General features: G+C 38.9%; 2 protein-coding genes, 1 non-coding gene and 1 pseudogene across 4 annotated transcripts in view; 1 reads left to right on the plus strand and 3 right to left on the minus strand.

The window, feature by feature from the left end:
* Positions 1–2,057, minus strand: part of RAD54B (RAD54 homolog B) — a 97,102-nt gene extending 95,045 nt beyond the window's left edge. The window contains exon 1 of the mRNA XM_024765416.1: positions 1,942–2,057. The gene's annotated coding sequence lies outside the window, so the exon portion shown is untranslated. The remainder of the gene's footprint in view (positions 1–1,941) is intronic.
* Positions 2,058–12,723: 10,666 nt separating this feature from the next.
* VIRMA (vir like m6A methyltransferase associated) lies at positions 12,724–73,565 on the minus strand. 2 transcript variants are annotated; one of them, XM_024765425.1, is made up of 24 exons: positions 73,484–73,565; positions 65,546–65,661; positions 61,753–61,839; positions 60,617–60,665; positions 58,922–59,090; positions 52,912–53,034; positions 52,058–52,330; positions 48,823–49,963; positions 44,987–45,478; positions 43,785–43,939; positions 41,612–41,694; positions 39,411–39,504; positions 38,723–39,267; positions 37,962–38,197; positions 37,241–37,493; positions 35,120–35,337; positions 29,458–29,590; positions 19,735–19,887; positions 18,798–18,958; positions 18,045–18,141; positions 16,218–16,384; positions 15,097–15,428; positions 14,062–14,205; positions 12,724–13,067 (listed from the first exon to the last, which is right to left on the minus strand). In XM_024765425.1, the coding sequence occupies exons 1-24, from the start codon at positions 73,544–73,546 to the stop codon at positions 12,913–12,915; spliced, it is 5,439 nt and encodes a 1,812-aa protein (XP_024621193.1). In that variant the 5' UTR covers positions 73,547–73,565; the 3' UTR covers positions 12,724–12,912. The 2 variants fall into 2 exon arrangements, with proteins under 2 accessions (XP_024621193.1, XP_024621194.1); XM_024765426.1 differs by lacking the exon at positions 19,735–19,887.
* Positions 27,325–28,092, plus strand: LOC112413469 (nascent polypeptide-associated complex subunit alpha pseudogene; annotated as a pseudogene).
* Positions 73,566–98,459: 24,894 nt separating the features above from the next.
* LOC112413487 (U6 spliceosomal RNA) lies at positions 98,460–98,566 on the minus strand. The gene has a single exon (XR_003005982.1). It is a non-coding gene; the product is annotated as a U6 spliceosomal RNA (small nuclear RNA).
* Between the last annotated feature and the right edge of the window lie 45,613 nt (positions 98,567–144,179).

The following is a 144,179-nucleotide window of genomic DNA, read 5'->3' on the forward strand; positions in this document are numbered from 1 at the left end:
TTAAGAATCTGCCTGCCAATGCAGGGTACACAGGTTCAAGTCCTGGTCCGGGAAGATCCCACATGCTGCAGAGCAACTAAGCCCGTGCACCACAACTACTAAGCCTGTTCTCTAGAGTCCACGAGCCACAACTACTGAGTCTGCGTGCCACAACTACTGAAGCCCGCGTGCCTAGCAACACGCGCAGCAACAAAGACCCAACACAGCCAAAAATAAAAATATATTAATTACTTAAAATTAAAAAAAAACATGATGTCCACATCATGAAATTTAATAGGTTCCATTCTCTACATTTAGTCAGACCCGCCTGCAGACTGACACCTTTTTAAGAGGAACACTAGAAAAATACAGTAACTAGAAACTTTGGGCAAGCTATTTAAATGCTCTGTATATCAACTTCCTCATTTATAAAATAAAGAGAACAGACTAGCTGCTAAAACTTCTTTCAACACTAAATCCTAAGAATCACTACCTTAAACCCTTAAACTTTTCTACACCTAATACACAATGTCTAATTTTTCAACCCTTCTATTTAACCTGTAAACTAAAGAAAATAATAATGAATTTGAGTATGCAGGCATGTGAGAAGCAGCACAGGGCAGTGGTTAAGAAAACACTCTGGAGCCAGCCTGCCTTGGCTTGATTTCTAGCTCTGCCATTTATATATGACCGTAGGCATCCATCAAGCCATTTAACTTGTTGATGCATTTCAAAGTAAACTGCAGACATCAGTATATTTCCCCCTAAATGCTTCTGGATCATTATTACTTCTTAAATTAGTGCTATTTGAGCCCTCTTCCCAGGCCCTAAAAATAACACCCATTTGGCAGCCCTACTGTGATGTTCCAACATCTCTTACACCCTTAACACCTACTGCTTCTGTTCTCCCAAGTAAAATGGCAAATCCAGGCTGATGATACATCACAAGGCCTACAGTACTTGGCAATTTAATACACTGCACTGTGTAATAATTAAGAATACAGTTTCGGAGGCAAATGCCTGAATATAAATCTGGACTGACACTTCCAAGCATGTGATCTTGCACAGTTTACATAACCTCTTTGTGTCTCCCTTTCCTCATCTATGACAGGCGGTACAACAATAATTACTCATAAGATTGTTGGGAGGATTAAATGAAATACTTAAAAGTACAAAGTCTGACACACAGTAAGCACTCAATGTTACCTGTAATATTACTATCTATGATAATCATTATTAGATGTTTCATACATAAGGTCCTATAAGAGCAGAGATAACAAAGTTTCCGCGAGGGGGGATAACAAAGGATGAAGTTCGACAAAGGGGATTATGACCAGAATCTGTGGATTCGGTTTGGCTTTGAAGGGGGGATGGGGTGCAACCATCAAACCTCTAGTATGAAAAAAAAACCTCTAGGACGCAAGAATGCAAATAAAACAGTCAAGAACCAGCAACGCACCTCCCCTGCTGTTTCTGCTTTTCGCCTTCTAACTACATTAGGTAGCAGTTATTTCACTTCGTGGCTTAAATCGCTCCTTTGATTTTGTGGCCTCGCTAAACCGGCCTACAAAAATCTTCCGTTACTATTAATTAATACAGTGCAGGAGAGTGGAGATTAGTCCTGGGGAAAGAAACCCAAGCGCCACAGAAGCCGAGCGGGCTGACAGCAGTGCGGGCGCGGAAGCACCACCGTCCGGAGTCGCCTCTCGCGTCGGCCTCCCCACCACAAACACACCCCCAGGGCGCGCCCTCCGCCACCAGCCACCCCACGGCCAGCAGCGAAGGCGCCCCTCACACTTGAGACCCCTCCGCGCTCCCAGACCCGCAGGAGGCGGCCGCAGGCGCTCCGCCGCCTTTCTTCCCTCCTCCGTCGGAGGCCTACTCCGGCGCCTCTCCCCTCTTTGTCCCACACAAGCCTACAGGCTGTCGCAGCCTCACAAGCCTCCCCCTCCAGGGACGCACCAGAGAGGATCCGAAGGAAGCTGCGCCACCAGCCAGGAGGAACCGGAGGAGACAGCGCTCCCTCAACGACAGAGCAGCTCAAGGTTCCCGCCTCGGCGCTGCCAATTGTGGACGAGCCCATCGCGCGTGCGCACTACCTTCCTTCCGCAGAACCCAGTCCAGCTCGACTCTGATTGGACGACCTTATCGCGTCACTGCGCAAGTGTTTTTGCGTTTCTCCTTGACCTCTGCCAAGTTTGATTCGGGATTATGGTTCAATTCAAAAAGTATTTATTTGCTGCCTACGGTCAGGCATGATGTTCATGCTGAGGCTACAGACCACATCCTAAGACAGATGAGGCATATTTCTTAAATCTGAGAACATCTACATGGATATGTTCGTGCAGTTTGATGGTCTGTCTGCATTGTAAAAATATACAAATATAATGGATTTTTACCATATAGCTCCTAAATTATGCCGCATTTTAGGAATGAGGGAATTTCAACGACTTTGTTAATATGTTCCTTTTAGGTACCCAGCTGAAATAAGTGAACTGACGTTTTAAAGTTGGTCCAACACCTTTTAATATGGTGACTAGTTAGAAATACATAGGTCGTGGGCCCTTTAATGTAAAAGTATCCCCAAACCAGGTCACCGTCTGTTAATATGTAGAAAAATATTCCGGTTTGAACAAAACACTTTAAAACGTGTGAATACAATAATTTTCATTATTTAGCATGATTTTCAAAAGACATTAACTCTAAAATACGTGAAGAATTACAGTATTAAATCTTACCAAATTGTAGTAGAGTAGCTATCTTTTTTATATAATAAATTGTTGCAATTTTTTGGACTTTATTTTGGTAAAATCAGGAAGTGGTAGCTGAAGCAGAGTGAGTTCAGGGAGTAGTAGATGAGGTCAAAGAGATAACGAGGGGGAAAATCATGTAGAAACGTGTGGACCATTATAAGAACTCTGGCTTTTATTCTGAAATGGGAGGGTTTTGAGCTGAGTTAGAAGACTATTTACATAATTGAGACAAGAAACAATGGTGGCTTAGCCCGGGTGGCTGCAGCAGAGACGGTAACATTTGGAGTCAAGATATGTTTTGAAGGTAGAAGCCAGATCGGAGGTAGAGTGTGAGAGAAAAAGAGTAGATAAGAATGACTAAGGTTTTTGGCCTGAGAAACTAGAAACATGAAGTTGCCATTTATTGAGAAAAAGAAAATATCAGAGGAGTAGTTACCATGGAGGGAATGGGTTCCTCATCCCCTTTGTGATGTGGGCCCTTTGGTGTGAGGTGGTTCCTGCTTGGTTCCTCATCCCCTTTGTGTTGTGGGCCCTTTTGTGTGAGGTGGTTCCTGCTGGGTGCTTACTAGGCAATGGTGGAGATGTCAAGATGCAAATCTGGGGCATCACAGGAGAAGTCTAGGTTGGAAATTTAGAGGAATCAGCATGCATAGGTGCTATTTAAAGCTGTGACCCCAAGAACAAAAAATTTAAAAAACAGACAAATAAAATAAAGCCATGACTCTGAATAAGGACAAGATAGCGAATATAGTTTAAAAAAAAAAAAAATCTTCATCCGGGGGAATTCCCTAGCAGTCCAGTGGTTGGGACTCAGCGCGTTCACTGCCGTGTCCTGGGTTCAAACCCTGTTCGGGGAACTAAGATACCTCAAGCCGTGAGGCGCAGCCAAAAATAAATAAAAATAAATAAAAAATCTTCATCCAGGCAATTCTACGGATACAGATATCTTTGGAAAAAAAACATTTTGGTAAACTTTAGTTCCTTTCCTTCTTTAATCATTAATTAAATACTAAAGTGTTATCACAATTAAATACTTTTTATAAAGACATTATACTGTGTCCTCAGGTTCAGTTAACTTTAGAACTACTGAAAGTAAAAGTTTCTGTAACTTTAAATTTTGAATTAACATTTGTTAATTGGGTTTTGATAATGTTGGCTAATTGATTAACCAACACCAACATCAGAGCTGAATGTTTCTCCCAGGGGGAATGGAGAGGAGAAAAAGAATTTGAATGTCTCCTTTTCGTGAGATTACCCTTCTTTTTTCAGTTGTGTTTATTCCACTTATTTCTTAGCCACTACATTTCATCAATTTTGGACTGCTACTTTTTACTTCAACTGTTCAATAAATATCTGTAATAACATCTCTTGTGATTCATACTCTACAGTACATACATTCTGAATCCTATTTTTTAATTTATTTTTTACTGAAGTATAGTTGAATTACAACTATGTGTTAGTTACTGCTGTACAGCAAACTGACACAGTTATATTTTTTAAAATAATTTTTCATATTATTTTCCATTATGGTTTATCACCTGAATCCTATTTTATACTTAAGAATATATGAGAAAACAGAGGTCCACTGATCGTTTAATTTGTTCATATCACACAGCAAGTTAATGAATAAGAAAGTCAGGACTAGTGCCTAGCCTTTTTCATTCCTAATTTTTATGCTTTTTCATCAAAATGAGTTTTGGAGATACAGTTATTGAACAGCTTTTTAAAATTTCACATGTTTATGGAGCAGCTTTGGATATTTGTTTTACATGACTTTGGCTTACAAGTGAATTCTTTTTGATTCCTTATTTAACTTAAAGGAAACAATGACTCCAGAGGACCCTAAATTGTTCTAGCAGAGCCAGGTGAAATGTTTAGTCAGAGTAAGTAGCAATTGTACTGTTCCAGGTTTACCAGAACATTGAAAAGCTTCATCCCTAAACAACTTAAAGCAGCTGCAGACTTAAGGGGGACCATTAGGCCTGCTTTAGTTCAAACCTTTACCAAAATACTCCCAAAGCCTCTCTTTAGCAAACAAAGAGAACTTCACTGAGGAATAATATACAGTTTGTCAACACAAATCATTTTTTAAGATTTATTAACTTGAAGGACTTCCCTGGTGGTCCAGTGCCTAAAGACTCCATGCTCCCAATGCAGATGGCCCAGGTTCAATCCCTGGTCAGGGAACTAGATCCCACATGCTGCAACTAAAAGTTCACATGCCACAACAAAGAATTCGCATTGCCACAACTGAAGATCCTGTGTGCCACAACTAAGACCCAGCACAGCCAAAAAACTAACTAAATAAATAAATATTAAAAAAAAGAAAAGATTTACTAACTTTAAAAATTTTTGAGAATTTTCTTTGGCTATTTTGGTCTTCTCCTTTGCTTTAAAATGAAAACCTTGCAATTCAGCATTATATTTTTCCAAATTAATACCTCAAAACATTATTCCATTTAAAACCCTTAGGGAGGGCTTCCCTGGTGGCGCAGTGGTTGAGAGTCTGCCTGCCGATGCAGGGGACACGGGTTCGTGCCCCGGTTCAGGAAGATCCAACATACCGCGGAGCGACTGGCCCCATGAGCCATGGCTGCTGAGCCTGCGCGTCCGGAGCCTGTGCCCCGCAACGGGAGAGGCCCCAACAGTGAGAGGCCCGCGTATCGCAAAAAAAAAAAAAAAAAAAAAAAAAAACCCTTAGGGAATTCCCTGGTGGTCCAGTGTTTAGGACTTGCCACTTTCACTGCCGTGGCATGGGGTTCAATCTCTCTGGTCAGGGAACTAAGATTCCACGTGTGGCTTGGCCAAAAACAAAACAAAAACCCAAGAATACATAATATGATAAACATACTAACCAGAATAGGGTCATTAAAAAACTACACTTTGGGGCTTCCCTGGTGGTGCAGTGGTTGAGAATCTGCCTGCCAATGCAGGGGACACGGGTTCGAGCCCTGGTCTGGGAAGATCCCACATGCCTAGGAGCAACTAGGCCCGTGAGCCACAACTACTGAGCCTGCGCGTCTGGAGCCTGTGCTCCCCAACAAGAGAGGCCGCGACAGTGAGAGGCCTGTGCACTGCGATGAAGAGTGGCCCCCACTCGTCGCGACTAGAGAAAGCCCTCGCACAGAAACGAAGACCCAACACAGCCAAAAATTAATTAATTAATTAAGAAAACAAAAAACAAACCAAAAAACTACACTTCGAGGATACTTAGGCAGCATGAAACAATGCAGCATACTTAAGAACATCTTAGATATGAAAGAAGCAGATATAAGAACCTAGAACACAACAATCAGAAATGGAATTTCCAAAGCAGTTGGTAACCACAAAAAGTACAACTAGATTCTGCAGTTACAATCTAGGACAATAAACCCAAAGGCAATCTTTATATGTAAACTATTGGAAAGAGGAGGGCTTTGGCACACATAGCTTTTAGCAATCTCTTCTTTGTTCCCCACAAATTGAACATATACTTTCTTACTTCTCAATCATGCTACAAATAGCATTATGAATTCTGCGTACCTTCCCACAAATTCACACTCCAATGTAATTGCCATGACAAGTTATAAAATCTTTCAAATTGCCAAATCTAGGCCATCTTTTCATCTTCACCTTTTGTGATCATTTGGAGCATGTGGCACATACTTACCACCCCTAAACCTCAGGTCTCTTCAGCTGTTTCAGTTCTGCTTTACTAACATGCTAACTTATTCCTCAACCTGTTCAAGCACCTGCCCGTCTCTTTTCCCACTAGAAAGTACTTTCAAACCAGTAACTGCTTCATATAATTTTATGCTATCATGGCCTAACATAATTCTAGAGGTATTAGAGTGTCTTAGAAATATCTTTTCTATTTGATCCTTCCATTTCCATTACCACTATCTTAGCTGAAGACATTACTTTTCATCTAGGTCACTGGATCCAAACCTGGCTGATGAATCTCCTGAGAAGTTTTTAAAAATAGATTTGTAGCCCCTGGAACTTGGATTTTTTTAAACTTTTTATTCTATATTGGAGTATAGCTGATTAACAATATTGTGTTAGTTTCAGGTGTACAGCAAAGTGATTCAGTTATACATATACATGTATCTATTCTTTTTCAAAATCTTTTCCCATTTAGGTTGTTATGTAATATTGAGCAGAGTTCCCTGTGTTATACAGTAAGCCTTGTTGGTTATCCATTTTAAATATAGCAGTGTGTACATATCAATCCCAAACTCCCTAACTATTCCTCCCACCCCCACCTCCATAAGCATAAGTTCATTCTCTAAGTCTCTTTCTGTTTTGTAAGTAAGTTCATTTGTATCATTTCTTTTTTGCATATAAGCAATATCATATGATACTGCTCTTTCTCTGACTTACTTCACTCAGTATCACAATCTCTAGGGTCCATCCATGTTGCTGAAAATGGTGTTATTTCATTCTTTTTAATGGCTGAGTAATATTCCACTGTATATATGTACCACATCTTCTATATCCATTCCTCTGTCTGGAACCTGAATTTTTAATGACCTCCCCAGATGATTCCTAAATTTGAAATCCATTGATATACAAACTTTGGGGGGCATCAGACTTTAGCACAATAACTTGCAGGACTTGTCAAAGCACACATTGCTAGGCCCCATCTCCAGTTTCTTACGTCTGGGGTGGTGCTTAAGAATATGAACATCTAATAGATTTCCAGCTGATGCTGGGCTACTGGGCTGAGAACAATTCTTTGAGGATCACTGATTTATCAACAGATCTTTGCTGTAATTGCTTAACTGCTCTTCCTGACTCAGACTCTTCCCTCTCTAATCCGTCCTCCCTGCTGCACCAGAGGAAGAGTCTTTCTAACGCAGATGATTACGAATTAATTTATGGAAAACGCCTTTTATAGCGACTGGCTAATAGTAGATCCTCATAAAAATGTACCAAATTTACAAATGTCAGGATTCCCTGGTGGCGCAGTGGTTGAGAGTCCGCCTGCCAATGCAGCGGACACGGGTTCATGCCCCGGTCCGGGAAGATCCCACATGCCGCGGAGCGGCTGGGCCCGTGAGCCATGGCCACTGAGTCTGCGTGTCTGGAGCCTGTGCTCCGAAACGGGAGAGCCCACAGCATTGAGATGCCCGCGTACTTCAAAAAAAAAAAAAAAAAAAAAAAAAAAGTCATTCAAATTAACGACAACCAAACTTTAGTTACTCCCTATGGCTTATATAGCAAATAAGATGACCTTTAATAATTTTCATAATTTAGGCCTAATCTCCAAGTACACCTTTCCTCCATTTCCTCTACTCCCACCCCTGCATTCTACACTGGCCAAAGTAGACTACTCACTGTTCTCTGCATTTTCATACCATCTACAACCTTTTATAAAGTATAAATACTATATTTTAAAAATACTACCACATGCCCCAAAGTATCCTGGAAATTCTTAGAAAGTAGACTATTTTCACTTACAATCTATAAGACCATTATAAAATAGTGCCCCCAAACTAAAACTCTCCCCCAAACTAAAAATCTAACTTGTCTGGTAGAGCTATAAATTAGTATAATTCTACTAACTTACATGTTATTTCTCAAGCAGGCATTAATTCCAATGACTTCATAAATAATTTATCAAGAACGTCATATATGGTATACTTTTTTCCAGGAAAACACTTGAACCAATATTGCTCTACATATTTTTTAAAAAATCAAATAAATATGGACTTTAATCTCCAAAATTCAGTGAGGTAGGCATAGCAGAGATTTGGCTCCAAAGTACTTCTCTACAGTATCATGTCCTATCACAAACTTACTCGGTAAATTTTACCATCTCAAATGAAAATAAGTTTTTATAGTAATCAAGTTCCAGTTTCTAAAACTGATCTTATCTTCGGGCTGGAACCCTCTGGCCACATTTTGCCCTGCACATTTGCTTGGCTCATGTAATTTTTTAAATTATTTAATTTCAATTGCCATACTTGAAAACTGATTACACATCAACAATCCAGATTTTTGGCTTCTTTTTAAGAGTCGAAAGCACATCCATTAGGATGGATATTATTAAAATAAACAAAAAGAAAATAAGTGTTGGTGAGGATGCGGAGAAATTAGAATTCTTACTGGTAGAAATGCAAAATGGTGCAGGCACTATGGAAAACAGTATGGCGATTCCTAAAAAACTTATATAAAAGGAACTACCATATGATCCAGCATTCCTGTTTCTGTGTATGTTCCCAAAAGAATTCAAAGTAGGGTCTTGAGCAGATATTTGTATATCCATGCTCATAACAGCACTATTCATAATAGCCAAAAAGTAGAAGCAACTCAAATGTCTATTGACAGATGAATGAACAAAATGTGGTATATACATACAATGGAATACTATTCAGCCTTATAAGGAAGGAAATTTTGACATATGTTACAGAATAGATGAATCTTGAGGACATCATGCTAAATGAAATAAGCCAGTGACAAAAAGGCAAATGCCACTTAAATAAGTTATGTAGTCAAATTCAGAGACAGAAAGTAGAATGGTGGGTGCCAGTGACTGGAGGAGGAGGGGATGGGGAAGTTGTTGCTTAATGGGTATAGTTTCAGATGTGCAAGATGAAAAAGTTCTGGAGGTTGGTTGCACAACAATGTAAATATACTTAACACTACTGAACTGTAGACTAAAAAATGGTTAAGATGGTAAATTTTGTTTTTTTAACCACAAATTATTTTTTAATTTTAAAACTTAAAACATTAAAAACAAATTTTTTTAGAAGATGCATCAGCATTGTATCTCTCAGTTTTCCAACGTATCAATCAGCTGAAGCAGAGTAGTTTAACACTGTAAGCCCTCTCCAGGACCACCAGCTCCAACTCTCCAAGTTTTCTCCCTCATACCAAGGCCAAAGTGTCAACGGCCAACTCTTCCGCAGTTTTCACTGCCTATTCTTCACCTGGTTCTCTTCTCTCATTTGTTACTTTCAAGGCCATTGCTAGTACTTGAGTTTGCATCCTTTTCTCTGGCTCATGAATTTACAGAATGTTTATAAGATCTTGCTCATTACTTACCAACCTGTCCTTTGAATTTAAAAATACAAATCACATGCATATTTTTTTCCATCCTAACTAGGCTTTATACAAAAACCATTTCAAAGATGTTATTTATGGTCTAACAATATAATTGTAATGTCAAGTCTTTTCTTTTTTTCCTTTGGTTATTTTAAATATACACTTACTTTAAAAACTCCACAATAAAATCAGTTTGAAATGTACTAGTTGGATTAGTCAAGAACTCCAAGTTGTTCCGTATTCATACACTCACCTACTTTAAAAAAAAACTTGTTTACATGATTGTTTTCTCTATTAGATATGAGTTTCTTGAGGGCAGAAATTGCATCTTCTTCATCCTTATATTCCCAAGGCTGTACTACAGTATATGGAACACGATACTTAGAAGACTTACTCTCGTTCCTACATTCTGTCTCTGTTTTTGCAATTTCTTTGCACTAAGCAATAAAACTAAACTGGAACTGGTACTGCTTCACACACCCTGATTACTACCATTGCTCTTAAATGAAGCATAGCAATATTTCAGGGTATTTTTTTCTTTGGGACTTCCCTGGTGGCGCAGGGGTTAAGAGTCCATCTGCCAATGCAGGGGACACGGGTTCAATCCCTGGTCCGGGAAGATCCCACATGCCGCGGAGCAGGTAAGCCCGTGCGCCACAGCTACTGAGCCTGTGCTCTAGAGCCCGCGTGCCGCAACTACTGTAGCCCGTGTGCCTAGAGCCCATACTCCGCAACGAGAAGCCACCGCAATGAGAAGCCCATGCACCGCAACGAAGACTAGCCCCCACTCAATGCAACTAGAGAAAGCCCGTGCACAGCAAGGAAGACCCAACACAGCCAAAAATTAAATAAATAAATAAATAAATAAAAGCAATCATTTAAAAGAAAACAAATACAGATCATTCTATCAACTCCTTGTGTTATAGATTAAATGTTTTATTTGCAAAGGTATTCTGAGTTTTACATTAATTTCTAAACACCACTTGAAACTTTTCCTGAAATCTCTTAACGTAAAAAAATTTTGCAAATAATACATATACCTATTCTACCAAAGTACTCATAAAACTGATGTTTATTTTTGAAGGTATGTGGTCTTACATACACATCTAAATGTATATGACAGCAACTATCCCCCAGTACCTACCTGGCGCACTTCTGAAATGGCTAAAACAGACTGGTAGGTCTTTGGAACTCCACTTCCATGGAATAAATTAATAGGCTCTCTAATACCATTCAACCTAAAAAGTAGCTTCTTAGCTCTCCATGACGCAAAGGAGAAGTAAAGAATTAGGAGCCAGCCAACCTGGTTTTAAATCCTGTTTCTATCGCTTTCGAGTAAAGTTCCTCAACTTTCTTCATCTGTGAAGTTAGGATAATACCTCCTTCGCTGGACTGAGTGATATATGCCTGGTATTAATTTGCTTCTACATTAATAATTTATTACTTTGGCTGGCCTGAATTACTGGGTACTAACCTAACAAACAAGCAGCAACGGCTCTCTGATATTTCTGAGTTTATATTCAACCTAAAGCTTAAAAAAGAAAATCAAGAAACATATCTATATATGGCCATATATTCTTATTAAGAAACATAATTATTTAAACAATTATTTTTACATATATTGTGTCAGACATTAAGGACAAACTTCAAATTCTATCTAGTGGGAAAATGCGTATTTAGAGAAAATGAGCTTATTAGTTTCAGGATTAAAAGGGGTTTAGGTTACCTTGGGTTTTTGAGGCCATTAGTTATGAAAAAATTTCCCTTACCTTTCACTTAAATAACAGAATCTTTAGAGCTGAGCTTTTCTTCAAGGTTTTCCTAGCAAACAAACTTTCTATTCACTCACAAATAGCTCAACAAAACAGCATTATAAAGGGATGGAATGAGACTCATATACTCCTTTGTTGTTTAAGAGAAGTCTGTATTTTCTTTGTTTGTTTGTTTGTTTTTTGCAGTACGCGGGTCTCTCACTGTTGTGGCCTCTCCCACTGCGGAGCACAGGCTCCGGATGCGCAGGCTCAGCGGCCATGGCTCACGGGCCCAGCCGCTCTGCGGCATGTGTGATCTTCCCGGACCGGGGCACGAACCCGTGTCCCCTGCATTGGCAGGCGGACTCTCAAGCACTGCGCCACCAGGGAAGCCCAGAGAACTCTATATTTTATGCCAGATTATATAGGCTCAGTGTGATATCTCTTGAGGAAACTATGACTATTTTCTCAAAGTATAAACTTCATTTCTGTATATAAAGTACAGATTTTATTAGATGTTTCTGATTTCCAAAATAACAGTATTAGGATATGCCTCATTTTAGGCTTTAAAAAACTGCATAATAAAATAGTGTAAGTAGGTATAAAGCTAAAACACAAAGCACATATGTATTTCTTTCTAGCGTAAAGGAGAAGAGTGTCATGTTTCTTTCTGAACAGCTAAAAGTTTCCCAAAATTGCACTAGTAAATTAACACGAGTACCACATGACATTTTAAATTTTTGAGAACACATCTGTTGGACACAACACAAAACGCTAGCTCGAGGTAGTTTACATTTTCCGTGTTAGATAACATTATATTCCTTCCCATGGCAGTGCATCTTTGCAAAACTGGATTTTCAGCAGTTGAAGTACTACGCAAAAAGCACAGTGGAACAGGAATACTGGCAGTGTTCAAGCTGATTCCAAGGTTTGAGAAGTTGTGCAGCAACCACCATTACTTGTTAAATTCTTATTAAGTTGTTTGCACCTAACTGCTTAATAAATGGAATCATTAGGCATTTCTTTTGGCCTGGTGTATTGTGAAAAAACTATAGAAACAGTAAAGGGCAACATGAGCTGAGAAAGTATTGGGGACGTCTGTGGTATATGCAAGAAATACACTAAAACAAAAACGTTATTTCACTGTTCATTTTCTACCTAAGAGATTTTTTAAATAGTCATATAAGAAGGGGAAAAAATATATACAAACATACAAAGTTTTGATTTTTATTGAAATCTTGTGTTAGGTATCAAACAAAATTTGCTTTCTTCCGATAAAAATATTCTCTCAGATGTATCCAGATAACTGCTAAGTCTAAATTGGTCCTCCAATGTCTTGTTTTATTTTTACTGTCCTCATGAAATGTTCATATACACTTAGGATGTTCCAAAAAAAATTTTTATCGCGTAAAGGACCGTACGTGACGACCTCTACCACTGCCTCCACTAACAAACTTTCCTCTTGAGCCTCCACTGCCGCTATTTGCACTTGCCCAGGAAGGCCCTAGTCCCCCACGACCTCTGGAAGCACGGTCACGAGGACTTGGGCGATAGCCTATAAAAGAAAAGAATATAATTTTTAGTTGCAACATCCTTTCCTTTCCCATGACATAAATACTAATCTATACCACCGAGCTCAAACCAAGACAGGGATTACTGTTTGCTCCTTTAAAACCCAAGTGTAAGTTCTGTGAATGTGTTGAAGACCACTGAGTTGTCCACTTTAAATAGGTAAATTGTCTAAACATAAGAATTACATCTCAAATAAAGCTGTTATTTAAAAAATGTCCATTTGGGACTTCCCTGGTAGTCCAATGGTTAAGAATCCGCACTTTCACTGCAGGGGCACAGGTGTGATCCCTGGTAGGGGAACTAAGATCCCGCATGGTGTGTGGTGCAGCCAAAAAAACAAAAAATGTGCATTTGAAACCAAAAGCTACATCTGACCAGAATTTTGGACTTGACATAGGAATGTTTTAGGGGGGGAAAAGAGGTTATATGCTTACATACACAAGACAATACTGTAAACAGAAACAGGATACAGTTGACCCTTGAACAACTCAAGGGTTAATCCAAGTATAATTTATAGTTGGCCCTCATATCCAGAGCCTCCTCTGCAACCTCGATTTCAACCAACCGTGGATCCTATTTATTGTTAAAAATATCCACATATAAGTGGACAACCCTTGCAGTTCATACCTTCATTGTTCAAGAGTCAACTTATATACTCTACGAAGACATCTCGGTTTACTTTGGTCAAAAAGGTATCTTAAGGATTGATTTTCCTTCTTTATTGAACTATTAAAAAACAGCACACCAACATGGAACTACTCATTATACACACATAGTTCAGAATCTAAAATTCTGAGTATTTATACAGAAGATGTACACTGGGCACTCACTCACAGAAATAAAATTAAATTGACTTTAAAATTATATGTCTACATTCTAAAATATTCTCTCCCAGAATGAGAATATATGACATTCAACAATCTGAAAAGGATTCACCTCCCTCTCTCTCAGAAGTATCAAGTAAGAAGAAAGTGTACCTGTAGAACTAAGTGGTCGTAATGGTGGGAGAGGGCCCCTGTTAAAATTGCTCTGGCCTCCACGACTTTCATTGTAAGTTCCTCGAGGAGTATTCTGAGCACTCCAACTGGAACCTCTTGTTCCCTCCCGACGACTGTAGTTTCCTAAACATAGGCAACATGATCAAAATCTACTTTTTCCACAACTTCAACTGGATTAAGGAAGATATGACATGTTTTTCTTAATTTTCAAAAGCAATGGAAGAGAAACTATGAAATTTTGTACACGGAATAAAGGTAGAGTGGCAGCATCATATGTAGTCAGAAGCAGAGGCTCTGGAGCCAGACTGCCGGGGTTCAAATACTGGTTCTGCCACTTATATTTTATGTGTCCTGGTCAGCTAACTGACAAGTTTTCTCTTCTATTAAGTGGGGCTACTAAAAGAACCTATCTCATCAGGTTGATAAGAGTATTACATGCAAAGTGTTTAAAACAGTTCCTAACAAAGTTATGGGTTTATTATTAATGTAAACACCTATGCTCTTTTGCTCCCACCCTCTTAACTCAGAAGCATGAAAATATGTCATCAATCCACTAGTAAAATATAATGTCTATACGTTTATATTTTAGAACTCAGATTCTAAAATCTTGAAAAATTTTAAACAGATTAAATATAACATTAGGAAGCAAGTAGATAAGAGAATCAATGGTGAACTACACAGAACAATCCTAAGGGAACTGTTGATAAATACAACTGTGAAAATTATGTATGGATATTATTCAGAAAGGATAAACACAATTCTCAACGTAGAAAGGAAAATAATTAGCCAATACTTCTTTTAAAATCATCACTAAATATGCAATTAATCAAAAATTAAATTAAAAAATGATTTTTCCTATACAATAAAGGACTTTTCAAATAGTACCGTTGGCCTAGAGCCAGATTAACACTAGTAACAGGAAAATACTTTATCTGAATTGCTTCTATTCAAATCACTTCTATTCAATATTCTAATATTAGAATAACTCATTAGAAAACATACATAATTCATTACCTTTTGAAGCAGGTGGTGTAAAAAACCTATTCTGACTGTGAAAAGCACCCCGTCCTCCCCGATTGCCTGAAAATCCACCACGAGAAGAAATCTTCTGAGATACTTTGAGTGGCCGTTTTGGTGGGGGTATTCCATCTTGAGGGACCACTTCTTTACTTTCGGCTGCAACAAAGTCATCCACGTGCATAGACGGTGGTCTGCTTGTGTTCTGTTTTCTCTGACGAAAAATATCATGGGGTCGTATACCCTGTCCAAATCCTCCCCTGCCCCTTCCTCTTGGTGGTGGCACAACATGAGCTCGTTTGGCAGGTTCAATGTATTCAGATTTTCCACTATGAAAACAAAAATACTCCATGAAAACTTTCTCCTTTACACATTTCCAGTGAAAATATAAGTCAATCTTTGCAATACTGAAAACTATATATCAATTATTTCTTATCCCAATTTTTTTACTGCAAATATCTCTATGACTTGCCAGGGAAATACAACAAAACTAGCTAAGAATGGTACTCACATTTTATTGATATGACTAACAATTTTTTAAAATAATCCAGTTTGCTCTTTTTCAAACCTTCTGAACTCTCATTAAGTAAAACAATATAATAAGTGTACCAGGTATGTCCTGGTCAAATTACTATCTTTTAAAAAATTCAAGGGCTTCCCTGGTGGCACAGTGGTTAAGAGTCTGCCTGCCAATGCAGGGGACATGGGTTCGTGCCCCGGTCTGGGAGGATCCCACATGCCGCGGAGCGGCTGGGCCCGTGAGCCATGGCCGCTGAGCCTGCGCGTCCGGAGCCAGTGCTCCGCAACGGGAGAGGCCACAACAGTGAGAGGCCCGCGTACCGAAAAAAAAAAAAAAAAAAATTCAAAACAATATTCATGACTGAAGTATTATGCCAACTTCCTTTCTCCTTTAATAGTCATGTGTCTATCAAAACATATTTAAATAAATAAGCTTACTTGACCCCAACCAAGATCTTTATTAAAAGAAATTTTAGGGCTTCCCTGGTGGCGCAGTGGTTGAGAGTCCACTCCTTTAATAGTCATGTGTCTATCAAAACATATTTAAATAAATAAGCTTACTTGACCCCAACCAAGATCTTTATTAAAAGAAATTTTACCTTGAAGTTATAAAGGTCTCATGCTTGTGCTTCCCAAGTTTGAACCCTTTAGTAGTCTTGGTTCTTCCTGGAGATGATGGTTCCGACAAAAACGAGCGCTCTAATTCCGAGTGCAAGTCAAAGTCACTACAACATTTTTCAGAGAGTTCAATCAAGTCAACCTTTACCTGCAGTCACAAAAATGAAATAAAACCAAAGATATATCTTAAATGTAACTATTAATGTGACATTACATTTTAAATGTACTATTAACATAACATTTGATTACAGGAATTCTTATCTCCTATAAACTATATTTGAGTCTCATAATAAATCAATGATAGGTCCTTCATCGTTTCAAAACCCAACACCATTGGTAGTTGTAAAAAAAAATACCTTAGGAATTCAGCTGCTTTCATTTGGGGGTGGGGTGGGTGGCACTCCTACTCACAGAAGGGCTATTAGTCTGGGAAACCTCTGCTGCCTGACAAGGATCTCAGTATTTCTCTATATAAAGTAACAATGGAGTATCTCCAGAACTTTTCCAAAATAATCTGAAAATAAAATACTCCACAAGCCTTGTATAGTCACTACATATTATAAAAGGACTCTGTGCCACAGATCTCCTAGTTCTATGAGTTTAATGAGGTTGCAACCTAAGTCAACTTTCAGAAGAATGAAAATTATGTTTAAGTTTTATTCAAATTAATCAAACCTAAAAGACCAAAAATTTCCCTAAACCCCATAAGGTCATAACCATCATCTCAAGACAGCTGTGATTCAACATAGTTAGAACAAATATTTTCAACCTGTGATGCCAAATATGGTAGCCACTAATTACGAGTGCCTACTTAAATTTAAATTAATTAAATCAAAATAAAATTCAATTCCTTAGTCATACTAGCAACATTTCATTGCTCAAAAGTCACATGGGGCTAGTGGCTAACTGGACAGGGCAGATTATAGAACATTTCTGTCACTACAGTTCTAAAGAATCACTAAACAACTTACACTAAAGAAAAAAAATTGTTTAATGCAATCTTAATTCAATTGCATGTGATATTTTAAAGAAGGAAAAGGAGTTCTCAATACACCAAATACACCTTAAATGTGAAGCAAATCATTCTTTTAGTTTTATTGTCCATAATGAATACTAGCATTTTTTGGACCAGGGAATATCCAAATATATTTCTTTCTTTGAGTATCCACTCTTCTTCTGGAGTACCCTTCCTCTTGATTTACAAATAAATCTGATGTTATCGAAAAAAAATATATTTTTTTTAAATCAAGAAAAAACAATATATGGTACAATAAGATGTGACTGAAATCATCCTCCCTATGAGAATCATTAAACAGACTGCATTAAAATCTTTAACTATACTTTTACCTATTCAGTATTACGTTAAAGAATGTCAATTTGGATTCATACTATATTATTTTAACAAATATATTTTTTACATTTCCCCAAATTAAGAGCAGATACCACAACAGAGCAGATTCCTCCATTTAAACCCAAATATAGGAATTAATTATAATTTTGTGGGATACTATTCTATACCCTACAAATATGAGAAACCAAAGTGCTTCAGAGTACATACGCAAAAATGTGATTTTCCACTCATTCTCAAATGTACAGATCACTAACTAGAAAGAGGCAAAACAGGTAGCATAAAAAAACGAAGAGTCCTGGACACCATTAAGTGGGCAACTGACATAAAAATGATGCAGTACTAGTCCCAAGACAGACTTTTAACAGCCATATAATATGTAATCTATTTTAGTTCTAACAATATGCAAAAAAACAAACAGAATTTTTTTCTAAATATTTAGTAATAAAATTACTTATACCAAATCCAGATCTGTATCAATCTCTTCAGCCTGAAATGGAGTGAACCACATAGATTTCAACTGATCATCCATGACATCAGCTAGCACATATGCAGTTCTAGAATACAGAAAGTATTTGTTAAAAAGCAGAATTCCAAAATTAAATATTTTAGCTTAACTCCTAAGTAAAACATGTGAACAGCACAATTAAAAATATTACCCTCTAAAAGTATTAGCACTTAAAAAGACTCCTTCAAGAAGCTATTTAAGAATTAAGTATCCTTAAAAACCAGTAACTTGGAAATTAATCCTGTTATGACAAATTTTGATCTTTCAATAAAATAAAACAGAACCCTGGCTTTATTCCCAAAAAGCCAAGTTTATAACACTGTACCAATGTGTAATTTTTCTAAATTTAGAGAATAATTTCATCATATTAAATATTCATTATGCTCTAAAAGGACAGTGCTCCAAAGATCAAGAGGCATATCCTCTAGACCAGGGATCAGTAAACTATGACCCCCATTCTGCCAGCCTGTTTTTGTACAGCCTGCAAGCTAGGAATGGTTTGCACATTTTTAAAGCTTTTTTAAAAAAAACAAAAGAAACAAGCAAAAAGCTATAGAAGTATATGCAACAGAGACTGAATGTGGCCTGCAAAGTCTAGATTTTTTATGATCTAGCCCTTAGAGAAAAATAAGTTGCTGGCCCTCTCTAGATCCCATCCATTAAATATACAATATCTATTCAACCACAAAACATTGCTTGTTTTACCTATTGTTAAACAGATTCTGGAGAGATTCTGGAGCTGAAAGTACTGGTTCTACATCCTGGTCACCAAGAGGTAAAGGATCACCCGATGACTCCAGCATCTGCTTAAGTCCAACCACATTGTCCAACAAAGAATCCAGATTGTCATCATCTTTTGAATGCTCCTAGATACAAACAAAAGCAGAATAAGAAGGTGCAGGTAAAACCTGAACATTTATGCCCATCATCTACTGACTCTTTAGTAGAAAAGGTGGTATTATTTCACTACTAAGAAATTTGGAACACCATCAAGAAATTATCAACTTAACATTAAACATATTAAAATAAAACAAACACCAAAAACGATTGTTGTTACTTCTAAAGAGTGGTAGCAGGGGGCACCCTGCATTCAAACAATAGATAATTCAAAAAGTACTGCCTTCATGTACTCCTTAAAATCCATAATAGTATGGGGACTTCCCTGGTGGCACAGTGGTTAAGAATCCGCCTGCCAATGCAAGGAACACGGATTCAATCCCTGGTCTGGGAAGATCCCACATGCCGCGGAGCAACTAAGCCCACGTGCCACAACTACTGAGCCCATGCGTCACAACTACTGAAGCCCACGTGCCTAGAGCCCGTGCTCCGCAACAAGAGAAACCACCACAATGAGAAGCCCGCGCGCCACAACGGAGAGTAGCCCCCGCTCGCCTCAACTAGAGAAAGCCCGCACACAGCAACAAAGACCCAATGCAGCCAAAAATAAAACATAACAACATTTTTTTAAAAATTCATAATAGTATGGAAGACTTCACTCCAAATTATTAATTCAGAGTATAAATACCCGACTGAGAGTTCACTGTTTTAAAAAGTCACTAAGAAAACTTGTACAAGTCAAACTGAGAAGAAAATATGTCTTGGGAATGAGCTCTTCTTATTTTGTGTTGTTTTGTTTTTTTACCAAAACAAGCTTCTCTAGTTCAAGGAACAAATTTTCTGGACTTTCTTCTTTGCTTTGTAGAAGCTGTTTTAACTCTGCAGCATTAATACTCATCGTCCGTGATGGATGAGCTCCCTCTACTTCCATGAGACCACTATCATCTCCACAACATCCCTGTAAATGTCACACACAAGTTAAATTTGAGAGCAGAGAAATTTGCAAAAAATGCTTCCAAACTTACTCAGATATTTAAGATTGCTGCAATCTTCCCCTCAATGTTTTTGTTTTTACATCAGTATGAATGGCTGGTTTTAAGAATTAGCTCAAAGCTGAAACAAGTTTTCTTTGAGTTAAGACTCACAAAATAAATAGGTAAACACTTGTATTCAAATTACTGGCACCAAGATTTCTCAACAAAAATATCCAATGACAAATACACTGGCACTTGCAGGAAACATAATACATTAATTGATACTCAAGTTAATAAAATGCCTGCTATAACAGAGAACTAATGAAAGCTGTATTTGTTTTTCTGGAGATAAGGCAAACAACTAAAGAAAACAGTAACTATCATATTTAAGACTATGTGCGGTCATACAGAAAGTTAACATTTTCTGCTTTAAAAAGTATGCCACAAAAAAAAAAAAAAAAGTATGCCACATAGGGCTTCCCTGGTGGCACAGTGGTTGAGAGTCCGCCTGCCAATGCAGGGGACACGGGTTCGTGCCGCGGTCCAGGAGGATCCCACATGCTGCAGAGCGGCTGGGCCCGTGAGCCATGGCCACTGAGCCTGCGCGTCCGGAGCCTGTGCTCTGCGACGGGAAAGGCCACAACAGTGAGAGGCCCGCATACCGCAAAAAAAAAAAAAAAAAAAGTATGCCACATAATAAAATGAATATGGGAATGTGAAAAAAATTCACCAGGCAAAACAAATCTCAGTTCATGACAATAAATCCATCCATATTGTCACATATGAAAAAACACTTAAGTAGTTTCAAATCTTCAGAACACAGTCCTGTTTTAAATGGTTCAACATGAATATTAAGGCCAAAACAGGGAGAGGCCCCCAAACCCAAAAAAAAAAAAAAAAAAAAGTATGCCACATAATAAAATGAATATGGGAATGTGAAAAAAATTCACCAGGCAAAACAAATCTCAGTTCATGACAATAAATCCATCCATATTGTCACATATGAAAAAACACTTAAGTAGTTTCAAATCTTCAGAACACAGTCCTGTTTTAAATGGTTCAACATGAATATTAGTCCTACCAATCCAAATGTAAGAGTCAGTATTTTTAAATTAACAGTAACAATTAAAATTTGTTTGTAGCTCCTACCATTCGTCCTATAACTGGACACATTTCGGTGAAAACTAAATGAAAATTATTCTTCACAGATTCCCACTCAAACTGATACTGTGCTTGAAGCACACTTGTTCCTTTCAGAAAACACTAGACTGAGGAAGTCATTTACATTGTACTATGGAAGAGGACATACGGTTTTAATAAGAAATTCAATAAACCATTATGTCTACAAGGGTTTTAACTGCTCTGTTTGGAGGTGGCAATGAAGACTAGGTTGACGATGGTCTAGTTCATGTTTTATTTTTAAAAAATTAAACTAAATGAGTTAAAAGCAATCAAAATGCACTAACAGACTGTGAAGTTATCTTTAAAGGAACTGTCCCCTACATGTTGTTAAAATGTATGAATTACAGACTAAATTTATTTTATAGAAATAAGTATATTAACCAGAATACAAATTATCAAGGCATCTATCTGACTTCTTTCCTCACTCTTAGTTATTCATACCACTTTAACCAGAGGTGGTAAGTTCAGTATAGCTGAATCAGAAAGTATTATAATGATTATTATTTTTAAAGGTCAGGGAAAACAGAAGAAAATCAGTTTTTTAAAAGAGAGGGGAAAAAACTATGAACTAATTAAAATATTTGGAACGATGTAAAATTTTCATCTCTCTCTACTATCTTGCTTTTCCATTATTATAAACAGAAACAGTTTTAAACAACATAAAACGCATTTTAAATTCTATTCTACTTGTTATTAAAAGTAGTCTTAGAAAATCTAAGGTCAAATTTATCACAATTTGATGTTTTCTATATATACATTACTGTGAGAAGTAATAAAAGAATTTTTAAGGAGATTTTTTAAGCTACACAGTTATTTCAGAAAAATGAAAATTCTATCAAATTTGTGATACCATTTCAAATCTCCTTAATCATTTGTCAAACACTTCAACTATTAAATTATACAAGACACTGTACAATTACACTGGGAAAAAGCTAGCAAGACATGGTCTCTGACCTAAGTGACCTAACAGTCAGATAGTGGAATAGGAAATGGGAAATAGGCATATAAATGATCTATAAAAAGAAATCACTCAATAACATGCTGTGAAGTGTACAGAAAGAAAAGTAATATCAAAAGGCTTCACAAATTGGGATGCATTAAAATAGGCACTATAAATAGGCATAGTAAAGCATGGCCAAGGAGATACATATAGTAGATGAGACTTATGGATGATGGCTCCCAGTAAGGGAGAAGTGTTTGCAAAGGTAGCTTTTTGGCCATACAGTGAATAGTCTTGAATGTCATGCTAAAAAGTTTGGAATTTATTCTACAGATATGAAAAGGTATTGTAGGGTAGAGTGATATGATCCGACGTCTGCTTTAGGAAGTTATGAACTCACAAAGAACTATTTAGAATGTACCAAAGAAGTAAATGTTTGGAAGGAAAGTGGAGAGAAGGCTGATACAGTACTCTGCAAGAAAATATCAATAAACAGCTAAGAGTTATACAAAAACTGAATATAAATTCTGGAGTGGGAAAAGTACAATGAGTGGAACAAAAAATTCACTAGAGGGACTTCCCTGGCAGTTCAGTGGTTAAGACTTCACCTTCCAATGCAGGGGTTGTGGGTTCAATCCCTAGTTAGGGAGCTAAGATCCCACATGCCTCTCGGCCAAACAACCAAAACATAAAACAGAAGCATTATTGTAACAAATTCAATAAAGACTTGAAAAATGGTCCACATCAAAAAAAAATCTTTTAAAAGAAATATTTATTTATTTGGCTGTGTCGAGATCTTTAGCCTGCGGCATGCAAACTCTTAGTTGCAGCATGTGGAATCTAGTTCCCTGACTAGGGATCAGACTCTGGCCCCCTGCATTGGGAGCATAGGGTCTTAGCCACTGGACCACCAGGGAAGTGCCCTCCCCAAAAAAAATCTTAAAAAAAAAAAAAAAATCCACTAGAGGGGCTCAACAGCAGATTTGAGCTGGCAAGAAAAAAGGAACAGTGAACTTGAAGAGGGTCAACTAAGATTATCCATTTTAATGAACAGAAAGAAAAAAGAATGAAGAACAAGCATAGCCTCAGAGACTTGTGAGGTACCATCAAGAACACCAACACACACATAATAGAGTCTCAGAAGAAGAAAGAAAGAGTCAGGAAAAAATATCTAAAGAAATAATGACTGAAAACTACCCAAATATGATGAAAACATTACACTTTCAAGAGGATCAACAAACTCCAAGTAGAATGAACTCAAAGAGATCCACTCTTAGATACATCATGATCAAACTGTCAAAAGCCAAAAAAAAAGAGAGACTCTTGAAAGCAGTTAAGAGAGAGGTGACTCAACTAATAAAATATTAACAACTGATTTACTGTCAGAAACCACAGAAGGCAGAATGCAGTAGGAAAACATATTCAAAGTGCTGAAAGAAAAACACTATCAACAAAGAATTCTATAACTGACAAAACTATCCTTCAAAAATGAGGGAGAAATAAAGACATTCTGAATTCTTTTTTTTTAAGTGAGAGAGAATCTGTCACTAGCAAACCTACTCTACAAAAACTACTAAAGGGAGTCCTGCTGGGTGACATGAAAGGATATTAGACAGTAACCTGAACCCACATGAAGAAACAGTATGTCAGTAAAGGTTAGGTAAAAGGCAGTATAAACATATTTTTGTAACTCTTTTCTTCTCCTATCTGAATTAAAAGACAACAGAATAAAGCAATAATAATAAAACTGTGAAGATGGATTCACAATGTATAAAAATGTAATTAGTATGATAACAGCACAGGAACAAAGCTATATTGTAGCAGTTTTTGTATACTACTGAAATTATGTTGGGATTAATCAGAAAGAGACTATTAAATTAAGGTGTTAAATGTAGTATCCAGGGCAACCACTAAGAAAATAACTTTTTAAAAAAAGGTAAAAGAGAGAAAAAGGAAATTAAAACAGCACAGTAGAAAGCATCTGTTTAAAGCAGAAAAAAAAAAGGAGATAAAGAAAAACAAAAAGATATGTAGGAAGTAAAGAGCAAAACAGCAGACATAAATCCTACCTATCAATAATTAAACATTAATGGTTTGAATATACCAATCAAAAGGGAAAAATTGGCAGAATGTAAAAAACAAAACAAAACATGATCCAACTATGTTGTCTATAACAGACACACTTTAGATTATAAAATACAAATAGGCTCTACATAAAAGGGTAGGAAAAAATATACCATACAAACAATAACCAAAATAAAGCTAGAGTGGCTATACCAATAATACAAAATAAAAGTTTAGACAAAAGCTATTACTAGAGACAAAGAAGGACATTTTATAACAACAAAAGGGTTGATCCATCAGGAAGATATAACAATTATGAACATATATGCACCTGACAATAGAGCCCGGAGATGCATGAAACAAAAACTGACAGAAGTAAAAGGAGAAAGAGACAATTCAACAATAGTTGGAGACTTCAGCATCCCACTTGCAGCAGTGGATAGAACAACTAGACAGAAAATCAACAAGGAAACAGAAGGCTTAAACAACTATAAACCAACACTCCTAACAGACCTGTATACAACATTCCTCCAAATGGCAGCAGAAGACACCTTCCTCTCAACTGCACATGAAACTTTCTCCAGGATAGAAAATACCCCTAGGCTGTAAAAGTAGCCTCAATAAATTTAAATGGATTGAAATCATACAAAGTATGGTCTTTGGCCACAACGGAATAAAACTAGAAGTCAGTTACAGAAGGAAATTTGGGAAATTCACAATTATGTGGAAATTAAACACACTCCTAATAACCAAGGGGCCAAAGAAAAAGAAAAATTAGAAAATATTTGGATATGAACAAAACCAAAAACATGACATACCAAAGGCAGTACACAGAGGGAAATTTATAGCTGTAAATACTTATATTAATAATGAAGAAAGATCTCAAATCAATAACCTAACCTTCCAAGTTAAGAAACTAGCAAAAGAAGAGTAAATTAACCCCAAAGCAAGTAAAAGGAAGGAAACAGTAAAGATTAAAGCAGAAATAAATAAAATAGAGACTAGAAAATAGAAGAAAAATCAAAGAAACCAAAATGTGGTTATTTAGAAAGATCAACAAAAGTGACAAACCTTCAGCTAGACTAACAAAAGGGGAGAAAAAAGGAGAGAAGACTTAAATTATTAAAATCAAGAATGAAAAAAGCGCCATCATTAACAACCTTACAGACATAAAAAAAGTTTATAAGGAAATATAAACATTTGTGTGCCATCAAGTTAGTAATGTAGTTGAATGAAGAGAAACAAATTCTTAAAAAGACACAAACTACTGAAACTGACTCAAGAAGATACAGAAAATCTGAACAGATTTATAAGTAAAGCTATTTAATTAGTATCAAAAACACTTCCCACAAAGAAAAGCTCAGGTGGCTTTACTGACGAATTCTACCAAATGTTTAAAGAATTAACAACAATCCTTCACAAACTTCCAAAAAATAAAAGAGGAGAGGATACGTCCTAGCTCACTCTATGAGGCCAGAGATATCACAAGAAAGCTACATACCAATATCCCTATTGAATACAGACCCCAAATTCCTCAATAAAGTAAAGCAAACTGAATCTAGCAGCATATCAAAAAGATAGTACACAACGAACAAGTGGTATTTATTCCAGCAATACAAGGTCAGTTCAGCATGTAAAAAGCAATCAATGTAAAATATAATACAGAGAAAAACAACATGATCATTTATTTCAATAGACACAGAGAAAGTATTTAACAATATCCAACACCCTTTTTCATGATAAAAACACTCAGTGAACTAGGAATAGAAGGGAATTTCTTTGACCTGATTAAGGGTATCTATGAGTAACCATAGCTAACATCATATTTAATGGTGAAAGACTGAAAGCCTTCCCCCTAAGATTAGGAACAAGACAAAGATGTCAACTCTTGCCACTTTTATTCAACATGCAATGGAGGTTCTTGCGAGGACAATAAAGCAAGAAAAAGAAATAAAAGGTATCCAAATTGGAAAGGATACCACTCGCATTTAGAAAAGTCTAAGGAAACCACTAAAAACACTTTCAGAACTAATAAACAAGTTCAGCAAAGTTTCAGGACACAATATCAATATATGGAAATCAACTGCATTCCTAAACACTAGCAAAGAACATTCAGAAATGAAATTAAGGAACAATTCCATTTACAACAGCATTTTTTAAATTCCCAATTTAATTAGAGGCATAAACTTAACAAAAGAGGTACAAGACTTACACATTGAAAACTACGAAACATCATAGAAATACAGACAACCTAAATAAATGGAAAGCCATGCCATGTCCATGAATATGAAAACTTAATAGTACTAAGACAGTTATATTTCCAAAATTGACCTACAAATTCAATACAATCCCTATCAAAATCCCAGCAGTCTCTTTGCAGAAATTGACATAGAGACAGAAAAGGAAATCGGTGGTTGCCAGGAGCTAGGGGAAAGAAGGAATGGAGAGTTTCTGTTAATGGGCACACAGAGCTTCTTTGTGGAGTTATGAAAACATTCTGAAATTAGATAGTGGTGATGGTTGCACAATTCTATGAGTATACTAAACCCCACCAAATTGTTTAAAAGGGTGAATTTTATGGGATGTTATGCAAAAAGGAGCAAAAAGGAGAAACCAAGGTAATAGCAGTGAAATACAAAATAAGGAATGAAGTATGAAAGGTTTTGTGAATGAAACTGACAAGAATGAGCAGCTGCTGAAGATGGTGAACAAAAGGGGAAAGTTAGCCAGTATTCATGGTTTCTAACTTAATGGTCAGGAAAGATCAATGGTATAAAAGCAGGGCACATAAAAGATGAACCAAGTGTATGGGGAAAGATAACAAATTTGATTTTTGATATTCAGAGATTCTATCCACTAGAACGCAAGGGTAGACGGGAGAGGGAAACACAGAAGATGGAAAAGGTATCGGGCAGGTTATTAAAAGTGGTAAGATGTACCTCATAGATAGAATGAAGTGATACAGGGGTACATTTTCCTCTGATTAAGGAAGAATACAACAGAGTAGAAAGAACAGGGAAAGAATCTAAGGGAGAGGGAAAGAATTTAGAAATTAAACAGGGTGGTACTGACCTTCTCAATGAAGGAAGTAAGAAAAGCAAATGTATTGATGAGGGATGAATAAAAGCATTAATCAGCAGTCCTGAGGGCCCAGAAGAACCTGGACAGCATGAATGAACACTGGTTAGTGGTTTCTGATTAGAAACTGTTTAACTGATGACACGTTTAAGAAAACTGTCCTGCAACAGGCATGGGTCACGCTCTCACTTGCTCTCTTTCTGCCACCATCTTAGTTCCACGTTCCCCGCACAAAATGCCTGGTGAAGCCACAGAAACCGTCCCTGCTACAGAGCAGGAGTTGCCACAGTCCCAGGGTGAGACAGGGTCTCGAACAGAATCTGATAGTGATGAATCAGTACCAGAGCTTGAGGAACAGGATTCTACACAGGCAACCACACAACAAGCCCAGCTGGCAGCAGCAGCTGAAATCAATGAAGAACCAGTCAGTAAAGCAAAACAGAGCCAGAGTGAAAAGAAGGCACAGAAGGATATGTCCAAACTGGATCTTCGACAAGTTACAGGGGTTACTAGAGTCACTATCTGGAAATCTAAGAATATCCTTTTTGTCATCACAAAACCAGAAGTATACAAGAGCCTAGCTTCAGATACCTAAATAGTTTGGGGGGAAGCCAAGATCGAGGATTTATCTCAGCAAGCACAGTTAGCAGCTGCTGAGAAATTCAAAGTTCAAGGTGAAGCTGTCTCAAACATTCAAGAAAACACACAGACTCCAACTGTACAAGAGGAGAGTGAAGAGGAAGAGACTGATGAAACAGGTGCGGAAGTTAAGGACACAGAATTGGTCATGTCACAAGCAAATGTGTCAAGAGCAAAGGCAGTCCGAGCCCTGAAGAACAACAGTAATGATACTGTAAATGCTATTACGAAATTAACAATGTTACCATCTGAAAAGAGGGCCTTTTTTGGTGTTTCAAAAGAGTAACTGCAGCTGGGTTAGAAATCTGTACTGTTTTTATCATTAATAAAGTTATGGCTTCTTGTTGGATGAAAAAAAAAAATCTGTCAAACTGATACTAACAACATGTCACTTAGCATCTGGTAAAACTAATAAGTGGTCTTCCATCAAGTAAGACACTAAAATCTCTTTAGAGTAGGTAGCTACAGTCCTACTGTTAAATATACCAATCTTTCAGAATCAAAGCATCTGGTAAATTTAATCACTTTAATAAACTACATATGACACAGAACAAACAATAATTTGCCAATAAAACTGGCACAACAATAACTACAAACCCAACAGGCAGCCAAGAAGGGCTTACTGGAGGAAATATTCTCAATATAAATTGTATGCCTAAGAGAAATATACTAAACAGTAAATTTAATTTTTTCTTATGAAATCATCACATACATTTATTTTGTTAATACTGTACTATACAGGTCCTCGATAACTCTTTCTAAACAGAAATCTTAAATATGAGCTGCATTTCTTAAATCAATGTTGACAGAATATCAAACCCATAGGATGTTAACAGCCATACACATACACATACACATACACACAGACGCACAAGTATTCTGCAGGCAATACATTTGGACAAAACTGGATTAAATTGCAGTAAAGCAAGTTTCTATTCATCCAGGGCCTTTCAGAGCTTTTAATATACTAATGTGCAGCTGAGCTCCATCTGGGAGACATTTCCAAACTTATTTGACACTTTTTAAAGGCAGGCCTATTAGTGGCTTCTAGAATTGTGTCCACAATATATACCACAATTTTGATAAATACTAATGAGAGAAATTTTTAATTAGATTTTTTAACAATAAGATTTTAAAGCTGGGGAAATAATCTTTAATTCATATCTATGATGGATCCAAAATATTCCAGTATAATAAGCTTTACATTCACCCCAAAAATCACAACATACAAAACAGAGCCAGTAAATGTACAATTAAGTGACAGTAAGTAAATATTTGATTAAGAGACCGATAAAATTTGACTATTCTGACTGACTCTAGCAAGGTAACTCAATGTAAAGAATGAGGTAAAAAAATAAATGCACTATAGGTAGTATTCTCTCTTTTAAGAAAATGCAAATCATAGAGTATTCACAAATTAATAATGATGCCTAATAAATTAGAGTTCAATAAATTCTACTCTTAAACATCTACTTTTTTGATAAATCAAAACCCCGTACTTATACTGGGGTGAGGACACAGAAAAAAACAGTACTGTTAGTTCCAAGTTCCAAAAAACGTTATTCCAAGATATTTTTGAACCCAAGCGATTTTTTTAACATATGTAAAAGTTTATAAATATAAGAAATACCAAATACATATATATACTTACCATTGTATCAGAATTAAGAATTTGTCTCATAAATTCCAAAAATGAAGATGCAAGTTCACCCGTGTCTTTACTAAATGTGCTGACCACTCGTTTCAGTAAACTATGCAGAGCATTACTGTTTTTCCTTAAAGAACTGTAAATAAAGAAAATAGGCAATTTCTTAAAATTTGAGCATATAAATCTAGTATAAGAAATGAACTATCTCAGGACTTCCCTGGTGGTGCAGTGGTTAAGAATCCACCTGCCAGTGCAGGGAATGAGGGTTTGAGCCCTGGTCTGGGAAGATCCCACATGCTGTCGAGCAGCTGAGCCCGTGTGCCACAACTACTGAGTCTGCACTCTAGAGTCCGTGACCCACAACTACTGAGCCCGTGTGCCACAACTACTGAGTCTGCACTCTAGAGTCCGTGACCCACAACTACTGAGCCCGTGTGCCACAACTACTGAAGCCCACACACCTAGGGCCCATGCTCCGCAACAAGAGAAGCCACTACAATGAGAAGCTCGTGCACTGCAACAAAGAGTAGCCACCACTTGCCGCAACTAGAGAAAGTCCGCGCACAGCAACAAAGACCCAACGCAGCCAAAAATAAACAATAAGTAAATTAATTAATTTAAAAAAATGAACTATATCAGTTCAGACAGCCTAAAATTTAGTAAAATTAAAATTTTACATTTCAAAAAACGTAAAAAAGTACTTTGATGTTCCTGTCACACAAACCATTTAACAAAGCATTTTTTATAGTTGATATCTCCTTTTAAAGATAATCTTCAAAAACACTGAAAGAAAAAATTTTCCCCCAATAATAACGCTATAAAACTTAGCAAAATAAACTTGCAGGTTCCCTTTTTTACACTTTTTATAACCTGAGGATTTCTCTAACGTGAGGTTATAGCTGTCTCAAAAGCCTGACCAGAAAGCCTGACTTATGTAACTGCAAAGAATGATTAACTTTATGACATTGTAATCTGACAGAAAGAAATTAAGGGTACAGAGTAGGCATCAGCAAACTGTTTATGTAAAGAGCCTGATGATAAATATTCTAGGCTTTATGGGGTTATACATAACTCAATCTGTTTCTCTCTATACAAAACATCTGTCTCAGTCACAACTACTCAACTGCTGATACAGTGGGAAAGCAGCTGCAGACAACACATAAATACTGGCTATGTTCCAAGAAAGGCTGGATTTGGCCTCTGGCCCACAATTTACCAAACCCTAATATAAAGAGATTTCAGCATAAGAAACAATCACGATATGTATTCAAAATCATGACAATATACAGCCCTGCTAAAATTATCCTATGCATTTACACAGTTCATAGTTGATCAAAAGAAAATTTCAAGATTTGGGTAAAGCAATACAAAAGAGAGAAAGAAGACTCGTGCTCTTGAGAACTTTATAAAATAATGAAATGGACAAGGCACAACGAACAGGAATGATATTAAATACAGAGATAATACAATTAATGGAAAAAACAAAGGTTCAAAATTGGACTATACCAATTACTAGCCTCTACTTATAACCTTAAGAAAGTGAACCTTACTTAGACGGTCTATCAAAAACTGGGGTCCACTACACACCTTTTAGAATGTCTACAATAAAAAAAAAAAACCTAGCAATACCAAAATCTGGCATTTTGCTGGTAAACTTGTAGAGAAGTTGTCTATAAAAGGGTAGCACACTGGACTGCTGGGGTGATGGAGATAGCTCTGCATGGAAATGAGATGCTAGACACATGACTCTACTCATTTGTCAAAATCCACAGAACCGTGTATTATAAAACATGGGTGAGGTTACAAAGAAAGGGGGAAAGCTAGAATCAACCTTCTGATATTGTATTAGAATCAAAGTAGCTGTATGGACTCATTTAAAAAAATACATACATACAGGGACTTCCCTGGTGGTCCAGTGGCTAAGATTCCATGCTCCCAATGCAGGGGGCCCAGGTTCGATCCCTGGTCAGGGAACTAGATCCCACACACCACAAATAAGAGTTCACATGCCACAACTAAAGACCCTGAATCCCGCAACTAGACTCCACATGCCTCAACTAAAAGATTCCACATGCCGCAACTAAAGATCCCGCAACTAAAGATGCTGCAACTAAGATCCAGCGCAGGCAGGCAGGCAGAAAGACAGACAGACAGATAGATAGATAAATGGAAAGATATTTTTTTAAGTACATACATAAAATAAGTAGATGAAAAAATAAACGTAGATTTGTGTATATGCATGATTTAGGACACATATATCTCCCAGCTCTAGCCAATAAGAAGAACCAAAATCAGTAACATAAGTTGAACAACAAAATAAATAACAATAGTGTTCAATTACTATACAAGAAAAAAAAGTCCATGAATCCATATTGATATACCCAAATAAGTAAATAAATGAGGGAAAAGTGATGAATTCTTTCTTACAGAAGGACAATTAAATGAGAAAGGAATGAGAAAAATAGGAAATCACTATTAGAACACCACAGTAATAACTGCCACATGCCAAGATTCACGGATGGATAGTAAAATGAGTGGACGAAAGTTCTAAGTAGAAACAGGACATTTACATAGTCTCAAAGTATATTCTTCAAAATGTTTAGTACTTAAAAACGGAAAATTAGTAAGTTTGCTGTGCAGAATCCTGGCAGACAGCACCTCAGTCAAGTGACCGAGGTTAATATCATCACTAATACATTATGTATTTCCTGATATCATGTACTCAGAAAGGTACATTGCCTCTGTAGTATCCTTCTCAATAAAGCATAATCTCAATCTAATTATGAGAAAACATAAGACAAAATTAAATTGAGGGACATTCTACAAATGCTCTCCAAAAATGTCAAGGTCATGAAAAATGAGGATACAGGAGACAAAGGATACATTAAAACTAAAAGCAAGGTAGGATCCTATCTTGGATCCTGAAACAGAAAAAGAACATTACTAGAAAAACTGGTAAAACTTAAATAAATTCTGTATTTTAGTTAATAGTATTACGCCAAGCTTAGTTTCTTAGTTTTGGTAAATATTCAATGGCTATATAAGACATCAACACAAGGGTAAGTTGGATGAAGGGTATATCTGAACTCTGTACTATTATTTTTGTAATTCTTCTTAAAGTCTAAAATTATCTCAAAATTTTTTTTTCTTGAGTGGGGCCTGCTTCAGGACTAGATGAAAAGTATATAGTGATCTGTTTATTTAAAAAGCCAGATCATACTACACCTCTGCTCAAAACCTTACAATGGCCCTTATAAACAAACCTAGAGGCCCTTGATGATCTGCCCTCCCCATACCCACCCATTACTTCTCTGACCCTAGGCCCTATCATTTTTCTCCTTGCTTACTCACTTTAGGAGCAACCACCATGGCCTCAAGGCTTTTTCTCAGACAAGTTAGGCATGCTATTTGCAATGGCTCTCCCCCAGGATATTAAAGTTTCACTCACCTCCCTCAGTTCTTTGATCAAGGGCTACCTTCTCTGTGAGGGCTTCCCTGATCACCTCCCCATACTTCATTTAAACGACAACTCTCACCCTCACTTTGGCACTCACTATCCCTCTGCCCTACTTTATGTTTTTCTGTAACATACTATGTATTTTATTTACATGTTTAGCATCTGTCTACCTCTAATAGAATGAAAGCATCAAGAAGACAGGGATTTTTTTTTTTATTAATTAAATCCCCAGCACCTAGAACAGTGTCTGGCCCAGAGAAGAGGGCATTCAATAAATATTTGTGGACAAAGTGACTTGTATTCCTTCATAATGTCTACTATGAACCAGGTTTCTAGCTGCTGGTGGGAGTACAGTCAAGCAAACAGTCCCTGTCCTTGTGCAGCTTATATTCTAGTGAGGGAGACAACCAAATAAGCAATAAGTCTATATAATGTAATGTCAAACAGTATAAATACAGTGAAAAATATAAAGGGGAATAAGGAATGGGGACACAAAGGATAGGCTATTTTAGACAGACATTTAGACAGGAAATATATTGATACAGATACCTGAGTGAAGTGAGGAAATAAGTCCGATAAGAATCTAGGGGAAAAGCATTTAGGAAAAAAAAAAGTCTGGAGGTAGGAATGAGCCTGACAGGGAGCAAAACTGAGGATAAAAGAGCTATGAGATAAGTCAAAGAGATAAGCAAGGGTCAGACTGTATAAAGGCTTAAAGATCATTATAGAGTTTGAATTTTATTTGCAGTGCAACAGGAAGCCATCAGAAGGATTTAAGCAAAACAGTGACACATATCTTGTTTTAAGTTTAAAAAGATCAGTCTGAGTGCTAAGAAAATGTATTTTAGGGGGACAATAGTTGAAGTAAGAAGAGAAGATTGGAGGCTACTGCAATGGGTCATGAAAGAAAAGAGTGGACTGGATAGGGGTGGTAACTATGGAGGTGGAGAAGGGTCATCAGATTCAGGAGGTATTCTGGAAATGAACTGGACTTACTGATGGACTGGATGTAGGGAGTGAGGAAAAGAGAAGAATCAAGAATCTTGAAGTTTAACATTTACCAGGACAAGCAGGACAGAAACATGTTTGAAGCAAGAATATCAAGAGCTCTGCTTTAGTTCAGTTTGGATGCCCATTAGATAGCCAAGTAGAGATGTCAAACAGATACATGGGTTACTTGGAGCTTAGCAGAAAGATCAGAGCTAAAGAAAGAAAAGGGAATAGGTTATGATGACTTACATGAATCTAGCAGAGCCAACGACATCACATATCGTGCTATGGCAGAGGTATGCAAAGGGTATTTGTGAAAGCACCTAACCCAGCTAGGAATGGAGGAATCAAGGAAAGCTTTTTGGTTTTCTTGTATGTGTAATGTATGAGTCTTAAAGGATATAGAGTAAATATCCAGGCAATAGGAAAAAGGACATTCAAGAAGTAAAATTTAAAGACTTTGGTGAAAGACTGGGAGGTGGGGGGTGGGGGAGAACTCGGATGTTCAGCAGTTGCCATCAACTGAGAGAGAATACAGGAGAATAGACAGACTAAGCAGGTGGAAAAGGTAGCAGCCAGCACCAAGCACAGTAGCTGGAACATAAGTTTTCAACCAATGTTATAAGAATTAATGAGAGGTACAAATACATGTTTCCTAATCCTTTCTATCTCGTAATTCTACATACTTCTACAAATTCCAACGAAAACTATGTAGTAGCCACTATCTCCCTAGTGAAGAAAAAGATGAGGGCATGGACAGAGAGACGGGAGCAGAAATTACACTTGAGAGACTGTGCAGCATGAGATTTACATCATTTCAAACAAATTTCATCTCAGCCATTCCTCTAGAGAAAAAACACAGAATCAGCACTTTCAGCTTTAGGGTCCATAATCACACTACCGTCATCTTTGAAGAACTACAAGTGAATATACCAACAAAACAAATATCTTAGAGCATGAATTAATGACCCTGGAACAATAAGATTTCCTTGTTAAGTATTGCAAGATGCCCATATTAATATGTCTATCTATTCAATTTATATTTTTAATCCTAAAGATTTTATTACTAGCACTTTTCATTGCTAATGAATCTTTTCCATAAACACGAAATTTCTCCACATGAAAGAAATCATACCTTCAACCTTCTACGACAGCTATGAATTAATTAATATGGGGGGATTTAAATACAAGAGTATATTAAATTAGATAAAGCATTACCTTTTTAAATGAAATAATCCATAATCATGCTCTGCAAGAAACATCATTGTTCTGACACATGTCAGTAAACAGCTGTAACTACTCTCAGAGTTGGCTAGCACAGCCAGGAGACAGTCACAGATTGAGGCCATCAATTCTTTGTTTGGTAGAGAATTGGAGAGCTGCTCCAGTTCAGAAATAGAACCTTCAGAAGAGTTTGGCAAAATTAGTGCAATGTCCTGTGAGGGAGGAGGGGAGTTGGGAAAAAACAATTTTTTTAAATGATTGTCACTATCACTTAGCGTTTTTATTTCTGAAATACACAGCAATTAGTAATTATCAAAATACTATGGTTACTGTCATCCCAAACATAGATTCAAACACAGTAAGAACAAAGGAGTTGTTTTGTCCTTCTATAAAGGTTAATACAAGGATACACACCTAAAGAAATAAAGACAAATATGTTGTTTCACAGTATTTTTACTTTATGAGACCAGTGCATTTCCACTCGGCAACTGTGCCTGACTCACAGTATTCTTATTTTAAAAGAACATCTCTCTGAAAAATTTTTCCTTCTGGATTACACTAAGTTGTAATTTCTATCTTCAGATGGTTAGGTTAGTACTTTTGGTACTAAAATATTTTAAATTACTGTATTATTCATTCATTTGAATATACTTAATTTATAAAGAAAGCATCAGAGAAATAAATTTTAATAAATATATCCATATTTGAATTAAAAACAACACAAAAAGAAATGGATGGAGCAAAAAAAACATTTAGGCACAGTCTTCCAATATTTTCCTGTAGTTTTTATATATGTTTAAAATTCAAGTTTTTCAATGTCAGCAAGTTTACCTAAAAATAACTAAAAACTCACACTACTCTTTTTATAGAACTAAAGCAGACATTACAGAAACATTTTTAAGTATATGTTATCGCCTTTAATCAACTCAACACACTGGAAGCAAGTATTCAACTTGGGTTAGAACTATAAAACAAAGCTTGAATAGAACGGAAATATAATAAGGTGAGGCCAGCCAAGAAAGAGGTTTAAGTGATCAGGGCAGCTAGGATGCTAAAGTGTAACTCATCACAGTCATACAACCCAACGTGAATTACATTAACAAACACCAGTTGACTGCACCTTCTGAGGTATAAAGACTTAAAATAAGCCTTTTTACCTGGTCCAAAACTATTTTCTACCAGATCCCCTTTTTGTGAAAACAAGTCACACCAAAAATGTTCCTTCTTGAATGTTAAATGTAACCAAACTGGGTTTTGGTTAGCTAGAAAAAGGTAATCTTCCATGATGGGATCCTATTAAAAACATTCTGCCTGGAAAAATCATATTTGATTGATTTAGATAGTAGGAGCATTCTGACAAGCTAAAATGCCATTAGGCATAGAAATCTCCAAATATCGCAATAACAATGGGCTCTAAAAGTTAAAACAATTCTCATTAATTCATGGAACTATAAACTAGAAGTCAATAATTTAAACAGCAGGAAGAAATACTACTACTTTTAGTCAACGTCTTTATAGATGTTTATAGCACAGTAGTCTGAAACACACTAAAATGTAGTAGCCTGTGACGCCTTCAAAAGTTGTCCAGGGACTTCCCTCGCGGTCCAGTGGTTAAGACTCCATGCTTCCAATGCAGGGGGCGCGGGTTTGCTCCCTGGTCAGGGAACTAAGATCCCACATGCCGTGGGGCACAGCCAAAAAAGATTTTTTTAAAAATTGTCCAAACAAGAAACCATGGTATTAATTCAACCAATCACAAAACTATAATATTCAAGAGTGAATTCGTGTATAATATAATTAGAAGGAAAATGAACATACTAGACATAACCAACCCCAAAGAATACAATGGCATGTAAAGTAAATATCCAAAGACAGTGTCTCATAAAGAAAATGAAAAAAGCTATTCAGAGAAACCTGTGAAGTACAAAGTCAAAGAAAGTTATATAGCATCAAATCATTTTATTGTTGGCTCACTGGTCAAATTTATCTCCCTAAACAACAGTAAGAGTAATAAAACAGATGCGATCTCTTTGTTAACAGCCAAGATTTACATCAAGAGCAGCTTTTAAGAAACACATACACACAAAAAAAATTTATAAAAATAACTATAAATACCTGATCACAGAGAGACTGCAAAATGGATGTGATAAATTCAACACACTGTTGGCGAATAACACTGTCTCCAGGAGACCGCACCAAAGCCAACAGATCCTGGAATATCTCTGCATATCTTTCATCACCTTTAATAGTTCCATTAATTAGATGCAAAATAGCTAATTTACAAGCTTTGTGTGAAGCCAGAGCATCAAGAAGAGCAAGCAACCTGGTGGTTTGGCTAGTATACTGTTTTTCTTTATCTTCTGAAGTGCTGAAATAAAATCAACACATTTAGTGAACAAAATTCTTGATTTTAAGGCATTACTTAATAATTTGTTTTTCAACACATATCAACTTACACAAATCTTATATAAAACATTTCATTCCTTGGGTATGACAACTTCTCTGGCATTTTACAATTACTATAAAATTTTGTAAATTCAGGTTGTTAATAATGTATTTTCTTAAATCAGAGTACTTCATAGCTCACCTTTCAAACACCCCAATCTTGAAACACGTCAAGATATCTTGCACATGAAATAATGACATAAAGTTTCCTAATTAAAATTAATCTATATTCATGTGTCTGTGTGTCTGTATAGATGTATATGTGTATATTTATATGTACACATATTACCTGAGCACACTAAACCTTGGTTTCCAAATTCTAAGTTAAAAAAAATGAATCTGTGTCAAAAATAACTTGAGGAAAAAAATTTTTAATGCAAAATCAAAATACCTTTGCAAGTCTTCTACAATCAAATCCAACACAGTTCTCATAATCAGAAGTGCAGTTGGTGAGGCAAGGTCACATAATTGAACACAAATACGCCGTAACATATGTTGAATGGGCTGGCAGGTTGTGCCAGAGAAAGAGCGAACTATTTCTTGGAGCAACTTTGCTTGAACATGAAGGTGCATGCTCCACAATTTTCGGGTGTTGAGTGCCACTGATATATCATGTGACTCAATAACCTGTTAAAAAAGTATAATGTGTACGTAGATTTTTAAAAATATTTATTTATAGTCACAAAAACTGTTCAGGAAGAACTGTTACGAAAAGAACATCTTTACTGCATGCTTAAAACATTTAATTTTCTGTTATACAATTAAACATTTGCTTGAATTCAATGCATCTAAAAAAATCTTATTGTTCTCAGGTTAGCAGTCAGTAGAGCAGAGTCCATTGGTGAAGCAACCTAGTTAATGGCAAATTCTAACACATGATAAAGGTGGGGGAAAAGGATTTAAAAATAACAAAAGTACAAGTACACATAACAGCATAATAAAATTCACATTAACAAAAATTTATTTAAAATGTTACTCCCATATTTCCTTAATGACCAACTTGCTTCAGTTTTATCTCACCCTCATCCAGTTATTTTATGTCTTTCTTAGGGGAAAGAGATGAGGGTTTGTTTTTTTTTAAACAAAATCACTGGCTTTTTAAAAAGTGTTATTGCAGTCATTTATAAGATGCATGTTATATGGAAGTGATACCTGAGTTGTTTGCATGGGCAATGGTAGAGGCAGCAGCTCTGAAAGGAGTATGAGTCCAGAAAAAAATCCTTCAGGAACCTTCAAGATCGAAGAAAGAACTTCTTTTAACATTAAAGACCAAGTATTGTTGGCCAGAGTCTCTTCTGAGATTGTGAGCTTTTCATTAACTCCTTGTGTAAAAGTCAGTAATATATCAATGATATCATTCTGAATTTTCTGTTCATCACTATCCAAACGACCTGAGAGAGGGATAGAGCACAGGAGCATGTGTAAAGTCACAAGTGCTGAAGGGACACGCATGTCCTTAAACTCAAAGGATCCACCTCTCAGGAGTTCCGTTAACATAGTTTTAAGAAGAGTAAGTGTGCAGCGAGCCATTGAAATAGTAGTAACTCTGTGAAGGGTAGTCCCCATGTTGACATGGAGTCTCCAAGGCTGAGTCAGAATACTGTTCAATTTTTGCAGCACCCGAATAAAGGTGTCCATTCCTTCAGCAGAAAAAAGCTGAATGACAGCAAGATTCCATTTCAGGTCTTTCTGTTGACCTTTATATAAATAAGGGAGAAAAAAAAAAACTCTAATTACTTACATATTAATCACTGGTTAAGATTTTGAATATTTTATTTAATAAATGATATTTATACTAGGCCTAAAAAATAGTAGTTTTTAAGTACAGTAGCCACATTACCTTCAACAGGAGGTGGTGGACATGCCACATTACAGAGAACACGCAAGGCAGTAGTAAGGCCAACTCCTTCTGGGGTCATCAAGTTATCAATATTCTTCAAAAATAAAAATGAATAGAAAGTTTAATTTCTTGGTACCTATCAGGCCCAGAGAAGTTATTAGTTAAAAATATGAGTTTCAAGTTAAGTACTTACACCATTTTAAACTTCTTAACTAAATTTAAAACATGAATAAGGCTAATGAAGTTTATAAAGGTTATATAATCTTTGGCATATGTTGTACCATATATGACATTTTGAACATAAAATGAGTAATTGCAAACACAAGTATATTAAAAAGTACTGACTAAAACAAAGGCTACATACAGATTATGTATGAAACTCTGGATTAAGAATTTAAAATAGCTCCTTTTTGGATACTCTTACTATACATCCTCTTTCCCAAAAAGGAAGAAACGACTGATTTTACAAAGCCCTGTGGGTACTAAAGCTCTTTGAAAATTGAGGAAGCATGATGGAATGTTTTAACACTACATAACATACATTTTGAAAAATGCAGATACCACAAGAATCTAGTTATGATGGCCATTTGGGGCATGGCTAGAGGAAAAAGAAATACAGTTGCCTATGTCCTTAGTACCTGCCCACGCTATGCTTCCTGGCAACAAATAGTTGTTTAAGTTGCTTTATTTTTGTAGTTTCCAAGGAGCAGCATATAGATGGTTAAAAAAAACTTAAAAGAAATAGCACTTTAAAATGTTACTAATTCAGCTTCTAAACCTCAGAGGAGAAACCTAAAAACAAGAAAATCCTTTTCCTCATATGTTTCCCACCTTAGGCTATCTTTTCCTCTAATTTCTTCCTTGCTGCCTTTCAATAATTCACAAATTACATAAGGCAGCAGGGAGCCACAGAGTGAAGTTTCAGTCTTAGATCAACTGTCTTTAGTACATCTTAGAATGACAGTCATTTATAATAACCATAATTAATGGGACAAGGATTTACACAAAAATTAAAAACTCTTAATTACAGCATGTATTCAAATTTCTACTACTGAACTTTTTATTGGTTAAGTACTTTAAGTGAAACCATCTGATATTTATTGGATACTTTATATATTCTCCTAACCATGCACAAGTACCCTAAATACCTGACCATCTAAATTTACAGGACACTACTGTACTTCTGCCAAATAAAAGACCGAACATAATGAAAAACTCTAGATATCATTTGAGGTATAAAGAACAGAAGAATATGATGGCATTATAGGAGGAAAAAGTACTCTTAGGGGAGAAGGAGGAAAAATGAGAAGGGAGACAAGTTAGTGAAGAAAAATTTGAAGCAGATAAAACCCAAATAGCTCTTTGTTAGTGGGTCAAAACAGCAACAGATTAGATAATATACATACATTACTTCAATAACACACTGCAGCTCCAAGACCAAGGTGGTTTACACACACAGACACACAGACACATACACAACACATATAGCTCATCTGTTAAATGAAAAAGGAGATAATTCAAGGTCCATTCTGCCCCGCTAGTTTAAAACTTTTTATGCATCTATGGGCACTTTTAGTCCTTCTTCCTATGATACACATTGGATCAGCTAAGGAGCAAAGAAAACTTTTCAAACTTCCAAAACTAACAATGCAATGATTTTAATGAATTTTTTCATTATGAATTACTTGAAGTGTATATGCATTTTTCAACTGTAATATTATGAATTATATGATTTTCAACTCTCATTAATTACTTCAATTACAGATTTAACCATCCCAAATTAACAGAACTAGTCCCCATTGCAATTATCTGGAACTGACTCTACCAATTTTCAAGTACAAATTTTGAGGGAAATTCTTTTCCACCAAAGTTTAACTATAATTATATGTTACATTATCATAGCATTTAACTTTAAAACACTTTTGTAAATGTCATCAAAATGGTAGGTGATAATATTCCTATTTGAGAGGGAAAAAAGTAGGACAGAAGCTGGTAATAGAAAGCAATAAGGTTGTGTGCATCTGTGTTCATTATACACACAATTACATAACCATCTATACCCAGTACCAGTCTATACCCACAAGACTAGTAAATCAATCAAGTACACTTAACTGCATTACCTATACAAGTGAGTTAAAACAGTATTACTATATACTACCGCACAGTTCTGTAAAATCAAGGCACTTTTAAGTTTTACTTACCTGTTTAACATATTCAATTAGGTTTGGGATGCAGTTAATCTCAAATCTAAGGTTTTTCAGAGGTTCAAGCCACTTGCCAAGTTCTTAAAAACAAAAACAGTAATTCATAATATAATATTTTAAAACAAAAGCCTTTAAAACAAAGCCTTTAAAACAAGGGAAGTAAAGGTATTCTTTTCCTGAGAAAAACCATGGTTTTAGATTATCAGATCCATGTTCATTTCAATAAACTAAATTTTATACAGGAATGAACTTATGTCTAATTATTTAAACAAGCTTTAAAATGAAATGTAATGTCCTACTATACTGGCTTAGAAATAAAACAACCCAATCCAAAAATGGGCAGGAGACCTAAATAGACATTTCTCCAAAGAAGATACACAGATTGCCAACAAACACATGAAAGGATGCTCAACAGGAGACGCAAGAGGGAAGAGATATGGGGACATATGTATATGTATAACTGATTCACTTTATTATAAAGCAGAAACTAACACACCATTTTAAAGCAATTATACTCCAATAAAGATGTTAAAAAAATATGTATATATATATTTAAAAAAAAGAGGTTACCGCCCTTAGATTTTTGGTTTCTGAAAACTTAAAACATTTACATGGTTACATCTAACTATACTGAATATTTTTGCAGCAATCAACTTACAACATTAAAAAAGAATTATAAAATTGACTGCTCATAAACCAATATAATAACATAATGTTTATTCACCTAATGCTGCCACTGATTCCCACACCCCCAAAAAAGCATACACAAAATGTATTCATTTCTAACAGGATCAAACCCATGGGGGAACATCTGCTGAGTGCCTTTTCCCTTATCATGAATTTTAAATGTTATCAATTTCCTAATTTGCCTTTACGAAGTTAAAAGTAATCACTATCACCCCAAAACTAATAACAGCAAGCTTTGTTTATAAAAGAAACACATGAAATATACCATTTACTGCAACCAAACTCAAAACTCTCCTAGAAGCTATGCCGTAAAACCTATACTTTATCACCAAAAATGTTTTTAGAAAAGCATTCTCACATAATAAGTTCTAGACACTTTATAGGAATGAATGAAGGGAAGTGCAAATAGTAGTCACCCTTCCTTGGTACTACAATCCTGAGGATTACAACTGTTTGCATCTGAGTATTTTCCTACGCATTTTTAAATTAACTCTTTCATATATGTAGAATATAGTGTTCAAATGAAAGATATAAGGAATAATAAAACAAATACTAGTGTACCCATCACACAGAAAATGTAGTAAGGCATTAATACTACCTTTGAAGACACTGCATACCCTTCTTTTATAAAGGCATACTTCAGGGGGAAAAAAATCTATTTTCAATATAGAAAATTGAGTGCAGTACCCAACTTTTACTGGTGGTATCGCACATAAAATTTAGGATTAAAAAGAAAAGAGGCCTGGGACTTCCCTGGTGGTCCAGGGCCAGTGGTTAAAACTCTGCACTTCTACTGTAGGGGGAACGGGTTTGATCCCTGGTTGGGGAACTAAGATCCCGCATGCCGTGCAGTGCAGCCAAAACAAAAAAAAAAAAGGAAGAAAAGAGGCCACATGCTATCATAACATTTACTCAATGTTATCAAATTTTCTACTTGGCAAGGTCAGAAAGCCAAGAACCAAAATAAAATAATAAAAACTTGTAATTAAATACCTTAAGCTTTTCAAGACTGCCCACATAATAAGGTTTGCCATAAACTTCATTCAACATACATTTAGAAAATAATGTTCATATTCATCATTCTTCACTTGAGAATAGCACGTGTTAACCACAAATGGATTTCTAAGTTGTACTTACAACAGTGTTGTACTTAGAAATACATATATAGAAAACACACACACATGCAAACTATAAACAAAACTGAACTTCTGAGTTCATCTTTAATTCTACTTTGATTAGGAACTTCAACCACCCAGAAATTTCCATGGCTTTTCAGAAAAAGGTACTTTGAACGATTTCCTAAAAATCTTTTTAAGAACACCATATAAAATACCTCCATAAAAGGTATCTTAACTTTCAGAAAGTTAAAAACAGGGTATTACCAGGTATATTATCAAAACATGATAAAGTACTAACTACAGATATTCAAAGGCTTTTTTTCTTCACATATCATAAATGCTTAAAATAACTTCAAGTACCATACCTTGCAATTTAGCATTATTTTCATCTGCTTTACAAAGCTTCAAGAGAGATGCTGCATGCTGTTCTAGCATTTGGACATCACTGGAAGACTGAACCACCACCAAAATAAGTATGCATGCATAATTATAAGCTACTGACTTCTTAGACTTGGAATCACTGAAACAAAATAAGGTTTTAAAGTTTTTGATATGAAAATAAATTTTTAGGAACAATTTTTAACATTGTTTTCTACTTGGTTTTAAAGGGATCAAGGAATTTCACAATGAAACATGACTGACTTCCTGAAAACAGGAAATCGCACTTTAAAGTTTCACCTTCAATTCACCTGAAACCACTACTTAAAAGTATGTAATAACAAAGCACATGCATCAAAATGGAAAGTGAACTTCTATTAAGAAATAAGATCAGAACAATGAAATATTAATAAGTGTACTTCATTAGCAATAAAAGATTAGGAAGTACACTTCATCGGTCTCCTTTAAAATGGTTGTTCACTCTGGATAAATAGGAACAAGTGTGATGAATCAACCTACCACCATGATTATTCAGACTTCCACTACAGAACTGTTAATATACAGCTAGGCATAGAAGTCACTGTTGTTTGCCTTTTACAGGTCCCCCCAAAAGATCCATCACTCAAGGAGTCATATCAAGACCCCGATGCAAAGGATGCCACTGCTTTGCATGGCATGAACCAGGAAGAACATGTTTCTCTTCTTATACACTAAAACCCTCTGCCCTATAGGGCAAGTTCTTGAAAACTACTGTCATTCTCAATCCCCCTCATCCAGTCAAAACACTTCTGAAATCCGAGCACCATGAATAGCTTAGAAGGTATTAGCTTAGAATAGCTTAGAATAGCTTAGAATAGCTTAGAGGGGCAGAAGACAGCAAGATAGCCCTCATGACTCTTATGGTATACGTATGTTCCTGTACCTTAGGATTCCCCTCCACAAAAATTAGCAGGAGTACTACAGCTGCAATCTTTGTTAACACCGTGGGGAAACTGGAAGAAGCTGCTATTTCATTTCTTTACAGCCACATCTTAGAGATTTCACCATTCTAATCCTTAATTAAGAAGTTATGTGTTATGTCAAAAAATTATAGTTTTTATTTTCAAAACACATTCTTTCAAGAAACTACCCCATTAGTGATGTGGTTTTCCAATAAAATAGAAAATTTAAGGATTAAGCATAAAATTACCCTAAGGCTTCTTTGGAATAGTACTCCATTAGAGTAATAAGACTTTGGAGATTTTTCTCAAGACTGAAAACATGGCCAACAGCTGATCTTCCCACAGGATTAAAAGTAATCAAGTAAAGATTGTGAAGAGTTCCCAAGAGATCTGAATGGTCAGTTTCTTCACTGGCTGTACAACGCTGAAAATGGCTGAACAGTTCTGTAATACACTGCAAAGTCTGTGTTGAGTCCTGTAGCCACAAGGCAAATGCATCATCAATAACACCATCAGATTGGAGACCTTCTTCTTCATCTTGATCATAAAGGTGACACAGAGCTCGGATCAACAAATTTGTTGCTTCATATTCTGACATAAAAAAAAGAAGACCCTTTTGTGACTGTGCAAGAAACTTTAAAACATCTTTCGTGGCTTGCAGCACACCAGGGTGTGCACTTGTTACTGGGATTGACAAAAGCAAGGTAACCAACTCCAAGAAGTGATGACTGTGAAGATACCTGTAGAAGAAGTAATAAAATATATGTTAAGTCAGTGTAAAACATTCTTCATTTATTCAATATTCATTAGACAGGAGAGAGGTAAAAAATTTAATGGCAATAATCCTTATCTTCAGCAATATACTGCTTTAACTAAAATAGTACTCTAAGTAGCAAGTCTTCTATCCACTAGGCCAAACAAAAGTGAAAGTTCTGTAAGGCTTTTTCCTAGCATTCAAAGGATGTTTAATAAGTAACTGTGACAAGTTTTCTCTTTCCAGAATCAACCATGACTTTAAAATCTGGGACTTCCTTCCAGGCCACTTATCAAATGCTCCTTCCTTTTAACCATGGTCCTACTCGACCCATGGCATATTAGTATATCTGAATTAGTATATCTAGGGAGAATATAGTACATATACCATAAAAAAACTTATAGTATATTCAGATTTACTATAGGTAGTATATCTGAATTAGTACCTCTAGGGGGAAAAAACCTCAAATTATCCATTTTCAGTGTTTAATACAATAGACTCTTTTATCAAATCCAAGAACCATTTTTTTAGTACCCATAGTTTTAGTAGAAAAAGTCTGAATTTACCTAACACCCCTAAATAGACCCAACTGCTACTGACAGAGTACTTTCACTGTCCTAAAAATACTCTGTGCTCCATCTATTCATCCCTCCCTCCCTCCCAATCCCTGGCAGTCACTGTCTCCACAGTTTTGCCTTTTCCAGAGTGTCATATTGTTGTAATCACATAGCATAAAATTGCCTCTTCAATCAATTTCTGCTTAAACTCAGGCTTCTATCATGATAAAAACACCTCCACTAACTTCTTACCACAAAGGTGAACATTATTATGCTCTAAGAGCATCCTTAACCACCTCATGGAATGTTCAGAAAATAGTTAACATGGCAGGCCTCAGAATGTTTATTCTTAGAAAGGCCTGCTTGCAAGGTTGGCCCTTGGCTGGCCTCTGGGGACTTGGATTTTGGGAGGGTTTCCGCCCATCAACTGGTAATAATACTCACTGCACCTAAACTGTTTATGCAAATAATATGGTTTATGCTGAACACCTGCTTTCCTTTTGGGAGTCTGGAATTCTGATACATGCTAGGTACTGGGTGCCTACATGGCTATCCCCCAATAATAAGCTTGGATGCTGAGATTCCAATGAGCTTGCTCAGTACGCAACATTTCACACATGTCACAATTTGTTGTTAGAGGACTTAAGCGGGTCCTTTGTGTCTAAATGAGGAAAGGACTCTGGAAGTTTATGACTCGTTTCCCCAGGCTTCGTCCCATGTACCCCTTCTCTTTGCTGATCATGTTTTGTATCCTTTTGATATAATAAATCGTGGTCGTGATTACAACACAGTCCTGTGACTCCATCTAGCAAATCTCGGGGGTTATCTTGAAGACCCCAACATGGTACATTAATGAACCTTGCCGTCACTTCAAACTAATCCTTCCAAAATGTAATTATTTCTTTCAAAATTCACTCTCCCTCCTAATTTACCAGTTTCTGTCCATAAAACCACAGTTCCAATAGTTACCTTGGCTAGAAACATCAAAGTTCCTTCTTACTTTCTCTTACTAGGTTCAGTTGCCAAGTCCTAGTAATGCTTTTTCACAAACTCTCAATATTAGCACAGTATTTGTCTTCCCATTTTCTGTAAATGCCACTATATCAGGCCAAGTACTTAGCACAACACCTACCACCTAGAATCTTCAGACAGGCTTATCTACCTAATAACTCCAATTTCTCTTCCATTGCAATACATCTTGTAACTATAATATAATCTTAGAACACTACTTTGATCATACCAGATCTGCTACTCCAAAATATTCGAGATCTTCCCACATTCTAAAAACAAAATCCCTGGGAATTCCCTGGCAGTCCAGTGGTTAGGACTCAGTGCTCTCACTGCCAGGGGCCCGGGTTTGATCCCTGGTCAGGGAACTAAGATCCTACAATCTATGCAGTGCAGCCAAAACAAAAACAAAAACAAAAATCCAAATTCCTTAGTGCACAGCATTCAAAGCCCTTTATTTCCTAAAGTCTGATACCCAAACATACCTCCTCCAATTATGGGGGAAAAACAAGACTTAGTAGGCCATTAATTACTCGTTTCCCCTCACTGACTATTTGAGAGCTTCACCCTTTTCTTATACTCAGTCATCCTCAGTGCATGACTTCAATTCCTACTTTATCAAAAATAGGATCAATGGGCTTCCCTGGTGGCACAGTGGTTGACAGTCCGCCTGCTGATGCAGGGGACACGGGTTCGTGCCCCGGTCCGGGAAGATCCCACATGCCGCGGAGCGGCTGGGCCCGTGAGCCATGGCTGCTGAGCCTGCGCATCCAGAGCCTGTGCTCTGCGACGGGAGAGGCCACGACAGTGAGAGGCCCTCGTACCACAAAAAAAAAAAAAAGGATCAGTGAGAAGTGCCTCGTCTCCTCTACTGTCTCCACACTACAAAGATATCTGTATTTGTATACATATAAGGTTTCCTTTCTCTTGTTCAAAGCCAAACTCCTACTTTGTACTCTTGACCTCATCTCCTACCAGACCTTGCTTTAACAATTATCATCTTACACTCCTGTAAGAACTCAAACTAAGGCAAGATCTGATAGTTTCAGCTAAAAACAGGAATGGATAGGTACAGATTTTAGAATGGACAAGTACTGATTTTCTGTTAATGCACTATGTTCCAAAGCAAGGCAAAAAATAATCACAGAAATAAGGAATAAAATAATAAAAATGCAACTTTTGCATTTAGTTGAAAAATTATTTACAGGCAAAATGCCAAAAAAGAAACTCTCAAAAATTAAAACAAAATTTTAAAAATCTACCGTGGGTACCTAATAATGGCAAAACTGTACCAACAGATAACTAGAGAGTTAGATGGCAGAAAGAAATGGCAATTAAACCTTTAATATATCTTTAACCAGGACTGTAAAATTAATTTAGTAAAGTATCAGTTTAATCTGCAATGTATTACAGTGATAAGGTACAAAAAGGTTTACACTGAAAAGCTCTCTCCTTCCTGTTCCATCCTCTTTGTACCACCTTCCCAGAAGCCACTCAGCGGTTTCTCATTTATTCTTGCTCACAGACATGCTTATATAAGCACTGTTGTTGATTATTACTATCTTTAACTTAAGTTGCTACTACAACTTTAAGTGTTAACTAAATATAGCTCACCCACAGTAATATATTTCTCAGTTCCACTTATTTTAAAATATCAAGTATCCTTGACCTACAGACAGAGTTAAAAAAAAAAAAAGAAACCAACCACATAAAATTGCCTCTAATGACTGGTAAAATATATTTCCCAAAGCCAAAAATGTCTTACCTAAAGAGAACAGGGTATGGATCATCCCTCTCTGGTGGTCCAGTAATACGTGCCATTGTTGGGAAAGACTTAACAGGAGGTTGGATCATTGTATGAGGTGCAGTTTCCATTAAATGAAAAACTTCCTCTAAGAGGTTAATAAGCTTTTCTATTTCCCCTTCACTTATATTTGAGGATTCCAAAAGATCCATATCCATTGAAGCCTCTACTTCATTTTCATATTCTGGGTTTGTTCTCTCAAGTCCAGTGTCTGTATCATGATCAGCTTCACTGTGGTTAGGAACAGAAGAAGTCTTCTCTGCTAAATGGTCACCAAGTCTTTTAATCTCTGACAAAATTTCATAGAAATGGCATTTCTGAAGAATAGCTGAACCAGCAGTGACAACCCTCACAGTCTGATCTAAAAGTATGAGCTCCAGCAGTTTTTGATAGCCACTTTTTTCACTCTGCCTACTTCTTAAAAATGCTTCCATTCCTTCTGTCATACTAATGACACTGTCCAAAGCTTTAAATGCATTTAACTTAAGGGAAGATGAGACATGATCAGCAAACAGGAGCTCAAATAATCCACTGATCACTCCTGCTTGTAGCAGTCCCATGACTCCTTGGGCCCCACATTCTGCCAGTGAGGACACTAATTTGGTCCCAGCTTTGAGCTGTCGGACATTTAAGGCAATGGGTTGGCGAAGGGCTACTTGTAAATTTAAAGCTTGCATGGTCCAGTCTATCAACTGGCCAAGGGCGTCTTGTTTTGTGTTTTTCAATTGCAAATAACTTAATCCTTTTATTATTAAACTTGGAATTTCTTCTAAAGCTGTTACCCATTTTGCACCTCTATCTTCTTGATACAAATCCAACAGTTCAGTTAACTTCACTGAGGCTTCTACTGCCCCTGAATTTTCTTTATCTGGACCTTGATCCTTCATTCTACTGATTTCAATTTCAAAAGTAGTCTTGTATGGACAGCTGAAGTATAAGAGTGGTACAAGCTCCCTGTCATATGGATCATACGTCATAGGAGGAACTGAAGCTAAGTCTTCAGCAGTGTATTCAACATCAAAGTTTGGATACTTAAATGTTTCACGTTCCAAGTCAGCAATTCCATCTTCATCACTGGAAATTTGTTCATAACCATCATCCCCTGAAAATCAGTTTGAATAATATTTAGTTGTTACATCATTGTTGTTTAATGCAGACCAATCTGGTTTGTCAAAAAAATCATTTAATAGTGTGGCAAAAAATAAAAATTAATGATTTCCTCAACAAAATTAATTTCTGCCCCAACATCTTATCAACAATTACTAACATTTTATAGTTTCTAATAGAATAATTATGGAGAAACTTCATAAGTGAAGTTTTCTATTATATCTGTTCAGCTTTACAACTCTGCTACAGATCTTTTCCTCACAAAATTAAATTAGAAATGCCTCAAAAAACAAACCAAAAATACCTCTTTCAGGAGGAAAGAAATTAAGCTTGCCCTCATAAGAGAGTATTTTTAAGATGGAAAAAATAAATTGATGGGCCAAAATTATTAAATTAACTAAGAATTAGTACCATAAATACCAAGCTACATCAAATATTTCCAGAAAAAACATTCTATGTTCTTTTTATAACATGAATTTCATATTCCTTCACTTTCACTTCTCTGTATTTACCTGTCACACAGTTTCCCCAGTTCTGTATTATGTTTTTAGGGAAAATCTGTTCATATAAAGTGCTCAGCTTTGCCAAAACAAAGAGTTTTCATATTATGACACATGCAGCTTTTTCCTCTATTTATTGATACAGGACTAGAAGTAATACAGGACCAGAGATGGAAAACTTGTTGGTTTTACTTTTTAACACTACTATTACCTGGCCGTGGTAAAACAGAGATGTGCAATTACAGCCTAAGAAAGAAAAGGAAATGGTTCCACAGTATTCCTCAAGTAACAGCCCTCTTGTGACATTCTTTAGCTCAAAACAATTTAGCCATAGCAATACACTCATATTTGAAAAGGAAGGGCCTATAGAGACTTGACTGTGGAATAACCACCAGATGTCTTCTGGTAAAAATCAAATTAACCAGCCTCATTCTCTCACCTTCTCTATTAAAATGTCCTCTGATTAACAAAGCCTGCATGAAATCTAACTACTACTTGCCAGTCAAACACAATAAATCTAAAAAGGATTTTGTGGTAATCTGGAAATGGGGTAAGCTAAAAAGGTTATCACTCAATAACCCAATTATTTATATTTTGTAAAAGGGCCACTGTGATACTAGAATGGTCCTCTCTCTCACGTAGAATGATGCTCACCTGTACTATCTTATAAAAGAAAAAGGCAGATAATCTGTCATTTTACATAAATACTTTAACACTACATTCCATTTACTGGAGAAATTAAGAGCCAATTAGCTTAAGTATCTCTTTTTGCTTTCAAAGGAAAAGTAAAGCCTAACTAAAGGACTGCATAATGCTGCCATATGTCCCTGTGTAATTGAGATTTTTCCTTCTGAATTTCTAAAAATAATGAAGCATTTTGCCAAAATATCTAGGTGGCAGACATTTTTAGCAATTCCACCCAGCTTAAAGCACCACTCCTGGGCTTCCCTGGTGGTGCAGTGGTTGGGAGTCCGTCTGCCGATGCAGGGGACATGGGTTCGTGCCCCAGTCCGGGAAGATCCCACGTGCCGCGGAGCGGCTGGGCCCGTGAGCCATGGCCGCTGAGCCTGCGCGTCCAGAGCCTGTGCTCCGCAGCAGGAGAGGCCACAACAGTGAGAGGCCCACGTACCGCAAAAAAAAAAAAAAAAACACCACTCCTTTACTCTCGAAACAGATCACCAAATCCCTAATCACCATGTATTTGCTGCATATCCCTGCTTCCCTGGACAAAGCTGATGGTATCAAGGGGCAGTGATACCATAGCAAGCCAAAGAGACTCTCTCTCCCAGAAAACTGGATCTGGATCTGAGACACAGCCAGGTAGTTTAGACTGGCTGGTTAAAGAGAGGAGATTAAAGATGTGGGGTGAACAGAGATATAACAATTAGTTAACAGAATATAAATTAGAAACACAAAACAAAGAAGAGACGGAAATCCCAGCTCTAGTCAAGTCTTAAGGCCCAGCTACAATCTGTCTCAGGTTTCTTGAAAGCCATTTATCTCTGCTACAAATTCTTCTGCATTACTACAAGCTACATCAAGCTAGTTTCTAGCACTTAAAACCAGAAGTCCTAGCTAATTCAACCCACCTTCACCTTCTTCATCTTCTTCACCTTCTTCCTCTTCATCTTCCTCTTCCTCCTCAGGGATACTATCTACTGTATGGCGATCATCCTCATCCTCATCCTCTTCTTCCTCGACATCCACATCATCTTCATCATCTTCTCCTTCTTCTTGTTGTTCTTCTTCTACTTCTCCTTCATCAGAATATTGACCTTCCTGAGGAACAGAATTCCGATCAGGAGAAATGGGCTCAAAGTAATCTTCTCTATGAGGAGCATCCTCTTCCTTGTCACCAGACACTGAAAAATTGAGGTTTAAGGCACAGATTATTTTAACTGTTTAAATAACATGAGGCAGAAGGATTGGATACTGTAACTACTTAATGACATTTTGGATGATTTAGCTCATAATTAATAAAGTATGCTTTATTAATTATTAATAAATATTAATAGTATTAAATAAACATACTTTAAACAAAGTATTAAATAAACACAGCTCATAATTAATAAAGTATGCTATGTTATATTCTAATACAATAATCCTCTTCTTTTTTAGCTATTAAGTAACTATACAGATTTTTCTCTCTTCCAATACCTACTGTTTATTTTTACTGGTGCTGTTCTGTACATACCACTATAGCACATTAACATTTTATTTTCAAAGTAATGTTGCTTCAGCTTCGAATTAATTAACTGATTTTTTTTTCTTTTAACAAATTCACTTGCCAACAAAAAAAACACAAGAAAACACTGTGCAGAATGGGGGCAGAGGATATTCATCAAGATTTGATTACCAGCATCTAATTTTTTTTCTTTAATCAAAAAGTACTATTAACATTAATCAAGAGGGGGAAAATAAACTATCACTGATATATTTCTACCTGGCAATGGCATGGGATCATCCTCATCATCATCAGGTGGAGGGGGTCCTGGTGGAGTTCTTGGTCCCCTTGGCTGTGGTCTTGGAGGGCTTCCATTAAACTGATCTTCTTTCTCCCCATCAGCTAATTTTATTAGAAAAAGAAAAAGAACTTTCAAATGAAGAAGTATAGTGAAATAAATGCATGACAAAAATGCTATTCATCATTTGAGTTTTCATCTTCAGAATTTATTAACTTTTTCCTTCCTGACATGTAACAGAAATTTTGCTAATTAGTTTATAATGGGAAAGTTAGAATTTTTGATGTCCCATATACCAAAATATAATGTATGTAACTCTTGGGCATTATCCCAGAAAAATGGAGACTTATTTTCCTGCAGGAAGATGTACATGAATGCTCATAATAGCTTTATTTGCAAAAGTCAAAAACTGGAAACTACCTAAATGTCCTTCAATGATTGAAGTTAAATAAATTATGATACATCCATACTATGTATTACTACTCAGCAACAATAAAGAATGATCTAATGCACACAGAAAGTAGATAAACTTCAAAGAAATTATGCTGAATGAAAATAGCCCATCTCAAAAAGATCCCAACTTCATGATTCCATTTTGTAACATTCATGAAATAATATAATTACAGAGACAGAGAACAGATTAGTGATTGCCAAAAGTTAGGGACAGGTGGGATGGGTTTGCCTGTAAAGGCATAACACCAGGGAATACTATGATAGTACAATCAAGTCTCTTAATTTTGGTGGTGGCTATGCAAAGCTAGACATGACATAAAATTACACACACACACACACACACACACGTATACATGTATAACTGGTGAAAGGTGAACAAGCTCTACAGATTGTAACAAGGCCAATTTTATTTTGATATTGTACTAGAGTTGTAAAAGATGTTAACTAGGGGAATCTGGGGATGAGTACACAGGACTTCCCTATACATTTCTTTGCAACTTCCTATAAATCTATAATTATTTCAAAATAAAAAGTTAAAAACATACACACATACATATATATGTGTATGTATATGCAATATATGAGCTTAAGTGTCCATTTTAAAACAAGTCAGCGAGAGTGAAGTCAGAGAAAGACAAATATCATATGCTATTGCTTATATGTGGAATCTAAAAAAATGGTACAAAACAGAAATAGAGTCACAGATGTAGAAAACAAAATTACGGTTACCAGGGGGGAAAGGGGGTAGGGGATAAACTGGGAGATTGGGATTGACATATTCACACTACTAAATATAAAACGGGTAACTTACAAGGACCTACTGTACAGCACGGGGAACACTACTCAATACCCTATACTCTGTAATAGGGAAAAGAATCTAAAAAAGAGTGGATATATGTGCACGTATGACTGATTCACTTTGCTGTGTACCTGAAACTAACACAACACTGTAAATAAAAATTATACTCCAATAAAAGTTTTTTTAGAAGTCAGTAAATTTTTTATCCACTTGTCTTTTTTTATTTTTTTATTGAAGCATAGTTGATTTACAATATTGTATCAATTTCTGCTGTACAGCAAAGTGACTCAGTTATACACATATATGTTTTTATATTCTTTCCCATTATGGTTTATCCCATATTGAATATAGTTCCTTGTGCTATACAGTAGAACCTTGTTGTTTATCCATTCTATATGTAAAACTTTGCATCTACTAAGCCCAAACTCCCCATCCACCCCTCACCAACCCTGCCTCCCCCTGGCAACCACAAATCTGTCCTCTATGTCTGTGAGTCTGCTTCTGCTTTGTAGATAGGTTCATTTGTGCCATAGTTTGATTCCACATATGAGTGATATCACAACAGTATTTGTCTTTCTCTTTCCGACAAGTCAATATATTTAACAAAATTTTAGAGTAACTACTTACCTATGTCAGATGCTGTGATAAGGCTACAGACAATAGGAAAGATCAATGAAACTACAAGCTTAGAAAAGATAAAATTAACAAACCTTTAGCTAGACTCACCGAGAAAAAAAGAGGACTCAAAATCAGAAATGAAAGAGGAGATACTACCACTGATACCACCAAAATACAAAGGATCACACCAAGCTACTATGAACAATTATACACCAACATATTGGACAACCTAGAAGAAATGGATACAGCCCTAGAAACATACAACCTACCAAGACTGAATCATGATTAAATAGACTATCTGAACAGACCAATTACTGTAAGGAGATTGAATCAGTAATCAAAAACCTCCCAAAAACAAAAAGTCCAGGACGATACGTCTTTACTGCTGAATTCTACCAAATATTCCAAGAATTAATACCAGTCCTTCTCAAAGTCTTCCAAACTCGTTTACAAGGCCAGCATTACCCTAATACCAAAACTAGACAAGGATGCCTCACGAAAAGAACGTTACAGGCCAATATCTCTGATGAACATACATGCAAAAATCCTCAACAAAATATTAGCAAGCCGAATTCTATAATACATTAAAAGGATCATACATCATGATCAAGTGGGATGTATTCCAGGGATGCAAGGGTGGCTCTGCATCTGCACATTAGTCAATGTGATACATTAACAAAATGAAGGCTAAAAATCATATGATCATCTCGACAGATACAGTAAAATCATTTTTCAAAATTCAAATTCATTTATGATAAACACTCTCAACAAAACAGGTATAGAGGGAATGTACCACACCATAACAGGCCATATGTGACAAGCCCATAGCTTTAACATCATTCTCAATGGTAAAAAGCTGAAAGCTTTTCCTCTAAGATCAAGAACAGAACAAGGATACCCACCTCTTGCCACTTTTATTCAACACAGTGTTGGAAGTCCTAGCCAGTGCAGTTAGGCAAGAAAAAGAAATAAAAGGCATCCAAATTGGAAAGGAAGAAGTAAAACTGTAGCTCTTTGCAGATAACCTGATACAGGTATACCCTGCTTTTTGGAAGTTCATTTTATGCCACTTCACTTTTACAAAAGACCTATCTTAGTACGTGTTTTCACTAACCAAAAGAAATCCAAAGTGGATTTTCACTTCTACAAAAAAATGTGAAAAGAGAAAATAAGTGTTAAGCATTTGTTTTGCACTGAGCTGTTACAGAGGCAACATAACCCCAAAGAGTGAGAGTGGCACTGCCAAGCTCCTTCTCTGGCAACTACACTCAGCATCTCAGCATTTAGCCACCATAGCTTTGAACTATGTCTGTGAGCATCTGGGCTTTATCTCAATTTATTTTGTGCGTCCATTAGCAAGATGTGTCCTAAGGTAATTGTTTCTTCGTTTTATACCATTTTGGTGTATGAAAGGTTTCATAGGAACACTCTATTTCAGACAGCAGGGGAAACCTGTATAATATAAAGAAAACCCTAAAGACTCCATTAAAAACCTATTAGAGGGACTTCCCTGGCGGTCCAGTGGTAAAGAATCCACCTTCTAACGCAGGGGACGTGGGTTTGATTCCCTGGTTGGTGAACTAAGATCCCACATGCCACGGGGCAACTAGGCCCACGCACCACAACTACTGAGCCTGTGCGCCTCAACTAGAGAGCCACGTGCTGCAAACTACAGAACCCACGTGCTGTGGAGCCCACGCACCACAACTAGAGAGAGAAAACCCACCTGCCACAACTAGAGAGAAGCCCATGCACTGCAACAAAGAGCCCACATGCTGCAACGAAAGATCCCTCATGCTGCAATGAAGATCCCGCATGCCAAAACAAAGACCCGATGCAGCCAAAAATAAAAATAGATAAAAAAATTTTTAAAACCTATTAGAATAAACAAATACAGTAAATCTGTAGGACACAAGATCAATACCCAAAAATAGGTTGCGTTTCTATACACTAATAATGAACTACGAGAAAGAGAAATTAAGAAAATCCCATTTACAATTGTATCCAAAAGTATAAAACACTTAGGAATAAATTTAAACAAGGACATGAAATACATGTATGTTGAAAACTACAAGACATTGATGAAAGAGACTGAAGGGGACACAAATAAATGAAAAGATATTCTGTGCCCATGGACGGGAAGAATTAATACTGTTAAAATGTCCATACTAGGGGGAATTCCCTGGCGGTCCAGTGGTTAGAATTCCACACTTCCACTGCAGGGGGCCTGGGTTCAATCCCTGGTCAGGGAACCAAGATCCCACAAGCCGCACAGCATGGCCAAAAAAAAAAAAGTCCACACTCCCCTAAAGCAATATATAAATTCAATGCAATCCCTACCAAAATTCCAATGGCATTTTTCACAGAAATAGAACAACAATCCTAAAACTTGTATAGAACCATCAAAGACCCCAAAAAGCCAAAGCAATCTTGAGAAAGAATAAAGCTGGAGGTATCACACAACGTTACAAACAATGTTACAGAGCAATAGTACTTTAAACAGTATGGTATTGACATAAAAAGAGACACAAAGGTCAATGGAACAGAACAGAGAGCCCAGAAATAAATCCATGCATATATGGTCAATTAATTTACCTGTGCTTAGCAGGTACTATAAAAGAAAAAAGATTAAACTACAGTGTGTGACCACCATCAGAGCAAAGATCTCACACCACACTATTATATAAGGATTTAAGAGAAACAATGGTCATTTTATTTGTGCTCATAAAATGCTAATTGTAAAGCAAAATATTTTTCCCTATGACCTCAATTATAATTTCAAAATTTATTCCCAAATCTCCTTAGCTCAACAGCTTATGAGTAATACTAGAGTGAGGAAAAGAGACCCTGGAAAACATGAGTCCAGCTGTCTGCTCTATAAAATGAAAGTCACTAAAGTTCATTAGAGGTTTTTTGTTTGTTTTTTTATAAAGTTGCTTGTGCTTTATTTTTATTTTTTTTATATTTATTTATTTATTTGGGCTGCACCAGGTCTTAGCTGCAGTACGTGGACACTTAGTTGTGGCATGCAGACTCTCAGTTGCAGCACACGAACCCTCAGTTGCGGCATGCATGAGGGATCAGTTTCCCGACCAGGGATTGAACCCAGGCCCCCTGCATTGGAGCGCAGAGTCTTACCCCTGAACCACCAGGGAAGTCCCTGTTTGTTTTATTTTTTTTTCGCCCTGTCATGAGGCACGTGGGATCTTAGTTCACCGACCAGGGATTGAACCCACGCCCCCTGCATTGGAAGCGGGGAGTCTTAACCACTGGACCGCCAGGGAAGTCCCTAGAGTTTTTATTTTTCTTGTCTTGAATTAATAAGCAAAAGGTTCTCAAAAGCAGGAAAATCTGCCTTAGCTAAGATTTGGACATCTAAGGAAATCTGAAATGCAGTCCTGATAAAACAAATGCCATTAACACAAGTATTCCAAAAACACATACCATATTTACTGCCTATTCTTCAATTCTTTGAAAGACAATTTTCATAGTAAACCATGAATAACCATGGATTATATTATCATATACATATTTTAAATGAAAAAAAAAAACCTTGGGTCAATTAAAAAAGCATTTTTGCAAAGTAGTGGAGGAAAATAAAATGCAACCACTTCAACATAAAAGACACTCTTATAGGAAAGAATGGGAGATTGGCAGATAACTTGTCAAACCTTAAACAAGGTTCAAAAAGTAGAAGAGTTCTTTGAGTTACCTTTTCCTACTATAATGAACATAAGTGTCACTGATAAAAGCAAATTTAAAATTCTCACCATGGGGACATCCCTGGTGGCGCAGTGGTTAAGAGTCCACCTGCCAAGGCAGGGGACATGGGTTCGATCCCCAGTCCTGGAAGATCCCACATGCCGTGGAGCAACTAAGCCCATGAGCCACAACTACCGAAACCCACGTGCCCTAGAGCCCATGCACCACAACTACTGAAGCCCACGTGCCTAGAGCCCATGCTCTGCAACAAGAGAAGCCATCGCAATGAGAAGCCCACACACTGCAACGAAGAGTAGCCCCTGCTCGCCACAACTAAAGAAAGCCCGTGCGCAGCAATGAAGACCCAAAACAGCCAAAAGTAAGTAATAAAATAAAATAAAATTAAATTAAATTCTCACCATGTTTTGGATTCCTTTTCAAACTTGGCTGTGGCTGGGGAGGTGGTGGAGGTGGAGGTGGAGGTGGTGGAGAGTCTCTGTCATGACTTATGACTCTATCCACTGATCCATATATTGCCAGTGTCAGACAGTTGTACCAGCCTCTTAGCACCAAACCATCAGTATTCACCTGATTTGGGGGGAGGGGGAGGGGAAGAGATATCTTTCAAATGAATGTTTTACTATGTCAGAAGTAAACTGGTATCAAATTACTTTGTGGTTCAACTAAAGTATAAAAGTATGCTGAAAATGCAAAGGTCAATATTGGTGGAAATTCACCCAGAGGCACAACTTTTGCATGGCCCTCCAGAGTTACCATACCTAAAACTGTCTCAGGACTACATCTCCCCAGTTCTATACTTTAGGCCAATCCTATTCAAAAAGCATAACCAGATTCCCAACCAAGAGAAGAGAAATGAGAAGGAAATTAAGGGGGAGCTACTGCCAATTCATAAATTAAACCCAAATAGTTACAGGGGTCATGGAGATACACAAGAGTACAAATTGTGCCCAGTCTCAAGAATTATAAAGCCTATAAAATTATACAGCATTCTTTTTACATGACATGCAGGTATATTCAGTGTACCTATATTGTACTTAAAAAGTAAGGGTAACCAGAGGCATTAAACAAATTGTTTTTGCAAAGAAACTTTATCCTAAAAAGATCAAAGACTTTATCAATGCCATTAACCCTCAATATTTCCTTATAAAATAACTTTACGTTTTTCAGAGCTTATCTATTAATCACTCTATCTTCACAATAACTATGAGAGGTAATCAGAGCAAATATTATCAACAAATAAGAAAATGAGAGTGTCAGTAGAAAAATTTGGCTAGAAACCAAAGCCCCTGACTTCTGAGTTCTCCTCCCACTCTACAGTGTTGGATAAAGATGAAATAATAAGTGGTAATGGAACCCTAGAGGAAGGGTTCTAGAGGAAGAAAAAAATTATTATTCTCCTTGCTAACCTTAGCAAACTCTAGCAAAGGGAAATCAGGGACCAGAAGAAAGGCTCAAAGACTATGCCCACAGATTAATAGACTCTAAACAGAAATACCACTGGAAGGAAGATAAATAGATAAAGAATACAATTTTTAGTCTAAACAAGGTGCAGAGGATTAAATACCCATCCCCCACCAAAAACAAACAGCAGGCTGAGTAGTCCCATATTAGATCACCATTATTTTTGGATTTCGGCTCTTCCATGATTCAGATCTTTTAGATGCTTTCAGAATGGCATTTGGTATCAAGAAAAAGACACTTCTGATACACAAGGAAGAAGTATGAAATATGAATTTTTAAAGAAAACTTAATTAAGGTACAATGGTGTTTAATAATAATTTACCTGCCTGTCATCTTCTGAATTTGCCCACCTAAATGAAAAGAAGGAAAAGCACAGATGCTGGCTTCTTCCTGACCCAAGTATAAAATTAGAATAAAGAGCTATATGGGTAGATAATAGCATTACAATGTCTTTGCTCCATTTTAAAATAGCTTCTGGAATACAAGAGGAATCAGACAAGAAATGATGATATTCTGCAGAACTAGAACCAAGTAAGTTGACATTCTGCATCACTGGTTTATCTGGATCAAAAACTCTGAATGGAGGTGAGAACAACAGTAGTAACAAGTTGAAAACTGACTTCTACAATTACCTTTGAGTTGGGTCTAAAGATGATAGAAGTATTCTCATCATATTCCAGGCTGCCAAAAGAGTAGGAATAAATATATAGGCTCAAACACTGAACATCACAGTTCATGAAGAAGTTTTTCTAGATTCATATATTTCAATCAAGTGCTAGATTTGTGTTTTAATGAACTACAAAGTTTGGGTTTAATTTACTCTCCACAAAATGATATCAAGAAAAAGTATAAAACAAACCCCCCAGAGATTCTGGTTCAATTGCTTTGAGGTGTGTGTGAGAATCAATGTTTGTTTAAAAGCACCCCAGGTAATTCTAATGTACAGCCAGAGGAGAGATCCATAGCATTATAGTCTTCAAAAAAAATGTATACTGGGACCAAAATTTTTAAAAAGCACCTATTTTCATCAGGTACTGACATAAGAATAACATTCTATAATATAAAAAATTAGCTGTTTCAGATTACCTAGGTTCCCTTCATTTAAAAAGAAGTTAAATTACCAATATAATTTAATAATAAATGAGTGGAGAATCAATAAAAGAATAAGCAAAACTTAATTCCTGACAGGGACAGAAAATTTTCCATTTTTAAGCTGCCTTTAAAAAATTGTTATTTTATAAATGAATTTTCATAAATGAGTAAACCCATCTAACGGTTAATTAATTTGCAGACATCAAAACAACTAGTGTTAGTCATACCTAGCATGTATTATATAATTCAAAATAGGAGTAACTATAACAAAATTCTCATTTTACAAAAATGTGACTATGGAATTTTAAATTATGTAGTAGTGTGACGTAAAAAACATAGACAAAATCTCAATGTGTTTATATAGGTTCTTTTAAGAATCAAAAAGTAATCTTTTCCAAATTAGGTTATTATCAAATCATGTGATATGTATAATGCATACACCAATAAAAAGCAAACAAAAGATGGTTAATGTTTCACACATTTAAAATTTTATTTTATAAATAAACTCAACATGTTCTTAGGAGCTTGACATTTCCTTAATATTGTCAATTGAGAAAATTAAACCCTGAGTTCTTGGATCTACCACCATACACAGCCTTTTCTTCTATCTAAAGAATAAAAAGGTTTTGCTTACTAACTTATGAGTTGCTGGTGAAATTACCTAGTAAGTACATACCTTCCCAACCTATCGAAAACTGGGGCACTTGGTTTGCTTACATTGTTAAAGAATAAGTCTAATTGAAATGTGTGCGGTGATGTCTCCCTGTGAATGAAACAAAGTTGAAAGGTCAGCCTTTACAATAATCAGTTCCTAAATTAAAACAAAAAACAAAGTAAGTACAAATTTAAGAGCAATTCTAGAATTAAGATAAATTATTCCTAATATGTAAATAACAAAAACACGGAGTTAACTGCAATATTTCCTGTAATTTTATTCATATCCAATTCTCAAGAAGTCAAGTATTCACTTTGAGTACTACTGAAAAATTTTTAGCCATCAAATAACTTTCGCCTGCTACTTGGACCATCTTAAAACACACAGATATTTAAATTTTTTAATGTATTTTAATGGCAAATGCTAATTAATCATGGTATCTAGTTTTATAATTCCTTATATCATTATTCTATTAGCAAAAAGAATCAGGAGTTAACTAACTTTAAGTTGTAAATAATAATTACCATTTAATTTCAATTTAACCCACATTCATACAGGACTGTAATAATACTTTGAGCATCAGAGCCCTAAATTGTGACTTAAAGCCCAGATTGAAATTTGTATAGCACTAATTTACATAAATATTTTGATTTTTCTATAGACTTCTATAATCAAGATTAAAGCCTATTTAATTTGCACTAGAATGAAACCCTGCTACACCCTTGCTGAAATTCCTTCGGCTCAACTAAAATCTTGATTTTTAAACAATGCATGCTTTGTTGTTTATTTACAAAAAATCCATATGGTAAAAAGTGTAATGCCCGGAGTACTCTGAAAGAGATTCCTTTATGTATTTCTGGTAGAAGTACAAACAGGTACAATCATTCTGAAAGACAATATGGCAATAAAATTCAGGAGACTGAGAAAATGTTCACACCATTTGTTCCAGAAATACTTTTCTCTACAAAGTGTTTCTATGGAAACACTAATATACAAAGACTTTTTTCAAGAGGAGGTGCATTATACTAATAATGTGAAAACTAAAAACCATCTAATGGTCTCCACTTTAAGAACTAGCCGAATAAATAAGAGTACATTGATTTGTTAGATTATGCAGTCATTAGAAATCATATTTTCAAATAAATTTAAATGATGTGAAGTACTCCTGACATAATGTTAAATGAAACAAAGGAATACACAGAATAGCACACAGTGGGATCAGAGCAGCATCATACATTTTATCTTACCCAAATTCAACTATATGTGCTCAACAACTCTAGTCTCTCTCTCCTAGCCTTCCTCTTCAAACCAGACCCTGGCCTCCAATATCTCAAGGAAAGGAAAAAGGACCGAAATGCAAATTCTTTCCTCTGGAGGCACCAAAGACTCAGGTCCTGGGCACCGAACAGCGATTTAAAGAATCAATGGTAATTTGACTCCACTAGACTTTCATCTTAAAACTTGTTGACTCTAAAACCTAACCTCACATAAGATACCACATTTACAAAAAACAAAAAACAGTATATATATATAAACGCACACATATAAATTTAAAAACACATGGCCTCAAATGTTAAGATTCTCAGAATGAAGGGATAACAGGGGTTTTAATTTTACCTGACATAGTTCTGAATTTCATAATGAGAAAAAATACTATCATAAAGTGTGCTGCACAAATATATCATCTCTAACATTACTTTCAACCTTGAGATTTCAGGCTTCCCAACATCTTACATATTTGTATTATTGAATCAATACTTTATTTTACTGTTCTATAACATACTGTGCATAAAGTTGTTTCTGATAATAATTTCATATTTGGAACTATTAAAACATGAACAGCCATTCACGCCCAGCTAAGAAAAAGGAGAGAGATAAGAAGGGGGAAATGTAACAAATACTCTTACCCACTGCAGCTAATGGCAGAGATTCATATTGCCTGCTGTGGTAGCCAGCCTCCAAAATGGCCCCCAAAGACCCCTGCTTCCTGGTATTCACACCCCTGTGTAGTTCCCTCCCACACTGTACCAGTAGAATATGTAATCAACAGAATATAGTAAAAGCAGTATATTGAAGTATGTCACAGTATGCCATTTCTGATATTAAGTTATAAAATACAGCGACTGTGGCTTCCTTCTCGGGCATGCTCTCTCACTTTCATTCTTGGATCACTCGCCCTGCAAAAATACATGCTGTGACATAAGCAACCCATAGAAAGGATCTCCTGGCAAAGAACTGAAGATCTGCCAACAGTCATGTGAACAGGCTTCTAAAATTCCCTAGCCTCAGTCAAATCTTCTGAGACTGCAACCCAAAGCCTATATCTTAGTTATAACCTTATGAGGGAACTTGAGCCAATCAAGCAGCTCCCAGGCTCCTGACCCTCAGAAATAGTAGGGGATTAGGTTGCTAAATTTGCTACAGTTTGTTATACAGCAACAGATAACTAATAGACCTTTCTTGACCAAAAGCAGTACAATTAGAGAAGACTGCTGGATACACTATCATTACTCCATCTTTCTCATTCTACACACATAGGAAAAGTAGAAAGAAATACAGGAAAACAGGAGATTTTATTTCCTTACACATGGCAAAAAAGATATGAAGTCAATTACAATGATTTGTCATTATAAATACTAATCATTCTTACTGTTTTGTTTTGTATTTGTTTTACCTTTAAATGACCTGAAAACATTTGAAGATTTTTATATCTACCTCTAGGAATAACCAACTACTTTTCACAATTATGAAGAAATGAGCCCTTAACTTTGAATCTGTACCATTAACAGTCACCCCTGTAGCTGGCTTAACTCTTTCAGGTAATAGAAACTGAGCTATCACAGCATGGACATAACAAAATGTGGCATTGATACGTAAGAGTAACACCTAGGCTATAAGCTAAAAACCCACAGATATATTTATTATACATATTCATGTTTCTATAACCAAAATTTAGCTTTCATCTCCAGTTCATGTAATTAAAATCAGAAGAAGATGATTATTCATGTTACAACAAAGATCAAATTCCTCTGTTTTATGTCAGTTGTTAAAATTATGAACAACTCCACAGCAGGGAATTCCCTGGAGGTCCAGTGGTTAGGACTTGGTGCTTTCTCTGCCATGGCCCAGGTTCAATCCTGGGAACTAAGATCCCACAAGCCGCACTGCATGGCCAAAAAATAAAAATTAAAAAAAGATTTAAAAAAACCAAAACTCTACATCAGGAACCATGTCTTATATTTGGTTTATTTCACAAAGAGCCTAAGAAAGAGAAATGATGCTCAAATAACTACTTGCTCGGTACAACTAATGGTAATGTGAAGCTACATATTTATAAAAAGACACATGTATCAGGCTAAGGAGATCACCAATAAGTCATGAAAACTGATACTATAAAATAATATAATAAAAAATGTAGCAACATAATAAAAGATATATTTCTAAATATTCAGACTCATTCTTATTTTCAAGGAAAAAGTCACATTAAAAATACTTCATCTACTATACTGTGTCACCCTAGAATCGTTCGGAAAATATAAACCTATTTCCACCAATTAAAAAAAAGAAATGAAGAAAGAAAAACTTAATCTAGTACTCAGGTCAAATAATGACTCTTTTCAAGTTTATAATAATATATAGATTATAGAGAAAACCTAGAGTCAATTACAATGCAACATAACATAACCATAACTGAATAAAGTTTTAGGTTTTTTGTTTTTTACTTACAAAATATTACCTTAAATTTTTGCATTTAAGAGTATGTTTCTAGATCAACTTTAGTCAAAAGTACTTTTAAAAAAGAAAACTGACTTACCCATATGCTCTACTGTCAGGCAAGCTGCTATGGGCTCTTACTCCGGGGGGTATGACTCGGACTTCATTGATATAAACCACACATGGAAAACGAACCACGTCTATATGAGAACTTTGCTTTAAGAAAAGGGGGGAGAGGAATATACTGTAAGCAAAACACTTTGTCTATTCAAAATTTATTCACTTCAATTTGTTTCATTCAGAATACCACAAACAATTTTAAAATAAACACCACATCATTAAAACAGTGCTATTACATTTTTTATAATGGTATTAAAACCACTCTTAAAAACAGCTGATGATAAAATGTACCTAGTTAAATCTCTCCATTTGTATAACAACATTTCCTGCATCTGCTTCCCTGCTGATGTTTTGCTTAGGCCAATAGAGACCTACAATCCTTTACTGGAAACCTCTGGAGCCAGACACCGTTCAGAATCCTGACTTTTGGAATTCCTTGGCGGTCCAGTGATTAGTACTACGTGCTTCCACTGCAGGGGGCACGGGCTTGATCCCTGGTCAGGGCACTAAGATCCCGCACACCAGGCAGTGCCGGCCAAAGACAAAACAGAATCCTGACTTTTTAGATTTTTAGAAAGCAAATGATACAAACACTACATATTACTTAACACCCCCAGTGGCTTCTGGGGCAGTACCTTGTAACCAAAACATTAATACTTCTGCAGCAACATGTATAAACAGTCACACTAAATAAAGATTATAACTAGCATCATATCAGTTCAAATCAGAGCACGTGGCCACATGTATTTAGGGCAGATTTTTCTGCCATTTTTGAATTTCTGAATTATAGATGAGAGATGGTGAATCTCTATTTAAATTAGCTTAATTTACCAAACTTACATACTAGTATCAAGAGATCCAGGGAAGCCATTTAGGCACCAAACAGTTAAGGTAAACCCTCTCAAATTTAAAAAAGGAAAAAAATCCACAAACTAAGAATTTATTATAATAACATAAATGGATAGCATAAATTTAGTGTACATTTATTTCTATGTATCATTTGACACAAGACCAGACAAATGTAGCTCTTGAGATCAATAATTTAAAAAGAAATTTTTCACATTGTTTTTGGACGATTGTGTTTTTGTTTGTTTGTTTTTGGTTTTTTGTGGTACGCAGGCCTCTCACTATTGTGGCCTCTCCCGTTGCGGAGCGGAGGCTCCGGATGCACAGGCTCAGCAGCCATGGCTCACAGGCCCAGCCGCTCCGCGGCATGTAGGATCCTCCCGGACCGGGGCACGAACCCGTGTCCCCTGCATCGGCAGGCGGACTCTCAACCAGTGCGCCACCAGGGAAGCCCTGGACGATTGTTTTACATCAACTTTTCCTAGCAGTTCAGCCAAACATCATTACCTAGTGGTCAAAGTTTATAATAAGAATGGTTCATATTATTTGCATCCAGAAAGACTGAGTCCTAAGTGCCTCTTGAAGCTGCAAAGAATACTGTGCCTATCAACAGACCAAAAGACTAGTCAAACGAGTCTTTCCTAAAATGTGACAGAGGATGACTTTCCAATTTTGCATTTTAAGCTCAGAGATTAAATATAATTAAATATATAGGTATAGAAATCTTAACATAATGTTAACTATTCAAGTGTACTTTATACTCTCAAAGATACAAAAGAAACAGGATGAATGCAAAGTGTGGCTGATTGCTGGTTGTTTTCCAATACAACTCTTCTTCTAGAGAAGATTGAGTTGGGCAAAAGCGAACTAAAAACTGAATTTCCCATGTCCTGGGAAGCCAGTGTGAACATGTGATTGCTAGATTCTGATCAATGGGATGTAAATGGAAATGACGTAGGCAACTCTGGGTCATGTCCTTAAAGGGAAAATTCAGACTTCAGAAACTCCTGCCACCTCTTCTTCTATACTCTGCTGCCTTTCTAGAACACATGTTATGGTAAGCTCTCTTGGAAAATGCAGGCAATTCCCTAAGAATGGGAGAGGAACCTGTCTCTGACAATGCAGAGCTGTCACATTAGCCCTAGAATACTTAAAACCAGATTGAAAGAGAAAATCTTATTTTATCTAACCCACCGTTATCCTGACTTTATGAGAGCAGCTGAAATTATATCCTAATTATTACAAATATACTGTAGGTATTCAATAAGTACTACAGTAGATTTATATAAAAGAAAAAGCATTCTGCCTCAAACTTTGGCTCTATGTTTCTGTCCTGTAAAGAGCTCCTCTACTTAAAAAGTCTACTATACAGAAGCTCCTTTGCTTATATGGTTAAAAATTCTCATTAATATTTACAAAGGAAACTTAGAACAAAACTTTATTTATTCTAACCTCCTTCCACCCTGCCCCCTGCTAATTAATGAATGGTATTAGTAGTAGTTAGGGTGTCGTCACTGTGGACCTAAAAAGATCAACTTGAGGTTTTACAAATAGCCTTTCAAAATCTATTTTGTTTGTAAGTAGAAGAGTTTCTATATTAGTTGCTACCACTTTTATTCAATATTTATTTTGAAACATTTACTAAATGTCTATAATGTTCCAAGGTATGCTAGGTCCTGAGAATATAAAGACAAGACATAATCCCTGCCATTAAGGTACAATCTACTGTAGTAAATGAATAAATAAATTGCTATGATACAGACTCACACAGGAAACTATGAAAACTCAGAAGCGTACTTACCTAAATCAGACTGTGGGCAAACATTTGTGGGGGGAAAAGAAGAGTGTCAGGGAAGGCTTCCCAAAAGAAGTAGCACCTGATCTAAGTAAGTGTTTAAGGAAAACAAGAATCAGTGTAGCAGAGGGATAAAGAGCTTTCTAGGCAAAGGGAGAGGCATGTGCAAAAGGAATGCAAACAAGAACTTGGAAGGTTCAAGAAATTACAAGCATAGTTCACCAAGGCTAGAGGGCAAAATGTGGGAGGAAAATAGGGCAGAGTAGCTAAACACAATCAATAGAATTACAAGAAATAAGTTTTTCATTCACTGCCAGAAGTCAACTCCAAAAATCTGTATCACCATTTAGGACCTCTCTCCTGAGCCCCAGACCACTATATCCAACTGTCAACTGGACATCTCCATTTGAATGTCCCTCTGGCACCAAAAACTCAACAAGTCCAAAACTAAAGTGTCCTACATCAGTGATGGCACCACCATCCAGACAATGGCCAAGAGAGAAAACATTATCATCCTTGGATTCTTTCTCATTCTCTCTCACCTAAATAATTCCTTCATCCAAACTTCAAGTCCTATTGATTAAACCTCTAAACAGCTCTCAAATCTGTGCATTTCCCTCCATTTCTGCTGTCACTCCTCTAGTTCTAGAGACTAGGCCAAATTCCTCAGTCTTATAAACAAGTATGGTCTCTTCTCACCAATCCAAATTTATAGCCCCAACATACCCTGGTTTTCCTCATCTTTATGCCATCACTCATGCTACTGTCTCTGCTTAGAACCCTTCCACGCTCCTCTCCCAACTCCTTTCAGATGTCAACTTTCTCTTAAAAGCTAAGCCAGATCAAGTCTAGATGAGTGCTTATCAAACTAAATTCTAATTGCTTCTTTTAACTCTCCTGTTGGAGTGGTATTTCAAGAAGACAAGAACCAAGTCTCAGTTTACTGTTGTATTCATAGTGCTGAGCATATTCATTTAATGAATGAAAGACTTTTAACAGGTGCTTGATAAGAGTTGACTGAATTGTGTTTTCAAAGTTAAAAATATTACAATGAAGTAGGGGCTTAAAATATCTAGAGGAGTACCTAAACCTAGGAAGACAGGTTGACAGTGGGAAATCATGGAATGGAAGTTTTATGATTAGAGAGGTACCTGAAAAGTGAAGAACAGACTGGTCAGGTTCCATGACTCAGCCACATCTAAGGAAGAAGTCATTGTGTGTTTAAAGGTCACAGTATAGCTGTCTCCTATACTTTCCTATTCCTGCAACTATCTTCTCTTCCCTATCCTCTCCTAAGGGTAAACTAAGGCTATGTCATCTATTCCTGCCACTTCCATTATCACTGCTGCTTGCATGAGTTCCAAATTGACTTCCTAAACTCTAAAATGAAGTAGGACTTTCTAACATCAATCACCCTCGTAAGACTGAATTTTAAGCCAGCAATTCCACTCTGGAAAGTAATAAAGAACTAATTAAATATAAAACATATAAATATAATGTTAATTATATTAACTAATTAAATATAAAACATATAAAACAATTTAGCCTCAAGAATATCGTATCACTGTAAAAAGTCAGAAGCCTAGATGTATGAAAATTTAATATATAAATAATAGCATTACCACTTAAAGAACTATTACACAACCAATAAAAATGCTGTTATACAGCATGGCTTGGGACAGGGATAAAAGATTTACTTTTTACTGTACACACTTTTGAATTGGTACCTCGTACGTGTGTTACCTAGTCAAAAAAGAGAGAGAATGTTTGAAAATGAAGCTTACTTTTAAAATGTTGTATAGGTGTACTTCTTCATTTATAATGATGCACGACACATTGTTACGTGAGAAAAGAAACCAGAAAACAGTATTATAGTTATCAGTACCTTAATGTGTGTGGTGGGTGTATACATTTATGCGTATTTGTTTATGTATATATATATATTTTTAATTACTACAGGACTTGTGAAAAATTTAAGAAAGTTGTTAATGATAGATGAGACTACGAAAGGTGGAACTATGAAAGCCTTTGCTTTTCTGTAACTTCTAATTATTCTATAATAAAATTAAAATTTACTAAAATAACATTTTTTTATTTTTTAAAAAGTGGCATACAAACCACAACACAATTTGTAATTCATTTAGCACTACTCAAACCCCTTCACATATTCCCCTTGTGAAACTTGAATAAATGCCTGTTTTCCCTACCAGGTTACAAATTCCTTTGAAAACAAGTGCAGTAAATTTTGGTTTTTTGGTTTTCTACCTGTATTGTCCCTCCTAGAGCTATGCCTCACCTTCAAAAGTGTTTTTCATAAATAATTGTTAAACAGATTCCCAACTTCCTACTGTGCGAATCTATCTGGTGTCTGACTAAACAAATCAAAAACTAAAATATCTTGTTCCCGTCAAAGCCACTTCAAACCCACTTCCAGACTCTTCTATGACTAACAATGGCCCCACCAGTTCTCTAGTTCCACCAGTTCTCTATAATTAGAATTCTATCATTTTCAACTACTCTCACACTATCAGTTGCCATCCTGTCAATTCTACAACCAAAATTTATATTGTACCTATTCCCTCCTCCTTAATCCCACTGGGACACAGCACTGCACAGCTTTAGAGCCAGGAAATGTGCATTGGTATGTCTTAATTCAGCTATGCCACTTTAGGAAAGTCACCTAACTTCTCATGCTCAGTTCCTTATCTATCAAATGGGGATAACTATCTTTCAAAATTGATTCATGAATTAGAGATAATGTATTTAAATTACCAAAGCACTGCGTCTTGCACAAAATAAGCATTCAATAAACGCTATCAATGATTACTGCCCATCTGCTAACTCAAGTTTTCATTATGTCTCACCTTTTCTTCTCAATTTGCCACCTCTAATTATTCTGAACCATTTTAGGCATTACTGATGCACCAATGTACTGGTGTACTAACCTACCTTAATTTTACTAATCATATCATTTGCCTGCTCAAAAACTACTTATTTCTTACAAAATAAAGCCCACACTCCTTTGCTGACCATTTATGGAACTCTGTGATTTGGCTTCAAACTGCCTATCAGGTACCACTTCACACCACTGCTTCAGCATACCTTCCAAAGGACTGACTACTCCAGGAGAATGCCCTCCTTTCCTATATATAACTGTGGAACATATTCTTTCCACCAAAGACCAAGTTCATATGTTACCTGCCTTGATGAAGTCTTCCCTGATACTCTCAAATGAAAAGTGATCTGTCCCTCCTCTGAAATCACGGAGCCTTTTTTTGTACCACCAAAGGGAGCTAAATAAATATTGACTGGGGTCCTAATATATCAGACACTGATAAGCATTTTGGAAATAAAGGAGACAAACCTCAAGAAATTTCTACTCTGTCTCTATGCACTCATCATAATCTAACTTGAATCATAATTCTGTGGACCTCATGTCCAATACTAGTTATAAACTCCTTGAGAACAAACATCCCAACATTCCATATCCCCAAAAAACCCCGACTCCTACTTCAAGACTCAGTTCAAATAAGATCTCTACTAAGCCTTCCTCAATCAATGCCAGAAGGTATTTACTACCGGTCCTATCCTCTCCATGGTCCTCAATGCTTGCTTAAGAATGAATGAATACTAGATTTCTAAATATATGGTAAGTGAATGAATGCTAACTTTCCTAAACTAGTAAACTACTAAACTAATTCATCATATGCTTTTCTTTCATTTTTAACTGTTCCCTATTTCTGTACGCATGATAGGTTTGTTCTTATCCAACTACTGCCTCCACTGTGAGTTTTCTAAAGCCTAGCTGGAACTGCAGTCAGAAAAGTATGGTCATTGAACAGAGCTAATTGAACCACATGAAATGAGAGACCACAAGAAAATTCATTGTTAGTAAGATATGCTAAAGTTTCCAAATATTTGATTTTTATAGACCTATAAACCATTCATTAAAATAATAAGAAGACCAAGGTTGTCAAACTTTTTATTTAACAAGTACCAAAGTACAACTGCTACCCACTACCATCCCTACCTCTGAAGACAGAAAAGTTCTCTCTTAAGGTACAAACTACTGTATGTATAGAACAAATAAGCTACAAGGATATATCGTACAGCACAGGGAATGCAGCCAATACTTTATAATAACTTAAAATGGAGTATAATCTATAAAAGTTGTTAATCACCATGTTGTACACTTGAAACTAATACTGTAAATCAACTATACCTCAATTTTTTAAAAAAAGTTCTCTAGAGGACTTCTCTGGTGGTACAGTGGTTGAGGCCCTGCGCTCCCAATGCGGGGGGCCCAGGTTCGATCCCCGGTCAGGGAACTAGATCCCGCATGCCGCAACTGAAAACGGACCCTGCACGCGGCAACGAAGATCCCGGACTCGGGGCAGCCAAATTAAAAAAAAAAAAAAAAAGTTCTCTAAATTAACTTTACACTGAACGAGAAATGTGAGCTCTGGGGTTTCTTTGAATTTCTCTATGAACTTCATTTCTGTACGTTCTTGGCCGGCTGACTATTCAATTTACATGTGGCAGAAACAGTCATGCATTCAGGGGCGCTCAAGTTCATACAGAACGATTACCCTACAAGAGCCCACTCTCGCCCCTCAAAACGACAACACAATTGTCCTTTACAGTTTGACTACAATTCTCTCCTCTTCACAAGTATGCTGCAGACAAAGGACGTTCTGTGTAAGTTCTTCTTGTCCTAATGTGTGAAATCTTTCCAAGAGATAAGTTGTATTAAAGTTTCAGGACAAACTGGAGAACACCGCAATCCTAAACCGAATGAGTGTCACATCTGGGTGGCAACTCCCGTTAGAAAAGAGACCTAGCAAAAGGGATTTGGGAACCAGGAAGCCAACGTGACCCGCTCGGTCACTAACACTACTGTCAAACACAAGGTGTCCGAGACCCCTTCTAAAACATCACCTGAGGTAAACCTGAGAACCATGATCCTCTTCAAGGCCCAAAGCGGACCCAGGGGGTTGAGGAGGTGGGTGGGGGACCAAAGCAAGTAGAGCAGCCAACTCAACCAAAGACGACGCGGGGCCGAAACTACCGCAGGGAAATGTAGGGGGTGGAGGTGGCTACCGCCACCCCCACCCACCCCCGAGACGCGGCGCCCACACCCAAGCTAGGAGGAGGGAGGATGTGTGTGAAGAATTAAAGCGGCAATCGGCACGAGGAACAGTCGAGACACGCCTAACGATTTTTTGTAAGAGTCCCCACTTCGAGAAACAGGGTCGGAATCAAGTCGCGAAGGCTTACCTCAGCGCTCGGGTGTTTAAAAGTGTCTAAAAATAGCAGCTCCATCGCCGAGTCCACCGCCATGTTTGCCGCGGGCGGGGGAAAGGGGAGGACTTCCGGGGCAGCCCTCCAAGCTCGGCGACAGCGGCTCAGGAGAGGGAGAGACGTCGGTACTTCCTGTGACCAAAGCGCTGGCGCCGCAAGCCTGAACCTATCGCGACGCGTCGCGCTTCCGGAAGTCGCCTTCTCCAGCGCGGCGGAGGGCGCCCTCAGAGCGCCGAGAGGGGAAGAGGCAGAAGGGGAGGGACTACGGCGTCTCCAGTGGTCCAAACCGCGTCGTACTACCGCGTTTTAGAGCCACGAGAGCTTCGGGACGGGGGCGGGGTGTGAAGCTGGCTTAGGAGAGGCGGAGGAGGGGTGGGGAACGCAGCCAACCCAGGACTCCTGGCCCAGTGAACCAGCCAGCAAGAAACCTTTACAGGGCTGGCAGGAAAAAGGTGCAGTCAGCGAGGTTGGAAAGTAAGACTTTTTTTAAAAAAAGATAGGAAGCTGACTCAAAACAAGAGGTTTTTTTTTTTCCTCATCTGGAAACTGCATTGTCAATAATAATACTTAATCCACAGGCTTATTGTGAAAATTTATTTAAATAAAATTCAAAAAAATTGTAAAACGTGAAATGCCATGAACAGTTAAAATGTCGAGTGAAAAGTAAGCCTCCCTGGCTCCCTGTTGATGAACATTGCAGCAACTGGAATTATTTAGTAGTCTACATTGGCACAAGTGCTTGGGAGAGCAATTAGGAATTATCTAGTAAAATTACATGTGCCTATCCCACTTCTAGGAAAATTCTTGAACATGTGCCCAAAGAAATACCTACAGATACAAGAATATTCATGGCAAAACTTTATAGTTTTAAAAAGCTGTAAACTTAATTGTCATTAATAAGAAATAATCAGTAAACTCTGGTATATTTATGCAATGCACTAGTATAAAACACGTAGAAAGAATGAACCAGTGCTATATCTACTAACATGGATAATCTAACAAATGGTTAAGGAAACACTTATTCTTCACACATTGAAGAGTATATAGAATTTAAATAGTTCAAAAGATATAAAATAACAAATTTTTAGGAGCATATATGTTATAAAATTTTAAAATGCACTGGAATGATAAACACTGAAATTTCAAGATACTGGTGAACCAGAGGGAGATGTAATTGAGAAGTGCACATGGGCTTCAAATGCTTTGTTAATGTTTTTTTTTTTTTTTTTTTTTTTTTTTTTTTTTTTTTGTTAATGTTTTATTTTTTAGGTTGGTGGTTGTTTCACAGGTGTGCCTAACATTATTGTTTGTACCTTTTGATATGTCTGAAATATTGAATAATAAATTAATTTTTAAAGTAAATCTCCCATCCACCTCCTTCCTCAGCCATCCACTTTCCTCTTTTTAGCTAACAGTTTATCTCTTTTACTATTTGTTTTTTTCAGAGAACCACTTCTTGCATTTATATTTATTATTTGTATCATTTTTCTGTTTTTTGATTCTTTAGTTTCTGCTTTTGTATTTGCTAATTCCTTCTGCTCTCTAGGCTTATATGCTGTTCTTTAATTTCTATGGTGATACTTAAGTTACTTATATTCTTATTTATTACTGTATATTTATGTCTACCAACTCTTCCATAAGCTCTGCTTAACTGTAACTAGTATACCATGTAGTGCGTTTATTATTGGTATTTTTTTACATAGTCTCATTTTCTTATCTTTGATTTTCTTTTTGGCCTAAGTGTAGTGTGAGGTAGATTTTAAAAACTAATAATATTGGGGGAATTCCCTGGAAGTCCAGTGATTAGGACTCCAGGCTTTCACTGATGAAGGTGCGGGTTCAATCCCTGGTGGGGAAACTAAGATCCCACAAGAGGCATGGCCTAATAATAGTAATAATAAACTATTATTTAGAGCAGCTTTAGTTTTATGGGAAATTGAGCAGATAGTACAGAGTTCCTATCTATATATCCCATTTTTTCTATCAAGGATTCCCCTATTATTTTGCGTTATTTAGGGGGGCACATTTATTTTATCTATTTATTTATTTATTTTTTGGCTGCACTGTGCTGCTCTTAGTTTTCCGACCAGGGGTTGAACTTGGGCTGCCACAGCAGTGAAAGTGCCAATTCCTAACCACTGGACTGCCAGGGAATTCCCAGGATGGTACATTTATTACAATTGATGAGCCAGTATTTTTTTTTTTTTTTTCTGTACGCGGGCCTCTCACTGTTGTGGCCTCTCCCGTTGCAAAGCACAGGCTCCGGACGCACACGCTCAGTGGCCATGGCTCACGGGCCCAGCCTCTCCGCGGCATGTGGGATCTTCCCGGATCGCGGCATGAACCTGTGTCCCCTGCATCGCCAGGCAGACGCTCAACCACTGCGACACCAGGGAAGCCCCGATACATTATTATTAATTAAAGTCCATATATTACATTAGGCTTCACTCTTTGTGTTGCACATACATACCATGTGTGTATTTGAATTTATAGACTATCTCTAAAATAATTATGCAAGAAACTGATCGTTATTTTTGCCTCCAGGGACGGGAGCTTGATGGCTAAGGTACAGAAATAGAATTTATTTCCATGTACATGTATTACCTAATAAAAAATAAAACTTTTTAAGATGAATAAGAATTGAGTATAAAAAACGTGTGTAAACTCTTTCGAGAACTTTTGTTGCATAGAACAAAGAAATGAGGTATTCTTTCATGTGTTTGTTGGCAATCTGTATATCTTCTTTGGAGAAATGTCTATATAGGTCTTCTGCCCATTTGTAGATTGGGTTGTGTTTTTTTTTTTTTTTTTTGATGAGGTAATTGTTGGAGGGGAAATGGAATCAAAGAGTATTTTTAAGATGGAAGATAATAGAACATGTAGACTGCTGGGAATAAAGCAATGGAGAAACAGTGATGATGAATAAAGAGGGGGGATATTTCAAGAAGCAATGTATTGAGTGGAGGGAGGGATGGTATCTGGTAGACAAGTAGAAAGTGACCTTTGCTAAAAAGAACACCTGCTGCCTGGTAACCAGGGGCAAGAAGGAGTCCATGGATACACAGCAGATGGGAGTAATGATTTAGTATGTGGAAATAAGGGAGTTCCTTTTTGATGGTTTCTATTGTCTCCGTGCAATCATCAGCTATGATTGAGAGGGCAGAAAGATGTAGAGGAGGTCAAGAAAGAGTGATGTATTAGCCAGACTTCTGGGAGAGCTCAGAATCCCTGATTGGCTACCCATCACCTCTCACAGTGTGTAGGGCCCCAAATTCACTTCTCCTTGCTCACTCTTTCACCTCGTCCCACTCTGATGATTCAGCGATTCCCATCTAGATATGGCTCCCTTAATCCAGAGGTATTTCACATCTCTGTGCCCTTGCTTACATGTTTTCCTCTACTTTGAATATGACTCCCTCAATATGGCTTTCAAAAACCTACATACAGTTACAATAGTATCCAAAAGAATGAAATACCTAAAGAATGAGCTTAACCAATGAGGTGAATAGCTTATACACGGAAAACTACAAAATATTGCTAAAAAAAGTTAAAGAAGTCTTAAATAAATGGGAAGACATTCCATGTTCATGAATTGGAAGACTTAATATTGTTAAGATGACAGTATTATCCAAAGCAATCTACTAATTCAATGCAATCCCTATCAAAAGTCTAACAGCCTTTAGTTTTTTCCTGAAATGGAAAATCTGCTCCTCAAATTCATATGGGCCACATATGGGCAAGGGGCCACAAATAGCCAAAACAGTCTTGAAAAAAGAACAAATTTGGAGAATACACACTTCCTTATTTCAAAACTTACTACAGGGGCTTCCCTGGTGGCACAGTGGTTGAGAGTCCGCCTGCCGATGCAGGGCACGCGGGTTCGTGCCCCGGTCCGGGAAGATCCCACATGCCGCGGAGCAGCTGGGCCCGTGAGCCATGGTCGCTGAGCCTGCGCGTCCGGAGCCTGTGCTCCGCAACAGGAGAGGTCGCAACAGCGAGAGGCCCGCGTACCGCAAGAAAAAAAAAAAAAAAAAAAACTTACTACAAAACTACATTAATTAAAACTGTGGTAATGGCATAAGGATAAACATATAGACCAATGGAATAGAAGTGAGTCAGAAATAAAAAGATTCTCAACATCACTAATTATTAAAGAAATGCAAATCAAAACTACTATGAGGTACCACCTCACACTGGTCAGAATGGCCATGATTAAAAAGTCTACAGGGAACATATGTATATGTATAACTGATTCACTTTGTTATAAAGCAGAAACTAACACACCATTGTAAAGCAATTATACCCCAATCAAGATGCTTAAAAAAAAAGTCTACAAATAACAAATGTTGGAGAGGGTGTGGAGATAAGGTAACCCTCTTACACTGTTTGTGGGAATGTAAATTGGTGCAGCCGCTATAGAAAACAGTATGGAGGTTCCTCAAAAAAGTAAAAATAGAGTTGCCATATGATCCAGCAATCCCACTCCTGGGCATATACCCAGACAAAACTATAATGCAAAAAGATGCATGCACCCCTATGTTCATAGCAGCACTATTTACAATAGCCAAGACATGGAAACAACCTGAATGTCCATCGACAAATAAATGGATAAAGAAGATGTGGTACATATATACAATGGAATATTACTCAGCCATAAAAAGGAATGAATTATGCCATTTGCAGCAACATGGATGGACTTAGAGATTATCATACTAAGTGAGGTAAGTCAGAAAGAGAAAAATATCATATGATATCACTTATATGTGGAATCTAAAATACAACACAAATCAACATATCTACAAAACAAAAACATACTCACTGATATAGAGAAAAGACTTGTGGTTGCCAAGGAGGAGGTAGGGGAGGAAAGGATTGGGAGTTTGGGATTAGCAGAGGCAAACTTGTATTTTTAAATTTTTTTAAATAATGTACTTTTTTTTGGCCACGCCATGCAGCTTGTGGGATCTTAGTTCCCCAACTAGGGATTGAACCCGGGCCATCGGCAGTGAGATTGCGGAGTCCTAACCACTAGACCACGAGGGAATCCCCAAACTTTTATATATAGTATGGATAAACAACAAGGTCCTACTGTATAGCACGAGGAACTATATTCAATATGCTGTGACAAACCATAATGGAAAAGAATATGAAAAAGAATGTAACTATGTATAACTGAGTTGCTTTGCTGTGCAGCAGAAATGAACACAACATTGTTAATCAGCTATACTTCAATAAAATTTTTTAAATGGGTCAGAAATAAACCTTTACATATATGGTAAATTGATTTTCGACAAGGGTACCAAGGCCATTCAATGGAAGAAAGAATAATCTCTGCAATAAATGGTGCTGGGATAACTGGATGTCTATATGAAAAAAAATGAAATTGGACCCTTAACTCATACCGTATACAAAAATGAACTCAAAATGGATCAAGAACCTGAATATAAAAACTGAAACCATAAAAGTCTTAGAAGAGGGCTTCCCTGGTGGCGCAGTGGTTGAGAGTCCGCCTGCCGATGCAGGGGACACGGGTTCGTGCCGCGATCCGGGAAGATCCCACATGCAAAAAAAAAAAAAAAAAAAAAGAATAAAAGTCTTAGAAGAAAACGTATCAGTAAATCTGTATTACCTGGGATTTGACAATGGGTTCTTAGGACACAAAAAACTTGAGCAGAAGAAAAAATAAATAGGACTTAATCAAAATTAAAAACTTTTGTGCATCAAATGACACTATCAAGAGACTGAAAAGACAATCTATGAAATGTGAGAAAATATTTGCAAATTATATGTATAATAATGGTCTATTCTCCAGAATATATAACAAACTCTGCAACTCAACAACAAAAAGACAAACCACCCAATGAAAAAATGGGCAGAGAACTTGAATAGACATTTCTCCAAAGAAGTTCAAATGACCAATACATACATGAAAAGTTGCTCAATGTCTTAAGTCATTAGGGAAAGACAACTCAAAACCACAGTAAGATACTTCACACCCGTTGGAATGGCTACATTTTTTTTTGTTTTTAAATCAGAGTTGGTGAGGATGTAGAGAAATTGGAACCCTTGTACATTAGGAATATATACTGGTACAGTCACTGTGGAAAGCAGTGTGGCAGTTTCTGAAAAAAAAATATAGAATTACCATATGACAGAGAATTACCATATTACCACTGCTAGGCATAGTCCAAACGATCTGAAAAAAGTACTCAAATACTTGCACATGAATGCTCATAGCAGCACTATTCACAATGGCCAAAAGGTGGAAAGAAGCCAAATATCCATCCATGAATAAATGGATGAACAAAATGTGGTGTATACATACTTCCTGCACCACACAGTCCCCTGACTCCTCAGATTTGATATTTTTTTATCTGTACTTTGGAGTATATTCAACAGATTAAGGTCTAGTGCCCAACTAGCTTTTTTTTTTTTTTTTTCTTTTTTTTCCAACTAGCTTTTGCCATTTCTTCATAGGTTAGTGTCCCCCTTCTAGCCTATGAGCTTCTTCCAAACTAGTGATAATACCCTGTTCCTGGCACACACTAAATACTCAAAAATGTTTATTGAATGAATTGATTTCTTTTTCACTATTTCAAATCAGATATCAAATTATGTATTATGCATGTTTTATATATCAAATGCTTGGATTGTACTATTCTTTTTCTTTCATTTCTGTCTCTTTTGCTCATCAGATTAGAAACTCCCCCGGAACAGTGCTCTGTAAACAGCCCATAGTAGCTGTTGCTGTTTTACCAGCTACAGTGTCTTTCCTTCTTTGATTTTCACCACCCTGCAGTGAAAAGAGCCATTTGAAGAAAAACAAGAATTGCCTCTAATGTGAAAAGCAACTTACGCAAATCTGAACACTTGCCAGGGGCAATGTGACAAAAAGGCAGAGATGGTGGGAGAGAGCTAAGCAGCCCACAATAAGTCCATGCTGCATTCGTTTGATAACAGATGACCTCTTTTCCAAGGTGACTGACATGCACATCAGTACACAGAGCGGGAGGAGGGTTGGAGTGAACTGCCAAGCATTTCAGCCTCTCCAGAGAGCAAGTACATCAAGAACAACTGAGTTGGGAGTCTGGCAAACTGCCAACTGCACGACACCCGTCCACCAGTGGGAACACAAAGGGCCTTCATTTTCCTCTCTCTCTGAGCACACTGATTAAAAGTAACAGCTGTCCCCTTTATCCATGAGACTTTATTATGATAATTCCCTACAAGCCAAGGGCTTGCTGTGAAACTTCCACATCATTCTTCAGAATGTAGTCTGGAGATTACCCAAAGATTTGAGAAGCATAGATTGTAAACTATTATCTACACAAACCATCTCGAAATAAGCACACCCATCAGTGCCAGTTGATCAGAAAGTTTCAATGACCCTAGCTATTTTCCAACTCTTTTCCAACCTCATAAAGGCATAACACTCTGGGATCCTGTCTATTTTATTTTATTTTATTTTATTTTATTTATTTGGCTGTGTTGGGTCTTCGTTGCTGTGAGCAGGCTTTCTCTAGTTGCAGCGAGCGGGGACTACTCTTTGTTGCGGTGCACGGGCTTCTCAATGCGGTGGCTTCTCTTGTTGCAGAGCACAGGCTTTAAGCGCGCGGGCTTTAGTAGTTGTGGTGTGCAGGCTCAGTAGTTGTGGCTTGCGGGCTCTAGAGCACAGGCTCCATAGTTGTGGTGCACGGGCTTAGTTGCTCTGTGGCATGTGGGATCTTCTCAGACCAGGGCTCGAACCCGTGTTCCCTGCATTGGCAGGCGGATTCTTAACCACCGAGTGGGTGGTAATTTTTAAAAAAGATCATTCACCACTGATAGTTTCAGAAACACCGGTCTGGAGGAATTTAACCTCTGATAAAACTTCAGCTTTACCTCGTTTCAGGAGAGAGCGAGGGAAAATGCATTCCTCAGTCTCTCTTTCCTCCCACACTCTAACCTCTGTTTCTCCTTTGGGCCAAACCCACTTAGAAGCCAGACAGCAGAAAGGCCCAAGTGATACAGTGTACAGCCAACCAGGTCATGGAGCAGGACAGAGAAGGACAGGAAATGGATCTGGTGGAGCAAACAGAGAATTAGCTGTGCTCTGGGCTGTGACACTTATTCGCTGTGTGATCTTGGGACAGTTACTTAGTCTCAGTGATCTTCAGTTACCCTCATCCCATAAAATGGGGATCCTTAGACCACCATCCACTTATTCCATCACTCTTCATTAACTTGCTTAAGCCAGAGACCTGGCAGTCATTCAGGTCTCATCCAGTCAGTCCTGAGCATCTCACCTCCATAATGACATTCACACGTGGCCCCTCCTCTCCGTCCTTACTGCCCTCCCTGAGCTGAGCTCCTCTGCCTTTGTGTGTTGGACTGCAGCAGCCTTCTGACTTGGTCTTGCTCTCCTCCAATGCGTCCTCCAGAATGACACCTGAGGGATCTTTTTTTTTTTTAAGATTTTTTTTTTTGATGTGGACCATTTTTAAAGTCTCTATTGAATTTGTTACAATATTGCTTTTTTTTTTACGTTTTGGTTTTTTGGCCCCCTAAGGCATGTGGGATCTTAGCTACCCGAACAGGGAACGAACCCACACCCCCTGTATTGGAAGGCGAAGTCTTAAGCACTGGACCGCCAGAGAAGTCCCCTGAGGGATCTTTTAAAATACAGATTTGGCCAACTAAGTTCCTAGCTTAAGTACAGAATTTGAGAGTGAGCATTTAAAACTACTTAAGTGTTTACAATGCTCGAGTGCTTTCGTTTTGTTTTGGTTTTGGTCCTCAGGTTATAAATGTTTTCTTATGCTTCTAATCATGCTCTTTTCCTCTGTTTGAAGTGCCCGTGCCCCTTCTCTGCCAGCTAACTCCCTACTCACTTTTTAGAACTTGGGGAAATTTGTCTGACCACCACACCCACTACAAGCAGGGGGCTCCTAAATGCTCTTGCTGTACACTTTATTACATCACTTATTGCTGCAATTGTAATTAAACTTCCTTTTAGAAACTGCAAACCCCGTGAAGGAAGGAACTACACAATTTTTATGGTTGTATTTCCTTGTCTAATAGTACCTGAACACAATTAGTACTATATATACATATATACACACACACACACACACACACACATATATATATATACCCTCTATATATAGTTGAATGAGTTGTTGAATAAATGAGAATTGGGATGATCAGCTAAGTCTTTATGGAAATGGAATTTGAGCCAAATGGTCTCTGAAGGATAGATAAAATTGAGATGGCCAAAGAGGAGGGGAGACAGTTTCTGGTTGGTTTAACAAATTGAGCAGAGGCAGAAAGACCCGTGTGATTAGTGAGTAGATGAGTTTGAATGTAGGAGCTAAAGATGGGAGAGGTCAGCTGAGGTCCAATGGAGGATTGCCGTGAATTCCACACTGGAATTTGTTTTGTAAACTGGGAGTGAACTGAGGAGTTGAGGTTGAGCCTTGACGTTTTTGAAAGAAGAATGAAATTATATAATAATGTGTCAGGAAGATTACTCTTCCTGGGATGTTTACAATGAATTGAAATAAAAGACCAGAAGCAAAATGGTCATTAAGAAAATTCTTAAAATAATTCACGTGAGGGGGTTAAAAGTCTGGATTTGGATTGTTTGCAGTGGATATGGAAAGGAAACGAATGAGAAGAGACATTAAAAAGAAAGAAGTTATAGGGACTTCCATGGTGGTCCAGTGGTTAAGAATTGATCCTGCAATGCAGGGGACGGGGGTTTGATCCCTGGTCAGGGAACTAAGATGCCATATGTCGCGGGGTAACTAAACCCGCGTGCCACAGCTACAGAGCCCATGAGCTCTGGAGCCTGCGCACGGCAAAGAAGAGCCTCACGCTGCAACAAAAATCCCACGTGCCTCAACTAGGACCCGACGCAGCCAAAACATAAATAAATAAATAATTATAAAAATTTGTTAAAATAATGGTCCTTAATGAGTAGCATAAATGCACGGAACTCAATGTTTACTGATTATTCAACACTAAAATTCTGGTCGGAAAAAAAAAAAAAAAAAATTCTGGTCGGTACTAACAACAGAAATAAAGAGGGTACAAAACAATGAGTTAATAAATTCAGCTGTTTTAATAAAGTTTATTAAACTTAAAAAGCCATGTCGAAAATTTAAATTTCAGGCAAAGGTTTTACATTTTGGACTCCAAGTCCCTGTTACAATATCTACTGCTACCTGCTGGCAGAGGAGAAGTGACTATAATCTCCTAATTGCAAACCTACAAACTTAAGCCACGGTTAACGTTATACAGTCCTCGGAATGTCAAGCAGCTAGATGGTAATAGGGGTTTCTATTCTTTATTGTATACTCTAATTGCTGTATCACTACCAGATCAAGGGACCCTGGGAAGCTGCTAGTGGCTGATCAAGCTTGGTGTCTTATCCCATTTTAATTTTACCCCTGGGCTTCCCTGGTGGCGCGGTGGTTGAGAGTCCGCCTGCCGATGCAGGGGATGAGGGGTCGTGCCCCGGTGTGGGAAGATCCCCCGTGCCGTGGAGCGGCTGGGCCCGTGGGCCATGGCTGCTGAGCCTGCGCGTCCGGAGCCTGCGCTCCACAACGGGAGAGGCCACAACAGTGAGAGGCCCGCGTACCGCAAAAAAAAAAAAAAAAATTTTACCCCTATTACCGAGTGGTTGTAGGATTTCCTTAGTTGTTTTTTTTTTAATTAATTTTTATTGGAGTATAGTTGATTTACAATGTTGTGTTTAGGATTTACTTAGATTTACAGTTTCCTCACTTCTAAGATTTGAAATGGTGAAGCTTTTCTGGTTGCTACTCTATATATAGTTGAATGAGTTGTTGAATAAATGAGAATTGGGATGATCAGCTAAGTCTTTATGGAAATGGAATTTGAGCCAAATGGTCTCTGAAGGATAGATAAAATTGAGATGGCCAAAGAGGAGGGGAGACAGTTTCTGGTTGGTTTAACAAATTGAGCAGAGGCAGAAAGACCCGTGTGATTAGTGAGTAGATGAGTTTGAATGTAGGAGCTAAAGATGGGAGAGGTCAGCTGAGGTCCAATGGAGGATTGCCGTGAATTCCACACTGGAATTTGTTTTGTAAACTGGGAGTGAACTGAGGAGTTGAGGTTGAGCCTTGACGTTTTTGAAAGAAGAATGAAATTATATAATAATGTGTCAGGAAGATTACTCTTCCTGGGATGTTTACAATGAATTGAAATAAAAGACCAGAAGCAAAATGGTCATTAAGAAAATTCTTAAAATAATTCACGTGAGGGGGTTAAAAGTCTGGATTTGGATTGTTTGCAGTGGATATGGAAAGGAAACGAATGAGAAGAGACATTAAAAAGAAAGAAGTTATAGGGACTTCCATGGTGGTCCAGTGGTTAAGAATTGATCCTGCAATGCAGGGGACGGGGGTTTGATCCCTGGTCAGGGAACTAAGATGCCATATGTCGCGGGGTAACTAAACCCGCGAGATTTACTTAGATTTACAGTTTCCTCACTTCTAAGATTTGAAATGGTGAAGCTTTTCTGGTTGCTTTTACAAGGTTATTAAAAGAAAGAATGGAGAAAAAACAGGTTGAAAGGTAAAGATACTCGTTTGTACCAGGCATCAGTTTTGTTCTACAAATTGATTTTTTTAAAATTTTTGTTCAATACCATAACATTTTTATTTTCGCCATGTTGTAGTAATATGTTTTAAAATCTAGTAGAGTGATACTACATTTAAATGAATATTGGTAAGTTAGTGTTGATAATGCTGGACCCATACACGTATCCTTAAAATTGTCATGCCCTTTGATCCAATACTTTTCATTTTGGAAACTTAAGAAAGTTATCACAGGGCTTCCCTGGTGGCGCAGTGGTTGAGAGTCTGCCTGCCGATGCAGGGGACACGGGTTCGTGCCCCGGTCCGGGAGGATCCCACATGCCATGGAGCAGTTGGGCCCGTGAGCCGTGGCCGCTGGACCTGCACGTCTGGAGCCTGTGTTCCGCAACGGGAGAGGCCACAACAGTGAGAGGCCTGCGTACTGGAAAAAAAAAAAAAAAAAGTAATCACAAAACGGTGAAATAGCTTTATTTACAAAATTTGTACTGCATCATTTGTAATAAAAAGAAATTGGAAATAATGTAAATGTTTAATAAAATAGTAACTGTAAACAGTGCTATAATCATAAAACAAAATATTTTACAGCCATCAAAATGATACTCATAAAACAAATTAGAATTACATGGGAAAATTATTTTATTTGGAAAAATGCATAAGTGTTATGATTGCAAATATTGTATATAAAACAAAATAAAATTTTAAGAATTCATGCATATAAAAAACTAGAAAGCAATATACCAAGGGTCAGAGTTATTTGACTATGAATATCATTTTCTTTTCTTTTTTTTATTGTGTTAAAATACACATAACTTTTTTTTTTTGGCAGCGTCAGGTTGTTGAGGCGTGTGGGATCTTTCGTTGCAGTGCTCAGCTTTCTCTCTAGTTGTGGCATGTGGGTTTTCCCTCTCTAGTTGTGGTGCGAGGGCTCCAGGGCACAGGGGCTCTGTTGTTGCTGCACGTGGGCTCTCTTTGAGGCACATGAGCTCAGTAGTTGTGGCACGCGGGCTTATTTGCCCCGAGGCATGTGGGATCTTAGTTCCCCTACCAGGGATGGAACCCTTGTCCCCTGCATTGTAACGCAGATTCTTTACCACTGGACCACCAGGGAAGTCTCAAAATACACATAACATTAAAAAAATTATTATTATATTCTAATCCACCATTCTCCGTGGTGAATTACTAAAATCCCATATGCGTGCCTAACAAATATTATGTATTCAATAAGTATTCATTTCTTTCTTCTACCTAAGCACTCCTGGGAATGGCGAGAGATTACGTGTATTGCTTTATATTTTTATTCTTACTAATTTATGGAATCTTTTCATCTTTTCATTATTTTATATTCCCAAATGAGACCACGTATTCTGAATCTGTGTCAGAATATTAGCCATGAATCCATAAGAATGTAAATAGGTGTGGCTGACTGACTGAGGCAAGAGTCATGGTGAGGTGCAGCATCTTAGCATGATCATTGTCTAGGTACTTGATCTGCAGTTAGGAGGTTGTCTTTGACCCCATAGGATTAGAAACTCTTGTTAACTGGTTTCCTCAGGAGTGATCAGAATAGAGCCATTTTAATCACACTCACAGGGGACTTCCCTGGTGGCCCAGTGGTTAAGAATCCTCCTGCCGGGGCTTCCCTGGTGGCGCAGTGGTTGGGAGTCTGCCTGCCGATGCAGGGGATGCGGGTTCGAGCTCTGGTCTGGGAAGATCCCACATGCCGCGGAGCAACTGGGCCCGTGAGCCACAATTACTGAGCCTGCGCGTCTGGAGCCTGTGCTCCGCAACAAGAGAGGCTGCGATAGTGAGAGGTCCGCGCACCGCGATGAAGAGTGGCCCCCGCTTGCCACAACTAGAGAAAGCCCTCGCACAGAAACAAAGACCCAACACAGCCATAAAAAATAAATTAATTAATTAAAAAAAAAAAAAAAAAAAAAAGAGCCCACGTGCTGCAACTACTGAAGCCCGCGCACCTAGAGCCTGAGCTCTGCAACAAGAGAAGGCCACAGCAATGAGAAGCCCACGCACTGCAACAAAGAGTAGCCCCTGCTTGCCGCAACTAGAGAAAGCCCTCGTGCAGCAACGAAGACCCAATGCAGACAAAAAAATAAATTAAAAAATTTTTTTTAATTTAAGTTAAAAAAAATCACACAAATAAACTTATAAACAAATTTCAATTTTTAAATTTTCATTGAAATCCCAGAACATATGTTAACTCACTGTGATAGACCTTATGGAATCACAGTTGTAGGGGTGATTAATGGACTCAGGAAACTCCAAAGCCCAGTAAGAATGAGCTAGCTCCAAATGCCCTTTCCCTCTGTTGGGATATATCTAATAAGGGAGATGACAACTGTAGTAGAAATAGATGATTGCTTCTTCTTTTTTTTTCTTTTTGATCATGCTTTGTGGCTTTCGGGATCTTAGTTCCTCAATCAGGGATCGAACCCATGACCTGTGCAGTGGAATCACAGAGTCCTAACCACTGGACCGCCAGGGAATTCCCATGATTGCTTCTTCTTACGCCGAGAATCCTAATTTGTTTAGGATACACATTCCTCATTCCCCTAAAACCATGAATTTTAGGAAAGCTGGCATCAGTTCTAGCCTGAGAGATTAAATCTAAAATTATAAAACTCTTAGAAGAAGACATGGGGGAAAGCTTCATGATGTTGAATTTGGCAATAATTTCTAGGATAAAACACCAAAGCAGAAGCAACAAAAGAAAAAAACCAGATAAATTGGACTATCAAAATTTAAAATTTCTGTGTATCAATATATCTGATAGGGAGTTAATATCCAGAATATACAAGGAGCTACATATAATTCAAGAACAACAACAACAACACCAAAACCACAATTTAAAAATAGGCAGGGCTTCCCTGGTGGCACAGTGGTTAAGAATCCGCCTGCCAATGCAAGGGACAGGTGTTTGAACCCTGGTCTGGGAAGATCCCACATGCTGTGGAGCAACTAAGCCCGTGCACCACAACTACTGAGTCTGTGCTCTAGAGCCCACGAGCCACAACTATTGAAGCCCTCACGCCTAGAGCCCATGCTCCACAACAAGAGAAGCCACCGCAATGAGAAACCTGCACACTGCAGCGAAGAGTAGCCCACGCTCGCCACAACTAGAGAAAGCCCGCGAGCAGCAACGAAGACCCAATGCAGCGAAAAATAAATAACTAAAATAAATAAATTTTTTAAAAAATTGGCAAAAGGCACATGAAAAGATGCTCACCATGGGCTTCCCTGGTGGCAAAGTGGTTAAGAATCCACCTGCAAATTCAGGGGACACGGGTTCGAACCCTGGTCCGGGAAGATTCCACGTGCTGCGGAGCAACTAAGCCCGTGCGCCACAACTGCTGAGCCTGCGCTCTTGAGCCCACGAGCCACAACTACTGAGCCCACATGCCACAACTAGTGAAGCCCATGCACCTAGAGCCCATGCTCCACAACAAGAGAAGCCACGACAATGAGAAGCCTGCGCACCCTAACGAAGAGTAGCCCCGTCTTGCCACAACTAGAGAAAGTCCACGCGCAGCAACGAAGACCCAACGCAGCCAAAATTAAATAAACAAACAAATAAATATATATATAAAAAATAAAAATAAACTAGTGAGTATAACAACAACAAAAAGGACACACATATAGGAGAATAATCTAGTGGGAAGAGGGGAAGGGCAATATAGGGGTAGGGGATCAAGAAGTCCAAACTACTACGTATAAAATAAATAAGCTACAAGGATATATTGTACAGTACAGGGAATATAGCCAATATTTTATAATAACTAAATGGAGTATAGCCTGTAAAAATTATAACTGTTGTATACCTGAAACTTTTTTGTTGTTGTTTGTAAATTTATTTATTTATTTATGCTGTGTTGGGTCTTTGTTCCTGCACGCGGGCTTTCTCCAGTTGCGGAGAGCGGGGGCTACTCTTTGTTGCGGAGTGCGGACTTATTGCGGTGCCTTCTCTTGTTGCGGAGTACGGGTTCTAGGCGCACGGGCTTTAGTAGTTGTGGCTCGCGGGCTCTAGAGCACAGGCTCTGTAGTTGTGGTGCACAGGCTTAGTTGCTCCGCCACATGTGGGATCCTCCTGGCAGGGCTTGAACCCGTGTCCCCTGCATTGGCAGGCGGGTTCTTAACCACTGCGCCACCAGGAAAGCCTCCTGAAACTTATATAATGTTGTACAGCAGCTATATCTCAATTTTAAAAATAACAAAACAAAACAAAAAATGGGGAAAGGGCTTTAGACATTTCTCCGAAGACAATATGGCCAATAAGCACATGCAAAAGATGCTCAATACCACTAATCATCACAGAAATGCAAATTGAAATCACAGTGAGACATCACCTCACATTCATTAGGATGGATAGTGTAAAAAAGAAGAAAGAACGGAGTTGGTAAGGATGTAGAAAATCTGGAACCATTGTACACTGTAGGAATGAAAATGGTGCGGAGGCTATGGAAAACAGTATTGTGGGTCCTATTTAATTCAAAACATTAAATATAGAACTACTATATGATCCAGCAAATCCACTTCCAAAAAGGCTGAAAGCAGGGACTCGAATATAAATGTATACACTCATGTTCACAGCAGGATTATTACAATAGCCAAAACGTAGAAGCAACATAAATGTTCGTTAACAGATAGATGACTGGATAAACAAATATCCATGCAGTAGAATACTATTCAGCCTTAAAAAAAGAAGGAAATTCTGACACATGCTACAATGTGGATGAATCCTGAGGACATTATACTAAGCCCATTACAAAAGTACAAGTAGTGTATAATTACACTTACATGTGGTACCTAGAAGAGTAAAATTCACAGAGACAGAAAGTAGAATGGTGGTTGCCAGGGTCTCGGGGGAGTGGGGAGCGAGGAGTTACTGTTTAATGGGTACAGAGTTTCAGTTTTGCAAGATGAAAAAGTTCTGGAGTTGAATGGTAATGATGGTTTCACAAAATGTGAGTGTACTTCAGAAAAGTGGTTAAGATGGTGAATTTTATGTTATATATATTTTGCCACAATTTTTAAAAAGAGAGAGACTCAAGAATGAAACAGTTCCTTTTCTAACTCCAGTTTTTAATGTGGAGTGATGCCTGGAGCTGCTGGAGTTTCAGTAACCATCTTGCAACCATGAGGGGCCTACACAATACTCCGAGGGGAGCAGAGCATAAAGACAGAAACTGGGTTCCTGATGATAGGATTAAGTCCCTGAATTAATGATCCTTGGTACAGCTATTCTTCCAGACTTCCTGTTTTGTAAGACACTACAGTATCCTTTTTGTTTAAGTCCTTCTGAGTTAGGTTTTCTGTTCTTTGAAACTGAAACATCTTAACATGTAATAACATTGTTGTCAGTCGGTTAGCACACCATATTCCCCAGGCAGGGCTAGGTCCACAATGACCAATTTTTCTCTAACTTTCCTTATCTAAAACCTTCATGAAGTATTAAAAACTTATATTACTACAATATCACCTCATGACCCACTACAAGATTTCTAGCTTTAAGGTGACAGAATTCCAGGTCAATAGTTTCCCGCAGCCCTCTATGGCTATTCCCTGAGGATGTCTGCAAGAAAAAAAAGTACCTCTCTGTTACCATATATGTGCAATTCCGTTATGTGAATGTTGTGACCATTGTGCTCTCTTATATTAAGATAGTATTACACTGTAGGGATGAAGCTACATTCTTGCAGGTCTCCCAGGAAGGGTGAGGTCATTTCTGATGTCAGATACTGAAGGAAGAAGTCTGTTTTTCAGTCAGAAGCTTGAAGCAAAGAGGGCAGGCCAAGATAAATAGTTGATGTGGTTTTGCTGAATGAAGGGTCAAATGCCTAGAAACCAAAGGACACCATCAAGAAAGTGAAAGGGCAGCCTACAGAATGGGAGAAAGTAATTTGCAAATCATATATCTGATATGAGTCTACTATCCAGAATATATAAAGAACTGTTAAAGCTCAACAACAAAAAAAAACAAACAGTTCAATTAAAATGTGAGCAAAAGCCTTCAAAGACATCTCTTTGGAGATCTGCAAGTGGTCAACAGGCACATGAAAACATACTCAACGTCACTGATTCTTAAGAAATGCAAATAAAACGACAACGAAATACCACTTCGTACTCAATAATATGTCTATAATCAAAAAAAATAAGTGTAAGATGAAGTGAGGATGTGGAGAAATTAGAACCTTTGTATTTTGCTGGGAAGAATATAAAATGGTGCATCTGCTGTGGAAAACAGTTTGGCAATTCCTCGAAAAGTTAAACACTGAATTACCATATGACCCAGAAATTCCACTCCTAGGTATATACCCAAAGAAATGAAAACAGGGACTCAAATACTTGTGTACACATGATCATAGCAGCCCTGTTTACAATAGCTCAAAAGTGGAAACAATCCAAATGTCTATCAATTGATGTATTGATAAACAAATTATGGGGAGTTCCCTGGTGGTCTAGTGGTTAGGATTCAGTGCTTTCACTGCCATGGCCTGGGTTCAATCCCTGGTCAGGGAACTGAGATCCCACAAGCTGCGCAGAATGGCCAAAAAAAATATTATGGTATATATATACAAGGGAATATGACTCAGCCATAAAAAGGAATGAAATACTACTATATGCCACAATATGAATGAATCTTGACTACCTTATGCTAAATGAAGGAAGCCACATACAAAAGACCTCACATGATTGCATTTATATTAACTATCCAGAGTAGGTAAATCCACTGAGTTAGAAAGCAGACTGGTAGTTGCCAAGGACTGAGGGGAGGGGGGAAGGGGAATGACCGCTTAATGGGTACAGAGTGTTTTCTGGATTTTTTGCTTTTTTTGGCCACACCACGTGGCTTGTGGGATCTTAGTTCCCCGAACAGGGATCGAACCTGTGCCCCCTGCAGTGGAAGAAAGGGGTCCTAACCACTGGACCACCAGGGAATTCCCAGGTACAGAGTTTTTTGAGGTGTGATGAAAATGTTTTGGAACTAGATAGGGGATGATGAAAATGTTTTGGGGTGATGAAAATGTAGTGGTTGTACAACATTGTAAATGAACTAAAAGTCACTGAATTGTTCACTTTAAAATGATTAATTTTATGTTATTTGAATTTTACCTCAAAAAATAAAGTAATAAAATAAATAAAACCAAGATGCCTAGGAAGCTACTTCTGGGTATTAAATGAAGATAGCTTCTTCCATGGAGAGAAAAGGGAGCAGCCAGGAGGTGAGGGGACCCAGGCAGTCTACTTTAGGCCAACTCTTTGGAGCTGGATTGAAAATATCTCGAAAGGGCAAGCAGAATGGGAACAGATTAGCTGTGCTAAATGTGGAAACTTCTTTGTAAACCAGACTGTTTATAATGCTTCCAGTTTCTATATTTATTTCCCACAATTTCAAGTAAATTTATTTGTAAAGTTTGGAAAACTATCTTAGGCTGTGAGTTTCTGTCATATCTTTGAACCCTTTTTGCCTGGTACATAGTGGGTTCTAGAAATGCTGATTTGATGAAATTAGAGCAGGAGGTTTTGATTACACTTGTGTAGGAGTGTAAAAATGGGAACAATACACTTTTTTTGGGACATCCTTGTCATAGCAACAGTAAACAATTACAGATCACGAAGGAAAGCGAGACTGAAATTCAACTGGAGGGACAAAGGAGTAAATTTTTTATGGTTAAATCAATATTTGGTTTCTTAAAAGAGGTGGTAACCCCTTATAGTACATGTCTTACTATGGTAAGCAAACTCTACCAGGAAGCCGGAATTTTGTCACAAATAATAGAAAACCAAACTCAATTGGTTTAATAGTGAAGGGAATTTATATACAAAAATGCCCAAAGGTAGGGCTAACTCCAAGCCTAACCCTGAGGACCAGTTTCTTGCTGTTTGTATACTGCCTTTTTTGTAAAGTTCCTGGGATAGCTTGCTTTCTCACATCCAGCAGGAGGAAGCCAACACAGTTCTCCCATCAGCATTTTCAGGAAAAATTCTGATTGGACTGGTTCTGTCAACTGCCTACCCCCAACCAAGCACTGTAGCCTTTTGGATGGAACACTCCCAGGCTTAGCCTAGGTCATATGCTTCATCCCTGGATTCAGGATAGAATCAGTCTCCCCAGAACCTTGGGATTCCAAAAAGGAAACTGAGGATTGGAGGAAAGGAGAGGATGAGAATATTGCTGGGAAGGCAACTGACAAAAGTCCGCTACATAAACTATCTTAAAGCCACATTTTAAAATCCACCTCACGTTTATGGTCTAAAGCCCAAACTCAGTTATACTTAATATTAGTCCAGTGGGATGCTCCTCAAAGAAAAAGTCCTCTGATTGAAAAAACTGGCAAATCATATATACTGTTACACCCTCTTAGAGGTTCCCTTTGCTCACTAGTTTAGTGAAGGCTTTGAGGAATGCTTTGGCGGAGAGGCCGATGAACTTTGTTTAGTCAACTGTTTCACAAGCTTCTTTGACTGAAGAAACCTCTTTTTGAGTAACACCTATTAACAGCCATGGAACAATGGAACATGTTTTGAAAAAGACTGTGTCATTGCAAAAGTCTGACGTCTTCAGACTAGGCTCTGTCTTTGGTGGCAGCAACTTCTTTCTACTTAGTCACCAACTCAACAATTACAGAGGGCTTCCCTGGTGGCGCAGTGGTTAAGAATCCTCCTGCCAATGCAGGGGACATGGGTTCGAGCCCTGGTCCGGGAAGATCCCACAGGCCGTGGAGCAACTAAGCCCACACGCCATAATTACTGAGCCTGTGCTCTAGAGCCTGTGAGCCACAACTACTGAGCCCGTGTGCCACAACTACTGAAGCCTGTGCACCTAGAGCCCGTGCTCTGCAACAAGCACTGCAATGCAAAGCCCATGCATGACAACGAAGAGCAGCCCCCGCTCACCACAACTAGAGAAAGCCCGCACACAGCAACAAAGACCCAACGCAGCCAAAAATAAATAAATTTATAAAAACAAACAATTACAGAACCAGGAGTGGTTTTGCAACCAGAAGATTTAATGCTGTTTTACAGTTTTTTAGCAATATGAGATTATTGTGTCAATTTCACGAGCCTTTTGTCTGCCAGTAGTTGCCATGCTTAATCTTTTCTATCTCGTTTGTGACACCGTGGTTAGAAAGAAATGAAACAGTATTAAATAGTTATCTCTGGGAATGGCAGACTGTTAAGGACACTGTCACAGGGTAAATTGTAGACTCTAAAATCACAAGAGCTTTACAGGAAAATGACACCCAGACTTTCCAATATTCCCAGAAAATGTTCCCTGTTAAAAACTGCCCTTAATGGTCATGAAGAACCTAGGGGCTAGATGGGAATAAAGACACAGACCTACTAGAGAATGGACTTGAGGATACGGGGAGGGGGAATGGTAAGCTGTGACAAAGTGAGAGAGTGGCATGGACATATATACACTACCAAACGTAAAATAGATAGCTAGTGGGAAGCAGCCGCATAGCACAGGGAGATCAGCTCTGTGCTTTGTGACCACCTAGAGGGGTGGGATAGGGAGGGTGGGAGGGAGGGAGACGCAGGAGGGAAGAGATATGGGAACATATGTATATGTGTAACTGATTCACTTTGTTATAAAGCAGAAACTAACACACAAAGATGTTAAAAAAACAAAACAAAACTGTCCTTGCTCTACTCCCATCCCTATTTCACAAAGTGAAGAGATCTCACACATGTCTTGGCAAAACATCTTGTGAGACTGTTCCCTTTATTAAAAAAAAAAAAAGGTCAGTGCTAAATATGCCATTACCATTAGTAAATTTTCTCCCAAAATATCTCATGGATTTAGAGGGCATTGTAGAAAAAAAGTCCAAAAGTGAGTAATGTAAAAGAAATGTGAAAACTGTGATTCTTTATCAAAAAGTAAAAGAAATGTGGGCACAGATGAAATTCCCTTTGATATCCAGTGAAGGGCTTGAATGGTGTCAGATTCCCAGTGGTTAATAATCTAACCTGCTTGGGGCCTCATATGATTCTTTACTCCTTTCCTGCCCTCACCCACTAGCTTTGTTTAGTTCTCCTCATCTTGATACCTCAGTCTTCGGTAATGTATTTATATGAAATGCCCAATTTCAGACTAAACTCTGGTTTCAGAGACTTTTTAAAACATATTCCAACAAATCAATCAAGTGCCCAGCAAGGTATATGGTCTTTTATGGGCAACACAGCCGCAAATTTGCTGATTTCTGCACAAATCATTGCTTAGTTGATAGGCCATTTGGCTTTAGTTTTTTTTATTGCAATGATCATTTAAACAATCCTTTTAAATCTATATTCTTATCCACAACCCTGTGGTCCAGGAAAATCAAAGGGAAGTGTGATGTTTGTGGAATGAATTACGGTCACGTTAAGCAGATTTTCTTCAGCAGCATATATATTCTTGCTGTATCTTGCATGATGTATTTGTAGAGTTAGCTTCCAGAACTCCAGTTTGTATTATGATAGTCACTAGAAATGTGGTTCTAAAGCCCAAAGGTGGAGATTTCATTGGAATGCAGAAGAGAAAAAAATAAATGTAGCTAAATTTGTAAATATTCTTTGAGTTCTTTCCACGTACCAGGAATTATACCAGGCACTAGAGATTCAAAGATGAATAAAAAATATTTTTTGTCTCACCCAGTTCAAACCCTCATCATCTTTCCACCGGACTGTCGCATTAGTATTTTGACTAGACTCCCTCCCTCCCATCTTACCCCTCTTTAAGCCATCGGCTACACTGCAGCACAGCGGCCCATCTGAAATGTAACTCTAACCTGCATTAAGGGCAAATTCTTTAGCATCATAGCCAAGAATGTCAAGACACTCCTCTCTCTGTCTCCCGTCACTCTTCACCTTGACATTTATGTTCTAACTGTATCCAGCTCCTTGAGCTTTCCGTGCATGTGCCATATTAATTTACACCTCTGAGCTGTGGCTCAAGGCCTGAGCCTCTGCCAGCCTTGCGTTTCTCAGCGTCTTCTTCCAGCTCAATTTTGTTCTTTCTTCAAGGTTCAGCTCATTTCCTCCATGAAGCCTTTCCTGAATGTGCTGGGTACTCTAAGTTCTCCCCTATGTCTGGGCAATCTTCTAACATGGTATCCTGCATATCATATTAAAATTATGTGTATGTTTCTTCCCTCTCACAATTGGCTCCTTGATGGCAGAGACTGTGCCCTGGCTCTGCCCTGTGCCCTGGTTCATCTTTGTACTCCCAGCTTTCAGCACAGTCCCTGGCCTGTAGTTTACCCTCAGTTATTGTTTATTGAATAAAATAGAACTGAATTGATCATCTTAAATTTTACATTTGCTAAATGAAATTAAATTTTGCAAGCAAGTTTTTATAGAAACTAACACAACCTACCAAACTCTAGAGAAGAATTTTAAAATAGTGGAGCATTATATAAATTCACTATGGTTTTCTTCTGTTAAGGGGCTTCCCTGGTGGTCCAATGGTTAAGAATCCACCTTCCGGTGCAGGGGACGCAGGTTTGATCCCTGTCAGGCAACTAAGATCCCACATGCCGTGGGGAAACGTAGCCCACATGCTGCAACTACAGAGTGCACATGCTCTGGAGCCCATGCACCACAACTACTGAGCCGAGTGCCACAATGAAATATCCCACATGCCGCAATGAAGATCCTGCATGCCGCAACTAAGACCTGACACAGCCAAAAATAAAATAAAAAATAAAAAGTCAGATATGCTATTTCTAAATAATAAGATAATGAACATAATTAATTTCGGAGGTACCTTTCCTACCAAACATAAATGTTATCCTGTAAGAAAGTCTCTTCAGTTTCACCACAAACCCTGAGATCTATAATGATGCAAATTACAACTTTATTCTTTTTATGATTTCATAAAAATAATGGGTAAATCCAGCAGTATTGCCATTTTCCAAATGAGGACAATCCAAACTTAAGCCCCACAAGGCTGTTCACAGATAACAATCATTTTGAAAGGAAACTTGAGTGGACAAATGTGACTTATCTGCCCAATATGCCTTCCTTCGGGAACCACCAATTCCTCACTCCTTATGGTCCAGGTGGGAGTGCGATCATAGAACCCCAGGCCCTAAAGGATACCTTTGGATTAGCCTGTCCACATGGCAAAGTGACTGCTTCAGAGCTGAGTCCACAACTCAACCTGGGAGAGCCACAGCCCTTCCCATGACTACCCACTCCTGTAATACAGAGAAGCTGTAAGCACATGAAACTAAGAAGGTCAATGGCTATCAAACTGAGTTGCTATGGCTTGCAATAAAGAGTTTTGTCTGATATAATAACCTAGAGTATTTTTAAAGTAGACTATTTCTAATAACGATATAGTCAGCAAAACAACCTTCTACAACATTTTATCACTGTACACACAACAAACCTTCTACACTTAATAGCCATAACAACATTCTAAAGCATTTTATAACTGTAAGCAAAACAACTTTATGTAACATTTTACAACTATAAACACAACCAATCTTCTATACTTTATAACTGTGAACAAACTGCAACATTTTATAACTGTAAACAAAACACCTTTAACAATATTTTATAACTTCAATCACAAGTTTAACACGCTTGGAAAGTCCTGCCACCTATTTGACATTTTGAACACATATAAAGGCTTGAAAAACACTGGCTTATTTATCAGTTAGTGAACAATTTCAGATACTAAAATTTTGATTATTTAATTCATTTAGTTTTTTTTAAGCACACAATCTCTTAGCATACATCTCAATCACTATCATTTGTGTCATAAGCATACATTTATATAATAACTATAATTAATTCTGGTTAATTAAAAAATTCACCGACTGTTTTTAAAAAAACCCAGAAAATCCAAAGAAAGATTAAAACTATAAATTTTAAAGAATTTTTTAGTGACTGATCAAATTATCAAACTGAATGAAAGTAGCTATATCTTCCAAAACATGTATTAACATGTCCTAGTCTTTTTTCTTTTTGATTTACAAGTAAAACCAGAACATGACTTTTAAAAAATTAAATTATTACTTTTTTTTTCTGATATGGCTGTGTCTTCACCAGGATAACAGGCTATTTTGACTAGAAAAGTTCACAGACTATTTATCTCTATACAAATGGTCTTAAAATTGAGAAGGTTATTAAGACTGAAATATATATATGTATATTTTTTGTTTGTTTTGTTTTGTTTTTTGTTTTTGGTCGCATCACACAGCTTGCAGGATCTTTTTTTTTTTTTTTAGGCTCACGGGCCAAGCCACTCGGCAGCATGTGGGATCTTCCCGGACCGGGGCACGAACCCGTGTCCCCTGCATTGGCAGGCAGACTCTCAACCACTGCGCCACCAGGGAAGCCCCAAAAACATGGAACGCTTCACGAATTTGCGTGTCATCCTTGCGCAGGGGCCATGCTAATCTTCTCTGTATCGTTCCAATTTTAGTATATGTGCTGCCGAAGCGAGCACAGCTTGCAGGATCTTAATTCCCCAACCAGGGATTGAACCTGGGCCCCAGCAGTGCAAGTGTTGTGTCCTAACCACTGTACTGCCAGGGAATTCCCTAAGACTGAAATTTTTATCTTACCAGCATATAAAACCCACAAATTACAAATTTGTCCCTGAATTATTGAGTGCCGCTCCATACGTTTGCCTTTATATTTCACTAGACTATGAGTAAAGGAACTACAGTGACAGGCCAGTCCTAGCATGGTTATTGCCCTGTCAGGGACCAAAGCTGACCCAGGCGGCAAGCACAGGGTAGAATATGGAGAGGCCCAGGTGTATGAAGATGAAAACAGCTCGTTGTTTATGGAGACTTAAGCCAAGACAGCTATGAACATGAATTATTCCTTCCTGACAACAGCCAAGAAACTGCAGAATGAACCCTAGAATCTGGGGGTGCCTTGGGCCAAAACCTGGGTATGGATCTCCAAGAACAGTCCCAGCAGAATAAGAGCCAGTGTTGTAGCAACTGAGCGGGTGGCTAGCAGCAGACAAGTTTTGAGCTAGCGTGAGAACTAAGAAATAACCTCCATCCGCACCGCTCAGCACACAGCCCCTACCGTAGAAGCACGCTGAGCCCTGGCTCCCAAGGGCTGCCTCCTAACAGCTCCATCATGGCACTTTTTACCTCTCTAGCAACCAACACCAGGCAGTTGTTGCCACTGGCCTCCAGCCCCTACCCTGGGGCTTGGGGGTCAGGGGTCAGATCCCCCAGGACTCACCTTCTAAAACAAACTTTCTTTACTTTGCATTATAGGTACAAGACAGTGACCTACTTATCTTTCCTCCTCCTCGCCATGTCTTCAGAAAACATTCTTCGTCTCCTGCCCCTTCCCATTCTGCTTTTGGTCAATCTGCATCCCCTTTTCCTCCTCTCCCCAGGATGGAGAAGGTGGTGAACCCAGGAACTGAGGAAGGGGAAGGTAAAGCTCAGAGCAAGAGGGAGTTTTTGTTTTTATTTGGTTGGAGTTTCTCATATTTGAAAACACTGCAGTATTCATGAGTTGGCCATGCGGAGGGTGTTTCTAAGTAGAGGTGAGAATGGGAAGAAAAATCTTGGGCACCAGGTGGGAGTCATGTTGTTAGTAACTGGGCAGAGGTGAAAGAGGTGGAGATGCAGTGTTATCTGTGCCTCTGGATCTCTTCCAAGACCTAGTTTCCCCTCACCCAACCTCTTAGATAGCTTTTCCCCCATAGTGGGGGAGACTCTGGACCCCAGAGTCCTCCAAAGAATCTTCACTGGTTGCCTGAATCTTGGGTGCTGCTGTGATCTAATTGGAGGAAGGACAAGTTTCTGATACCCATACTCTGATTTATACATAAGCATTTTTCCCGCTCTGGCCTGCAGATGGCCTTAGCCCCAGCCACTAAATCCCCCTGCAACTTTGTTCTTTAATGGTAGTTCAGTTGTGATAGTTGTTTTATGAGGGTTCTGATTGATTTACCTGCCTTCTTACCTTTTTAATTAAATGGAATCCAAGGTGTATTTGAGGTTTGGGGAGGGGCTGTAGAAAACAGTATGGGCGGCAGCTACTCCAACCCAGTCTCCACTGTCAGCTTCCTCCAATTCTGATTCTTACTTCACCTATATTCTTGCCAACCCAGCTCTTGGGTAGAGGTTTGCCTTTCCTGGGGAATTAACTGAGAAACTGGAGAAGGATCTCAGGATAGTGTAGACCACAGTAGGGGAATGAAGAGGAGTCAGGCAAGAGGGAGGGGTTTTCTATCCTTTCCCAGGGTTCACATTCAGTTTGATCCACTGATTACCAAGCTTTTTCTACTTCCCTCTAAATAGGTATGATCTTCAGTTCCACTGTACAGTCTGTTCTGTCCCCCACCTCCCATAAGCCCTATTTCTTTTCTCCTTTGTTAGTAATTTTAGTTTGGTCTCTCCAGGCTTATGCCCAAACTCACCCACCATGCAACCAGTGGTTTAATCCTTGTACCAATGGGGGTGGCACCACAGAAGCCTACCTGTGGCCCCTTATATCATAACACGTGTTCCTGTGGACAGGGAACAACTGGCACTGAAGGTCCCCCACAGCTGTCTCACAGCAGCAGAGGACTTTCTAAATCTCTAGCCTCTCTTCACATCCCTCATCAGGTATTTTAGGATGTCTTTGGGAAGCCATCAAGGCAAAAGAGAACTCTGAACTCCTTTTGTTCTAGCCCAGAGTTTTGAGAAAATTGTGGGAAGTAGATAGGAGAGACCACAATGACTTAGGATGGAACTTTTCTGCCTTCTTGGCCTACAGACTGCCTTCTGTCCCAGAGCAGCTGAGAAAGCCATAAAGCTGAACTTCTGAGGGACCCAGCTTAGGTTCCCCCACTTAGGCCTTCAATTCCTTTCCTTTCCAGGGGCAGCCTTGGTGCCCGTGGCCCTGAAACACGCATACATTTACCCCTTCCTTTCCTGGCACCCACAGTGCATCCTTACAAGTGGAAGAATTAGGATAGCTCTCAAATTTCTTTTTTCTTTTTTTTTTAAAAATAAATTTATTTATTTATTTATTTTTGGCTGTGTTGGGTCTTCGTTGCTGTGCACGGGCTTTCTCTAGTTGCGGCAAGCGGGAGCTACTCTTCATTGCAGTGAGTGGGCTTCTCGTTGTGGCTTCTCTTGTTGCGGAGCACGGGTTCTAGGCGCACAGGCTTCAGTAGTTGTGGCACGTGAGCTCAATAGTTGTGGCTTGCGGGCTCTAGAGCTCAGGCTCAGTAGTTGTGGCTCACGGGCTTAGTTGCTCCGCGGCATATGGGATATTCCCAGACCACGGCTCGAACCGGTGTCCCTTGCATTGGCAGGCAGATTCTTAACCACTGCGCCACCAGGGAAGCCCTCAAGTTTCTTAAAAATGAAGTTTTTCTCTGTGCTGCTTTCTCCGTGGAGCAGGAGAGAAGATGTTTCATTGCCTTGGGACTGGGAAACCATTTCTCCAGGCTTCGTCTCCCCTCCCCCACCCCCCTTAGGAACAGGATTGGCCTTAGCTTCTGGGCCTATCTGCTGCCTTTCTTCTGCTCCCTACCAGCTCTTCTGCTTTCCTGTGAGCTCTGTTGGGCTTGAGGAATCTTAGTGTTTACTTCCCAGCTCTTCATTTTTTTCCTTCTGCTCAGTTTTTTTTTTTTTTACCCCCTTCTTCCTCTTCCAACATAACAATTGTAATGGAATTCAACTGCTGATTTACTGCTGCATTTACTGTAAGTAAAAAAGGAAAAAAAACAAAGAAAGAAATTAAATGAATGATAGCAATGACCAGAAGAGAAATAGAGACAATGAAAAATTTCTTCTACTGAACTTTATATGTGTGTCTCTGTCAGTTAAAAAAATAATTAATTAATTAATTAAATAATAATGTAATAATAGTAATAAAGTACCTACCAGGTTTTTTTTCCCCCAAGGTAACAGTAGTGTTTGTTTTTTTTTTAATTGCACACGTCTATAAACCTAATAAACAGGTTTTTTCTATTTTTTTTTATACAGCAGGTTCTTATTAGTCATCAGTTTTATACACATCAGTGTATACATGTCAATCCCAATTGCACAATTCATCACACCACCACCACCACCACCCCGTGGCTTTCCCTGCTTGGTGTCCATACTTTTGTTCTCTACATCTGTGTCTCAATTTCTGCCCTGCAAACAGGTTCATCTGTACCATTTTTCTACGTTCCACATATATGCGTTAATATATGAGATTTGTTTTTCTCTTTCTGACTTACTTCACTCTGTATGACAGTCTCTAGATCCATCCACGTCTCAACAAATGACCCAATTTTGGTCCTTTTTATGGCTGAGTAATATTCCACTGTATATATGTACCACATCTTCTTTATCCATTCATCTGTCGATGGGCATTTCGGTTACTTCCATGACCTGGCTATTGTAAATAGTGCTGCAATGAACATTGGGGAGCATGTGCCTTTTTGAATTGTGGTTTTCTCAGGGTATATGCCCAGTAGTGGGATTGCTGGGTCCTATGGTAGTTCTATTTGTAGTTTTTTAAGGAGCCTCCATACTGTTCTCCATAGTGGCTGTATCAGTTTACATTCCCACCAACAGTGCAAGAGTGTTTCCTTTTCTCCACATCCTCTCCAGCATTTATTGTTTCTAGATTTTTTGATGATGGCCATTCTGACTGGTGTGAGATGTTATCTCATTGTAGTTTTGATTTGCATTTCTCTAATGGTTAATGATGTTGCAGCTGTGTTTTTTTCCCTCAAGACTGCTGTGGCTATTCAGGGTCTTTTTGTGTCTCCATACAAATTTTAAGATTTTTTGTTCTAGTTCTGTAAAGAATGCCATTGGTAATTTGATAGGGATTGCATTGAATCTGTAGATTGCTTTGGGTAGCATAGTCACTTTCACAATATTGATTCTTCCAATCCAAGAACATGGTATATCTCTCCATCTGTTGGTATCATCTTTAATTTCTTTCATCAGTGTCTTATAGTTTTCTGCATACAGGTCTTTTGTCTCCCTAGGTAGGTTTATTCCTAGGTATTTTATTCTTTTTGTTGCAATGGTAAAGGGGAATGTTTCCTTAATTTCTCTTTCAGATTTTTCATCATTAGTGTATAGGAATGCCAGAGATTTCTGTGCATTAATTTTGTATTCTGCAACTTTACCAAATTCATTGATTAGCTCTAGTAGGTTTCTGGTAGCATCTTTAGGATTCTCTATGTATAGTATCATGTCGTCTGCAAACAGTGACAGTTTTACTTCTTCTTTTCCAATTTGTATTCCTTTTACTTCTTTTTCTTCTCTGATTGCCGAGGGTAGGAGTTCCAAAACTATGTTGAGTAATAGCGGTGAGAGTGGACATCCTTATCTTGTTTGCTATTCACTACAAAGTCTTTACCAAAGATTTAAGAACAACAATTGGGAAATAAAGAGTAAATACAGCTAGAGAATGTGATCTACAAAATCTCTGGAGTGCACAGCACACAACTATCCAGCTCATACTCTGCCTGCTATGGGCTGAACTATGTGTTCCTCTGACAAATTTGTATGTTGAAGCCTTAATTCCCGATGTAACTGTATTTGGAGCTAGGGCTTTTAGGAGCTAATTAAGATTAAATGAAAAGAAAAAAAAAGATTAAATGAGGTCATAAGGGTGGGTGTCCTAATTTAATAGGATTGGTGGCTTTATTAGAAGAGGAAGACACAAGGAATTCCCTGACGGTCCAGTGGTTAAGACTTGGTGATTTCACTGCCTGAGCCTGGGTTCAATCCCAGGTTGGGAAACTGAGATCCCACAAGCCATGTGGCATGGCCAGAAAAAAAAGAGGAAGATACATTCTCTCTCTCTCTCTCTCCCCCCACCCCCCGCCTCTGCATGCACAAACCGAGGAAGGACCATGTGAGGACATATCAAGACAGCCATCTGCAAGCCAGGAAGAGAGGTCTCACCAAGACCGAATTGGCAGGCACCTTAATCTTGGGCTTCCCAGACAGGAGTGAATTGGGAGAATTTCCAGTTAAATAGTTGTCTCCTGTCACACATGGAATCAGCTATATGCACTCATTTCAAGAGTAAGTTCTCTATGAGAAATGAATTTCTGTTGTTTAAGGCACTCAACTATGGTATTTTTTAAAATTTATTTATTTATTCATTTATTTAATTTTTGGCTGCATTGGGTCTTCGCTGCTGCACGCGGGCTTTCTCTAGTTGCAGTGAGCGGGGGCTACTCTTTGTTGTGGGGCGCAGGCTTCTCATTGTGGTGGCTTCTCTTGTTGTGGAGCACAGGCTCTAGGCACGCGGGCTTCAGTAGTTGTGGCACACGGGTTTCAGTAGTTGTGGCTCACAGGCTCAGAAGTTGTGGCGCACAGGCTTAGTTGCTCTGCGGCATGTGGGATCTTCCTGGACCAGGGCTCGAACCCGTGTCCCCTGCATTGGCAGGCGGATTCTTAACCACTGCGCCACCAGGGAAGCTCCTCAACTATGGTATTTTGTTATGACACCCAATCAGACTAATACACTGCTCCATGTAGTGAACTCCACCTTGCTCTGACAGGAGTTGCCGAAGATGCGGCTGTCATCAAGGAGGATATTTAATCCATGGCAAGCAGAGGAAGAACTTTTGGGGCCTTAGAGTGCCCAGACTGGAGATGACTGTGGACTTGGTAGATGGACTCCAGGGAGAAGAGGGACACATGAGACAAACTCCTGTGCTTGAGCGCCAACTTTCCTTTCACCCCCAATTTATGAGCAGTTTGTGTGTGTGTGTGTGTGTGTGTGTGTGTGCGCGCGCGCACGTGCACGCACACTAATGCATATTTTATTATGCCTCCAGGTATCTTTGGAATTAAGACATTTTAAATATAGTTTAAAGTGAGTACAAGAAGAATGAAAGGGGAGGCATTAAAGGGAATAACCGTAGAAAGCAAACAGAAAGAGGCAGAGAGAAAGAAAAAGGAGGAAATTAGAAGATGGGAATAAATGGTGGAGGAAACGCGGATTACTAGCGTGAGTTCCCTGTATTCACATCAGTTGGCAACATGAGAAGTGACTGAAGAGATAGCAGGGTCAAGAAATATTCAACCACGGATGTAAAAACTGACATTGATTATCATTGGGAGAAGTTGGGTGAATGCATAAAGGAACTCTCAGTAGTACTGTTTTTGCAACTTCTCGTGAGTCAAAGTATTTAAAAACTGAAAGTATATGCATATTTAAAATATATAAATATACTTTAGCTTAGAAGAAAAGCTACATCTAAAACTCCACTGAGCAGGTAATATAACATACTGTCAAATAAGAGTATAGTTTATATCCGTTAAGTGATCTGTTGAATAAATATTCTTTTTTTTTAGTTATATTAAAGTTTTATTCAAGGGATAGACACCTACAAAATGGGCAAATGGCAGAGGTTTTGGTCTGATACTATTTAATTAATTTTAACTAATAACTAGGGAAAATATGAGGGACATACAAAGAACAAAATATGGACATTTTCCACAGTTATGAAATTGAATAAATATTCTTTTATATAGATCTTGTGCCAACCAATGTGCTAGGAGCTATGAATATAGAGGTGAAAAGATAAGGTCACTGTCCACAAGGAATTGATGGTTTAGTGGAGAAATAGACACACATATAATAAATACAAATATATTTAATAAATATAATATAATATGACCACTATTTCAAAGGAGAAATGGACAAATTCTGTAGTGGACATTTGTTTGTTTTGGTTGTCCAGCTTCTAAATATCCTTCCTATTTGGAAGCAATCTGAAGACCAACAAGAGGCAGGGCTGCACTGCCCAATATGGAAACCTAGAGGGGGCCCTGCCATTGTCCCCTGTATTGGCAGGTGGATTCTTAACCACTGGACCACCAGGGAAGTCCCAAGTTACTGGTCATTCTTAGCTGCAGTGGTATGTTGGAGTCAGCTTGTACCTGCTCATGAAAGCTTATTGTAAATTATTCAGGAATATTGTGAAAATATTGTGACAATGCTGAGTGTATTAATTTCCTGTATCTGGTATAAAAACTGCCACAAACTCAGTGCTTTAAAGCATCCCAAATTTATTACCTTATAGCTGTAGAAGTAACAAGTCTGACATTGGTCATCAGGGCTGCATTCCTTCTGGAAACTCTAAGGGAAAATCTGTTTGATTGCCTGTTCCTTTCCTTGGCTGTAGGAATTACCTTCATCCATCTTCAAAGCCAGCAGCATAGCATCTTCTACTCTCTCTTTTTCTGACCTCTGCTTCTATTGGCATATCTCTTTCTCCTCCCTGTGATGACATGGAGCCCACCTAGATAATCCAGAATAATCTTTCCATCTCTAAATCCTTAACTTAATCACATCTGCAAACCTCATTTTGCCATGTCAGGTAACATATTCACAGGTTCTGGGGATTCAGCTGTAGATATTTTTGAGGAGCCATTATTCAGCCCACCATTAATGATCAATCTTTCAATTCTCACTGAGTACAGACTTGGTCTCAGATTCCTAACACAAGCACTTCATAGCAATAGGTCTGAGTCAGCACAGGAGATAAAAACCTATATTCCTATCTTTAGCCAATGTTAAATTTGTCCAATCATTCAACATATATGTATAAAGATCTTACTATGAGTTATGTGTTGTGCTAGACAAATGTTGATGGAAATGGATGTAGACCCTGCCCTAGTGGAGGTCAAAGTCTATGGGGGAAGAGAGGCACTAAGCAAGTAAGCAAACCAAGGAATACAATAAAAAAGTAAGAAGAGCGCTAGCAAGGGAAAAAACAGGGTCCTGATAGAGAGCAGGTGTGATGGTCAGGGAAGCCATGTGTAAGAAGGTAACAAGCTGAGGCTTGAAGGATTGGGAACCAGTGCTGTGAAGAGTGGAGAAAGATGTTACCAGTGAGGGACCTCCGTGTGGGAAAGCTCTGAGGCTGGACTAAATGCTTTCATGGAACCAACACTGACAGTGCTGAGAGAGAATGCTATGGCAGCCCCAGATTGCTTCCTTGAGGTACAGATTCTCTGAATAAAGCTGACTTATTTCCCCATAGAGGACTTACCATGGTGAGGCTGTATTCACCTATGGCCAACTTCCGTCCCCACCTGGCCACAGCCCAAGCCACACCCTTTGACTAGAGCCATCTAGCAAAGAAAGCTGTTAGAAAATAACCTTTGCTCTCATTCTTCACCTGTCCAGATTGCCGTGCTGCAGCACTTGAGTTTGGCCAGAGTCTTTCAACAGTCTGTTTTTCTGTGTAGGAGGGAGAAATTGGACTTGTGCATTAGTTCAGAGGGATATAACATTCTAGACAAGTAGGTATTGCTTTTATTTTAAAAGAGCAACTAGTATGTTCTCTGCCCACGAATCTGTTACACACATTGACGCTGTTAAACAGATACACTTTAACTGAGTAAAAAAGGTACAGTTTTACCTATCTGTTGAATATTTGAAAATGTCGTAGTAGTTCTTTCTTCCAGAACTGCTGTTTCCGTCTTGCTTCATGTTTCATGTTTGATTAATACTGTCATTGTTCCTAAATGCCCCTACTGTTAACTACGTTTTATTCATTGGAACCTCTAATTTGTCTTTTATTATTGTCCTTTCTGTTTTCAAATTAAGGTATTGATATTATTCCCACTTTTTAAACTTTTTTAAATTGAAGTATAGTTGATGTACAGTATTACGTAAGTTCCAGGTGTGCAATATAGTGATCCACAATATTTAAAAGTTATACGCTAGGGCTTCCCTGGTGGCGCAGCGGTTGAGAGTCCGCCTGCCGATGCAGGGGACACGGGTTCGTGCCCCGGTCCGGGAAGATCCCACATGCCGCGGAGCGGCTGGGCCCGTGAGCCATGGCCGCTGAGCCTGCACGTCCGGAGCCTGTGCTCCGCAACGGGAGAGGCCACGACAGTGAGAGGCCCGCGTACCACAAAAAAAAAAAAAAAAAGTTATACTCTGTTTATAGTTATTATAAAATATTGGCTATATTCCCTGTGTTGTACAATATATCCTTGTAGCTGACATTATTCCCATTTTAGGACAGAATTCTTGAACTCAAAAACAGAAGCTTTAAAAATCTCTATTGTCTCTTGTCATGAAGAACTCTTTGGTAGGGAATGTCTATTTTAAGGAACTTTAACAAAGGCCAGGGAGGGAATGCAGAGTTTAATTCTGCAAGTTGCTGTACTGACTCCATATGGCCACCAGGGGGAGAAAAAACCTTTGAAGCTCTTTTATCTCCAGAGCTTCTGCAGTATTTTTCTTTAGCTTTTGACTTGTTCCAACCCAAACATGTACATAAATTAGGGAAGTAACTTGCATAAAGCAGCTCAGTCCTGTTTTCCTCATATAATATAATTCCTGGGAGCCTTTCCTATTTGTTTACTGCTCCACCAAAATGGTTAAGTGGCCCTTATGACAAAGTGAGCTTTGTAAGCAAAAGTGAGGTCATGAGGATAAAAATTCTGACCACTATTGCGTGCAGACATGCCCCAGTAGATCATGTAGCAGAGAATCAGAGCGAACTCAGCTTTTCACACAGATATGTGCATCTTTTACACTTCAGACTGAGCTCTCAAAAGTGGCTGAAAAAAAAAGGGAGGGGCCCTGGATACTGAAAGGGTAACAGTGCTTTAGCCATGCTAAAAGCAACACTAAGCTATAAAATGACAAGTGCAATGTATTCTGAGGGCTCCCTGCCACTTCACGGAAGAGGAACTGGGAGCATAATTTCATGTAAAGAAGTTCTAGACAATATTGCAGTCATTTGATCACTGACAGGCAGCAGGACTTATTCAAGCAGGTAGAAGTAGAGATGCAGATGTGACAGGTCATTTTATAATGATCATCTAATAGATTTCATGAAAAATTGCCTCTATTTATATCTCTACTGATGAATTTACTAAAAGGAATGTGCTCAAATTTATCAAAAAACTGATAGAGTCAATTCAATTTAGTGAATTATTGAATTATTTTAACCATGTCTTCTAGATTCTCTCCTAACGCTCCAATCACTCATGGACTCAAACAAACAAAAGATGTTTGGCACTGCCTTCTTAAATTTAGGTTCAATAGATGAGGCAATCGGGCTCAGATATCTAAATTTTTATAAAGTTGTAGAGATGAGTTTGATTCACGGTCAGACCTGAGAAAAGGTGACATGGATTCACCATGTGAATGAATGGTGATGAATTCATTATTTCTGACAAATATGTCAAGGTGGGACTTCCCTGGTGGTCCAGGGATTAAGACTCCATGCTCCCAGCGCAGGGGGCCTGGGTTCAGTCCCTGGTCTGGGAACTAGATCCTGCATGCCGAAACTAAAAGATCCCACATGCTGCCACTAAAGATCCCGCACGCAGCAACAAAGATCCTGCATGCAGCAACTAAGACCCGGCGCAGCGAAATAAATATATAAGTAAATAAATAAATATTTCTTAAAATGTGTCGGGACCTCCCGTGGCGCAGTGGTTAAGAATCTGCCTGCAAATGCAGGGGACACATGTTTGAGCCCTGATCTGGGAAGATCCCTCATGCTTCCGAGCAACTAAGCCCGTGCACCGCAACTACTGAACCTGCCCTCTAGAGTCCTCCAGCCACAACTACTGAGCCCGCGTGCCACGACTACTGAAGCCCATGCACCTAGAGCCCGTGCTCTGCAACAAGAGAAGACACCGCAATGAGAAGCCCTCACATGGCAAGGAAGAGTAGTCCATGCTCACCGCAACTAGAGAAAGCCCGCACATGGTAATGAAGACCCAATGCAGCCAAAAATAAATAAATTTATGTTTAAAAATGTGTCAAGGTTATGGAAGATGGAAGCTGGATGAAGGGTATACAGGAACTCCCTGTACTTTGCAACTTTTCTGTAAATCTAAAATTATTCCAAAATAAAAGCTTATTTTAAAGTTAAACAAAAAACTTAATAAAACCAATTTAGTTAAATAACCATTAAATATTTTATCTAAATGTTTCCCATCAAAAGATATTTTAATTGTCAAATTTTTTAAAAAAGGAGATTGTAAAACAGTTTTATATGTATAATATAGATGAAATACAAGTAACTGAAAAAATATATTATACTACATGTTACAGTTTTCTCTCTTTGGAAGATGGGATTATAGGTGATTTTTTTTTCCTGGTTACCATTATTTTTTAAATTTTCTATAATAAGTAGGTGTTATTTTGGTAATGAAAGAGGTTTTGTTTTTTTTCAATTTAATGTTCTCCAATATAACTCTAGAGAGGTCCCATATCAAGGCCAGTTATCACGCACAGCTCTGGGCTTTTTCCAAAGTTCTGATTCTTATTAATTAGTGCTTTCTAGGAAGTACTCCACTTAATGATGGTAATTTGACTCCAGGCAGAGGTTGGAGAAGACAGATTCAATCTCCTCTAGGTCCTTCAAGTCAGAGCAGATCCAGAGCTGGGTCAGAAAGCCCAAAGATTGGGCTTCCCTAGTGGCGCAGTGGTTGAGAGTCCACCTGCCAATGCAGAGGACACGGGTTCGTGCCTGGTCTGGGAAGATCCCACATGCCACGGAGCGGCTGGGCCCGTGAGCCATGGCCGCTGAGCCTGCGCGTCCGGAGCCTGTGTTCAGCAACGAGAGAGGCCACAACAGTGAGAGGCCCGTGTATCGCAAAAAAAAAAAGAAAGAAAGCCCAAAGATGGTTCATTGGGGAAAAAGTACTAGTCTTTTACATAACATAAAATTTACCATTGTAATCATTTTTAAGTATACAATTCAGTGGCATCAGATAAGTACATTAGCAGTGTTGTGTAGTCAAAACCACTATCCATTTCCAGAACTTTTCATCATCCCAAACTGAAACTCTCTACCCATTAAACACTAACTCTTCATATCTCCTTACCCCCAGCCCCTGGCAGCCTCTTTTTTACTTTCTGTCTCCATGAATTTAACTACTTTAGGTACCTCAAGTAAGTAGAATCATACAATATTTTTCCTTTTGTGTCTAGCTTGTTTCACTTTAGCAAATGTTTTCAAGGTTTATCTATGTTGTAGCATGTGTCAGAATTTCATTCCTTTCTATGACTGAATAATATTACATTGTATGTATATACCACATTTTGTTTATCTGTTCATCAGTTGAGGGACATTTTAGTTGTTTCCACCTTTTGGCCATTGTGAATAATGTTACTATGAACATTGGTGTACAAGTATCTGTTCAAGTCCCTGCTTTTGATTCTTTGGAGTATACAATAACAATAATTCTAGGAGTAGAATTACTGGGTCATAAGGTAATTCTGTGTTTAACTTTTTCAGGAAAACAGCTAAGCTGTTTTCCTCAGAGGCTGCACCATTTCACATTCCCACAAGCAGTGCACAAGGAAGGGTTCCAATTTCTCCATACCTTCGTCAACACTTGTTATTTTCTGTTTTTGTTTTGTTTTGTTTTATTTTGTTTTTTTGCGTTACGCGGGCCTCTCACCGTTGTGGCGCCTCCCGTTGCAGAGCACAGGCTCCGGATGCGCAGGCCCAGCGGCCATGGCTCACGGGCCCACCCGCTCCGCGGCATGTGGGATCTTCCCGGACCAGGGCACGAACCTGTGTCCCCTGCATCGGCAGGCAGACTCTCAACCACTGCGCCACCAGGGAAGCCCCTTGTTTTGTTTTGTTTTATCATAGTTATCGCACTGAGTGTGAGAACCACCCACATTTTATATGTCACGTGTATTCTTAGCAAGCACACTACCAACAAACAATTATACTTGTTCGTTAAGATTTGTCACAATAAAAAAATAAAAAGATTTGTCACAATAATTAATAATTGACCCAGGACAGTTGAAAAGCAAAGTTTGCTATTTACTGTCCCATCTCCAGGACAGTGTGTCAGAAAACAGGCACGGAACTAGATTGCCACCAGAAAGCAGGACTAGAGGGGGCAGGAGGGCTTCGGAGGGAAATACTGGAGAGGCAATCAGAGCCCAGAGGAAACCTAGCAAAGCCAAAAGCACACGACAGGGGGCGCCTTCAAGATGGCAGAGAAGTAAGACGTGGAGATCACCTGCCTCCCCACAAATACATCAGAAATACATCTACATGTGGAACAACTCCTACAGAACACCTACTGAACGCTGGCATAAGACCTCAGACTTCCCAAAAGGCAAGAAAGTCCACACGTACCTGGGTAGGGCAAAAGAAAAAAGGAAAAACAAAGACAAAAGAATAGGGACAGGACCCGCACCAGTGGGAGGGAGCTGTGCATGGAGGGGAAGCTTCAGAGCCACGGAGGAGAGCACAGCAACAGGGGTACAGAGGGCAAAGCGGAGAGATTCCTGCACAGAGGATTGGTGCCGACCAGCATTCACCAGCCCGAGAGGCTTGTCTGCTCACCCGTCGGAGTGGGCGGGGCTGGGAGCTGAGGCTCGGGCTTCGGTCGGATCCCAGGGAGAGGACTGGGGTTGGTTGCGTGAGCACAGCCTGAAGGGGGCTAGTGTGCCACAGCTAGCCGGGATGGAGTCCGGGAAAAAGTCTCGACCTGCCTAAGAGGCAAGAAACCATTGCTTTGGGGTGCGTGAGGAGAGGGGATTCAGAACACCACCTAAACAAGCTCCAGAGATGGGCACAAGCCGCAGCTATCAGCATGGACCCCTGAGACAGGCATGAAATGCTAAGGCTGTTGCTACAGCCACCAAGAAGCCTGTGTGCAGGCACAGGTCACTATCCACACCTCCCCTCCTGGGAGCCTGTGCAGCCCACCACTGCCAGGGTCCCAGGATCCAGGGACAACTTCCCCAGGAGAACACATGGCGTGCCTCAGGCTGGTGCAAAGTCACGCCGGCCTTTGCCACCACAGGCTCATCCCGCATTCCATACCCCTCCCTCCCCCCGGCCTGAGTGAGCCAGAGCCCCCAAATCAGCCGCTCCTTTAACCCCATCCTGTCCAGGCAGGGAACAGATGCCCTCAGGCGACCTACATGTAGAGGCAGGGCCAAATCCAAAGCTGAACCCCAGGAGCTGTGCAAACAATGAAGAGAAAAGGAAATCTCTCCCAGAAGCCTCAGGAACAGCAGATTAAATCTCCACAATCAACTTGATGTACCCTGCATCTGAGGAATACCTGATTAGACAATGAATCATCCCAAAATTGAGGCAGTGGACTTTGGGAGCAACTGTAGACTTGGGGTTTGCTTTCTACATCTAATTTGTTTCTGGTTTTATGCTTATCTTAGTTTACTATTTAGAGCTTATTATCATTGGTAGATTTGTTTACCGATTTGGTTGCTCTCTTTCTTTTCTAATTTCATATATATATATTTTTTCCTTTTTCTCTTTTTGTGAGCGTGTATGTGTATGCTTCTTTGTGTGATTATGTCTGTATAGCTTTGCTTTTGCCATTTGTCCTAGGGTTCTGATTGTCTATTTTGGTTTTGTTTGTTCGTTTGTTAGTATAATTTTTAGTGCTTTTATCATTGGTGGATTTGTTTTTTGGTTTGCTTGCTCTCTTCTTTCTCTTTTTTTTTACTTATTACTTTTTTTAATAATTTTTTTCTACTTTAATTATTTTATTTTATTTATTTTTTTCTTTCTTTCTTTTTCTCCCTTTTTTTCTGAGTCATGTGGATGACAGGGTCTTGGTGCTCTGGCCAGGTGTCAGGCCTGAGCCTCTGAGGTGGGAGAGCCAGGTTCAGGCCACTCGTCCACCAGAGACCTCCCAGCCCCATGTAATATCAAATGGCAAAAGCTCTCCCAGAGATCTCTATCTCAACGCTAAGACCCAGCTCCACTCAACGACCAGCAATCTACAGTGCTGGACACCCTATGCCAAATAACTAGCAAGACAGGAACACAAACCCACCCATTAGCAGAGAAGCTGACTAAAATCATAATAAGGTCACAGACACCCCAAAACATATCACTGGATGCAGACCTGCCCACCAGAAAGACAAGATCCAGCCTCATCCACCAGAACACAGGCACTAGTCTCCTCCACCAGGAAGCCTACACAACCCACTGAACCAACTTTACCCACTGGGAACAGACACCAAAAACAACAGGAACTACGAACATGCAACCCGCTAAACAGAGGCGCCAAACACAGTAAGTTAAGCAAAATAAGAAGACAGAGAAATACACAGCAGATGAAGGAACAAAGTAAAAACCCACCAGACCAAACAAATGAAGAGGAAATAGGCAGTCTACCTGAAAAAGAATTCAGAGTAATGATAGTAAAGATATCCAAAATCTTGGAAATAGAATGGAGAAAATACAAGAAACGTTTAAAAAGGACCTAGAAGAACTAAAGAGCAAACAAACAATGATGAGCAACACAATAAATGAAATTTAAAATTCTCTAGAAGGAATCAATAGCAGAATAACTGAGGCAGAAGAACGGATAAGTAACCTGGAAGACAAAATATTGGAAATAACTACGGCAGAGCAGAATAAAGAAAAAAGGATGAAAAGAATTGAGGACAATCTCAGAGACATCTGGGACAACATAAAATGCACCAACATTCGAATTATAGGGGTCCCAGAAGAAGAAGACAAACAAAAAAGGGACTGATAAAATATTTGAAGAGATTATAGTTGAAAACTTCCCTAATATGGGTAAGGAAATAGTCAGTCAAGTACAGGAAGCATAGAGAGTCCCATACAGGATAAATCCAAGGAGAAACATGCCAACGCCCATATTAATCAAACTATCAAAAATGAAATACAAAGAAAAAATATTAAAAGCAGCAAGGGAAAAGCAGCAATTAACATACAGGGAATCCCCATAAGGTCAACAGCTGATCTTTCAGCAGAAACTCTGCAACACAGAAGGGAGTGGCAGGACATATTTAAAGTGATGAAAGGGAAAAACCTACAACCAAGATTATTGTACCCAGCAAGGATCTCATTCAACAGACAAAATAAACTTTAAAATAAAGACTATTACAAGAGACAAAGAAGGATACTATATAATGATCAAGCGATCAATATAAGAAGATATAGCAATTTTAAGTATTTATACACCCAACATAGGATCACCTCAATACATAAGGCAAATGCAAACAGCCATAAAAGGGGAAATTGACAGTAACACAGTCCTAGTAGGGGACTTTAACACCCCACTTTCACCAATGGAAAGATCATCCAAAATGAAAATAAATAAGGAAACACAAACTTTAAATGATATATTAAACAAGATGGACTTCATTGATATTTATAAGACATTCTATCCAAAAACAGCAGATTACACTTTCTTCTCAAGTCCTCAAGGAACATTCTCCAGGATAGATCATATCTTGGGTCACAAATCAAGCCTTGGTAAAATTAAGAAAATTGAAATCATATCAAGTATCTTTTCTGACAACACTATGAGACCAGATATCAATTACAGGAAAAAATCTGTAAAAAATACAAACACATGGAGGCTAAGCAATACACTACTAAATAACCAAGAGATCATTGGAGAAATCAAAGAGGAAATCAAAAAATACCTAAAAACAAATGAAAATGAAAACATGACAATCTAAAATCTATGGGATGCAGCAAAAGCAGTTCTAAGAGGGGAGTTTATAGCAATACAATCCTACCTCAAGAAACAAGAAACATCTCAAATAAACAACCTAACTTTACGCCTAAAGCAATTAGAGGAAGAAGAACAAAAATCCCCCAAAGTTAGCAGAAGGAAAGAAATCATAAAGATCAGACCAGAAATAAGTGAAAAAGAAATGAAGGAAACAATAGCAAAGGTCAATAAAACTAAAAGCTGGTTCTTTGAGAAGGTAAACAAAATTGATAAACCATTAGCCAGACTCATCAAGAAAAAAAGGGAGAAGACTCAGATCAATAGAATTAAAAATAAAAAGGAGAAGTAACAACTGACACTGCAGAAACATAAAGGATCATGAGAGATTACTACAAGCAACTATATGCCAATAAAATGGACAACCTGGAAGAAATGGACAAATTCTTAGAAAAGCACAACCTTCTGAGACTGAACCAAGAAGAAATAGAAAATATAAACAGACCAATCACAAGCACTGAAATTGAAACCGTGATTAAAAATCTTCCAACAAAAAAAATCCCAGGACCAGATGGCTTCACAGGTGAATTCTATCAAACATTGAGAGAAGAGCTAACACCTATCCTTCTCAAACTCTTCCAAAATATGGCAGAGAGAGGAACACCTCCAAACTCATTCTACGAGGCCACCATCACCCTGATACTGAAAGCAGACAAAGATGCCAAGAAAAGAAAGAAAACTACAGGCCAATATCACTGATGAACATCGATGCAAAACTCCTCAACAAAATACTAGCATACCGAATCCAACAGCACGTTAAAAGGGTCATACACTATGATCAAGTGGGGTTTATCCCAGGAATGCAAGGATTCTTCAATATATGCAAATCAATCAATGTGATACACCATATTTACAAATTGAAGGAGAAAAAACATATGATCGTCTCAATAGATGCAGAAAAAGCTTTTGACAAAATTCAACACCCATTTGTGATAAAAACTCTCCAGAAAGTAGGCAAAGAGGGAACTTACCTCAACATAATAAAGGCCATATATGACAAACCCACAGCCAACATCGTTCTCAATGGTGAAAAGTTGAAACCATTTCGACTAAGATCAGGAACAAGACAAGGTTGCCCACTCTCACCACTATTATTCAACATAGTTTAGGAAGTTTTAGCCACAGCAGTCACAGAAGAAAAAGAAATAAAAGAAATCCAAATCAGAAAAGAAGAAGTAAATCTGTCACTGTTTGCAGATGACATGATACTATACACAGAGAATCCTAAAGATGCTACCAGAAAACTACTAGAGCTAATCAATGAATTTGGTACAGTAGCAGGATACAAAATTAATGCACAGAAATCTCTGGCATTCCTATACACTAATGATGAAAAATCTGAAAGAGAAATTATGGTAACACACCCATTTACCATTGCAACAAAAAAAGAATAAAATACCTAGGAATAAACCTATCCAGGGAGATGAAAGACCTGTATGCAGAAAACTGTAAGATAATGATGAAAGAAATTAAACATGATACCAACAGATGGAGACATATACCATGTTCTTGGATTGGAAGAATCAATATTGTGAAAATGACTATGCTACCCAAAGCAATCTACAGATTCAATGAAATCCCTATCAAACTACCAGTGGCATTCTTCACAGAACTAGAACAAAAAATTTCACAGTTGTATGGAAACACAAAAGACCCCATATAGCCAAAGCAATCATGAGAAAGAAAAACGGAGCTGGAGGAATCAGGCTCCCTGACTTCAGACTATAATACAAAGCTACAGTAATCAAGACAGTATGGTGCTGGCACAAAAACAGAAATACAGATCAGCGGAACAGGATAGAAAGCCCAGAGGTAAACCCACGCACATATGTCACCTTATCTTTGACAAAGGAGGCAAGAATATACAATGGAGAAAAGACAGCCTCTTTGACAAGTTGTGCCGGGAAAACTGGACAGTTACATGTAAAAGAATGAAATTAGAACACTCTCTAACACCATACACAAAAATAAACTCAACATGGATTAAAGACCTAAATGTAAGGCCAGACACTATAAAACTCTTAGAGGAAAACATAGGCAGAACACTCCATGACATAAATCACAGCAAGATCCTTTTTGACCCAGCTCCTAGAGAAATGGAAATAAAAACAAAAATAAACAAATGGGACCTAATGAAACTTCAAAGCTTTTGCACAGCAAAGGAAACCATAAACAAGATGAAAAGACAACACTTAGAATGGGTGAAAATATTTGCAAACAAAGGAACTGACAAAGGATTAATCTCCAAAATATACAAGCAGCTCATGCAGCTCAATATCAAAAAAACAAACAACCCAATCTAAAAATGGGCAGAAGACCTAAATAGACACTTCTCCAAAGAAAGTATACAGATTGCCAAACAACACATGAAAGGATGCTCAACATCACTAATCAGTAGAGAAATGCAAATCAAAACTACAGTGAGGTATCTATCACCTCACAGCAGTCAGAATGGCCATCATCAAAAAAATCGAAAAACAATAAATGCTGGAGAGGGTGTGGAGAAAAGGGAACCCTCTTGCACTGTTGGTGGAATGTAAATTGATACAGCCACTATGGAGAACAGTATGGAGGTTCCTTAAAAAATTAAAAATAGAACTACCATGTGACCCAGCAATCCCACTACTGGGCATATACCCTGAGAAAACCATAATTCAAAAAGAGTCATGTGCCCCAATGTTCATTGCAGCTCTATTTATAATAGCCAGGACATGGAAGCAACCTAGGTGTCCGTCGACAGATGAATGGATAAAGAAGATGTGGCACATATATACAATGGAATATTATTCAGCCATAAAAGGAAACAAAATTGAGTTATTTGTAATGAGGTGGATGGACCTAGAGACTGTCATACAGAGTGAAGTAAGTCAGAAAGAGAAAAACAAATACTGTATGCTAACACATATATATGTAATGTAAAAAAAAAAAAAAAATGGTTGTGAAGAACCTAGGGGCAGGACAGGAATAAATATGCAGACATAGAGAATGGACTTGAGGACACAGGGAGGGGGAAGGGTAAGCAGGGGTGAAGTGAGAGAGTGGCATGGACATATATACACTACCAAATGTAAAATAGGCAGCTAGTGGGAAGCAGCCGCATAGCACAGGGAGATCATCTCAGCACAGAGAAATCAGCTTGGTGCTTTGTGTCCACCTAGCGGGATGGGATAGGAAGGGTGGGAGGGAGACTCAAGAGGGAGGAGATATTGGGATGTATGTATATGTATAGCTGATTCACTTTGTTATAAAGCAGAAACTAACACAACATTGTAAAGCAATTATCCTCCAATAAAGATGTTAAAAAAAAAAGCACACAACAAAGAGATAAAAGAAGAAAAAAGGAGAAAGATTAAAGAGTTAAGGGAAAGGAGTAAGAGACCAAAAATTCAAAGGAGATTTTACCCAAACAGAAATATTACCACCTGCCACTCATCTGGATCAAGCCCGCCTCCAGAAAAGCCAGTTTGGCAGGTTGAAAAAAGAAAAGGGTAAAAATCAAAGCTTCTGATTTGAGCGTTAAGAAACATATCTGGACATGACCCTTTTATATTTTGATCCTTTTGGGTTACTTCTTTAATCCCCACCCCAATTAAATTTCTTAATTTCAGAAATTAAGTGATTTCTGAAATTAACCTGGGCATTACATAATCACAAACTTATTCAGGCATCTGCAATGAAACTCCTTTCACCAGTTTTCAGAAATAGATGTCTGGTTGTGTGCAATCAAGTAATTACCAAACTTGCATGTCTCATACACCATCCTGTCCCGCAAAAGCATTTTGAAGACTGACAACATAGTTTATATTTTAAAAGAGTTTTTAAACTTTTTATTTCCTATTTTTTTCTAGAACTGCTAGGTTTTAATAAAAGCCTTCCATTTCAACTGTAAAGTATTAATCTCGAAGCCATGAGTAAAACATTTTAAAGTATATATAATATTTTTGATTGCAATAATTGACTCCTATTCCTAATGCCTTTTTTCCTCCATTTCGCACTGGAACTTGGTGATCTGAAAAGAGATTTTTTTTTTTAATCTTAAAATTAAAAACAACACTTGGGAAAAATATTTTAAATATTCTCTTGAAACATTTGTCATAGAAAAAGAAAAAACTAAAGAAAAATAGAAAAATTCTCAATGGAACCTTAGCTATTATGCTACTCTCCAAAACTAACTTCATTTCTAGGCACAACTAACTGGACATCTTTGGAGACCTTCAGGGAAAACCTACTGTGCTTCGGGACATAATATAGGTCATTTAGTAAAACAAAATTTCCTCATGAGTCAGCAGTGGGACAATCTTGTTTATACATAAAATGACACATAAGGCATAAACAGGAATCTCAGGTTGACCTTTTAAGGTGCCAAGTAGGCATTATCTCATCTGTTTTACTATATGTCATTTCAAGAACATATTTATTTACAACTTCTCTTGTTTTTCTTAATTTCTGCTGAGGTTCCTTTTTTATACTGTCATTCAATTCCTCCATATCAGAGAAACAATCAAGCACTGTTTATTGAGCCCCTTTTGTGGACACCACACTAGCAGACATCATGAGAGACAGAAATGAGGTAAAACATAATTCTTGGTCCTTAAAAGAAGTGACTTTTTTTTTAAGATTTCACAAGAGCTGTGTGGCCTGTTTGTGAATGTACGTTTTGCCTTCTGATATAATTAGTTATTTAAACATCTGTCTCTCCCAATAGACTATACATGTGAATTCCTGAAGATAGGGATAAAAACTATCCAGGAACCAGGCTTTATTCTTCCATGGATCCATCACAATCCAATAAATATTTATTGAAAAATATAAACAGATGGGCCACAATTTATAATATCATGTTTCTATAGTTTATTAGTTAAGTTTCAGGAGTTCAGCACAAGATTTCCCATAGAAAATTTTTAAATTGGTGGTTCAATGACCAAACTGGTAAAAATGGGAGTTCAGTGGCCAAGCCTACAACACTGGAAGTTGAATTTTGATACTATATTCTAGTATGTAAGATGTAGGAGAGCAGGAAATGTTTCTGTCTTGGTGTATCAGTAAGAATACTTTTGCTACAAAGCAACATGAATCAACTCTACGGGAGCTTGACGTGTACAGAATCATAATCAATGAAGCATATGACAGAGGAAGAGATTAGACTATAAGAGCACACGATAGAGAAGGATAGAGAAGGGATGTGGAAAGTTTCCAAGAGGTTGTTTCATTTAAGGTGAATCTTGGAGGAACAAACACATTTCCAGGCAGAGGAGAAGAGAAAGGACCATCCCAATGGAAGTGGCAGCTCCTGCAAATGTGAGAAGGGGAAGTGAGGGGTTACTTGAGGCATCCAGGGAATGACTGTTTAATAGGACAGGAAATAAAATTTTCAAGTATTCAGTCATTGATTCATATAAAAATATTTCCTGAGTGCTTAGTATGTGCTAGTATAATGAATGTTTGTTGTCTTTTTAGCTATCAGGTATCCATTTTCTCTTCCCAAAATCATCTAATTTCCTTTCGAGAAATGGCTTCATCCCAGTTCATCAGTTATATGGTACTTCATCAGGGGCCCTACTTTCATGGCTAGGGATGGGTATAGCTAGGACAATTGGATATTCCTTTCTTGAACTTTGCCCAGCCAAAGAGACAGAAAATGGTAGGAGTTCATCCAGTTTGCTCCAGCTACAAGGCTGTTCTGTCCACTTCTGTTTCCTATTTCTTAAGAACAGCCTTGGACCCTTCCTACTTCCAAATCTGGCTCTCCATCCTTCCCTTCTATGAGCTGATATCCCTCCTGTAAATTCCCTTTGGTTTAGGTTAATTAGAGTCGGGCTTCCATTGTTAATAACAGAAGACTCTTAACAGATACAGCCAGTCCCTATGTTAGCAATGATAACGTACAACTGAAAAAGTGGTGGTTCTTATTCTGAAGAAGCATATTTTCCAGAATGGGGTTGGGGTCGTGGTGAGGATTATATAAAGAAACATAACTGAGACTTCCCTGATGGCACAGTGGTTAAGAATCCGCCTGCTAATGCAGGGGACACGGGTTCAATCACTGGTCTGGGAAGATCCCACATGCCACGGAACAACTAAGCCCGTGAGCCACAAGTACTGAGCCTGCGCTCTAGAGCTCGCGAGCCACAACTACTGAGCCATGTGCTGCAACTACTGAAGCCCACGCACCTCGAGCCTGTGCTCCACAGCAAAGAGAAGCCACTGCAGTGAGAAGCCCGTGCACTGCGACGAAGAGTAGCCCCCACTCGCCGCAACTAGAGAAAGCCCGCGCACAGCAACGAAGACCCAACTCAGCCAGAAAAAAGAAAAAAAGAAACATACTTGAGTTATGTAAAAGATATAATGAGAACATAAGGAGAGCAACCCTACGTCTGTCTGGGAAAATCAAGACAGACTACACAGAAAAGGAAGCTCTTACTCTATCTCCTGAAGGAGAGGAAGAAATTTATGGGTAGGGAATTGTGGAAGGACATGCCAAGAAAAGAGAACTTTATGCAGGAAGGAAAAATCATGGCTTATTTGGGGAAACTACAAGTATATTTTAGAACGTGAAAAAGACCTTGTATAGGATGCAGAAATGTTTGCATTTTATCCTATAAACAGTGACAAGTAATTCAAGAAATTTTAGGCAGTAGAATTATATGACAGGATTTATATTTAGAAATATAACTCTGCAGAGCATTGAGAATAAACTAAAAGAAGGTAAGAGATGGGAAGAAGGAAGAAGTGTGAAGTGTGAGTAGGAGGGATGGGATGGAGAGGAGGGAAGTATTAGCCTGGAAGGAGAAAGTTTCCACAAACAAAAATGTTATTTAGGTGAGAGATGGCAAGGGTTCAAGTCTAAAAATTATAGTGGGAAGGACTGAGTCTAGAGATATTTCAAAAGGTATTTGACAGACTTGAAACCTGTTTGCTGTGGGAATTGAAGGAGAGCTGAGGGAGAATAGTATGGTCTAAGATAAAGAATAAATCACTGGGTAATTGGTAACGACCAAGATAAGGCACGCAGGGGAGGAGCAGATTTAGGAAAAGATGATGTGGCACGTTCAGGAGGCTATGACTGCATGTCAGGTCTAGAGTTCATGATACATGGATGTGAGTTATCATGAATCAGTAATTAAAGACGTGGAAGTAGATAAAATTACTTGGGAGAGTATGTGGAATGAGAAGGAAAGAAGAGGGCCCCAGAAGGAAGTTTGATATGTAGCAAGTCTCCAAATATGGCCCCAGGGAACCACACCTCTCACTATTTATGCCCTTTTATAGTCCCTGCTTACATCAAGTCTGAGGTGTTAATGTTCTATCTTGGTTGTAGTCATGGCTACACATCTACATGCATCTGTCCAAACTCATTAAATTGTACACCTAAAATGGGTGAGTTTTACTAAATGTCAATTATCCTTCAATTTTTTTTTTAATTAAGAAGAGAAATAAAGCCAAGAGAATGATATTCTAGTTCTATTATCTTCAGTGTCCTTGAGAACCAGGATTTTTTTTTTTTTTTTTTTTTTTTTGTGGTACGCGGGCCTCTCACTGTTGTGGCCTCTCCCGTCGCGGAGCACAGGCTCCGGACGCGCAGGCTCAGCGGCCATGGCTCACGGGCCCAGCCGCTCTGCGGCATGTGGGATCTTCCAGGACGGGGACACGAACCCGCGTCCCCTGCATTGGCAGGCGGACTCCCAACCACTGCGCCACCAGGGAAGCCCGAACCAGGATTTTTGGTGAGGAGAATATAAGGCACAGATGTAATATAGAAGGTTATACAAAAATCTCGTAGTCCTGAATTAGAATTGAAAATATCGTATGACTCATGAAGTATTTTATCAAAACGAATGAAAGGAAGAAAGGAAGAGATAAAGAAAAAAACAGAAAAGAAATAATGACAAACTCAAAGGCAATTAATAACTCTAATACTCAAATGTGGTCTTAAAAATGCTTCTCAAGAGGGCTTCCCTGGTGGCGCAGTGGTTGAGAGTCCGCCTGCTGATGCAGGGGACATGGGTTTGTGCCCCAGTCCGGGAAGATCCCACATTAATTTTTTTTAAAAAAGTGTGGCACTGCCATTAAAAAAAAAAATTAAGTGGTTTTATATGTCTCCCAAAATGTAACATGACACATCTACTTTGGAAAACTGGCAGTTTCTAATAAACTTACATATATGCCCTATGACCCAGCAATTCTGCCTCTTAGTAACTTCCCCAAAGAAATTAAAACCTACATCCATGAAAAGAGTTGTATACAAATGTTCAGAGTAGCTTTATTCATAACAGCCTGAAGAGATCTGGAAACAGTCTAAATGTCTATCAGCAGGGGAATGGAGGAATTCCCTGGCAGTCCAGTGGTTAGGACTCCATGCTTCCACTGCAGGGGGCACGGGTTTGATCCCTGGCTGGGGAACTAAGATCCCGCGTGCCACGTGGCACGGCAAAAAAAAAAAAAAAACAATTAGGGGAGTGGATAAACAAATCTGTTATATCCATACAATGGAATAGCATTCAGCAATAAAAAGAACTATTCTATGCAACAGCATGGGTAAATCTCAAAAATGTGACGAGTGAAAGAAGACAGACCAAAAAAAAAAAAAAAGTCACATATTGTCTGATTCCATTTATATGAAGTGCAACAACAGGCAAATGTAATCTACGGTAATAGAAGTCAGAATAGTAGTTATCTCAGGAGGGCAAAAATCTATTCTTCCCAGGAAGTTTGGAAAAGTACACGTTATAAATCCTTTTGTCCGAGTCATTTTTATTAATAGAAAACTAGTTTCTCTCCACCCTCACTAAATAAACGTTGAACATTTGCAAAATATCTGTTATTTGAAGGGATACCAAATTCTCATTCCAGCCCTGGGAGTAACTGCCATTTGTATCATGAATAAGGGACATGGAGAAAAAAAGGAAACACACCATCGAGGTGTTGAGGGGGAGAGTGTAACTGAATACAGAAATACCTTGGCCTTCACCACCCCACAGAGAAAGCCAGTTCTCCTGAACCCCCCCGAGTTGAGAGATTCTCCACTGCCTGGGTCCTTCTGGGAACGGAAGCTGAAGATGGAGGGAGTTTAGAAAGAGGGAGCGCTGTCATTGCCGTCAGAAATGAGTGTTTTCAGTTTCAGCTGCTAGGGGGCAGAATTGCAGCAGCAGGAATGGTGGAACATTTCCAGATATGGAGAGGCTGGAGGCTGAATTAGGCACCTAGCCAGTGAAAAAGCAAGAAAAGTTACAGGCCAGAAAAGGCATAGGAAACAGAGGCTCAGCAGAGCTGGTAGGTTGGAACGAGGGTGTGTACAGACCAGGAGCATAGTGCTGAGGTGGCAGTAGGCTACTGAAAACTACTGAGAGGCAGGGCGAGAAGGGCCCAACCAACCTCCAGAACCTGGTATTGCCTCTGACAAGGGTACCAAGGTGTAGCTACTGCAAGCAAGAATCCGTAAGCCCGGACACTTAAACATATATTGGGAGTGGGGGGAAACTGGAGGAACAGTTTTCAGAGGGAACCTCCCAGGAAAGTTAGAAGGAATCAAGAAGCAAGTACAGAGAGAAAATGGGGGTGGCCTCTGTGAAAATCGAGGTAGGATTTTTCAGGACAGTGGTGAAGAAATTCTCCTCGGTCAGTAAATTGTTGACTGAAATCTCACTCACGTGCTTCATCTTTTTTTTTTTTTAATAAATTTATTTATTTATTTTTGGCTGCATTGGGTCTTTGTTGCTGTGCGAGGGCTTTCTCTTTGTTGCTGCAGAGAGCTGGGGCTACTCTTCGTTTCAGTGCATGGGCTTCTCATTGCTGTGGCTTCTCTTGTTGCGGAGTGTGGGCTCTAGGCACGTGGGCTTCAGTACGTGTGGCACACGGGCTCAGTAGTTATGGCTTGTGGGCTCTAGAGAGCGGGCTCAGTAGTTGTGCTGCACAGGCTTAGTTGCTCTGAAGCATGTGGGATCTTCCTGGACCAGGGCTCAAACCCGTGTCCCCTGCATTTGCAGGCGTATTCTTAACCACTGCACCCCCAGGGAAGTCCCTAGCTTGCTTCTTCTTGATCTTAAAGCTTCGATCCCGGGTAAAATGCAATGCCTCCCAAAAATGGAATACTCGGAGTATTTGTCAGTCGTCTGTACTGTTGTGCAAATGAGTGATTTATTAGACAAATGTTAATTGAGCACCTGCTTTGTGGGGCTAGAGCTTGCATTCTAGTGGGGCTGTACCAGCAATAAACAAGTAAACAGATACATAAATTAAAATTTCACACCATGAAATGGCAAAGAAGAAAATGAATCAGATACTGAGAAAGAAAGACTAGGCAGGTTGGGAGAATCTTCAGTTAAGATGCTCAGAAGAGTCTCAAGGGTGACGTCTGAGGAGTGCCAAGGAATCTACAATGCAAAGATCTGTGGGAAGAACCTTCTAGGCAAGAGGGGACAGTAGTTCAAGGGTTCAGACTTTGTAAGCTCCAAAATAAGGGGTTGGATTTTATTCTACTTGCAATGAAAAGTCACTGGAGAGTCATAAACAGAAGAGTGGTCTAGCCTCATTTACATTTTTAATAGTGTTCAGTGAGACATCAGCTCTAAGGAGGGCAGAATGGAAGCAGAGAGACCAATTAGGGACCAAGTGCAATAGTTTCAATGAGAGATGATGGCAGCTGAACTAGAGAAGAAGTCGAGGGATGGAGAGGGGTGGAGGGGTATTGACTATTTTCTAAGTGAATGAGGGAGGTCAGCAGAAGCACAGATGATGGCTAGATGTTTAGCTTGAACAACTGCATGGGTGACAGTGCTGTTAAACGAAAGGAGGAAGGCTGCAGAACCAGTCAGTGGTTGTGTCGGTTGGGGGGGTCAGGGCTCTATTTTGGACATGTTGAGTTTGAGATGCCTAACAGATATCCAATGGAGATGTCAAGTAGGCAGCTCTGGAGGAAGGTTGGGGTGGCACTGTACATGCCATTAGCATATGGAGAGTAGAGGTGCTAGCGTTTGGATGGCATTTAAAGCCATCTGCTTAAATGGGATCACCTAGCAAAAGAGTGCAGATGGGGCAGAAAAGGGAGCCCAGCCAGAGCTCCAGGCATGGGACCTGGAGGGGTGAGGCCCGGGAGATGGACAGCAAATGAACTGAGAAGGAAGAATCTGAGAGGTAGGACAGCCCAACATGTGGAAATCAAGAGTTGGACGTGTTTCAAGCTCAAAGGGTGTGCCACCGTGTCTGGCGCTGCCGAGCTGTTGCGCAAGATGAGAAAGCAGTGATGATGACCTTGGCAAGGGTAGTTCCAGGGAATGAGGAGGTTGAAACCCCACTGGAAACAAGGTTGTGATAAAAGGAAAACTTTCTGAGGACAGAGCTTCCTGGAGGCACTGAAAGCAAATCCCAAACAGAAGAGGTTCCCAACCTGGCTGAATGTCAGAATCGTCGGAGGAGCTTAAGAATATATACACAAGTTTCCTGGTTGCCTCCCAGATCTACTGACTTAGTAGGAGTGGGAATTGGAATATATTTGTAAATTATTATTTTTATCATCGTTAGTTTTGAACTTAGTTTTTACTAATTGAACCTATATTGTTTTAAAAGCTCCTCGGGTAATTCTGATTTAGCTGATTAGAGTAGAAGGTGAGCGAGGCAGGAATATTCCCACCAAAACAGGATAAACACTTTCTCCTGGTTTGAAAAAAAAAAAAAGGTTTATTAACCTATAAACATTTTGGTAGAACTTTCAAATTTTGTTTATCTCCCCTAAATATTTCTTCTACCTTTATAGCTTGCTATCACTTTTCTTTTGATGAACTTTAGCCAAATACAAAATGAATATTCACAGAAAAACTCAGAAACAGGTAACCATGCTTAGGCATCCTGCTCTTTTTCATGGATATGTCTGCTCACGACTGTGATTTTATACTGCATACATAGAATTAGAGAATAGAATTTTTTCTGCCATTGAAACTGTTTCTTGTACTTAATAGTGGCGTTGGTTTTAGCAGTTTTGACAGTGTTATGCAGATTGCCATCAGAACGGGTTTGAGAATTGTTAAAAAGAACGCTGAAATCTATTCATGCTCTCTCTCTCCCTTTTCTTCTCTAAATCTCTCTCCCTCTCTCTCTCCCTCCTCCCCCATTGTCCACCACCGCCCCCCAACCATCACCACTTTCCTCTCGCTCTCTCTGCTCAAGTAAGCAATTTCCTCAAGGGAGGAAGGCCTGAAAGTTAAATTCCTGTCCCCCTTGAGCTCAGCCGGCTGGAAGAAAATCCCAAAACGGGAGTCATTTGATATGTCTGGAAGAAGCAGTAAAAACAAAATTCAAACTAGGAGCTTCCCTCAAAGAGGTCTTTATAACGTCTATGTGCATCACTTCACCGTTCTCAGTGCACCGCTGTGTCTATTACTTTGTCTGATCTTCATACCAATCCTGGGAGAAACTACGCTCTTAACAACTTCCCACCATTTAAAAAAAAAAGCAGATGAATAAATGGAGGTTTAGAAGGGTTAAGACAGTTTCTGGGGGCCTTCAGGTAGAAAAGTATAAACTTCTAAGTGACATTTTCACAATCACAGAGTGAAAAAGTGAAGGAACTCGGCAATGAACAAGGAACAAACTATTGATACATCCAACAGTTTGGATGACTCTCCAGGTAATTATGCTGAGTGGAAAAAGCCAGACCCAAAAGATTACACACTCTATGATTCCATTTATATAAAATGTTTGAAACGATGAACATTTAGAAACACACTAGTGGTTGCCAGGGGTTAGGTATGGTGGAAGGAGGTAGGGCAGGAGGGGGTGGGTGTGGCTGAAATAAAGCAACACAAGGGATTTTTGTGATGATGGAACTGGTCAGTATCTAAACTGAGATGGTCGATACCTGAACCTGCACATGTGATAAAAGTGCATAGATCTAAATACACACACACACACACACACACACACACACACACAAATGAGTACGAACGGGTATACTGTATTTCTGCTTAATTTCTTACAACCGCATATGAATCTGTAATTATCCCAATAAAAACTTCAATTAAAAAAAAGAAATGAGCCAGGGTGTGTCCCTGGCTCCTGGCTCTTGTCTGTGCATTGTTTACCTTCCCCAAGTGTAACGAAATGAGATATGGCCTTGCTCTTGGAATCCCTAGTTTGACTCAATGCCTTTGGAGTGAATGAGTTAGAGATGGGGTATATCCAAATTTGACCATGGAAGGTATTGTTAAATCAGGCAAGGAAATAGTTTCCCTAAATAAACTCAACAACAAGGATTTACTGTGTAGTGCAGGGAACTTTATTCAATATCTTGTAATAAACTATAACTGAAAAGAATTTTTTTTAAGAATATAGATATAAACATACATATGTATAATGGAATCACTTTGCTGTACACTTGAAACAAACACAGAATTGTAAATCAACTATGCCTCAATTAAAAAAATAATTTAATAGAAAAAAAGAAACTCCCAGGGTGTTTCGTACATTGAGATCCAGAAGAACTTAGATTTTTTTTTTTTTTTTTGAAAGTATGGTTTTGGCCCCACCTCGCAGGATCTTAGTTCCCTGACCAGGGATTGAACCTGGGCCACAGCTGTGAAAGCGCCGAGTCCTAACCACTGGGCCGCCAGGGAATTCCCGGGAGCCAGGAGAAGTTAGATTTTACACCGAGCATTGCAACATTCTAATTTTTCTGAGCTAGCTATTCCAACACATACACCCTGAGTTTTCCCTGACTTTGGGGGCTCAGCTACGGATAGGGAACAGCGGTAAGGGTAGAAAGGAGAGGATAGTAATACAGCCTTAGATCTGTGGCGTGCAGCAATCGGGGTGGATGGTGGGAAAGGTGCTGCTTTCTAATCGATTATTTGTGTGACCGAACCAGAAGCTGAGGGTTGGTCTGACCAACAGGCTGGAGCAGACTGCTCGCCTGTTCCATGCCTTGGATTTTATTTGCCTTTTATTTCTCTTCTCTTCTTGTCACATAAATTTAGTTGCTTTTCTCTCCCCTCTCCCCACTGCAATTTCTTGTCTGTCTCTTTCTCTTGATTTTTCCTTGCTACATTTTTCTACTAAGACCACATTTTAATTAATACACAATTTAAAAATATTAACCAAAAAAATCACAAGACAGTGGCTGAAGGCTGGTACAGTTCTTGCCATGAGCTCAGGACTGCAGCTCCAGTCCAGAGTGGTCTCCACGGTGCAACAGCTCCCTGACACAGGTATGCTTCATTGTGGGGAAGAAAACCTGAGTTACCATCTGGCCCACACCACTAACTGGCCACTTGGCCTAGAGCAGTTTGCTTCCTCACTTACAGGACAAAAGGGATGCACTCAGAACTCCCTCTCCAAAGTCTCTAAGTTTTGTCTGAGTCTCAAGAAACAAGCCTTTCTAGCCAGGAATGGTGAAATGCTGAAAAAAGGCTCGCAAACGTAGGTGAAAGTAGGTCACTTCATTTGGAGCCTTTCCCGGAGGCTGGGTGTTCCTAGGGCCAGTAAGTTATGATCAAACCATGGGCCATCAACCCAGGGCTGTGCAGGAAAACGCTGTAATTACACTTAGACCTTAATGGCCGGCAAGACCTGTAGGCATTGGACCACAGAAAGGGGGTGGGTCATCAGGAGAGGAGGAGGGATCTGACCTGTGCAGAATGACTGTCGAACTAGAAAAGGGAGGTGATTCATTTCATGCATCTAGGCAGAAGTTTGGGTGGGGTGATTCAAACAGTGGCAGAGAGAAGGAAGAATTGGCTCTCCTTAGGGACTGAGTGAAGAATAGAAAACAGAAGTAGAGTCAACTAGTGGAAAACACTGAAGAAAGAGAAATGGCTATTCCCCAGGCTGATTCCCATAGCAACAGCAAACCCCAACCCCTAGGCCCTCACAGGTTAGGAGCAAAGTGGAGGAGAAATTGCTCGTTGGGGGCGGGATACACAAACGTTTATTGTGCTCTTAGTCTGTGCCAGGCACTTTCATGGGTGTTACCTCATTTATTCTTCACAGCAGTTCTACAAAATAAAAATATCTCCATTTTTTATTGGAGAAAAAACTGACATTCAGGGAGGTCAAGTCACAAAGTAGGACCTTGGGCAGAGCCAGCCCTGAAACTGGGTCTGTCTGAGTCCTAAGCCTGAGCTCTTCCTTAGGGAGAGCTGGAAACTTCTCTTTAGGTCCTTTTTAGCAGCTGCTGAGCCACCACCTACTCTGAAGTCACTTCTCACCTTGCCACTGACCATACTTGCTCATACACTAATGATAGCTCTAGGGGTGCCACATGATCTGGCAGTGGGCAGGGAGCTGTGGCCCAGATTTTGAATCAGAAAATCCTGAATTTGAATCCTGACTCTGCTAACTTGGTGCCTGTGGGCAAGAGGCAAAACTTTATTAAGCCTCATCATTCATTTCTTTAAAGTGGGAATACTAAAGTCCTAGAGTTGTTGTGAGAATTATATATAAATGTAATGTGACGCTCAATGCTTGATCAGTGCTTAATAAATGATGGCTATTAAATTATATCAACATGAGCCTAAGCAGGGCTTCTCAGGCTTGGCAGCACATCAGAATCACCTGGGAGGCTCTGGAAACACCGAGGCCTGGGCTGACTCCACACCCAGGGATTCTGGCTTAATAGGCCTGCGGCGCAGTCTGGGTTTGGGAGTTTTACAGACTCTCCGGGTGATTCTCCCATGGTTCTCAAGACTTCAGAACATGCTTCAGGATCACCTGGAGGGTGTGTTGTAACACAATTTACTGGGCCACATCCCCAGGTTCTACATCTGAAATCTTAAATCTTTCAGACAACCTCCAAGCTTTCCAGCTTCCTTAATGAAAATAACATTTCTATTGACTAGCTGTTTTGTGAGGTTGTATTGACTAGCTATCTTGTGCGGACATTATACTAACTCCTTTACAGGTAGTGTATCTCATTTAATCCTTACAAAAGCCCTATGATTATTTTTCATTTTACAAATGAGGAATCTGAGGGACTTCCCTAGCGGTCCAGTGGGTAAGAATCCGTGCTTCCACTGTTGGGGGCGGCGTGGGTTCAATCCTTGGGCGGGGAGCTAAGATCCTGCACGCCGTTGCTTGGCGCGGCCAAAAAAAAAAAAGAAAAGAAAAGAAAAAGAGGAATCTGAGTCCCTGCGTCTCTGAGAAGTTAGGTGACTTGTTCAAGGCCCCACAGCTGCTCGGTGGACAGAGCCAGTTTGGACTCCCAAGCGCATCCTCTTAATCAAGACCCCGTAGGCCCTCTTTTCCCCATAATGCAACTGTTCTTTTTTTTTTTTTTTTTTTTTTTGCAACTGTTCTTTGATCGTACTGAGAACTGCAGGCCTTGGCCTCTTGTTTCTCCCAGTCTCTCAGCTATCATTCTTCCTTCCTTCCCTCTCTATCCTCCAGCCACGCCAAGGGTGGAGCCTGAGAACTTGCATTTCTAACAAATTCCCAAGGTGATGGTGATGCTGCTGGTCTGAGGCCCACACGTTGAGAACAGCTAGCCTAAAGGAAGTGGGGAGGGGGTTGAAAGGTGGAAAAGCACTTGTTTTAAAATCCCACACCCAGGAATCATGGTTAGGTCTCCAGAGATTCACAAACCATTCGCTTCCAGAAGCAGAACAAGGTTCTAAGCCTGGGTTTCCTCACCTGTTGAATGAAGTTGTTCGGAGTTGTCGGGAGATGTGGTTATAAGTGCCTGGGATCTGTGGGTGGCATCGAGTGGGCGTCCAACATCTAACCTGGTAATTGGCAGAAGGGGCACCTTTGCCCTGAGTCCTAATATATTTACAACAGGTAGTCCCATCAGGAAAGGAAACGTTCTTACAAATTCTTGACACCTTGCTAGACAAAACGTCCTGCCCTCTGCACAGCTGTTCTTCAATGGCCCCACTCAGGGAGTCACATACAATGGCCTTCTGGCACAAACTCTGCACAGCAAAGCATCCTGGGTTTGCCCTATGATCCCTCCCTGGAATATCTGCCATTTAAAAGACTTTGATAGGGAGTGTGAAGTTAATCACAAATTGAATTACTATTAGATGGAACTATCTAGAGCTAATAAAAATGCCTTTCGTTGGGGAGAAAGATAGCTGAGTTAGAAGCTGTAGAACTACCACCAGGCAGGGTCCTTCTCTCTGTTCAGTTTCCTTGTTAACTCAACAGCACAGTAGGTTCTAGACTGGGGCTGACCTTGTCTGAGTAGAGTTTTAGTGAGGTCACTGGAGGGGGTGGAGGATGGATTTAAGAGGGCAACCCTGGAGCCAGTGTTCTGTTCAGAGGTTCTGAACAAGGCAAGAAGAGGCAGCCAGGGAGCGGAGGTGCTGGACACGAGGTTTTAAGGAACAAGAGTCTGTAGGCCTTGTGATACACTGAGTATGAGGGGTGACATGGAAGAAGAAGAATCTAGCATGATGCAGGATTCTAACTCCCAGAAGAGAATTTAGAAAGAGAAGTGGGTTTAGTTTAGCTGGGGACACATACAATTGTATTCATGTGTTTGAAACAGCTGAGTGGAGGTATCCAGTAGCTAACATTTATTGATCAAAATAGATACTGTGATCAGTGCTTCACAAACCTTATTTCTCAAGTCTTTTGGAGAGGTACTTCATTTTCAGATGAGACAAAGAATTAATCAATAAGCTAAATAAATTGTTTAAGATGGGTAATAGAATTGGGGTTGAAGCCCAGTCCCTAAACTGGGAAGAGATGTTTTCCCTGAGGCCCTGAGACTTGGGAGTACAGCTGGAGCCATGGCAATGAGGGAGAGAAAGAAGGTGGAGGGAAACAGGTGTTCCGAGGATGAGAAACCTGCAAGGCCACCGAAAAGGCCCTGCTGGAGAGGTAGGAGGAAGACCAGGATAGACTGTTCCCTTAAAAGCCAAGCAGGGCTTCCCTAGTGGCGCAGTGGTTAAGAATCTGCCTGCCAATGCAGGGGACAGTTCGAGCCCTGGTCTGGGAACATCCCACATGCCGCAGAACAACTAAGCCCGTGAGCCACAACTACTGAGCCTGCGCTCTATAGCCCACGAGCCACAATTACCGAGCCTGCGTGCTGCAGCTACTGAAACCCCCATGCCTAGAGCCAGTGCTCCGCAAAAAGAGAAGCCACCACGATGAGAAGCCCGTGCACCGCAACGAAGAGTAGCCCCCGCTCGCCACAACTGGACAAAACCCGCACGCAGCAACGAAGACCCAACACAGCCAAAAATAAATAAATTAAAATAAATAAATTTTTTTAAAAAAGCCAAGCAAAAGGAAGCGATGCATCAAATGAAGGGACAAAGTGTCATATAGGAAAGGACAGAGCAGCAGCCGTGGGATTTAGCAACTTCCCATTGGTGACCTCTGCCAGAGTAAGTTTCAGCAAATTGTGGGGACCTAAAGCTAGAAGATTATTGCTCGGTTGAAAGAGGCACAGAGGAAAGGAAGAGGAGAAAGATACTAAGTTTTCTGAGGCAGTGGCTGAAGAGCAGGAAAGAATAAAGGCTTTATCTAGAGGAGCATCCACGAAAAGGTTTTCTTAATGAGAGGGAAGATTTGAAAATACAGTTTAAAAATATGTGTATGTATTTATAATCACCTAAACTTTTTTTTTTAAAGTAGGTGAAAGCTTTTGTTTTTGTTTTTAATATTTATTTATATGGCTGTGCTGGGTCTTAGTTGCAGTATGCAGGATCTAGTTCCCTCACCAGGGATCGAACCCAGGCCCCCTGCATTGGGCACGTGGAGTCTTAAGCACTGGACCACCAGGGAAGTCCCTAAACTTTTGTATTATGAAATACTTCAAGCGTACAGGAAAATTAATGATATTATATAATGAACATCCTCACCCACATTTGTCATATCTTAATGTTTTGCCACATTTTATATACATGTATACATTTCATGTTAAAAAATTAGCCACGGGCTTCCCTGGTGGCACAGTGGTTGAGAGTCCGCCTGCCGATGCTAGGCGACACGGGTTCGTGCCCGGGTCCGGGAAGATCCCACATGCCACAGATCGGCTGGGCCTGTGAGCCATGGCCGCGGAGCTTGCGCGTTCGGAGCTCCGCAACGGGAGAGGCCACAACAGTGAGAAGCCCGCGTACAGCAAAAAAAACAAAAAAACAAAAAAACAACAAAAAAAATTAGCCACATCACGCTTAAGTTTTCAAATGGTGATTGTTATTGCCTGTCTTCTGAGAGACTGTTGAGATGATCTGATTTATTTTCACTCATTAAGCGCCAGGGCTCTTTGCCTTGTGTGATGCCTGAGGTACAAGCCTGCTTAGACAGGGTGGGGAGACTTGACTCTGTGTAACAGAGTTGCGTTGTACCCACGTTAAAAACAGGATTAACATGTAAGTTTTTTTCTTTCTGGTTATTATTCTTGTCAGGCTTTTAGAATCAAAATCACATTAACCTCCTGTTACTCAAAGTGTACAAACTTTCATTTACAAGATATGTAAGTTCTTGAAACCTAATTTACAGCATGGTGACTATAGTTAACAATTTATACTTGAAATTTGCTAAGAGACTAGATCTCAAATTGTACTTACCACCCCCAGTCCCACTCCCATGCATAACCAAGCATGGTGGTAACATGTGAGGTGATGGATATATTAATTTGATTGTGGTGTCAGGATGGCGGAGCGGGAGGATGCAGTGTTTGAGTCTCCCCACAACTAGGGCACCTACAGGATGCTGGTGGGGGGCCTCAATGCACAAGGAGACAGGAGGAACCCCTGAGCGACCGGGTAGGACATGGGGGGCAGTGGGGGAGAAGAAGTGGAGGCTGGATGGGACTGGCTCCCCTGAGGGGTGGCTGCAACAGGGGGAGGGGTTCCCACACCTGGAGGAACCCTCCGGGGCTCAGTGGATTAGGGGGAGCGCACTTAGCGTTTCCCCCACCCAGTCGGCCCTGGGAAGCCTGCTGGGCTCCTGGGCTGGGTCCTCCCCCCTCTGAGGCCCCCTCCTGCCTCGTGGACCCTAGGGGCATGGGAGGGAGGGAGGGGGGGAAGAAGAGGAGAGGTGGATGGGGAGGGGCCCTCCAGGATTGGAGGATCAGGGGAGACGCAACAAGTTTCCCCTGCCCACTCAGGCCCCAGGAGCCTGCTGGGGTCCCCGGCCAGGTCTTCCGCCTTCCAGGGCCCTCCCCAGCTGTGTTGGTCCTAGGGGTGTAGGAGGGAGTGGGGGGAAGAAGAGGAGGGGCCAATGCAGAGGGACCCTCCAGGATCAGAGGATTGGGGGCAATGTGTCTAGCACTTCCCCAGCCAACTCAGGCCCAGGAAGCCTGCTGGGGTCCTGGACCTGGTCCTCAGCCCTCTGGGGCCGGAGGCACTCCTGGGCCCCTCTGTGGCACTGAACCTAAGCCCTGCCCCCAACACCCCAGGGCCTTTTCCGGCCCTGAGGATCCTAAGGATAGCCCCCCACCCCTGCTAAACCTCGCCCCTGCCTAAGCCCCTCCCACCACAGCCAAGGCCTTTTCCAGCTTTTTTTAAAAAATTTTTTTCTTGCTGTGGTGGTTCTGTTTTACCTTCCAGATGTTGTTTCATCTATATTTTTTCTAACATACCTTATTTTATTTTTTACTTTTTATTATTTTTTCTTGTTTTATTTTATTTTTTATTTTTATTATTATTCTGCTCCTTTTTTTCTTCTTTCTTTTCTTTTTGCCACCCCATGTGGCTTGCAGGATCTTGGTTCACGAGCCGGGGGTTGGGTCTGAGCTCCTGTGGTGGGAGCTCCGAGTCCAAACCACCGGACTAACACAAAAGCTCAGACCCCAGGAAACATTCACTGGAGTGAGGTCTCCTGGAGGTCCTCTTCTCAGCACCAAGACCCAGCTCCATCCAACAGACTAAAAACTCTGGTGCTGGAAGCCTCAGGCCAAACAATCAGTAAGACAGAAACACAGTTCCACCCATCAAAAAAAAAAAAACACAATGAGACAACAAGAAAATATGTCACAGATGAAGGAGCAAGGCAAAACCCTACAAGACTAAATAAATGAAGTGGAAATAGGCAACCCACCTGAAAAAGAATTCACAGTAATAACAGTAAAGATGATCCAGGATCCCGGAAATAGAATGGAGGCATGGACTGAGAAAATACAAGAAATGTTTAACAAAGATCTAGAAGAACTAAAGAACAAACAAACAGAGATGAACAACACAATAATTGAAATGAAAAATACACGAGAAGGAATCAATAACAGAATAACTGAGGCAGAAGAACGAATAAGTGAGCTGGAAGACAGAATGGTGGAAATAACTGCCAAGGAGCAGAAAAAAGAAAAAAGAATGAAAAGAATTGAAGACAATCTCAGAGACCTCTGGGGCAACACTAAATGCACCAATATTCGAATTATAGGGGTCCCAGAGGAAGAAGAAGAAAAGAAAGGGTCTGAGAAAATATTCGAAGAGATTATAGTCGAAAACTTCCCTAACATGGGAAAGGAAATAGCCACCCGAGTCCAGGAAGCGCAGAGAGTCCCATACAGGATAAACCCTGGAGAAACACACCAAGGCACATACTAATCAAACTAACAAAAATTAAATTCAAAGAAAAAATATTAAAAGCAGCAAGGGAAAAACAACAAATAACATACAAGGGGATCCCCACAAGGTTACCAGCTGATTTTTCAGGAAAACTCTGCAGGCCAGAAGGGAGTGGCAGGATATACTTAAAGCGATGAAAGAGAAAAACCTACAACAGAGATTACTCTATCCGGCAAGGATCTCGTTCAGATTTGACAGAGAAATCAAAAGCTTTACAGACAAGCAAAAGCAAAGAGAACTCAGCACCACCAAACCAGCTTTACAACAAACGCTAAAGGAACTTCTCTAGGCAGGAAACACAAGAGATGAAAAAGACCCACAAAAATAAATCCAAAACAATTAAGAAAATGGTAATAGGAACATACATATCGATAATAACCTTGAATGTAAATGGATTAAATGCTCCAACCAAAAGACACAGACTGGGTGAACGGATGCAAAAACAAGACCCATATATGTGCTGTCTACAAGAGATCCACTTCAGACCTAGGGACACATACAGACAGAGAGTGAAGGGATGGAGAATGATATTCCATGCAAATGGAAATCAAAAGAAAGTTGGAGTAGCAATAATCATATCAGATAAAATAGACTTTAAAATAAAGACTGTTGGGCTTCCCTGGTGGCGCAGTGGTTGAGAGTCCGCCTTGCCGATGCAGGGGACACGGTTTTGTGCCCCGGTCCGGGAAGATCCCACGTGCCGCGGAGCGGCTGGGCCCGTGAGCCATGGCCGCTGAGCTTGCGTGTCCGGAGCCTGTGCTCCGCAACGGGAGAGGCCACAACAGTGAGAGGCCCGCGTACCCCCCCAAAAAAAAGAAAAATAAAAAAAGGAACACACTTAGCAGATAGTACCGCCCTTACCGCCCGTATCTAGACTGCTTCCTCTCCTGTGTCTCCTAGCCTAGGGAATTGCTGGTTGCTCCAACCCGGTGCTTTTCCTTCTTTATGCCTCTGCTCTGCCACCAATAATCTTTCCTTCCAACTTCCTGCTAAAGTCTTAAACTTCTTTCAAAGATTTCAAAGAATTAATTACTGGATCAACAAGTATTTATTGTGTTCATTGAGTACCTCCAATGTGTAAGGATGAAGTAAGTTCATAGTCTAATTCTAGTTAGGGAAGAAATACATATGAACACACAATTTTAATGCTATATGATAGGTACTTTTTATACACCAGCTTTATTGACATATAATTCACACACCATAAAATTCATCCTTTTACAGTGTACAGTTCCGTGGTTTTCAGTATATCACAGAGTTGTGAAACCAACATCACTATCTAAATTAAAACATTTCATCACCCACAAAAGAAACTCCAGGTTCATTAGCAGAAATTCCCCATTCTCCTCTCCCTCCCAGCCCCTGGCAACCACTAAACTACTTTATGTCTCTATGCATTTGCCTGTCCTGGACATTTCATGCAAATAGAATTATACAATATATGGCCTTTTGTGACTGGCTTCTTTCACTCAGCGTAATGTTTTCAAGTTTCACCCAGGTTGTAGCAAGTATCAGTACTTCATTCCTTTTTACAGCTGAATAATATTCCATGCTATAATTATACCACATTTCTTACGGTTAGGTCTACGATCCATTTTGAGTTAGTTTTGGGTACAGTATAATGGAGGAGGTCTAACTTCATTCTTTTGCATATGGCTATCCCACTGTCTCAGAACCACTTTTTAAAAACACTATTCTTTCCCTATTAAATGGTCTTGACACACTTGTAGAAGATCAGCTGACCATAAATTTAAGATTTAAAAATTTTTTTAATTTTATTGAAGTATAGTTTACAATGTTGTGTTAAATTCTACTGTATAGCAAAAGGATTCAGTTATACATATGTATATTCTTTTTCATATTATTTTCCATTATGGTTTATCACAGGATATTGAATATAGTTCCCTGTGCTACACAGTAGGACCTTGTTGTTCACCCATTCTGTATATGAGTTGCATCTGCTAATCCCAAACTCCCAATCCATCCCTCCCCCACCTCCGCACCTTGGCAACCACAAGTCTGTTCTCTGTGTTTGTGAGTCTGTTTCTGTTTTGTAGATAAGTTCATTTGTGGCGTATTTTATTTTATCTTTATTTATTTATTTATTTTTGGCTGCATTGGGTCTTCGTTGCTGCACGCAGGCTTTCTCTAGTTGTGGTGAGCGGGAGCTATTCTTTGTTGCGGTGCACGGGCTTCTTATTGTAGTGGCTTCTCTCGTTGTGGAGCACGAGCTCTAGGCATGTGGGCTTCAGTAGTTGTGGCGCATGGCCTCCGAAGTTGTGGCTCGCGGGCTCTAGAGTGCAGGCTCAGTAGCTGTGGTGCACGGGCTTCATTGCACCGTGGCATGTGAGATCTTCCCAGACCAGGGCTTGAACTCGTGTCCCCTGCGTTGGCAGGCGGATTCTTAACCACTGTGCCACCAGCGAAGCCCTGTGTCATATTTTAGATTCCACATAGAAGCGATATCACATGATATTTGTCTTTCTCTGGTTTACTTCACTTAGTATGATAATCTCTAGGTCCATCCATGTTGCTGCAAATGGCATTATATCATTCTGTTTAATGGCTGAGTAGCGTTCCATCACATATATGTACCACATCTTCTTTATCCATTCATCTGTCGACGGACATTTAGGTTGTTTCCATGTCTTGGCTATTGTAAATAGTGCTGCTATGAACATAGGGGTGCATGTATCTTTTCAAAGTATCATTTTCTCCAGATGTATGCCCAGGAGTGGGATTACAGGATCATATGGAAACTAAGAGTTTCTTTTTTGATTCTCAATTCTATTCTATTGATCTGTATGTCTATCCATATACCACATTGTCTTAATTACTATAGCTTTGTAGTAAGTTAGGAAGTGAGAATACTCAAACTATTTTCTTCCTTTTCAAGATTGTTTTAACTATTCTGGTTCCTTGGCCTTCCATATGAATTATAGGGTCAGCCTGTCATTTTCTGCAAAAAAGGCCACTGGGGTTTTGATAGGGATTGAATCCATAAATCAATTTGAAAAGTACTGCTGTCTTAACAACATTCAGACTTCCAGTCTATAAACATGGGATGTCTTTCCGTTTATTTAGGTCTTCTTTAATTTCTTTCAGCAATGTTTTATAGTCTTCAGTGTACTTATCTTACATTTTTGCTAAATTAATTTCTAATTATTTTATTCCTTGTGATGAGATTGTGAATGGAATTGTTTTCTAATTTCATTTTTGGGTCATTCAGGGCTACTGTTATAAAAATACAACTGATTTTTATATATTAATCTTATATGCTATAACCTAGTTGACAGTTTTTTAATTTTTTAAAAATAACTTATTGAAATATAGTTGATTTACAATGTTGTGGGGGGGGTTGTTGTTGTTTTGGCTGCATTGGGTCTTTCTGGTGTTCAGGCTTTTCATTGTGATGGCACCTCTTGTTGCGGGGTCTAGGCACAGGCTTCAGTAGTTGTGGCTCGCGGGCTCTAGAGCGCAGGCTCAGTAGTTGTGGCGCATGGGCTTAGTTGCTCCGCGGCATCTGGGATCTTCCCCGGCCAGGGCTTTAACCTGTGTCCCCTGAATTGGCAGGCAGATTCTTAACCACTGCACCACCAAGGGAGTCCTTGTTGACAGTTTTTTAGTTCAATTTTTATGTCGATTCCTTAGGATTTTCTATTACAATATCATGTCATCTGTGAATAGTTTTATTTCTCCTTTTCCTATCTGGATGCCTTTTATTTTCTTTCCTAATTTCTTGGGCTAGAACTTTCCAGTATACTGTTGAATAGAAATGGCAAGAGCAGACATTCTAGTTTTGTTCCTAAACTTAGGGAGCAAGCATCCTGTCTTTCACCATTAAGTATGAGGTTAGCTGTGGCTTTTTCATAGATGCTCTTTATCAGGTTGAGGAAGTTTTCTTCTGTTCCTAGTTTGCTGAGTGTTTTTATCATAAAAGGGTGTTGGATTCTTTCAAATGCTTTTTCTGTGTTAATTGAGATGATCATGTGATTCTTGTCCTTTATTCTATGAGTATGGTGTATTACATTGATTTTTTTGTGTATATTGAGCCAATCTTGCATTCCTGGGATAAATTCCACTTGATCATGGTGTATAATCTGTTTAATATGTTGCTGGATTCAATTTGCTTTATTTTCTATATTCATAAGAGATACTGGTCTGTAGTTTTGTTTTCTTGTGATTTCTTTATCTGGTTTTGGTATTAGGGTAATACTGGCTTCACAGAATGAGTTGGGCAAGTGTTCCCTCCTCTTCCATTTTTCGGGAGAGTTTGTGAAGGATTAGTCACTTCTTTAAATATTTGGTAGAACTACCTGTGAGCCACCTGGGTGGATAGGTTCTTTAAATACTATATGATAGGAAGTTTGAGCAGTTGTGGGAGGTTGGATGAACAAGTGACCAACTCTGCCTAGAAGAAAGGAAACCAGAAAAAGAGGAAACAGTAAGAGTTTTATTTATATAGCTGATATGTTCAGGGTAAGAAGAATGAGAGGAAAGGGGCTGGAAAGACAGGCTGGAGACAATGAAGCAGGACACTGAATGTGTGATCCAGACCCTCACCAGAGATAATCTGCTACTTCTCCTATGTGGTTGTTCCTGCCATTGTTTTGAGAGCAGGGGAGGTAAGGGAGGTTAGTTGAGGGTTTTTTTTTTTACTAAAGAACAGAGCCACTGACCAAAGGATGGTGGAAATTTAGCTAGCAAACTATCAGTCAGTAAAGATCACACTTCAAGTGGAAGAATGTAGTTGAAGCCTGAGTGTCCAATAAGGAAGATGGAGAGCTGATAGAGTAGGTACAAGTTGGCGGAGGTAACAAAGTGAGAATAGAAAATGGGTTAGCCACACTGGTGACCTAGGGGTTCAGAAAGCATTCCTGTGCAGATCATCTGCTGCAACATCCTTATGCTTATGCTTTCTCTGGGCTAGGGCCATGTTCTTAAGGGGTCCACACCTCACCAAGCTCTTTGAACTTTGCCTGTTTTATCAGATTTCAGTCTCCTTAACAGCAGAGATCATGTCCTGTGTGTCTGTATCTTCTACAGAGAGATTTACTAAAATCAAAAGAATGCAACCATTAAAATTTCTTTGGGGCTTCCCTGGTGGTGCAGTGGTTAAGAATCCGTCTGCCAGCTCAGGGGACACGGGTTCGAGCCCCGGTCCGGGAAGATCCCACATGCCGTGGGGCAACTAAGCCCGTGCGCCACAACTACTGAACCTGCGCTCTAGAGCCAGCGAGCCACAACTACTGAGCCCGCGTGCTACAACCACTGAAGCCCGCGTGCCTAGAGCCCGTGTTCGGCAACAAGAGAAGCCACTACAATGAGAAGCCTGTGCACTGCAACAGAGAGTAGCCCCCACTCACCGCAACTAGAGAAAGCCCGCGTGCAGCAACGAAGACCCAATGCAGCCAAAAATAAATAAGTAAAAAAATAAAATTAAATTTAAAAAAAATTTGGACAGTTTAAAAAAACAGAATGGCTCATCTAAAGTCCACCTCCTACCTCCTGCCCCACCACCAAAACTCTTCTGAATTCTCAGTGTGTCAGGCACTAGCTCCAGAATCAGACTCCAGGAGAGTAAGAACTGTGTCAGCATCAGAGGTGGACTCCCAAGTCTTATTTCCATCCCCTAGGCTGCAATGAAGAGCGCTCAACCAAAATGTCTTTTCCCTACCAAAAGAGATAATTGTAACCAAAACCAGCTACACAGACATCTCTGAGTCCCATCTAGAAATCCTGTTGTATCCTCAGCGTGTACCCACGCTATCTGGGTAGTCGTGGACACAACAGGGAAAGAGCATTGGGTTGGGAGCCAGGAGACCTGAGCTCCAAGTACAGTCCTGATGCTAATTAACTGTGTCACCTTGGTTGGGCAAGTCACTTAACTTCTTTGGCCTCTTGTGAAACAAGGATGTAGGAATAAAATTTTCAAAAGTCTCTTTCAAATATGAAAACAGTAAACCTTGATGACACATTTGATACTTATTTTAACTACCATGCTATTTATAACTATTCTAGAATGTTACTTCTTCTAATGGGTCTCAAGGATACTTTATAATTCATGATTATCTTGTAAACAAGCTGAAGTATAAAATGCAGATTACTTTATAAAATTTAAGGTGTGATATTACTAAACTGTTAAGTCAGTTTACTGTAGCTTTGCTTTTGTGGCTTATTATTGGTCATGTGTATGTGTTGAAGCTCAACTCTCACAAGGAGATAGGTTTTACTTTGTGACAGCTTGCCTATTCCATTTTTTAAAAAAGATTTCTAAAGTATAAAAGTGGTTCATGTTGAGTATAGTATAGTGGCTAAACACAGTTTCTGGAGTCAGAATCCCTAGGTGTAAGTCCCAACTCTGTCAGTGCCACTTGTCATTTTCACCAAGTTATTCTTTTTTTTTTTTTTTAAGCTTTATTATTTATTTATTTTTGGCTGCGTTGGGTCTTAGTTGCTGCACGAGGGATCTTCGCTGAGGCATGTGGGATCTTTTGTTGTGGCGTGCGGGTTTTCTCTTCTCTAGTTGTGGCGCACAGGCTCCAGGGCACGTGGGCTCTGTCGTTTGTTGCACGTGAGCTCAGTAGTTGTGGCACGTGGGCTTAGCTGTCCCGCCTCATGTGGGATCTTAGTTCCCTGACCGGGGATCGAACCCGTGTCCCCTGCTTTATAAGGCGGATTCTTTACCACTGGACCACCAAGGAAGTCCCTCACCAAGTTATTCTTAACCTCCAGTTTCCTGAGCTGTAAAGTGGGGGTTAAAAAAGAGTACTTTTAACTACCTGTGAGAATTAAATGAGATAATGCTTGTAATGGTGTTTGGTATGTAGTGATGATTCAATAAATAAAAGCTATTTTATGGTTGTTATTTATATATGTAAGGAGAAAGATCTCCTTTCTCTTCTCTCTCCCATCAACTTCCTCCCAGGGAGTAAGTCCAAATGATTTTTTTTTTAAAGATGTCTTACCTCTTTTTTAAAATAATTAATTAATTAATTAATTTTTGGCTGCGTTGGGTCTTCATTGCTGCACACAGGCTCTCTCTAGTTGCAGTGAGCGGTGGCTACTCTTCCTTGCAGTGCAC

This window comes from Neophocaena asiaeorientalis, unplaced genomic scaffold (assembly GCF_003031525.2).
Source record: "Neophocaena asiaeorientalis asiaeorientalis breed wild unplaced genomic scaffold, Neophocaena_asiaeorientalis_V1.1 scaffold353, whole genome shotgun sequence".
In the NCBI taxonomy this organism is placed as follows: Eukaryota; Metazoa; Chordata; class Mammalia; order Artiodactyla; family Phocoenidae; genus Neophocaena; species Neophocaena asiaeorientalis.

What these genes read in the sequence shown, in the direction of transcription:
- VIRMA (XM_024765425.1), bottom strand. Translation starts at nt 73,546, where the DNA reads ATGGCGGTGGACTCGGCGATGGAGCTGCTATTTTTAGACACTTTTAAA. An exon ending in CCTGACAGTAGAGCATATGG is followed by an intron (nt 61,840 to 65,545) that starts GTAAGTCAGTTT and finishes TTTCATTCACAG; the next exon opens with GGAGACATCACCGCACACAT. An exon ending in AAATAATGCTAAATTGCAAG is followed by an intron (nt 41,695 to 43,784) that starts GTATGGTACTTG and finishes TTTGTTTTTAAG; the next exon opens with AACTTGGCAAGTGGCTTGAA.